The sequence below is a fragment of the Pleuronectes platessa genome, chromosome 17 (assembly GCF_947347685.1).
Source record: "Pleuronectes platessa chromosome 17, fPlePla1.1, whole genome shotgun sequence".
In the NCBI taxonomy this organism is placed as follows: domain Eukaryota; kingdom Metazoa; phylum Chordata; class Actinopteri; order Pleuronectiformes; family Pleuronectidae; genus Pleuronectes; species Pleuronectes platessa.
The window spans coordinates 6329860-6466100 of NC_070642.1; the positions used below are offsets into that span (position 1 = coordinate 6329860).

At 40.6% G+C, this 136241-nt stretch overlaps 6 protein-coding genes and 1 non-coding gene across 8 annotated transcripts; 2 read left to right on the top strand and 5 right to left on the bottom strand.

Moving 5' to 3' along the window:
- The first annotated feature begins 27383 nt into the window (after positions 1 to 27383).
- LOC128459723 (adhesion G protein-coupled receptor F5) lies at positions 27384 to 50458 on the top strand. Of its 2 annotated transcripts, XM_053444541.1 has the most exons (18): positions 27384 to 27551; positions 29711 to 29771; positions 30080 to 30092; positions 30824 to 30970; positions 32198 to 32350; positions 32551 to 32612; positions 32713 to 32774; positions 32908 to 33026; positions 34237 to 34467; positions 38059 to 38304; positions 38463 to 38600; positions 38748 to 38935; positions 40627 to 40806; positions 42890 to 44236; positions 45418 to 45459; positions 45600 to 45626; positions 45712 to 45782; positions 48229 to 50458. In XM_053444541.1, the coding sequence occupies exons 2-17, from the start codon at positions 29718 to 29720 to the stop codon at positions 45772 to 45774; spliced, it is 3072 nt and encodes a 1023-aa protein (XP_053300516.1). In that variant the 5' UTR covers positions 27384 to 27551; positions 29711 to 29717; the 3' UTR covers positions 45775 to 45782; positions 48229 to 50458. The 2 variants fall into 2 exon arrangements, with proteins under 2 accessions (XP_053300516.1, XP_053300517.1); XM_053444542.1 differs by lacking the exon at positions 38463 to 38600.
- mep1a.2 (meprin A, alpha (PABA peptide hydrolase), tandem duplicate 2) lies at positions 48036 to 58216 on the bottom strand. Its single transcript, XM_053444544.1, has 14 exons — positions 58095 to 58216; positions 57972 to 57996; positions 57830 to 57883; positions 57691 to 57728; positions 57533 to 57608; positions 57328 to 57445; positions 56984 to 57159; positions 55351 to 55572; positions 54582 to 54728; positions 52832 to 53047; positions 52275 to 52721; positions 51393 to 51566; positions 50931 to 51135; positions 48036 to 48973 (listed from the first exon to the last, which is right to left on the bottom strand). The coding sequence occupies exons 1-14, from the start codon at positions 58155 to 58157 to the stop codon at positions 48823 to 48825; spliced, it is 2112 nt and encodes a 703-aa protein (XP_053300519.1). The 5' UTR covers positions 58158 to 58216; the 3' UTR covers positions 48036 to 48822.
- An 8102-nt stretch (positions 58217 to 66318) lies between these two features.
- mep1a.1 (meprin A, alpha (PABA peptide hydrolase), tandem duplicate 1) lies at positions 66319 to 72534 on the bottom strand. The gene is made up of 13 exons (XM_053445861.1): positions 72377 to 72534; positions 70827 to 70885; positions 70675 to 70719; positions 70504 to 70544; positions 70161 to 70236; positions 69733 to 69850; positions 69278 to 69453; positions 68871 to 69092; positions 68622 to 68768; positions 68286 to 68501; positions 67505 to 67969; positions 66644 to 66817; positions 66319 to 66509 (listed from the first exon to the last, which is right to left on the bottom strand). The coding sequence occupies exons 1-13, from the start codon at positions 72532 to 72534 to the stop codon at positions 66460 to 66462; spliced, it is 1947 nt and encodes a 648-aa protein (XP_053301836.1). The 3' UTR covers positions 66319 to 66459.
- A 6220-nt stretch (positions 72535 to 78754) lies between these two features.
- On the top strand, positions 78755 to 78836 carry trnas-gcu (transfer RNA serine (anticodon GCU)). Its single transcript has one exon. It is a non-coding gene; the product is annotated as a tRNA-Ser (tRNA).
- A 304-nt stretch (positions 78837 to 79140) lies between these two features.
- LOC128460005 (protein FAM177A1) lies at positions 79141 to 83181 on the bottom strand. The gene is made up of 5 exons (XM_053444989.1): positions 81805 to 83181; positions 81415 to 81573; positions 81058 to 81112; positions 80848 to 80942; positions 79141 to 80261 (listed from the first exon to the last, which is right to left on the bottom strand). Exons 1-5 carry the CDS (start codon positions 81826 to 81828, stop codon positions 80055 to 80057), a joined length of 540 nt encoding a protein of 179 aa, XP_053300964.1. The 5' UTR covers positions 81829 to 83181; the 3' UTR covers positions 79141 to 80054.
- Positions 83182 to 84695: 1514 nt separating this feature from the next.
- Positions 84696 to 94767, bottom strand: brox (BRO1 domain and CAAX motif containing). The gene is made up of 13 exons (XM_053444988.1): positions 94634 to 94767; positions 94013 to 94114; positions 93618 to 93724; positions 92076 to 92172; positions 90845 to 90940; positions 90680 to 90752; positions 89862 to 89967; positions 89064 to 89153; positions 88807 to 88892; positions 88626 to 88707; positions 88128 to 88278; positions 87627 to 87786; positions 84696 to 87537 (listed from the first exon to the last, which is right to left on the bottom strand). Exons 2-13 carry the CDS (start codon positions 94111 to 94113, stop codon positions 87454 to 87456), a joined length of 1233 nt encoding a protein of 410 aa, XP_053300963.1. The 5' UTR covers position 94114; positions 94634 to 94767; the 3' UTR covers positions 84696 to 87453.
- A 400-nt stretch (positions 94768 to 95167) lies between these two features.
- On the bottom strand, positions 95168 to 98576 carry LOC128460003 (alpha-1,6-mannosyl-glycoprotein 2-beta-N-acetylglucosaminyltransferase). Its single transcript, XM_053444987.1, has 2 exons — positions 98445 to 98576; positions 95168 to 98335 (listed from the first exon to the last, which is right to left on the bottom strand). The coding sequence occupies exon 2, from the start codon at positions 98096 to 98098 to the stop codon at positions 96860 to 96862; it is 1239 nt and encodes a 412-aa protein (XP_053300962.1). The 5' UTR covers positions 98099 to 98335; positions 98445 to 98576; the 3' UTR covers positions 95168 to 96859.
- Between the last annotated feature and the right edge of the window lie 37665 nt (positions 98577 to 136241).

Sequence of the window (136241 nt, forward strand, 5' to 3'; positions counted from 1 at the left end):
TCTGACCCCAGAGCATGTTAACATGCTCATCTTTCTCAACACAAATCCGTAGGCTGGTGCTGAAGTTGTATGTGTGTTACTGGTTATTTTTATGAAGCTTTCTCGACTCGGTACCTTGTTTGATAGTTTTGAGTTACAGTTGGCAAAACCTGTCAGACCTAAGTATTATATATTTGTAGTTGTTGTTTAACATTATGTTTTTTTATATTATTATTATTTTATTTTGGAGGAAAAAAAAAACGAGGGTCAGTTGTGTTTAGTAGCACCGGCTTCTAGCCGGCTTCTAGCCGGTGCTACTAAAACATGCGCTGCCACTGCTTAAGATTACGGCAGCGCATATTTTGTTCATCTTGTAATAAAGATCTCAATGAGGAAACACGCTTTTTTTTCCCACTGCATTTTAATGTAGCTTATAGTGAATTTTTGAACTTGAAAATATTAATGATTAATCGAAAATTCGTCATTAACTCTCCCGACGATCGACGAAGACAATTTAATCGAACGCCCATCCCTACTCAAAGCACAGCAACTTAAGAAAACACATGCAAGTGGACAAAACACAAGCAAAGTAAAAAAACATCAATTTCACAACACATTACAGAAACGCGCAGCAAATAGAGAAAACGACATCGGGCGTGTTTCCAGAGGACTCCTTACAGTGATGGACACTGTTACCACAGGAGACACAGAAACGTCCAATACATCATACAAATTCGGTTCTACAGGACAGTGTTGTGCATATTTTTCGCGAACGGTGAACTTAACGAATCAGTTTTCATATTATTAACGTGAACGTAACAATGAACGTGAGTGAACATCACTTTGATTTCTTTAATCATCATTGTATCAGGCCATCATGAAATACCAGGAGCGGGCGAGTGTGTGTGTGTCACGCTCCCAGACAGCGCGCGCACACACACAAAGGCACCGGGGCTCCGACCCCGCCCACTCGTTCGGAGACACACAGTGAGATCGGAGCTCGGAAGAGGTGGCAAAATGCCTCTTTTGATAGTAAAGGTTGCCTACCCCTGCACAATATGGACAATAGATTGCCTCACAAACAGGGGCTTGCTTCTTAGGGCTGTTTATTCAGTTTAACGGGAGAAAACGCGAATCTCTAGCTCAGACAACCCCCCCTTGTGAATGAATATACACTTGGCTGTTTGTATGTGCACAAATACATACAGGGTCATCTCATGTCCCTTAAAATTATGGGGAAATATCACACATAATAATTGACCATTTCAAGTTTTGTTTTTATTTTCAGCTCTTATTTACTCAATTTAATGTATTTCATTTAATTACACATTGCCACAGTTTTCAATTTCCAGGACTAATAGATTTTCACAGCCCTGGAAAAACTTTCTTCAGAACCAGCACTCCATTTAAAATGAATCACTAAATTACTTACTCTAAACCTGCAAAGACAGTCACTAAAGGCCAATTTATGCTTCTCCGTTTGACGGACACGGACAGATAGGACCGCCTTCTTTGCCGTGGAACCTCCTCTCCGGGCTCCACGGTGAGCTCTTTCTGCAGCTCTGATTTTTCTAACTACACATCTGCATGGCGGAGAGCTTACGGATAGCCATTGGCCGTGATCGGTCCGCTACGATAGCATTTCGGAACGACATCATTTCCGGACCTCAAACTTCCTGTTTCATTTCCTATATCACAATAAACCCAAACACAACTACAATTCTACGATTAATGTGACAAGTGTGTTAAGCCAGCGAAGTTGCCCGGCTGACGATGGCTGGTTAGAGCCCTGACGGCATGTGTGTATGGTCACACACGGTTATAACGAACTTTCATAACGGCGCTAGCGTCCTAGCCACCATGCTAACTGCTGTGCAAAAACCCGCTGTCACGACTTTAATTCCACGGCTGTCATGACACTGTTTCTCAAACACCGACAGGTTAGAAGCAAAAACTTGGTAGTACTTAGTATCGGGAGTCCCTGCTGACTGTGTGTCGAAGCTGGTGGGGAAGCTAGCTGCCTCCGTGTAGCTTCAAGCTGTTGAATTAGCAACGCAGTTCGGAAACAAGACCGGGGAACTGCTGCGCTAAGACACGATAACATAAGCATTATGGCCCGCTGGGTGTCACTTTATTTTATTGAGTTACCATCGTAGACTGTGTGTGTGAAAAGCCGGGAGCAGGTAGATAATGAACATGGACTTCTTCTGAGAACTCATGAAGTGGGCTTCTCTAAGCTCGTCTCCCATTGCGCCACCTTCTGTTCTGGCGCCCAATTGTTTTCAGCAACAGAGAACTATAAATCAAAAAGTGTCTGTCCGTTCCGTCCGTCTGTCCGTCCGTAACGGACTCGGAGAAGAATAAATTGGCCTTAAGTCTCTTCTCCACTAAAGGTTACCTCAATGTGATCACTGAAGCTGCTTAGTTCTCTGTTGTTTGGCCGCTGGAACAAAGCTAGTATGCTAAATTTTTCACTTTGTCAGGAAAAGGATTTCGGTTTTGACTTGACCACAAGGGTGAGGGTTTTACATGCAGAAACTAGATTTACCCGTAGACCCGGCCTGGCCCGACAGTCCCCTTAAATTTAGTCAAGTTCCACCGAATTGCACATGTAACCGGTCTCCTCTTGGTGTGTTAAACTCTGCGTTGTGTCTTATAATTGATGACCGGGACTTGTTCTTTTTCTTTTCACAGGACTTTTATTTCACTGTTCTGTTCAGAGGTACAGAAAACGTTCATCATTTGGTGACATGCCGTCTCAGCCAGATCTAGAACATTCTCAAGTCTTTGAATGTCTCACATTCAATCAAACACATCATGAAAATAATCAAATCTTCTATTTACAAAAATCAACATGAGTCTTATGTAACAAAACATACCTGTTCAGAGGTAAAGAAAACGTTCATCATTTGGTGACATGCCTAATCAAAAAAAATACACAGTTCAGAAGGCATTCTTCAGGACACAAAATGACGGACACCTACGCACTTACACAAGCAAGCTAGCAAACTTAATACATGTTTGCTGGCTTGCTGTAACACTCTGAACTAACTCAAAAATGAAAATAAACCATAAAAGAATGAAGCAACTCGACTAATATGATCGTATGAAACACATGACACATTTTAAACAACTTACAGATTACTTAAATTACAAACTTTACACATTAGTGTCGCGCTGTAATCAATACGTACCGTCTCAGCCAGATCTAGAACATTCTGGTGAAAACCGGGAGGATAAATACAATAGCCACTCGCGACCAACAGAGGGCGCCAAACACATGTGAAACACAGTACCAAATCATTAATTAACAAAAACAGAAGGATTTCTGCCGGAATTAAATAATACTTTTAATACATGCTACATTCACCCCTCCTGAATTACACCAAAATCCTCATTGCGCACCTAACAGGATAAAACATGTACAACAGAGACAACTGACATTCTGTCAAAACTGGAACGGGTCCACCTAAAGACTACAATCTTTATTTTCAGCTGTATAAGCTACCTGGTAACCAGGTTCAGAGAAATAAAAAGGGTGATCAAGCCTTACATCTCTCATAGAACAGTATGGTGCCTTATACACCAAACCACCCGACCTTCTGAGTCCCAAAGTGTACATGTTAGAAAAAAAAAAAAAACATTAATTCCAGTATCTCAAACAGTATCTCAAACCAAAAAGATATACTAGAAAGAGAAGGAAAAAAAATAAAATAAAAATAATAATAATAAACAAAAATAACCCCTCTAAAACAGGGTAAGAAGAGACTGTGATCTCTTACTGATGGAATTTGCCAACCCCCTAAAAGTGAATGGCGTTTGAGCCATTGTTTCTACCAAACGGTTAACCTTCTTAACAACCCTACCAGTACGTGTCCTAACCACACCTTGTGTGTCTAGTGGTGCATATGATTGGCTATCTTGGTTGTGTTCGATGTCAACTGTCGGTACGGCAAGAGAACTGTCACTATCTATAGCAACATCAAGATCAGTCTGCAGTCTGAGAGAGTCGTGAGAGTCGCTGTCTTTGTGACTTGTTTCTCCACACCCAACTTCAGCACCTTCCTGACATGGTTGATCGATGTCTGTTTCCTCACTAACCCAGGATTTGCGACTGATGGCATCCCCTGTTCCACTCAGCACCCAAGCACTTGTCCTACCCTCTGAATCTTCCTCCCCCAAAGAGTTGACAAGATCCACTGAATCAGACTGCTCTTCAGAATCATCAAATGAGCTCTGAGCTTCAGTTGTGTCTCCCTCAGCAGATTCAATGGGCAAGAAACTGATGTCAAGGACAAGATTGCGATGCACTACTTTTGTGTTCCCCGCATCATCTTCCAACTTATATATGTGTGTCTGTGGGTTTTTGTCTATGACGGTATATACTTTCGCCACCCATTTATCTGCAAGTTTCTTCTTTCCTCTCTCACCTTTATTGGCGAGGAGTACTCTATCACCCTTGTTCAGATAAGTTCCTTTGACTTTTTGATTGTAACCCCTGGCCTGTTTTTCCTGCTCTGTGATGCAATGCTTTTGCGCTATAGTTACTGCCTCTTGGAGATGGGACATGAGTGTATTCACATAGCTGCTATAGTCAACAACCACAGGGTCCTGTAACACCTGTTTGAACATGACATCAACAGGGAGTCTCGGAACACGGCCGAACATGAGATGGAAGGGAGCGTATCCAGTCGTCTCATGCACCGTTGCATTATATGCAAAAGTTAGAGTCTGTATTTGTTGGGGCCACTTGGCCTTCTCTCTCAATGGCAAAGAACGAAGCATATTACCCAGGGTCCTATTGAATCTCTCAGTTACTCCATTCCCCATTGGGTGGTAAGCTGTAGTGTGCGACTTGGAGACTCCTGACAACCTGAGTAGTTCTGCTATAACCTCACTTTCAAAATTAGCCCCTTGATCTGTGTGGATGCGCTCTGGAAACCCATATACACAAAAGACGTTATCCCATAACTTTTTAGCAACCTGCTTTGCTGTCTGATTTGCGCATGGAAATGCGTGTGCCAACTTTGTGAAGTGATCTGTCAAAACGAGAACATCAACTGAACACTGCTTGCTGTCTTCCGCGCTCCAAAAATCTAAACACACTAACTCCATAGGAGCTGAGGTCCTGATACTTGCGAACGGAGCTCTGGCGGATGGATCAGGTGTCTTAGCCAAGATGCACCTCTGACAACATTTAACGTAGTCTTTAATCTGATGCTCCATCCTAGGCCAAAAGAATCGTTGTCTTGTCAGTTGAATCGTTCTTGCCTGACCCTGATGTCCAGCTAAATCATGCACACCCCGCAAGGCCTTTTCTACTAGACATCGAGGTAAAACAAACTGGTGTCTCTTATGTTTACTTAAGGGATCCTTGGTAACACGGTAAAGTACTCCATCAAGAACTTTAAGTCTCTCCCACTGCTTTATGAGCACCAAGGCCCCTGTGTCCAAACCATCTCTCTCCCTCCTTGAGGGTCTTCTTTTCCGACTCAGAAACGGCAAAACTTTTGAAATGCTAGGGTCTAGCTCTTGGCTTTGTCGTAGCTCCTCCAGGGAGAAAGTTGGTAACAGGTCTTGTCCTGGCGGTACGAGGTGCTGAACAGACTGGACTAACTGAACTGCTCTACACTCTGTGGCATAATCCCATTGGTCATGAGCATCAAGAAGTGCTTTTACAACTCCATTACATGACAGTGGGAGAGGATGAGACTGACTAGCATAGCCTTGTGTGGATCTCTTTGTCTGACAACACTGTACCATAAGACGAAAGGCATCTTGAACCCCATCTTCCCCAACCTCATCAGATTCAGTTAGTAGACTGTCATAACACTCTGTGATAAGCCTCTGACCAACTGTCCTAGCGAACGGATCCCGGCTGAGTGCATCAGCCACTATGTTCTTGGTGCCTGCAATATGCTTTAGACTGAATGTGTATGGAGCGAGCTTGGCAACCCAGCGCTGTTCGCAGGCATCAAGTTTTGGTTTGGTCATTATGTATGTGAGTGGATTATTGTCTGTCCACACCGTGAAAGAAGTGCCTTTTAGCCAATGACTGAACTTTTCACACACACTCCACTTTAGTGCCAAAAACTCTAGCCTGTGAGCTGGATACCTCTTTTGGGAACTGCTCAGGGTCTTACTTGCAAAAGCTATGGGTCGTGCTTTACTTTCACCAACTGGTATTTGTGACAATACTGCACCGAGCCCGTCCAAGGAAGCATCGATTGACAAAATCAGTGGGCGTGAGAAATCAGGGTGAGCAAGAACAACACAATTCAATAAGTTCTCCTTCAAACTGACTAAAGCAATGTCACATTCTGAAGTCCAGTCATCGGGTTTGAGTTTCCTGTATGTCCCTGCATTTCCCTTTACTTTCGCTTTTCCTTTTCTCTTCTGTCCAGCAGTGAGAGCAAAGAGTGGTTTAGCGATGGAAGAGCAATTAGGGATATAATGCTGGTAATAAAATACCATCCCCAAAAAGGATCTGATCCTCCGCACTGAAGGTATACACCCATCATCTTCCATGAGATCAGATTTGGACATCTTAGATATGACCTCGACCTTTGATGGATCTACAGCCACCCCACTGCCATCTATGATATGACCCAAAAACTTTACAGACGCCTGCATTAAGTGGCACTTTTTAGGACTTAGCTTGAGGTTGTTGTCTCGCAAACGTTGGAATACAATCTCCAGTCTCTGTAAAGCCTCCCCCTCAGTTGGTGCAAAAACGAGTAGATCATCTAAATAGCACAAAAGGCTGCTGAAGTTGAGATCACCGAATATACTCAGCATCATGCGCATGAAGGACGCAGGACTATTGCACAGTCCCTGCGGCATCCTGTTGTATTCGTGTAAGCCTAGTGGCGTAGTGAAAGCTGTGTGTTTTTTGTCTTCCTCAGCCATTGGGATGTTATAGAAGCCAGATGTCAAATCCATTGTGCTGAAAAAGGTGTTTCCTCCCAAAGCAGCTAAACAATCTGATTGATGTGGGAGCGGGTGGGCATCCTTTAATGTTCTCGCATTCAGCCAACGAAAATCGGTGCAGATTCTCAAACCTCCGTCCTTTTTCCAAACCAACACCAATGGTGAGGCATAATCACTCACAGATTTCCGTATGATCCCCTGCTCTTCCATTTCTGTCAAAACCTGTCGTAGTGTCTGATAATGAGCAGGTGGAACTCTACGATAAGGAAGGCGAAATGGACGATCATCAGTAAGTCGGATACGATGGACAAAGCCCTTTGTCTCCCAACAGTCCAACGCATGCTTTGAAAAGACATCATTATAGCGCTCAAGTAACTGAACTAACTTTTCCTTCCCCTTGTGGTCAGTATGACAGGATTTTATGTCAAAGTCCCTAAGACCAACATCTTCCAGTCTCTGCTCAAGGTCTGAAAGATCGGTGGAAGCGTCGTGTTCTTCAGGGGAAGTTTTCTCAACCTTGCTAGAGCCTTGAAAGACCTCAAAATCCTCAACAGCTAAGCAGGGGGACACGTCTGCGAGTTTACAGTTTCTTTTTAACCGAATGGGTCTTTCAGACAGATTAGTGACCTTCATGGGGACCCACCTATCACCCCACAGCGGTGTCACGACGCGGCCAACCATGATGTTTCGCGGCATTGATTTGGATGAAGTGGGCTCAACAATAACAGTACTTCCTGGTGACATTGAAGTATCTTTAGGTAGCTTGCCCCAAACTGGGTGTTCTTTCCTCGCCAGAAGAATGACAGACTGCCTGAGCTTGACTGTGCCAATCTTATTTGGCAGCTCCTCACCCCTCCAACGGGATGTGTTTGCCATGAGATCTAAGAACTGCTCACTCTCAGGAGATGATGCGGGACTGTTATTGGAGATGAGACGCCAATAATCATCACTGTTTTTCAACTGGTGCATAAGGAACTTTATCACATTTGTGCCAATGATAAGGTCGTCTCGCTGACCTGGTACCACAAGAGCTAAAACAATGCAACTTTCCCCATACACTTTCAGTTCAACCTCATACATACATTTTGGTTTTGTGAGTTTTCCACCACAACCTACTAAAACCACTTCCTCGTCCATTTGTTTAGGTGCTGACAAAATGTTCTCTATGAGCATCTTTTTCTCTGCTTCCTCACTGAATGTACAAGCCATGGAACCCGAGTCTAGCATTCCTCTCATCTGGAATTTATTATTCACCCTGACTGGAGCATAGAACAGTTCATCATATGGTTCAACTCTTTGTGTGTTCTGAGCTATCACTTTCACACCAACTGGTGCTGTACTGCACGCATTCACAAAACACTGTTCATGTCCATTGTCACTTTTGAGGGTTTGTTTACTGTCACCCACACATCCCCTCCCCAAATGTGAGTCGAAGAGTTTAAAGGCTGCTGCTCTCGAGGTGAATCTGCGACCTGATGCTCCTGTCTGAAATTGTTATTCGGACAGTTTCTCTTAATGTGCCCAGGCCTGAAACAAGACAAACACAAGCGCTCATGTCTACAGTGAGCAAGAGTGGAGTGCTCAACAGATTTACAAACCCTACAGAACCTCTTTTGTAACTGGCTAGGTGAGTGCTGTCTAACTTCTGCCTGACTGTTTTGAGCAAGTGTACGGTCGAGAAGGCCAATTAGAGTCTTAATGCAATTGTCATCAATCTGAGAGTTAGGTGAGGCACTCACTTCCAACTGGACAGGAGGCGACACTGCGCAGGTGGCTGAAGCTGACACATGAGCCTTCACATTTCTAGTTGATATAAGGCAACTTGGCTCAGTAAACAACTTTTCCTTCAGTTCAATGTGATAACGATCAACATGCTCCTGTATCTCACTAGCATTCCACTTGTCTGGTGCTTTGAACTTTAACACTGCAGCAAGACAGGGATCTGGACAATACTTTACAAACATCAGTGTCACCTCTCGACTAGGATCGATGTGTCGCCCTTGTCTCCTCAAGCCCTCCTCAGCTGCGTCGACAGCCTTGTTAAGGCGAATCCAATATTCAACTGGGTTCTCTCCTGTTACAGGCACTGTGCTATAGAAGTCAGCAAGAGGCATACTTGAACATGTTGCATCACCAAAATGTTGTTTCAGAATATTCATTATCGCTTTGGGGTTCTCCTGAGGTTTCAGTGATGGGTTGCTACGTAAAGTTATCTTCACTACTTCTTTAGCTTTACCCATTAGCTTGGATAAAATCTCTTCGTACTGCACCTCAAGCCGTACACCCCTCTTTCTCAAATATGTGTCCATAAGCTCCTCCCACTCATTAACAGAATGCTTGTCTGAACCATCTCCTCTAAAAACAGGAGGCTCTCTCACATCGGACTGCATGACTAGCTTCACTCCAGTCAGGTTAAGAGCTGAGTCAGTGAGTGTCTGGCCTGCACCTGAGTTCTGAACCTGTGCGCCCTCATCTGGCTTAACCTCCCCCTTTAACTGAGCTGATAGAGTCTGTCCCACTTGCTGGGCGATGTGTGTGATGAGATGATTTAAAGCTGGATCACTAATATCTGGAATAGTTGAAAGCATCTCAGTGGGTCTATTGGTTGGGAATAGACTCTTGGATAATCTGGTGGAACTAAGGGCTGGTGAGCCCACATTGCCTGGAACTCTAGCTGGAGTATTACACAGCTTATTTAAAAGTCTTCCCCTCCCAGAATTAAATCCAGAGTCACCAGTAGGAACATATTCTCCCCTTCCCACATTGTGTGTCATTTTCCTCTGATTAAACACTTTGTGCCAAAAAAAATAAAATAACTGAAAATATTCTTTCACATAAATAAATAAATAAATAGATAAATAGATGAATAGATAAATAAATACAATGGGCAACAAATAAAAACAGTTCCAAGAGAAATAAGAAAATAAAATGGATCCCAATGTGACAACGTCACTTTAAAATCAAATTATTTTAACTGACAGTATCACTAAAAAAAACAAAACCTTGGAATGGCATTCAGCAACCTCCGGTGACCAAGCTGGTGTTGATCCACGATGGATCCGGGTCACGGCACCAATGTAACCGGTCTCCTCTTGGTGTGTTAAACTCTGCGTTGTGTCTTATAATTGATGACCGGGACTTGTTCTTTTTCTTTTCACAGGACTTTTATTTCACTGTTCTGTTCAGAGGTACAGAAAACGTTCATCATTTGGTGACATGCCGTCTCAGCCAGATCTAGAACATTCTCAAGTCTTTGAATGTCTCACATTCAATCAAACACATCATGAAAATAATCAAATCTTCTATTTACAAAAATCAACATGAGTCTTATGTAACAAAACATACCTGTTCAGAGGTAAAGAAAACGTTCATCATTTGGTGACATGCCTAATCAAAAAAAATACACAGTTCAGAAGGCATTCTTCAGGACACAAAATGACGGACACCTACGCACTTACACAAGCAAGCTAGCAAACTTAATACATGTTTGCTAGCTTGCTGTAACACTCTGAACTAACTCAAAAATGAAAATAAACCATAAAAGAATGAAGCAACTCGACTAATATGATCGTATGAAACACATGACACATTTTAAACAACTTACAGATTACTTAAATTACAAACTTTACACATTAGTGTCGCGCTGTAATCAATACGTACCGTCTCAGCCAGATCTAGAACATTCTGGTGAAAACCGGGAGGATAAATACAATAGCCACTCGCGACCAACAGAGGGCGCCAAACACATGTGAAACACACTACCAAATCATTAATTAACAAAAACAGAAGGATTTCTGGCGGAATTAAATAATACTTTTAATACATGCTACACACACACTCAGTTCCATAAATGCGCCTGATTTCCCCCCCCCATCGAGATCCATGAATTATTCCCTGGGAAAAGAGTATAAAAAGTTGAAAAACAGACCTCTTGCAATGTTAAAGAAAGAAAAAAAAGCCTACATCTCCCCCTGAATAAAATCTGCACCAACTGTACTGGCTACTTCCTTGACCCATACCAAACCCTTTTCTCATGGAAATCATGTATTTTGTGTAAAATTGCTTACAAACAAAGAAATGGACAGGTAAACATAACCTCTTTAGCGGCGGCAACAAAAATGGGGATGAGAGGAATTAAGGAGATGGTTGTTAAAAAACGTTTTAAAATCCTTCCTGACATGACTTCATGGTGTTGCATTAGTATCTTAATTCTCTCTAGTTCAAATAATGAATAGGTTCTGTTCAGATCGAAACTGTCACAAAGATAAAAAACGCAGAGATGAAAAGCTCTTACCTTGGATTTACACAGAAGATGAACACATCTTTGCTGAAATTAGCAAACAAAAATCCAACTGTGCTTCATGGCAAACAGGTGCCCACCAATATTAGAGTGAAGGTAAGTGGGCACATAGATCACAGGGGCTGGGTTAGACTTGACAGTGTGTGTGCATGTGTGCGTGTTTTGGGGTGGGGCTATGTGATGGCATTGATGGCATGTCGCCATGTCAGCTGGAGCAGTCAGCACATGCACAGAGCCTCTTAATTTCCATGGATAAATGTATAATCAAATCGCGTGCTCTGCTTCAGGCAGTCAGACAGTAGATGCCTGTCGCATGTAGCCAGTCCTGTTCAGTGCTGAATCCACAGGATGAGGAACATTCGCCATCATGATGAACTCACTAAAGATTTTATGATTTGCAGCCATTACAGGATCACTTGAAAATGTCAAAAGAAATAATGTTGCCATTCCTTTTCACAACACTTTAAAGACGTGTAAGGACCGTAGAGGAGGAAATATCCAAATGCCTTCCTATCCTTCTTTGAGGAACACTGTTTCGATTATTTTCTAACACATTTGTTGGCAAACTGCCGATCCCCTGCCCTACTTTGCTCCTAAAGAGCTAGGTCTTTCCTGGATGCTGCTTTTGTACCGAATCATGATTACAATCACCTGTTGACATCACCTATTTCAAATCACTTCATTTTTTAGACATTGTACCGCGTTACTTGCCCTAAAAAGCCCATGTCCCAACTTTTATCAGGAATGGATATATATTTACAAATAAAATGGAGTTCCTATTTTATGCTAACTTTCCATACCATCCCAACTTTTTCTGATTTGGGGTTGTAAAATCTGTAAGGGAGTGAGTCTAAATGTACTATATGATCAGTGGTGTAAAGTAAATAAGTATTTGTTCTCTTCATTATACTCAGGTAAAATAAAATTGTATAAGGCTTCTCTCACAAATCTATAGTGTACAAATATAGAGAAATATAAGCATGAAAAATAGCGGCAAATAATGTTATACAGAAGATAGAATAAGACATTCTTACAAATAGTACAAGCATGATTTTTAAGTTGCAGTCCCTGTGAGGGCTGTGCATTGTGGGTTATTTTCAATTCATGATGTGTGTCACAGTGCTTGATGTGTTTGTTATGAGTGTTCCACAAAAACAGATAGCCAGAAGAGAAGAGAGGCGAGCCGCTGCATCTGTATATGCTTTTACGCAGAATAATGTAATTTAAATTGTGGTCTTGCTATTTTTAGTTTAGCAAAAGAGAACCACCGTTCCCTGAAAGGTCAATAAGAAAGTACTGAACAGTGTGGGGTTGTTGCAGCAACTTAAGTACAATGATGCAACATAGAGGATCTAGTGTATGGAGAGCTGAGTATCAGAGCTGCCAACTCTCACGCTTTTGCCGTGTGACAGACGCTTTTGCATGTTTTCAGATTTTGGGCCGAGATGCGTTCGTTCCTTTTTAAACTCCCCGACGGTAGATGGCGCAAAATAACGCATCTGTTACCCTATTCGCTGCATAGACATCCAATTTACCCCAAAGAGAATAGGAGTCACGAAGTTAGCGACAGAAGAAAAGTTACAAAGACAACAGCAGGAGAAACTCGGGAAGAGATTCTATCGCTGAAGAAAATCTTCATCTCCAATCTGATCAATTAAGTACTCACTCTCTTAAACTTTAAATCTTGAAAGAAATTATTTGTTTGTGTTTGTGCGCGTGAACCTGATTTTGTGTGGTGAATGTAAACTCAGCTGTCAAAACAAGCAGCAGGAGAGCACCTTGTTAACCTTGTGGTATACTGCATGCTCAAAACATCATAGCATTGTTTATTTAGGCTGCTCACATAGCATTTATCTTTTTATCAACAGGCCAAAGAAAAAGGACTCACTCTGAAGACTTTTACAAACAGCACTTTGAACAGGTAAGTCGATGTATTCCAAAGAATTTAACATAAAGACAGGAAATTTGTGCAATAGAAGTAAGCATGTTTTTGTAATTGAAAGTAGAGTTATTAAAAACCATTTAAATTCTTTAAGGTAGCAAAGATGTCTCGTAAAAGACCTTTGCCAGACCCAGGACATTATATTATTATATTATATATTATTATTATATTATTTAAAGTACCAGCCAAGTCAGAAAAGAAAGAAAACACACTGACAGAACAGCCAGAACAGTCAGACCAAATTATAGAAACAACAGGGCAACAGACAGAGGAGCAACACACAGGACAGAGAGAGCAACAGACAGGACAGATAGACAAACATGTAGAGGAGCAACAGACAGGACCGATAGAAGCACATGCAGAAGAGCAACAGACAGGACAAATAGAACAACCAACAGTGCAAATGGAAGAAGACACAGAAAGACAGATGGAAGAGACTCCCCCAATCCAACAGCAGGGCCAGAAGAGGCGTGCCCTGGCTGGAGCAGCCACATATAGAACCCTTTTCCAAAATGAGTGGACCTCTACATGGCCATTTATTACAAGAGGGAGCCTCAACACGCACTACTGGTGTACAGTCTGCCGTATTGAAAACTCATGTTGCCACCAGGGTGTGGCAGATGTAGTGCGCCATATAAAGACCAAAGGCCACCAAGAAAAGCAACGAGCTCTTCAGTCCACAGCAACAATATCCCAAAATGCAATTTTGGAGGGATGTCTGTTGGAGGGATGTCTGCACAAGATGTTAAGGTATGATATGTGTAATAGACCTGTCAAGGTTCAGTCAAGAGTTTTGTGTTTTAGTTGATCGCGGTAAAGTCATGGTTGATGGTTTTGACTTATTTGTGGTTTGTATTTCAGTGTATTACAGTCCAATTTTCTTAATTCGAGATCTTAGTTGCTGAGTGTGTTTTTTTTACCTGTGCCCTATTATTACTGGTGTCCATTTGAAATAAACTATGGTCTGTTGGGAGGATTAATACATTTTTAATTCTTACAGACAAGAAGGATTGAGATCCAAATGACTGCTGGGTTGGTAGTTCATAACGTTCCTCTAGCCTTTGCGGACCACCTGGGTCCTCACCTAAAAGACTGTTTTGGAGATTCGAAGACGGCGCAGGACTACAGGTGTGCCAGGACTAAGTCATCCTGCATTACTAACGAAGCGCTGGCGCCTTCTTTCACAAAGAGCTTGTGAAGGAGCTCAAAAACAGCCCATACACCCTTGTTACGGATGGGTCAAAAGAAACAGGTATTTCCCAAACTATTTATCTTTTTTGCAAAACATTTGCTTTGTGTAAACATTGAACAACATGTACATTTGTATAATTCTAACTCGTCATTATAGGAGTGCAAAAGATGAACCCACTTACTGTCCGGGTCTTCATTGGAAGCAAAGTTGTCCACCAATTTTTGAGCATGTGCACATCAAGTGGGAAGATAAACTCCACCCTAGAGGAGCATGGTATCCCTTGGGAGAACTGCGTTGCTCTCTCAGTTGACATTGCAGCTGTGAACATTGGACAACGCAATTCCATCGCCTCTAGGGCGCTCCAGCACACCTATATTCATGGTTGTCCTTGTCATGTGGCAAATAACACCGCCAAAGCTGCAGGAGGGGGATTTTTTTAAGTGAGTTAAGGCCTGATTTATCTCTACATGTAACTTTATATTTGTATCCTAATTGCATGCATTGACTGAATGTTATGGTTTGATTAATGCATTGCAGGTGTCTGGTTTTGATTTGGAGAACATGGTAGTGGACATCGGTTACTGGTTCAAAGGTAGCACAAATCAGAAAGGATACATGACAAGTATGCATGTTTGATACTATTAAGTGTAATATTGAAATGCAGAGCTTAAGAAAATATATTATATGGAATATGATATGGAATTAACTATGAAACATAGTTTTGTGAGCTGCATGAAAATGAGTACATGGAGGTCCTCCTGCACATCTCAGTTCGTTGGCTAAGCCTTGAACGTTGTGTGACCACAATCCTGAGGCTTTACCAACCTCTCGCGAGCCACTTCAAATCTGCTAGTATGGTCATCAATTTTCAATTTCGATCTTGTTGTTTTTTTACATTCTGTGTTTCTTGCTGATATCTGCAGGGATCTAACACTATTTTTGTAAATGTCTGTCATAGATGGTGAAATTCATACGCAAGCTTGGTTCCAATTGTATGGTTCCAAAAGCTCTGAAATGCCACGAGGAGCCTTGTGAAATTGCCTGTAAAGAGAAGGTAAACCATTTGCCAGGTTAGTGTTTGACTATTATTATGATCATACACTGTGATATGTGATAGATAAAATGTGATATTTAGCCTTGTACCTAGCCTTTTGTCACTTCATCAGTAGAAACCTAAGGTTTGTGGTAGTCCTTCCAACAGTGAGCTTCTGGTTGGATTTCTTGCCCTATGTGTCAAGCTGATATTGCTGCATCAGTATGTTAAACCATTTATGTTAACCTGATATGCTGTATCTGTACAGGGAAAAAGTTGAACATTGGGTCCACAGCCAGGGCTTAACAAACTTAACAGATATCTTGATGATGGTGACACGGCAGGTGGATTCATTCCATGAAGCTGTGTTGAGTTTCCTAACAAGTGCTGTGGGCTATGCACTTAAGAAGCTGCCACTGGAAGAGCCACTGATCAAACACGCAAAATTGTATAGATGCGCGGCAGAGGGCTGAAAGTGGCATTGAAGATGTCCTGTACTTTGTTGAAAGGTTAGTTTTTTTCTTAGATTATTGTCTATCATCTTAGCTAAAATGCTTATGATGAGGTATGTTCACTCCTAAACTGCACATGAGTTATTCTTATATGGCTTTTCCTCAAAGATGTGTATGAACCTCTGCTGGTTGATGACAATATACCTATAACCTAACAACCTTTAACTCTACTTACATAAATAGGTTTCCCCATCTCCTCCCATACCATGGGCCAGAGGAGCATGACCACCTGGGTGAGGAGTTTCTGAATTATCAGACCATGCCAACAACCTCCCTTCAGGACGAAACTGAGATGGAAAGCTTCTGGGCTGGAATGGCAACACTGAGACATAAGAAATAAAAAAATTGTTCATGGTTCATTTTCCATAGGTGACAGGAGCCAGAATTTGAGAGGCTTGCTGCCGTCGCCAAGCTGGTCCTGGTGGTGCCTCATACGAATGCAGATTTCACTTTTTTCGTTTGATGGAACGTGTGGTGGGAGGTTTTGAATAGTGCATTTTTTTTCTACCTAACTAATCTTGTGTCATTTTTTACTGAAAATAAATCATAAACTGCTCTTACCAATTGTTGGGAAATGTCTTTTTGGAACCACAGGCCTCCTTTTCGGCCTATATGTGTGGTCAAAACCTGAAACCACATGGTCTTTGTGCAGAGGCAAGCCACCCGAACTCAACCGCCCAAGATGCCACAGGTTCCATTGTTCTGAAAAAGCCAAGGAACTCAGTCTCCCAGGGGGCAACAGGTTCCATTGATCCAGACAACCTCACACAGAGGTGTGAAAAGCCATAAGGCTCACCTCCTATTGGTCACTCTGACCCCATGACCGGGCCTATATTACACCAAGATCTCCCCAAATTCTCTCTCTTTCCATCCACCCTCCAAGGACAGCAGGTGGCCAGCCCTTTTCTCCTGCATTCGCCGGGGGGCGGCCGGGCTGCTCCAGTTCAAATCTCCTCTTCCCACCCAACAACAGGAGGTCAGGGATGCAGCTTCCAACTCATCTCTTCCAGGAAACCTCTTCTCAAATCAAGCTCCTCCAAACGCCTAGCAGGGACTCAATGTCCTGCAGGTAAGAAATTCAACAAGCAACGGAGCCCCACCGCACACAGAACCGTGGATGCAGAAACACTACAACCAACCGGAGTTTTCACCGAATTGCGAACTTGACTGCAACTTCTTTTTCCCATTCCCTCGGGACTGGTTACATAATCTGGGCTTAATAATGACACTAGACTAAGCAAGACTGTCTATTTGATTCTGTATGGTGTTTATAAGTTTGATATATGCTGTGATGTTGTAGTTATAAGTTAAATGTTGGTTAAGGCTAGGTAGACTTGTCACAGGCTTTCTCTCTGACTCTCTCATTATCTGTTTAACATCAACACAGACACACGCATATATCTACACTTAGTTAAACCTTCCCCCGCTATCAGTCGTTAAGCAACCTCAGAAAAGAAGGGTGGGCTGCTATCTTAGGGGTTCAGCGTCCATCTTAAAAGCGAACAGGAAGGTGTTACTCTTTCGGCAAGCCACCCTTTTCGAAGCACCCGAATTTACATACACAGACACACACTCACATACACATCTTGGTTTAGTTAGTACGTTTATTAGTAATTTGTTTTTTCATAATAAATGTTCCTCTCCTGGAACCGTCACCTTATCGTGGTGGAGAGGTTTGCGTGTCCCTGTGAACCTGAGGGCTGTGTTGTCTGGAGCCTTGTGCTCCTGGTAGGGTCTCTCATGGCAGAGTGGTCTCAGGTGAGGGGCCAGACTAAGAATGGTTCAAAAACCCTCAATGAATATCGACGGAAGAGGAGATGTGACCCGGCCCGGAGGAAGCCCGGGGCCCCCGTCTGGAGCTAGGCCCAGACGGAGGGCTCGATGGCGAGCGCCTGGTGGCCGGGTTTGCCACGGAGCCCGGTCGGGCACAGCCCGAACAAACTACGTGGCACCCCCCCTCTCTTCATCTCATGGGCCCACCACCTGTGGGAAGACCCGTTGGGGTCGGGTGCGCAGCCACATGGGTGGCAGCGAAGGTCAGGGGTCTCGACGGACCAGACCCGGGCGGCAGAAGCTGGCTCTGGGGACGTGGAACGTCACCTCGCTGTGGGGAAAGGAACCGGAGCTTGTGAGGGAGGTGGAGCGCTACCAGTTAGATCTGGTGGGGCTTACCTCCACGCACAGTCTCGGCTCTGGTACCGTACTCCTGGATAAGGGTTGGACTCTATTCTTCTCCGGAGTTGCCAAGGGCGTGAGGCGCCGGGCGGGTGTGGGGATACTCATAAATCCCCGGCTGAGCGCCGCGGTGTTGGAGTTTAACCCGGTAGACGAGAGGGTCGCCTCCCTGCGCCTAAGGGTTGTAGGGGGGAAAACTCTGACTGTTGTTTGTGCGTATGCACCAAACAGCAGCTCAGAGTACTCGGCCTTCTTGGAGACCCTGAATGGAGTCCTGTATGGGGCTCCAGTAGGGGACTCCGTAGTTCTGCTGGGTGACTTCAACGCCCACGTGGGCAACGATGGAGATACCTGGAGAGGCGTGGTGGGGAGGAACGGCCTCCCTGATCTGAACCCGAGCGGTCGTTTGTTATTGGACTTCTGTGCTAGTCATGGATTATCCATAACAAACACCATGTTCGAACATAAGGGTGCTCATAAGTGTACCTGGTACCAGAGTACCCTAGGCCGAAGATCAATGATCGATTTTGTGATCGTGTCATCTGATCTGAGGCCGCATGTTTTGGACACTCGGGTAAAGAGAGGGGCGGAACTGTCAACCGACCACCATCTGGTTGTGAGTTGGATCAGGGAATGGGGGAAATTTCCGGATAGACCTGGTAAGCCCAAACGAGTAGTGCGGGTGAACTGGGAACGTCTGGAGGAGGCCCCCGTCCTAGGTATCTTCAACTCACACCTCCGGCGAGGTTTTTCTGGCATTCCTGTGGAGGTTGGGGACATTGAGCCGGAGTGGGCGGTGTTCAAAGCCTCCATTGCTGAAGCTGCGGCGGCTAGCTGTGGCCTCAGGGTCTTAGGTTCCTCAAGGGGCGGTAACCCTCGGACACCGTGGTGGACACCGGTGGTCAGGGAAGCCGTCCGATTGAAGAAGGAGGCCTTCCGGGATATGATATCCTGGAGGACTCCTGACTCGGTTGCAGGGTACCGACAGGCCCGGAGGGCTGCAGCTGCTGCCGTGTCGGAGGCTAAGCAGCGGGTGTGGGAGAAGTTCGGAGAGGTCATGGAGAAGGACTTTCGGTCGGCACCAAAGTGTTTCTGGAAGACTATCCGGCACCTCAGGAGGGGGAAACGGGGAACCATCCAAGCTGTGTACAGTAAGGATGGGACTCTGTTGACCTCAACTGAGGAGGTCGTCGGACGTTGGAAGGAACACTTTGAGGAACTCCTGAATCCGAATAACACGCCCTCTATGTTGGAGGCAGAGCTCGAGGTTGATGGTGTTTCGTCGTCAATTTCCCTGGTGGAGGTCACTGAGGTAGTCAAACATCTCCGCAGTGGCAAAGCCCCAGGGATTGATGAGATCCAGCCAGAAATGCTAAAGGCTCTGGGTGTTGAGGGGCTGTCATGGTTGACACGCCTATTCAACATCGCGTGGGAGTCGGGTACAGTGCCAAAGGAGTGGCAAACCGGGGTGGTGGTTCCCCTGTTCAAAAAGGGGGACCAGAGAGTGTGTACCAATTATCGGGGTATCACACTTCTCAGCCTCCCTGGTAAAGTCTACTCCAAGGTACTGGAAAGGAGGGTTCGGCCGATCGTCGAACCTCAGATTGAAGAGGAACAATGCGGTTTTCGCCCCGGACGTGGAACTACGGACCAGCTCTTCACTCTCGCAAGGATCCTGGAGGGGGCCTGGGAGTATGCCCATCCGGTCCACTTGTGTTTTGTGGATCTGGAGAAGGCGTATGACCGGGTCCCCCGGGAGAAACTGTGGGAGGTGCTGCGGGAGTATGGGGTAAGGGGGTCTCTCCTCAGGGCCATCCAATCTCTGTACTCCCAAAGCGAGAGCTGTGTTCGGGTCCTCGGCAGCCAGTCAGTTTAGTTCTCAGTGGGTGCTGGTCTCCACCAGGGCTGCGCCTTGTCACCAATCCTGTTTGTGATATACATGGACAGGATATCGAGGCGTAGTCGTGGTGGGGAGGGGTTGCAGTTCGGTGGTCTGAGGATCTCGTCACTGCTTTTTGCGGATGATGTGGTCCTCATTGGATCATCGGCTTGTGACCTTCAGCACTCACTGGATCGGCTGGCGGCCGAGTGTAAAGCGGCTGGGATGAGGATCAGCACCGCTAAATCTGAGGCCATGACTCTTAGCAGGAAACCGATGGATTGCTTACTCCGGGTAGGAAATGAGTCCTTAGCCCAAGTGAGGGAGTTCAAGTACCTCGGGGTCTTGTTCGCGAGTGAGGGTACTATGGAGCGTGAGATTGGCCGGAGAATCGGAGCAGCGGGGGCGGTATTGCGTTCGCTTTACCGCACCGTTGTAACGAAAAGAGAGCTGAGCCGCAAGGCAAAGATCTCGATCTACCGGTCGATCTTCGTTCCTATCCTCACCTATGGTCATGAGGGCTGGGTGATGACCGAAAGGACGAGATCGCGGGTACAAGCGGCCGAGATGAGTTTTCTCAGAAGGGTGGCTGGCGTCTCCCTTAGGGATAGGATGAGAAGCTCAGTCATCCGTGAGGAACTCGGATTAGAGCCGCTGCTCCTTTACTTAGAAAGGAGTCAGCTGAGGTGGTTCGGGCATCTGGTAAGGATGCCCACTGGGCGCCTCCCTTGGGAGGTTTTTCAGGCACGTCCAGTGGGGAGGAGACCTCGGGGAAGACCCAGGACTAGGTGGAGAGATTATATCTCAACACTGGCCTGGGAACGCCTCGGGATCCCCCCGTCAGAGCTGGTCAATGTGGCCCGGGAAAGGGAAGTCTGGGGCCCCCTGCTTGAGCTACTCCCCCCGCGACCCGACCCCGGATAAGCGGATGACGATGATGACGATGATGACGATAATAAATGTTATTCTTTCACAAATTATTTTTTCATTATACAGTATGTTGCATAAGTGAACTTTGCCAACCGTTACACTGTCAGGAACTCCATAACCTTCACTGTTCATTATATAATCTTTAATAGTAAATATTGAGATTTCTATTTGAACTAGATCTAAATGAGACTGATCTTAATCAATAAATTGGCTATATTTAAAGTTCTCTCGGGGGACCACCCTTCCTTTGAAGACCACCCTTCCTTTAAAGGGTGGTCCCCCGAGAGAACTTTAACCAACTAAAGTTATGATATAATATTAATAATTTATTTTATTTTGATAACCAAATTTATTGAATGCCTAAAGGCACATCATTCTATGGTATCACTTTTTAAGCATTATTGCACAACATTTATGGTGCACCGTGTGAGGGAGAGTACAGTTCGCAGAAATTCATACTTATGCAATGTAAACGTGTTTTTCATTTTTGGACAACGCCAGAAATAAGTGAATTTGGAATTTTCAGTCAAGCCAAAGGTTTGAATTCAATTCCACTAGTCTGCCACCGGAGTAGACATTCAATCGTATTTACAAGCAAGTGCATTGTGTTGAAATTGAATTTACTCATAAATTATATGTTTATTAATGATTAATTATTAAGAACTACCATTTTAAGTTCTCATAGTGTTACCCTAAAATATGGCTATTGTTGTTAATAATTCTAGTTGAATGTTCTTTGGTGAAATTTTAAGAATTTCTATTAACATTTTAATATCACATATTCAATGTTAATTGGTCAAGCTGCAAAAATTGCCTGTAACTGTTAAATGCTTTTGAATTAAGACATAGCGTACCACCGGCCCAATGTAACAGAGCTAGTACCCTGCTCTTACTGCCAAGCATATCAGCCAAAGTTGGATAAGAGAACCTGAGAAAGAGCCACAGTTTGCTTCCAGCCCTGTGAATTCATAGAACCCTAACTGTTACTGCCCTGCATATGAGTTAGTGTGAATAAAAGTTTGGTTAACTGTTTTACATTATTACATTACATTACGTGCCATTTGGCTGACGCTTTTGTCCAAAGCGACTTACAATTAGTACACTCAACATTCATGAGGTGACATTTAGGGGTTCAGTATCTTGCCAAGGACACTTCGGCATGCAGATTGGAGAGAGTGGGGTTTGGTACGATAAAATATATATATTTTATAACATATCCAACGATGGAGAATCCCTGTGTAGAACAATTAGTTTCTTCCCTAGCACCGAGCCTGACCCCTGGCTATCCTGAATTCATCAGCAAGTTGAACTTGAGTGTAATAAAGAAATAGATTCTCTACTTAATGACAGTTGTGATGCACAAACAGCATCAAAGGGTCCATTGTTGAGATGTATGATTCTAAATTTCTACAGGCAAATCAACCTTGCCTGTCAGAGCAAAGCAGCCATGGAGCAGGAGGTAAATGCCCTTAGAGCACAAAATGCTCTTCTCCTCCAGGAGGTTCAGACTGCTAGTAAGAAAGCGCTGCACTATTTGGAAGAGCTGCACTCAGCAGAGTCAGAGCTATATTCACACAAGGAGGAATTGTTAAAACTTACATTAGAAGCCTCACATCAGTTTCTGAACCAATGTGATTCTGGTTATTACGATTCAAACTCCTCCAGTAGTGTACGGTTGAATCCCTCTTCACTTCCAAGATAGGACAGAATCCCATCCGACCGGAAGTCTTTGGGAATTAAGTCACCTTCTGATCCTCCACTGACAGAAAGAGGTAACAGCTTCCTAACTTCCCATCTTTCTGACTCTGAGACTGACATTAATGACATATGTAGTTTATCTTCAAGAACACATTGTGCCTCATATACTTCTCATCCACTGACGCATTACACATTTCTCCGTGCACAACTCTCGAAAGGGGGGACTTCAACATTCAAAAATGTTTTAGCACCTCCCCCTCAACCAGAGAGACTGTAGCAGGAGATACACGCACCCGGACCTCACAGTGGCCGCGCTTCGAGTTGCTTGAGTTTCTAGCTAAGATATTGAACAATTTGATCCAGACAACTGTGATAACAATATTGATAATTACTTGAGAGAACTACATCTCAGCTTGAGTGATGTGCCAAATGCAACCGAAAGAGAGAACGTTAGACACTAAAGCTGTTCACAAGTTTATCCAGTCACTTCCTTCCAGTGTCGTAAGTAACTACACAGAGCTCCGTCAAGCACTAGTCGAGGAATTCTCTTCTACTGCATGTTTAATTTCAGGGAAAGAACGAACCAGGCCTAGAAGAAAATCCCACCTTCAAGGCAACGTTCGTACTTAACTTACATCAATGTATATGCACACATGTTGTACTGATGACACAGGAAGGAAAGCCTTCAATGCAGCAGATCAGAAAGATGTCACAGGTGGCTTGGGAAACTGTTGTCACTCTCAAGGCTACAGTCAGTGCAACCGACCCTGTCAGAACTATCACCAAGGTGTCAAATTTATCCACAGCCTCAAAACGCCCCCCTCACAACAAAACGAGGGGGGGATGAAGACAGGCAGCGTGGGGACACAGAGCATATCCGCCATGTCCACCAACTTCCCAGTGATAGGCATTCCCACAGTAGAAGCTGTAGGAAGCCATACTCTGACATTTTGGCCCAGAAAAATTACCACTACTCAGAAGATGACGACAGCATCTCTGAGTACAGTTCAAAATATGGTTATGACCGAGCACACAGTGACAGAGCCTCTGAAGTCCACTTCGAGTATGGCTCCGCAGAGAGCTACAGCCCTGAGCCACAAAACAGGCGATCCAGAGCTCTCTCCTCACGGCCATAACCAGCACAGTTAACCCCTGTACTGACAGTCAGTATTAGGTTGCATGCAGTTCAATAGGAAAACTGTTTTGTTAGCAACAGCAGCAAACTCAAAAACCTAAATTCTGATTAAACTTACATACCACTGCCAACTATACACATGTTAGGACATTGACCTTAAACACCTTAAATCAACCTTAAAAACTTGAGCCTTTTTCGTAGCGAACTTACCGTCATGACAGGAAGTCCGCGTCTCTACCGGAACCGTTTCATAATTAAAGTATGTAACATTTCACAATAAAAATTACAGAAAGACACTTCTGCCGTAATAAAAAATAACATGTGTTGGGCTATTTACAATTTCCTCTTATAATAATTATAATTAATGAACTTGTCAAAAAACATCATAGCCTGTATGACCCGGTCCAGTTGCCATAGAATGTTTTAGATTTTTGCCTTGATTGATGTTGCGTGTGCGTGAAGAACCGAACGTTCTAAAAAAAATGGAACCCTTCTTAATAAGACCTGTGACTTCTGCGAGTGTGAGAAGAAATGATGAGGATCAGCAAACACAGTCTCCGTCATATGATTTTTCTCCACTGTACATATTACTTAATATATACCTTTTAATTTTGTGAAATGTAATTTTCAGTAAAAAACAAAGAAATACAAATTGAATATGATTGTTTTTACATTTCCTACCCTGACTCTATGGAACGGCTGTGATGGCAATATGAAAACAAGTTATAAATTTGAATTAAATTGTGAAGGGGAAGTAGCACAGTAGGACGGAATAGGATATGTAAAAAACTTGATTTGCCTAATTTTTGTTTATCTACACTCGCTGTGTCTTGAATGTTTATTTTTGGTGATTGAGTTTGAGCTGTCTATGATGAAAGAGGGAATATTGTAGCATTTCACAAAATGTTTTCACGTAATATGGAAAGGGGGTAGCGCTCCATAAGTATGCACTTCCAGTGCCCCTTTTTCTTACTTACATATATGTTTTATGTTGTAAGATGTTCAATATAAACAAATACCTAATCTAATGAGCCTTTGGAGTCATGTGCGTAGCCTGTTATTGTCAATTTTCCCAACAGGGTTAACAATGAAGAGCAACAATAACACATAAGAATTGCTACTCTGCTCAGAATACAACTATTATCCATTACTTAGGGGAATAAGCCTGTCACAGTAGTCAGTCTTGAAATGTAACTTCTTAATGGGGGATGCTTTCAAATGTCTAAAGAGTTTTTTTTTATATGAAAGTCATTACTGTTCTATTGAACAGTTTACAGTGGGAATAAACTAATAAAACACTTACAGACACAACTGACTGTAGCAGAAGCCAAAGCAAGGATCATTATATCATCTTTGTGTCTCTGCAAATACACAGTCCTCGTTTTGCTAAAGTAAATAAAGAACCAAATTTCAGTTTCTATACTCAGCTCTCCATTCACTGGATCCTCTTTGTTGCATGGCTAATATGAGAAGAGAAGTCATGAGAAATTATGTTTTTTAGAGATTAATTCATTTTTCACATCATTGTACTTAAGTTGCTGCAACAACCACACACTTCAGTACTTTCTTTATGACCTTTTATGACAGTGGTTCTCTTTTGCTAAACTAAAAATAGCAAGATTAAATTAAAATTACATTATTCTGCGTAAAAGCATATACAGACGCAGCGGCTCGACTCTTCTCTTCTGGCTATCTGTTTTTGTGGAACTCTTATAACAAACACATCAAACACTGTGACACACATTATGGATTGATAATAACACAGAATGCACAGCCCACAAAGGGACTGCAACTTAAAAATCATGCTTTTACTAATTGTAAGAATGTCTTATTCTATCTTCTGTATAACGTTATTTGCTGCTATTTTTCATGCTTATATTTCTCTTTATTTGTACACTATAGATTTGTGAGAGAAGCCTTGTACAATGTTATTTTACCTGAGTATAATGATAATAAATTCTTTGAATTTGAATCTTTGTAAAGTATAGGTTTACATGCAATCTAAATTCTCAGGTGAAGTTTGTGTACCTCTAAATCATATTCTCTTGATTCTCAAGATCTCTTGATGGCAAAGGCAAAAAAGCTCACCATCTTTGAACGTGGTAGGATTGTTGAACTGCATAAACAAGGCCTCTCACAATGGGCCATCGCTGCTGAGGTTGGACGCAGTTAGACAGTCATTTTGCATTTCTTAAAAGATCCTCAGGGTTATGGAACAAAAAAATCAAGTGGCAGACCCAAAAAAATCTCACCGGCGCTGAGCGGGAGGATCCGAATGGCTGTCCGTCAAGACACGGATTTGCTCGTCCCAAATTAAGGCCATTACTGGTGCTGACTGCAGCCCAATAACCATCAGACAGCATCTGCGAAGGAAGGGCTTCAAAAACAAGAAACGTCTTCAAAGGCCACGTCTCCTTCAACGCCACAAAATTGCCCGTTTAGACTTTGCAAGGGAGCACCAAACATGGGACATTCAAAGGTGGAAGAAAGTTTTATTCTCTGACGAGAAAAAATGTAACCTTGATGGTCCTGATGGCTTCCAACGATACTGGCATGACAAGAAGATGCCACCTGAGATGTTTTCTACGCAGCACAGTGGAGGGGGCGCCATCATGATCTGGGGTGCTTTTTCCTTCAATGGAACAATGGAGCTCCAGGTTGTGCAGGGGCGTCAAACAGCAGCTGGCTATGTGGAGATGTTGCGGCATCCCTCATGACTGAGGGCCCTCGTCTGTGTGGTACCGACTGGGTTTTTCAGCAGGACAACGCTCCAATTCACAATGCCAGTCTAACCAAGACTTTTTTCCAGGAGAATAACATCACTCTTTTGGACCATCCAGCGTGTTCCCCTGATCTTAATCCAATTGAGAACATTTGGGGATGGATGGCAAGGGAAGTTTACAAAAATGGACTTCAGTTCTAGACAGTGGATGCCCTTCGTGAAGCCATCTTCACCACTTGGCGCAACATTCGCACTAGCCTTTTGGAAACACTTGCATCAAGCAGGCCAAAACGAATTTTTGAAGTGATCAACAATAATGGTGGAGCTACTCATCACTGAGTCAGTTTTTGACACTTTAATTTCGGTTTTTGGAGGATTTTTTTTTTTTTTTAGCTGTGGTGTTAAACTTTTGATCAGCTGATGAACAGCCTACTTCAGTTAAATTGTTGTTTTCAATAAATTGCCTGCTCACAACGTTTGGGCTCTTGTTCCCATTTCTTCTTTTTGCATTTTGAAACTCTACTTAGAACCTTCCTAAGATTCAACAGTGCAAAATGCAAATTCATGCAATTTTTTAACTGGTCTTAAGATTTTGATCAGGAGTGTATTTAAAGGAAAAACATTGCAGAGGCAGGTCTGTCATTATATTTTTACATTTTCAAGTGATCCTGTAGTGGCTGCAAATCATAAAATCTTTAGTGAGTTCATCGTGATGGCCAAGGTTCCTCAACCTGTTGATTCAGCACTGAACAGGACTGGCTACATGCGACAGGCATCTACTGTCTGACCGCCTGAAGCAGAGCACTCAATTTGATTATACATCTATCCATGGAAATTAAGAGGCTCTGTACATGTGCTGACTGCTCCAGCTGACGTGGAGTCATGCCATCAATGCAAATGGTCTTTGAACACAAAACCTGGAAATCATTTTTTCCCAAAACATAGCCCCACCCCAAAACACGCACACATGCACACACACTGTCCAGTCTAACCCAGCCCCTCTGATCTATGTGCCCACTTAACTTCACTCTAATATTGGTGTGCGCCTGTTTGCCATGAAGCACAGTTGGATTTTTGTTTGCTAATTTCAGCAAAGATGTGTTCATCTTCTGTGTAAAGCCAAGGTAAGAGTTTTTCATCTTTGTGTTTTTATCTTTGTGACAGTTTTGATCTGAAGAGAAGCTATTCATTATTTGAACTAGAGAGAATTAAGATACTAATGCAACACCATGAAGTCATGTCAGGAAGGATTTTAAAACGTTTTTTAACAACCATCTCCTTAATTTCTGTCATCCACATATTTGTTTCTAAAGAGGTTATGTTTACCTGTCCATTTGTTTGTTTGTAAGCAATTTTACACAAAATACATGATATCCATGAGAAAAGGGTTTGGTATGGGTCAAGGAAGAAGCCAGTACAGTTGGTGCAGATTTTAATCAGGGGGAAATTCAGGCTTTTTTCTTCCTTTAACATTGCAAGAGGGTGTTTTTCATCTTTTTATACTCTTTCTCCAGGGAATAATTCATTGTTTCTCCATGGGGGGATTATGGAATCTGGCGCAGTTATGGAACTGAGTGTGTGCAATTCAGTGGAATTTGACTGATTTCAAAGGACTGTCGGGCAATGCTGGGTCTTCGGGTCATTCTAGTTTCTACATGTAAAACCCTCACCCTTTGGTCAAGTCAAAACCGAAATCCTTCTCCTGACAAAGTGAAAAATTGAGCATACTAGCTTTGTTCCAGCGGCCAAACAACAGAGAACTAAGCAGTTTCAGTGATCAGATTGAGGTAACCTTTATTGGAGAAGTGACGGGCAGCACTAATAATATCATCTGTTGATCCAGTAGTATTCAAGCATATACTTAATTGTTATGCTTGAATACTACTGGATCAACAGGTGATATTATTAAGCAACATTAAGCAACAGCGTCCCAACATTTGTCTTTTCTGGTGTTGTCTTTATACAACATGTTCCGAGGATCATACAACTCACTGTACTTCTCCACTTCAATTATTAATTTAATGTCATCCATGTTGAAGAACTTCTCCGTTGTTTTCTCCGTTAAATGTCGGGTGTCGAGGGTAAATTACGTATTCTCCACTCAAGCCTATGTGGAGAATACGTAGCCCCCCCTCTCTCTCTTTTTTTATCTTTATCACTGCTTGTGTGGCTGTAGTGGATGGGCAGAGGGGGACATTTAATAATGTCATTGGTAAAATTAAAACTCCAGGACAACAGAAGGGGAAATCAAAGTATAGGATGCATATTTGATCATTTATATCATATAAAATATGTCATCAATATCGTTTAAAATCATTTTTCAGTGTGTTTCCTGGCGTGATACGCTCGCATCAAGCGCAAAAAATAGACTTAATCGTATCAGGGCATCATGAAATACCAGGAGTGTGCGTGTGTGTGTGTGTGTACAACACTGTACAGCCGCTGCAGAGGGGCTGAAGAGCCGCATTCGGCTCCCTGTGTAAAACTGAATTTGTATGATGTATTGGACGTTTCTGTGTCTCCTGTGGAAGCAGTGTCCATCACTTTTAGCTGTGCTCTGGAAACACTTACATTGTGGTTTCTCCTCTATTTGCAGCGCGTTTCTCAATTTGCAGCGCGTTTCTCTGTTTGCTGTGCATTTGCCTATTTGCTCTGCATTTCTGTAATGTGTTGCGTTGTGTTGTGAAATTGATGGAGATGTTTTCTTACTTTGCTTGTGTTTTGTCAACTTGCATGTGTTTTCTTAAATTGCTGTTCCTTGAGCTCTCAGGGCCACCGTAATGCCCTGATCTAGTGTCTTGTACAGAAGAGAGTATGTGTTCTATTCTCTTTTCTATGCTCTATTCTCACAATGGTGTACAGATGTAATGTGTGAGGTTGGTCAATAATTCCTCATTATTCAAATGTCCACAAGCCCAAACTTTCATATTCGCCATAAAACAGCGTCATTTACATCGTGTTTTTAGCCTAAATGTCAACTACTGGATGTGGTGATGCTGGTTGACGGAGCCATACAAAAGCGCACCACATGTTTGCCATAGAGCAGCGGTTCCCGATTTTTTAGACCACGCACTACATCCCGACTGGTTTCACGCACCCCCAATTCCCCACCCCTTAAAAAAAACGCAACAGGGCCTATTTATAGCAGCATTCAATTCAACATCTTTATTCATGAACACATGATCAGAACACACAAAACTAACAGAAATAATCAAGAATGTTTGTGATTGTGTATTTATGAGGCAATTCATTGTCATTCTCATCTGATATGTTTTCCTCCCAGAGTAACAATGTTTTCCAGAGTAAGTCTGATTCTGATCGGAGCTGCGTACATCTACTATCAGGTAAATATGCTTCTAAGTCTGGGTTAAATACTTTAAGACAGAAATACAACCAAGTGCATGTTTTGAATATACCCACTGTAATTCTATCTTTATACTCTTATTATATTTTTGTTCAATCAATTAAGTCTTGCATATATAATAACATTAATTGACTAAATATTAAAAGGACAAAATAGAACTTTACTGTAGAGCCTCTGTAGCCATTTTTGCTCTGCAGGTATATTAACATGTATATATTTAAATTTGAAATAAGACTGAATCATGATAGAAAGTATAAATCTGTTGTTTACCTGTTCTTGTCATTGCAGGTCAACGCATTAGGTGAGTCGTTTGGCAACTTTGTCATACATTATATAATATTTTTCAGAAACCTCCGTAAATTGGACAAGAATTAAGGGGCTGAGTTTACCATTATATAAATAGGCCAAATTGTGTAAAATTGTAGATACATTACAATTGAACTGTTAGCAGATACCCCTCGCCTGCCCCTTCCCCTCCAAACATGAAAGAGTACCTGTGGTAGCCTTCAATTGTCATAAAAACTCAAAGGTATTTAATTTGTCCAGTTTGAGCTACTGTAAAAAATGTTGTGGCATCCGTAGAGAGGACCCGCTCCGGATGTAAATATAAAGTATCTAAAATATAAAGGGACAATTCTAGAGTAAGGCAATCAATAATCATACGGTTTACATGATCCACATGTGACAACATCACTAGGATTTTTTCATATTTTATTTCTGCCAATAAATCTCTTTTTACCTGAATATTACACACTGAACCTTTAACATAAACGATCTGTAACGATAGCTTAACTAAAAACAAACAAAACAGAACCAAACCCAAAAAGCTCTTATCAGGAGGGGGAGAGAGAAGGAGCCGACTTACTGCTGCCAGCTTACTCCCAGCAGGTGAGGCCAATTCCAAAATCACACACTGTATGTATGTTAATAAATGAAGAGTATAGGGCTACACTCTCTTATGTATCAGATTATTTAAGTTCAACTGGTTGCTATGAATCCAAAAAGATAACACACAAAAATATTGTTTTGTAGACTGTGGCATTGCTGAGCTGGATTTGGAAAATAACATCACGATGGAGACCCAGACTATCTTGTCAGGTTTGAACATGTCAGTGTCAATCCAGGTGGTGCAAGCGGTTTCCGTCAACGTGATGATTTCAGAAATCGAACTGGTTTCAGGTATCTTGCAGAAGCACTTTCTTCTTTCTGTGGTTATTTCACACTGCGACAGGGGAACGAGAGGGAGTTGGGAAGCACGATGCACTGCGAAGATGAAAATTGTATTTGATTTATTTCACATGCATACAAACTGGAGGCTGTTTCATGAAATATATTTGAATTAGCACTTTTTTATGTATAGCATGACTAAACCTAACACTGGCAAATTAACACTTTATTTTGACAAACCAGTAAAACTAGCACATTCCTAAAATTCCTAAAAAAAAATCCTGTCTCTGCAAATTAACAATTATTTGCAATTTATCTAACTGCATGAACCTCTCAGACGAAATGTAATGTCACTTAAATGTTATAGATACAGAATGCATTAATATTGTAGCGTCCTCGCTTACAGAGGACAAGGAACTTCTTCGTCATTGACATGTCACTTATCACTTCACTCCATCACTCGTACCATCAACAACCCTTCACTTCCTCATTTACTCCCGCTCCCTAACACAACCAGCCAATGAGAGACTGTCTTCCCCAAACAACCCCATCCTATTGGTCCAAACGATCACATGTTGATGGGGAGCTAACTCAAAACAGGTCAATCTGAGGAGGGCTGTTTTAGACAGGGCAAAAAGGGTGCTGTTTTAAATGATCCTTGTGGTATTTTGACCAAAATATGTTACAGACATTTCATTAGGACCCCAAGGAACCATATCAACTGTGGTAAAATGGACATACGATGTGCCCTTTAAGTCATCTGATGATATTTACCTTTAACCAGAGAGTTATTGTTGCCTAAATCTAACCACAGTGGGACTTATGATGCAAACCCCAGTCTCTGACTACAATCTATGGGATTTACGATTTTTTGCCATCAATATTTAATTAATTGTTCAATTAATTAGCTACATCCGTTTGTTTAGAAAAAGGACAGTTACTCTTTAAAAAGGCTGTTTTTATGTAAAAGTATTATATTTTTAAAAAGAATTCAGAATCGTAAAGTCACCCAATCGACATTATGAGGATAAAATCGGTATACCTATTTTCTTCATCAGCTAATTATCATTTATTGAATCCACCCACACCTACAGTCACAGTAACTTTACATTTTTCATTCAGTTTCAACCTTGATTAATACAAATTTAGTCATTGCATTTAATGTTACAAAAACAAATTTAGATTTCAAACTGAGTTTTGAGGGTTTTAGGAATCTGACGATTGGGCTTCACTTTCTAGAATGCTTTCTGATTGGAGACACAACCAGTTGCAATTGCTCTGTCGGGTACAGTTGGAGCAACGAAGTGTGCTACAATTCCTCATGCTGCACCGAAACAACTTGCACACAAAACGTGGCCCACATCGAACCACTCTGCGTTGCCAAAGTCCAAGGTACCAGTCATGATATTTGACCCGATATTTGTAGTATTTTTACTAGTATTTTCACTTGATAATTTGTAGTATTTTGAAAAGATCTATGGTGCATAATATAGCAAAGGTCATTAAAACAACAACAGTTTTTGTATATATTTAATAATATTTATACTGTAGAGAGCAAAACTAAAACTAATGATAATATTATCAATCTACAGTTTCAATCTATGGAACTGTTACACTGACGTCTGGATCCTGGGATGCTGACAAAACTACACAGGTACATTTTTCTCTTGTGACAGACTTATAATACCAGAAGGTGTTTGTCTCTAAAAAACACAAGTCAGATATACATGATTTAACACTCTTTCTTTTCAAAGCTGAAGAGTGCGTTCGGATCTCGATTGAATGGCTATGAGTCCCTGAACGTAACTGGTAGCAGGTAATGTACCTTGCTTGGAAAATATTTTTGATAGGCTTTTGAGACAAAATAACACAAAACATCTTCCATGTCCTTACCCAAATGTACACTTTGCTATGTCATTAACCGATATACTTATTTATTCTTTCCAAAGCGGCGGAACTGCTGACTTCAAGGCAGTCGTCTGCATCAAACTAAAGACCTCTGTACTTAATCAATTGCTGGAGGATCTGATGGCCAATCTCTCAGCTAATGTTCGGGTCGACAATGTAGGTCAGTGAAAAAGAGTCATTCATTTAGATCACAATCTTGTAAAAGATGTATTGCATGTTCCCTATAGACTACTATCTATATTTTGAACTCTGAAAAAATATTATATACAATGTGGCATTAATGCATCAGGAGAAATCCTTTTTACCTTTATTTCTTAAAACACAGTTATAAATGATAACTTTTTGAGGTTTCACTGTAAAGCACGGTGAACAACAATTTTTGAGCATAATACATATCATATAGAATAATGAACCTCCAACACAATCACCTTGGGTAGCAATATGTTCGTGGTCAGTGAATGACGGCTGCATCGTTGATCTGCTGTATCACATGCATGTCTATTGTTTACACAAGGACCGTTTCTTATGCGTGCCTTCTGCAGGGCTGCTACCTTAGGTGTCCAGTATGGCTTTTGTATTTTCCTTGTAATAAAAGTAGCCTAGAATAAAGTAACCATAACCCTGATGTTCTCAACTAAATGCCAGGAAACTTTGGTATGAAGCCCAGCATCCCCCGTGCCAAACTAAAAGGCAAGAAATTGCGCACGACCCGCTCCAGCATCAATTGGGCCTGGGAATTAGGACATTTCTGTGCACTAAATAATTTATATTACTCAGAAAAGTAGGTTACAAAGGTAATCTTACATTTGCATGCACTGTAGTAACCTGGTTACTATAAATCTGTAGGAGGCAATTATTGGATTCCTCCCTAGCCCCTCGCCTTATGATGGCAGAATGACTTGGTTGTTTATCATCATTGCATTGTCAATTAAAAGATGAATTTCATACAAATTTCTTCATGTTTATACCATGGGAGCAACAAAAAAGGTAAAAGTTTCCAATCATCCACTGGGGCATGTGAGTATGTAAGGGTGATTTAAACAGGAGGTGTCAAGGTATGTTGCTGTGGACGAAATACTGGGACAGATAGATGAATGACAGTTCACACAAACCAGTGGAAATTAGCTGCTTTCAGACATGAGTTTGTCCTCCCAGAACCCTGAAGAAAATTCCGGATAATGTCTGAATAAGCCTAGTTGAGAACACAGCATTGCTTTGAACACGCCTGAGCAGAGAATCTCCTGCTGCGTTGGTCATCTGTGAAATGCAAACTCTGGAGAAAGTCAGAAGCCCATTATGCAGTCGTTCTCTGGAGTCCATGTCTAACATCCACTGTATTGCTTTGTATCCATGTTGCCTTCTTCAACTAGGAATGGTCAACATCACAGCTCCAGAGGATATCGTGTCCTACGAGTCCAGCCCAACACTGAAATGCACATTTGAGGGGTCAGTACATAGCACTGGCTGGAAGTTGATCAGGGAACAAAAGCCTTTGGAGCTCACGAGTGGTACTGTGGTGACTCTAACAGACTGCAGTAGTGATCCGAAATACAGTTCTTGTATTGCAGTTACACTCAACAAAGTGATCAGCTCCGGGTCAGGCAAGTACAAACGTTTCACACTGAAAAATGTTGTTAAGTTTCTACTGCAGCGATAAAATGCCTGACATGAGTTTTTTCCAGTGAATGTGAAGTTTACGTTCTGAGTGACAATCTGGGTATGGTAACGTGATTGGTGCAATGTCAGTGTGAACAATGGCATTGTACTTTATTGAGAAAAAGACAAGCAATATGTCTGGAAAGCTTCCCTGATACACACTTAGTCCACAGAGAGTGACCAGTGCTTTTAATTGATACACTCTCCCTGATTGTTCTGCATTTTTTCCCCTCTGTTTAAAGGGTATTTTGGTCATTTTCCTCTATCTGGTTGAGGCCCAGATGGCATATGGATGTGGGCCACTTCAGGCAGTGATGCAGCACTTAAAGGGGCTCATTTATAACCATTTCGTATGCACAAAACGGGGCCTGAAATGTGCGTATGCCACTTCTCACGCAAACGTTGGGATTTATAAAAACAAATTTAATGGGAAAGTTTTGCGTATTTCCACGCAAAATCTGACCCATGCAAAAGAACAATTTGGAGATGGGAAAATGGCGAACCGAAGCAGATTATTGACCCAATCCATCATTTACCTTAAAACCAAAAGCTTAGTTTTGCTCGCGTGACATATCTGTTCCACACGAGCCCTTTTAATTAAAAAATATATAAAACAACTCACTGCAAATTACGTTCAGATTCCATTTAACAGCGGAGTTAAAGAGCCAAGTCATTAATAGTTTTTAATAATATCTTCTAACACTGTGCGTGTATCATCAAATCACTGCAGTGAAGGTGACTTTGCCATCAGTCGCACAGAGCGCACAGAGCGAACTGGAGATCACTTACAAGAAATGAAGAAACTTTCCAAATAATATCCCAGAGTGGAGGTGAGGATCCACTGATGTGAGGGAATCGGTCAGATACTCTAAATAAATAAATACTGCCGTGACAGTGGTGTGGGGATCTGCTCGATGTGTGCATGCGAATGGAAGGATGAGGAGGAAGCGAGGGTTCAACGATTTCTGATCTCACACATTGTGTTATCCACAGCAGTAGCAGCTGTAAGTATATTTCCTTTATTAGTGACATCACTGCTGTCCCATAAAATCGTTCTCCACCTCAATAACAGACACCTCGATGTCAGTGTCAGAAAGTTTCGCTTCCTCTTCACATCGCTTGATGCCGTGACTCTGTGAGGACTCAAGGTGGAAACCCATTTCAGTTTGTCTGTGGCCGGGACAAACTGATTGTTGGCGGACTATCCCAAAACAAATGTGGGCATTTATTGGCTTTTTTGGCTTTAGGCAGGATCTAATCTGGATGTGAGCCCAAAGTAAATGGTTAAAAGGGTTTTGTATTTATATAGCGCTTTTCTAGTCTTGATGACCACTCAAAGTGAACCGTATGGTAAATGTTTATTATGGCCACAATACCACAAAACAAATGCAGGCCACCTATGGCACCTTTGGTTGATGTGCGGTATTGCGATGGCTTAAGGCCAATGTATGCTTCTCCGAGTCCGTTACGGACCGACGGACGGACGGATCGGACAGACACTTTTTGATTTATAGTTCTCCGTTGCTGAAAAAAATTGGGCACCAGAACAGTAGGCTGCGCAAAGGAAGACAAGCTTAGAGAAGCCTACCTCATGAGTTCTCAGAAGAAGTCCACGTTCATTATTTACCTGCTCCCGGCTTTTCACACACACAGTGTACGATGGCAACTCAATAAAATAAAGTGACACCCAGCGGGTCATAATGCTTATGTTATCGTTTCTTAGCGCAGCGGTTCCACGGTCTTGTTTCCGAACTGCGTTGCTAATTCAACAGCTTGAAGCTACACGGAGGCAGCTAGCTTCCCCCCCAGCTTCCACACACACAGTCAGCAGGGACTCCCGATACTAACTACTACCAAGTATGTGATCGTACACACATGCCGTCAGGGCTCTTACCAGCCACCGTCAGCCGGACAACTCCGCACTTGTCACATTAATCGTAGAATCGTAGTTGTGTTTGGGTTTATTGTGATATAGAAAATGAAACAGGAAGTTTGAGGTCCGGAAATGATGTCGACCAATGGCTATCCGTAGGCTCTCCGCCATGCCGACGTGTAGTTAGAAAAATCAGAGCTGCACGAAAAGCTCTCCATGGAGCCCGGAGAGGGCGTTCCCATGCATATAAGGCGGTCCTATCTGTCCGTCAAAACGGAGAAGCATAAATTGGCCTTTACTTGTGGCCCAGATCCTGCAAACAGGAGTTTAACGCCCAAGTGCCATTATTCCTTGCACGATGTGGGCCAGCTGACAATGTTTGATGCGAGTCAAAACAATTTAGCTATGTGTGGGTTAATGACAGAGGATATCACACCTTGTAAGCCTTATTAGGCAAGTTGTTATTCATGTCTTTGTACTTTTCAAATAAAATCTGATTGATTGATAGAATCATTTTTCATTAATTGGAAACCTCACTTCCTCTTTTCATTTGAATAAATGAGATTGAGCAAAACATAAATGTCTCCTGCTCTTGGATCCCGTCAAGATATTTTTCTCTTACTGCAATTTTCCGGATTCATGACACGTGCGCACCAGCCAATTTTGCTCTCACCACCATGCGTATGTTTGTGAATCAGAATCATTCTAAATCGACAGGCACGTGTCCGCTCTCTGCAATTTGTATACCGCCATGCCTCTATTTCTCCATATAAGGACATCCGTTTGTCATGAAGAGAGCAGGTATGCATGGTCTGAGGAAGTTCTACATTTGTTCCCAGAGCACGAACAAATTTAGGTCAGAACATGTTGATGAATCCCAGATTTGTGCGTCAAATGGGTTGTCTAAAACCAACCTGTTATCCCACAATCTCGGTGGGAGACTGCACAGTACACTCGTAATCTGATGATTTTTCAGAAAAAATTTCAGGAAAGGGTTAGGGTTAGCCGCTTATGCTTTACATTAATTTGTAATGTCCCTTTGTCGTTTGCCATCTTTGAAATATTTATTGCTTTACATCATTGTACTATATGTTGTGATTAGAATCACGTGTGATTGTTATCAAAGGACTACTTGGTCCTGTGTGTGTTGACAATCTATTTATATGATAATTACAAAAGTGACCCTCCTTATGTCTATGGTAAATGGTCTGTATTTAAAGTATTTGGTGCATTTCTAGTCTTGCACTCAAAGTGCTTCACAGTACGGTTTTGCCATCAACCCTAATTATGTGCAGTCCTTCTATCATACATTAATCCCACACTGCCACACATCTGTAGGAGGCATTTTGTTCAGTATTTTGCCCAAGGGCACTTCTTGTAGTGGTCAATCTGCAAACCATTTGGTTGAACCTTTGTGTAAAAAATCTCTATGTCTCTGGAGTTAGGTTTAACACTGCAGATTCTGCATTCAATCATGTCTGAATAGGGGGTTTCTGTGTTTGTGTGCCCGTCACAAATACATTTGTACATTATGACGTTTCATCAGTGAAAAACTGAAGTGCTGGTACATACTTGTGCAAAAAGTGATTCAAGTCATCTTTTAGACCAAAAAGTCTAATTCATTCTGTTTTCAGCTGTAGAAGGTAATTTACATTTTCCACAGGTACATATGAGTGTCGATTCACTTTTGGGTCAGTCACACACACAGCCAAGGCAAAGCTGAAAGTGGCACTCCTGCCTGAAAAGATCACCATGAAAATTGATCCACCTGTTGCAGACTGTTCAGACAGCAGTAACTTAGAAAAGCCTGTGATTGTGAATGTGAATGCCACCATCCAAAATAGCAATGAGAGCTACAACGTTTTCTGGCAGTTCCCTGGAGCGGGGCTAAATAAAGGATCCAAACCAGGTAAGACAAACCTACAATATATTTCCTTCTGTGAGCTTCAGCTCCAAAATACATGATGATAGTAAGACATATTTAAATTCACTTAAATGCACTTAAATACATGCAAAATCTAAAACAACAAATGGAGCCATGAAACAAGCATCTGTTTTTCGTTGCAGCTTCTGAAGGTACCCTGGTCTTTTCTTTCAAGTCTGAGTTCTCATGCAGGAAAATGAATGAAACAAAATGGGAAGTCAGTTTTAAAAACCAAAAAGGACAGACGAAAAATGAAAGCGTGAATATCCTAGTGATTAGTGGTACGATTATTAAACCTTTATTGGATTTCACCTGATCAAATTTCTAACTGTCTTCGGTATAATCTATTTATAAGGTTAAATTATTATGTGTAAGTGTTTTGTATTTCTTTTCTCTAACCATCTAATGGTGTGCTGCATTTTTTCTAGCATCGGAAAAATATTGCACTGAAAATGACAATTGGCCAAAAACCCCAGGAGGAGGTACAGTGATTAATCAGTGTGAAAACGGCAAGACTGGTTACAAGTCTCGTACTTGTAGTAAAGATGGCGAGTGGCAGACAGTGTTCTCCTCATGCATCAGCGCAGAGTTGAAGAAAGTTATAAATGCAGCAGAGGTAAGTGTTGCATTATAGCTCGTGTAGCACTCCCTGGACTCAGAAAAGTAAAATCCTGATGTTTTGTCAAAATGAATTATGTAAATAGTATATCTGAACCTTATTTATATATTTTTAACATTTTTTAGCGGTTATTGTTAAATTTTTCTGCACAAATGGCCCTGGATGAAATTACCAAATTCATTCTCTATCATGGTCTAATGCAGTGATTTTCAACCTATTTTGATACACGGCAAATTTTTTACGTTTACTAAATCCTGGGGCACACCACCAACCAAAATGACACAAAATGACACTCTATGGCCTAACACAGTACATGTAATACATATAGTTAGTAATGTAGTTTCTAAATGTACTAAAAAGCACTATTTTAAATTATTTCAGCCCTTTATTACTCTTATCTTTTAATGAGCACAAATTGAATCAGATTTATGAAACAATCTTTGATTTAACTAAACTTTATTTAACAGAGACATATTATGCCCATTTTATCAATAAAAAATACCACAAAGGCCATTTACAACAGGACCTTTTTACCCCGTCTAAAACCGCCCTCCTCAGATTGACCTGTTTTGAGTGCCAATAGTTACTCCCACCGTTTACCCGCTCTTCATTGAATTTCTTCACTTTGACATTCAGAGCATTGGGCAGAAATCACATCGCGTCAACACCCACCGTGGGCCTTCGCGATGCTTTGTTTTAATTAAACAGTCGGATTCCCCTGGTCCCCACCAGTTCTAAGTCAGCTGCTAGGCGCCAGCCGAGGCCCACTGCCGGAAGGCGGCCCCCCGCGCGAACGGAGGGTTCCCTCAGCGGGCGCCGTAGCTGGGGTGATCCAAGAGAAGGGCCCGACACGCGTCCAGAGTCGCCGCCGCCGAACGCCGTACCCGGTCCCCTCCAACCGGTCCCCGCCTCCCGAACCGCCGACAGACACCGCCCCGCGATCCAAGAGAAAGAAAGCCCCCGCATCAACGACGCCGTGAGGCGCTGCGGACGAGGACCTTCCCCCCCAAAAAAAACAGCGCGCGGTGCCGCACACTGAGCCTCCGGTGGAGAGGAGGGCGACGGGGCGACTGCTCCCCCAGCCGCGGCACGTGCCCAGCGGTTTAACCACAAATACCAATGAACAACAATGATATCGGTGAAAGTCAAGTTTATTACCGATGTGCCAAGGCACGAGGCGAATATCGGCCGCTACCAATGTTCGGCCGATACATCGGTGCAACACTAGATATTTGATAATTTCCCCCGGCACACCTGACCGCGGCACGCTGGTTGAAAAACACTGGTATAATGAAGTTACACATGCCAAGCACCAATCACTGATCAGAATGCACACAAGAGGACCTATCAGTTCCCTGATCAGTTTATCAGGTCACCTCCTTATATACATGTATATACATTCTTGTATTTTTAGTTTATTTGTAGCACCTTGTATTGCAACTTTGCATGGAAGGCTATGAATATATTAAAGCTAGACGAAAAGCAGATTCTTCCATCAGCCACAAATCTCAACGTCTAGCTCAAAAATGTTAATTACAAAAAAACTCTCAAAGCCACTCACAGAAATTATGGAATATTATAATTCCAAGGTCACAGCTGTTTAGACTCCATTTCCATTAGGGTCAAGGTGATGTTGTTTGTGTTCTTTTGTAGACTGTTACTCTAAGATATTTAGTTTTTGTTTCTAGAGCTTCAAGACGGGCATAGGGGCTACACAGGAAGCAGCCATGGGGATCTTTCAATCACTTAAGGACACCACTAAATCTAATTCTAGTAATGACCCTGCTGGAATCAGTGCTTCTATCAGCATAATGAATGTAATGGCCACTGGATCAGAAAGCATCACCTTGAAGGAAGAAGTCTTTGATGTAAGTCATTACTACTTTTACTGTAATTGATGTATAGTATTGAGCTGCATAACATTCTCAACACAAAGAACTGGTGTCTATGTTTTTTTTTCAAAACTTTCACTCACATCGTTTTGCCTTCCTCAGCAGACAGAGTGGCTCAGTTGTCATGGTGATAGTTGTTTTAAACCTCAGTTCAAAATTCATGTGTTAACAAATGGGGGTGGCACAGTGGTGAAAGAACGTTCCCGGTTCCAGTCCCAGCATGGCTGAGGCCAACCCTGCATGTGTTTTCTCCAGGTATTCTGGTTAGGTTTGGAGACAATGATCAATAGGTGGGGTTGTCTTCAGTGTGTGAAATACCCAATACCCTGCGCTCCAGTGTTATGCATATGTTATGCACCTCCCCAGATTACCCCCCACCCCAAAAAAACTTAAATAACTAACATACATAGATAGAAAAATAAATGAATTAAGAGATAAATATTAAGTCAATAGTGATTGTTATATTTTGATTAGTTTGACGCTCTCCACATGAATTCACTAAGGTTTGTGTGGCAAAAAATTCTGGTTATAGCCTTTACAGTCCAGGAGGCTCCGCTGGTCAAAAAGAGACTCTTCTCCTCCGCTCTTTTCTAATCGCTCAATCAATACTGCCGCAATGAATTTAAAACACCTTTTTGTGTCATAATCTGCGGGAAAAATTTCTCTCCTGTCTGATGGAGTGTTGGTGTGTGTGTGTGCTCGTCTCTCTTGCTCTTGACGATCACATTCATTTAGTTATAGATCCATTCAACTCGATTCCATTTTATATGTATTGTGCTAAATCATAATAAACATTATCTCAAGGCACTTTACGTAGAAGGTCGAAACCTTAATAATTATAGTGAAACCGAACAGTTCCCACAATGAGGAAGTGCTTCCTCATTGTGAGGCGACAAAAAACCTCCCTAAATGATATCAGATGCCGCCAATGCAAAATGAAAGTAGCAGAAACAGTAAATGCTCGACATAACCTTTAAAATAAATTGTTATGACAATTAGAAGTAACAAATATTTTTTGTTACAGAGACCCTCCCAGAATTTTGGTGTTGAGGCTTTCAGGGGGTCTCAAGTATCAATCAGGGGGATTCTCTCTCTCTCTCTCTCTCTGTATTCTGGCCCTGTGATAGAATGGTGACTTGTTCCGGATGTGCCCACCTCTCACCCAGCTGGAATTGGCTCAAGTGCCCCTCACAACCCTCAAAGGATAAGCATTATAGATGGATGAATGGTTGGATAGCAAGTGGTCATATGGGGTTCAAGCATTCAAGTTCAATTGTAAATATTTCGAAGATGCTACAGATGCCTGTGTTCATGTGAAGGCTGAGAAAAACAGTGTTTTTAGTTTTACTTTTGACCATTGATGACCGAGGTCGACATTATTAAAACCATTTCATGAAACATTACTGACTGCTTCTATGGAAAGTCAAGAGACCATTTTGTGAACGATTCACACGAACAATATCTGACATTAGACTCTTAAATTGTAGTAAATTGTCAATAATCTCCTAAACGCAGAATAATACCTTAGAGGGATAATCCAAGGAAATATTAAAATTCACACATTGACAACCTATTCTGATAGAGGGTTGAGTTACATGTTTGAGTTCACAAAAATTTAAACTCAAAGGGGTCAAGAGCATTAACGCCAAATCCAATTTAAGTAAAATCTGCTTGCTTCTTTAGACCTAATAAAACAACAGAAAAAATAACATGCCTCCATACTGCTCGTGTGGTGTCATCTAAGTGTTCCCGGCATTCAAATTTGACTCGAAACAATCGAACCATCTTTGAACAGACACAGAGGTTAAGCCCTGCCCATTTACACAACCATCTGTTATTACATGACCAAATTTCCACCCTAATAAGTGTGGTGGTGTCCAATTCATGTAGACCATCTCCATGACATGTCCACAAAATGTGATGAGAGCATTGTAAAAACTGTGTGTTTGAAATGGCTCACAAACTCACAGTCTTCCAAAACTGTACATAATGTTTTTTGTATTCATCTGCTGTTTGAAATGTGCCCGTTCACTGATTTTCTTTAATGTTTATTTTTCAGGATTTTCTCAATGCAGCGAGCAATTTATTGGCCAACGACTGGACAGGAGTCAACGAATCTATAACAAATGACATGTCATTACAATACCTTGACGGTGTGGAGAATCTGGTGAAGAACATCCAAGTGAACAACACTTTGAATATCTCCAAACCAAACTTGGACCTCAAAGTCTCAAAAGGGGACTGTAATATCTCTGTGTTAAATGTCACTGTTAAACTCAACGAGACTGGCGTACAGTTCAAAACTGTAGGTGTGAAAAATCTGATGGATAAATTAAATAACAGGTTTAAACCAACAGCAACAGCTCTGCATAACCTTATACTGATAGTCACAAAGAACGGCAGTTCGTCCACCGAGATTACAATGGACTTCCCCATCAAGCAGCTGAACGACACTGAACTACACTGTGTCTTCTGGGACACAAATAACAGGACCTGGTCAGACACAGGTTGCAGAGTTGAACGTGATAGTAATCACAGTCTTAGTAATCACAGTGATAGTAATCACACAGTCTGCAAGTGCAACCACCTGACTTCATTCGCTGTCCTCGTGTCCAAGTATGATACACCTGACGAAGGCAAAGATACATCTGATGTCATCCTAAAGATCATTACCTATGTTGGCCTGGCAGTGTCCATCTGCTCTCTGGTGATCCTCCTCATCATTGAGGCTCTCGTGTGGTCTGTTGTGGTCAAGACTGATCTCTCATATTTCCGTCACACAGCACTGGTGAACATCGCTGTGTTCCTCTTGCTCGCTGACTGCAGTTTTTTGGCATCTATGTCACCTGAGAAGCTCAGTGCTCACTGGTGCTTAATTTTGACCTTATGCAAACACCTATTTTATTTGGCCATGTTCAGCTGGATGCTGTGCATGAGCGTCATGCTCATCCACCGGCTCATCTTTGTCTTCAGCCCGCTAAGGAAAAGAGTCTTCATGTTCCTATCCAGTATCGTAGGCTACGGTTGCCCAGTTCTCATTGTGGGAATCAGCTATGTGTATTGCAGATACAATGAGAGGGAATACTATGAAAAGGCCACATGCTGGCTAGTTTTTGATGGAACCTTGGATGGCTCGTTGTTTGCTTTCCTCCTCCCTCTGGGAACTGTCATTTTCACAAATCTTTTTTCCATGGCGGTCGTCATTTTTACTCTGGTGAAGTCCTCCGCCCCTGATGGCAGCAAGTCGGATGACAAGGAGACATTTAAGAGCATCATTAAAGTGGTGATCTTTCTCACACCAGTTTTCGGAGTAACATGGGGTATTGGCTTCCTTCTGCTAATATTCAAGGACCACAAGGCATACCCTTTTCTTCTGTACAGTTTCACCATCCTCAATTCCTTCCAGGTATTTTGAAAAGGGCATACACACCAAACATAATGTTGATATTAGCAGTGCTTTGATCCTCCTTTTCTTGCTTAATGCCTGTTCTACAGCTCAGAGTATTGTATCCGATGCTCAATCTGGCATTAGTGCTCTCTTTTCCCAAATTTTTACTGGTATGTATTCCAGACCATGGAACAGAGTGGACCATTTTTATGAAAAGTAACCAGGGATTGACTTTTGTGGCTCCAGATGGAGTTGTGATGAGTCTAATAGTCTAATTTGAGTGAGTTGGGTCAGAAAATGGATTAGGAGTTTTAGCATTAGAAAGAAGTGGTTTCCAGATGCCTTTATACTGCCCCTAATTTCAGCTTGAGCCAATTTTTATTTAAGACTAAATATAAAACATAACAAACAAGAATTTCTGGCGAACTTAATAAGAGTTTGAGATGCACTGTGGTTACAATGCAGGTAAGAAAAGACAGGAGATATTTGATCACTGCATCCTTTGTTGGTATTGTACTTCTCTGCAAACACAAACACTGCTCAAAGTTTGAATAGCTTACTGTTAACATAAAGATTCTAGGAAGGTGCTGTTTAGTTAACATACATATATAACGGAGAGGTATGCTGAGGCTACATTCACACTACTGTGTTTTAGTTTTACAACCTGATGTCGTAACTACACCAGAGTTTTTGAGCCCAGAAAACAGTAACTTTGGGAAACGTTGCTCTCCCAAAATAAAACAAAAATCAGCTTTGACCTTGATTGGTGAATACAACGTGGATGATGAAATACAAACATTGCTAACCTTTAGTGTCAGAGACATTGTCACCTTGATGAAGGTCCAAGCCAAGAAATCACTGCTCCTACTTTTTACCATTGCTGCTCCTTGTTCTTAGTATTTTCTAAAACTGACAGCTGCAGGGTAACCTACTTCCTGTTTACACCAGTGCACAGTTCATGTGTATGGCAATGTGAGTTTGGAATGAACTTAAAGGAGATTGTTATGATTTTCAAATGCCATTTTCAAATGTTTATCAGTAGTTTTTTTTATTATTATTTGTTCCACCATTGCATAAGGCACATTTACAAACGTCAAACAAACACCTACTATAATTTGTCTTGCCCTTTGAGAAGAAATGCATTACTTACAATGAAATGTGAAAAGTGCAGTGACTTTGACATATTTCTTCTCCTACAGGGCCTTTTCGTGATGTTAACAGGGGTTTTTGCAGAGCCAAAGGTATTTTGGTAATTTTACTTTTGCTGTTCATGCTCCATCTGTTTCAATATGTTCATTGTGTTATTATAATATGAAAAAACTACAATAATGCACCAACACCCATTATTAAAATAATTTGTGATTTATTTTATTATTAACAGGTACGTCAAGAGCTGTTAAAGCAAATGGTAGGTTTGCCAAGATGTTCTTTTCATAATTACACCACAACATGACAGACATGTTCATCATTTCTCTGTTTGCTTCTACTTTCAGGATAAAGGAAAATATGACACCATGAAGAACTCAACCTCAGCCTCAAACACAAAAGAAAGATGAAGGCAAAGGTCAGTCTTATGCTGTCATTAATTGTCTCCTTATGTGTTGATGCATTCGCTCAATCTTCAGAGATGTAAACATAAAATTTCAGGCATATAGATCCACTTAGGCTGTAGAGCGGATTGCTGTCAGCATGTTGATATGCTAACGCAATTACTATGCTGGTCCGTGGGAATAATTTTTTACAATGTTTACCATCTTAGTTTATAGTGTTAGCATTCAGTTGCAAAATTGTTTATGTCTGTAGTTTCTAGGTATTTTACCATGAAGCACTGGACAGTTGGAATTCTGACCTGATAATGGCATCAGATTGAAAGTTTAAGGAATCACAAAAGCATTCAAATTAGGAGAGGGCGATATATATCAATATATCGAATGCAACGTATGTTCAAGTGAAGCAGCCAGTCGGTGACTTTGTTGAAGAACAGTTGAAACAAGGTCATTTACATCGTGTTTTAAGCCTAAAAGTCAACAGATATCTTCCGACGAGGTGCATTTAGGGAATTATTTGTACAGGGATATAGAGACGATTTCACAATGTCGAGATATATATTGTGTATTGATATTTGTTTTTGGTCATAATCATTAGGTTATAAGTCTGAACCAAATTTGATGGTAATCCATACAATCGAGGTGGGATTTGGGAGGGAGCCCTACAGTATTCCGACTTCCAAATTTTCTTTTGATATCTTCAATGCTACTTTATCTATAAACATATGGGACTCCAAATACAGTGCTGTGAAAAACTATTTGCCCCCTTCCAGATTTTTTTGGGCATATTTGTCACACTTAAATGATTCAGATCATCAAACACATTTTAATATTAGACAAAGATAACCCAAGTAAATACAAAATGCAGTTTTTAAATCATGATTTCACTTATTAAGGGAAAAAAGCTATCCAAATACCTGGTCCTTTGTGAAAAAGTAACTGCCCCCTAAACCTTATAACTGGTTGGGCCACCCTTGGTGGCAACAACTGCAATCAAGCATTTGCGATAACTGGCAGTAAGTCTTTCACATCGCTGTGGAGGAATTTTGGCCCACTCTTCTTTGCAGAATATTTTTAATTCAGCCAAATTGTAGAGTTTTTTTAGTATAAACGGCTTGTTTAAGGTCATGCCACAGCATCTCAATCGGATTTAAGTCCGGACTTTGACTAGGCCACTCCAAAACCTTCATTTTTTTTTTTTTTTTGCCATTCAGAGGTGGACATGCTCTCCTCCTCCTTCAGGATTTTCAGGTAGAGAGCAGAATTCATGGTTCCATCAATTATGGCAAGTCGTCCAGGTCCTGAAGCTGCAAACCAGCCCCAGAACATCACACTACCACCACCATGTTTGACTGTTGGTATGATGTTGTTTTTATGAAATGCTGTGTTAGTTTTACGCCAGATGTGACGCGGCGCACATCTTCCAAAAGTTGATCTTTTGTTTCGTCAGTCCACAGAATATTTGTCTAAAAGTCTTGGGCATCATCAAGATGTTTTTTGGCAAATGTGAGACAAGCCTTTATGTTCTTTTTGGTCAGCAGTGGCTTTCGCCTTGAAACTCTCCCATGGATGCCATTTTTGCCCAGTGTCTTTCTTATTGTTGAATCATGAAAACTGACTTTAACTTAGGCAAGTGAGGCCTGCAGTTCCTTAGATGTTGTTCTTGGGTCTTTTATGACCTCCTGGATGAGTCGTCGATGTGCAATTTTAGTAATTTTGGTAGGCCAGCCACTCCTGGGAAGGTTCACCACTGTTCCAAGTCTTCTCCATTTGTGTATAATGGCTCTCACCGTGGTTCACTGAAGTCCCAAAGCCTTAGAAATGGCTTTGAAACCCTTTCCAGACTGATACATGTCAATTACTTTGTTTCTCATCTGTTCTTGAATTTCTTTAGATTGCGGCATGATGTGTTGCTTTTTGAGATCTTTTAGCCTACTTCACTTTGTCAGACAGGTTCTATTTAAGTTATTTCTTTATTCAACAGGTCTGGCAGTAATCAGGCCTGGGTGTAGCTAGTGAAATTGAATTCAGCTTTCCAAAAAATGTTGTTAATCACAATTCATTCATGATTTATCATGGGGGGCAATTACTTTTTCACATAGGGCCAGTTAGGTTTGGATAGCTTTTTTCCCTTAATAAATGAAATCATCCTTTAAAACTGCATTTTATTTTCACTCGGGTTATCTTTGTCTAATATAAAAATTGGTTTAATGATCTGAAATATTTAAGTGTGACAAATATGCAACAACATAAGAAACCAGGGGCAAATACTTTTTCACAGCACTGTGTGTCTATCCTAAAGGGTTGCTATGGCCATCAGTTTAAATTATTTCCACTTTGTGTGTCATTGCTGATGCAAACATTTTCTTTCAGTGTAAATAGCAATAAATCAGGTTTGTGCCACTTTTCAGCAAAAAATATTCAGTACATCATTTGAGAATAAATGTAATTTCTGTGTTTCAGGTGGTGCCGAGAGAAACAGCAACTCACATGTACAGTACATGAAGAGAAAATGACCTAGAGTTTAATTTGCGGTAAATTATAGTTCCTAGACACTTACAAAGGTGTAGATGTTTCCCCTAAAACAGGTTTAATTATTAAGTAAGGTGTATGATATAATCTGGTGTTTCTAAATGTTGTATACACATAGAAAAAAATTGCTAAGACAATTTTATTCAAAAGGAAAGTCTGTAGATTGAAAAATGTATCTCAAAACTATTAAAACATAGAAATAAAGAAAAGGGAAAGAAAGGGTTTTGGTTACACTAGGTGCGATTTAAATCGTTATTCACAACAGAAATAATGTGGCAGAAAACACTTGATTACTTTTATCATACAAATGAACCACACTCAGGACATAGAAGTGCTGATTCCGGGTTCTATATTTGGAAAGTCTTTAGATCTGTCTCAATGAACAATTTTATTTAAAATATATTAGGAGGTATTAAAGAAAGGTCCAAGATAAATTGGCATATTTCCCCCTAATATTGAGTTTACATTTAGTGTGATTTCACAGCTGAATGATGCAGTGGCCGAGTTCGTCCTCCACAGAGTGTTTCACTGAACTCTCCTGATGACGGTGACGATGGCTATTGTCAGAATTACTGTCCCGGCTGCACCACCAATCAGAGCTCCCAGAATGCCGCTGTGTGTGTTCACTTCCTCACATCTTTTTCCAGTGTTGTAGGTGTCCTGGTTTGTGGTACACCTGAAAAGCAGCAGTCACACACATCTGTTTTAATCATTCAAAAAATTATACAACAAAAATTGCTAAGAACTGCAGGTTTCACATGAATGCACGTCCCAAGCTTGTATTTGCTATAGTCCTCATGCACTAACATGTGTCACCAGGCTAGCAAGAGTAGGTTGATTAATTTTATTATTGAGTTTTATAGGACAGTTTGACAATTTAAAACTTGCTCACTTGATTTATTTTATAGGTTAGATCATGTCAAGAATAATCATGATCTCACCGCTGAAATATGAGCATAAAGTAACATGTAGCATTACTTCTCTGGTTTGCTTATATAACCTCTATTATGTTTAAAGTAACATGCGTTTAACACAGTGACGTATCATGTTAGAGATGAAAAAGTTGGCAATGTAATCAGAATCTTTTAGAGTTTTGGGGTAGATGTTAGATATTCTTCAAAAACGTTTAAAATACTTTTTTTTCTCTTTTCGTATGTGTTTCTTTTCCTAAGAATAAAGGTTTTAAGTTGACCATTCTTCGACTGTGTTGAAAGCATTATGCATGATGAAGTAATGGGTTTGTGTTCAACCATGAAGTGCAGGATGAGAAGCTAGATGGAAGATAACATGCTGTGCAAAGGTGGTGCAGCCACACAGAAATGTGACACGATGTTTGCAACGTGACACGACTCTTAATATATATGATAGAAAATGCTAGAAGTTGTTAGATCTATACCATATCAGTTCATGGCCCAAGACTGGCCATTTCTATTGGTAGTGTGTCATATAATAATGAGTTAGTAAGCTTTAGAGTTCAAGAGAATGTAAAAAACGTGAGAAGGGTGCTGGTCGGTTCTTTTATGGCTCCTTTACAAACAACGGGACAAAGACCCCCTCCTCAGCCTAGAATCAGAAGAACGGGTAAAACGGACACTTCTCAACTTAGAGAAAGTTTCCACACAAGAAATATTCAAATTGGAAAATATGCACTTAGGAGAAGAAACCTTTAAAATAGAGAAATAGCCAACCAGCTGAAGATTGCAATTGGATTCTGAAAAATCACTGCGACCAATCTGCCATAAAAAGACTTTGACTTTTTAAAGAAGATTTTATGACTTTGTAATAAGTTTTCAATTTTAACAAAATTCAAGTTTCTTGTAGGAAAGGAGTTTTGAATAAAGCGGTGCTGGCATTCATTCCTTCTCACTAAATTTATATTATTTCTCTGAAAGCGGCAGTGTATATATATTTAATCACATTCCCTCTTTTTTTTTTTTGTACGTTTTACTTCTTGTATGAATCTTTACTTTTTACTCTCTTATTACATTTTTTTTTCTTCTCATTTTATTACATTTTGTCCATTACTTCTTTTATAAGTTGTGACTTATTACTCTATTATTACTCCAAATTTGTACACTTTTTATTATTTTTACTTATTACTCTTTTCATTAAAAATGTACTTTTGCTAATTGCATGTAATAAAAAAGATATTCAGATTTAATTAAGAAGTTGTGGACATTAGATTTATGCTTTCAGAGTGACAGTAAAATGGGATGTTGTATGATTTAGAACAACTTACTGATTCTTAAATGTTACTCTAGTCAAATATTACAACAGATTCTTGGGGCTTACAAAGCCACTAATTACTTTCCAAGCACCTACCAAGTGCACTGATCATGGGAGGAGAGCTGCTGTGAATGGGCGTAGCTGGAAATATTATTTTACTCATAGGGCCCCTCAGTATACTACTTTTCAAGTGGAAGTATGGTAGACGTTAGGATGAAGGCAGTGAGAAGCCAAGCATGTCTTCTGGCATCAGCTTAAATAAGTTACAGTGTGTTCGACACGTCATCAACAGACCCAAACTATCTGGAGTTTTAATGAGGGGGCTGGAGCACCAGCTAAACTGTTTTTTTCCTCAAATGTAGTCACACCTTAATAAATATCAACCCCTGAAGCAAAGAAGCACACACCTGCATGAGGCTTTTCCTTCACTCTCCACACACACGCCTCCATTAAAACACGGGTTGGGATGACAGGGGTTGGCTGCACGTGCCTCTCTGTGCTTTGGAGCCTGCACTCTCACTTCCTTGTCACCGATTGGCTTCTCATCTGTATTGTCAGTTGCTTGTGATGCCGGTTTGACAGGCACCTCAGACTTGATCAGGTAGGTCAAATCTATCAAAAGTTAATATGATGCTCAATAATAAAAAACATATACAAACTGTATGGCAAGATTTCAATTGCTAATTAAAAAATTGATTTCTGAGTAATGTGAATTGTGCCATTATTAATAGTAGAATCTGTGGGAAAAAATGAAATTTCCAATCTACCTTGACAGACTGTGAATCACACACATCTCTCTCTCTCTCTCTTTTTCTCTCTCTCTCTTTATATATATAAATATAAAAGAGCTGATATTTTTATATTCTCACCATTGAAATCAGCAGTAATGATGAGGTCATTGTTCTTGAGGAAGCTCCTTCTGTGCAGATGATTGTGAGACATGAACATGCTCCAGCCAAAGTCTGGGCCGCGGAAGCACCTGCAGCTGGCATCCCACTCGGCCCCTGAAGCATTGGTTGGCTTGTTCCAGCGAGCGTCGGAGTCTCAGAAGAAAGAAGGCGAGAAAAAAAGGTTCATCAATCATTCTACGTTCACATCAACATCATATTGGATCTCGCAAGGAAACTGCTCTTCTTTTCAATTTACATATTTGTTGTTAAAACTAGATGTTAGGGTGAGCAAGAATTCAAGACTTGAATTGTTCACACATTGAAGCGGTTATTCATAGTGACATATTCATTCAATATATATATAATATAATAAACATTGACATGTAGTCACCTTATCCATGTAGATCCCTTGTCGATGGCCTGTACTTCAAGATGGGTTGCAGACATATTCAAGTAGGAGTTGTCTTATTAAACATATCTTACTATCGGTTGACATTGAGCATACAAGCAACTGCATTCATTTGTAGTTATGTTTCTTAAAGTCCAATATTCAGTGTCCCTTTTCTTTGCTCTCCAGCTGAATCGGCATGATCTACGTTAGGTTGACTAAAGATTTGTCATTTGACATATGGAGTTTGAGCTGAAGTAAATATATTAAGAGGGGAAATTCCCTGCTGTCTGTGTCCACACGTGAGGACCAGTGATAAAATACATGTAGAATGCTTATTTTGATTTGCTCTGAAACCTTAGAACTCCATTCCATCCGCTCCCATTGCTTTTGGAGGAATCAGAAAATCATGAGCCGAAACTATCACTGCTTGTCAACTTTGCGTGTCTCGGCTGCCTGTGATGTCGGCCTACCTGTGGTGAAGCTTCTTGTTGAAGACATCCTCAGTTTGACATCAGGATCCTGATCCATGGCAACGATGGTCGCCTGCCTGTTTGCCGCTGGCCACTGCATCACCCCATCATTTTCTCCGCTGCAGAGGTGCAAGGTCATGCCAACATAGTCTGGATAGGCAGGGTCTTTTCCATTTGGATAAACACTGACGCCGAATGAGTAGCCCTCTGAGTTGTAGAAACAAGTGCTTTTGAGGACGCTACCAGGAGAAGTGGTGGTGAGGAGCCCGGTGAAATTCTGAATCTGCCAGACTGCATTGGGGCAAGTGGTCTCTGTGAGAGTGATGTCATCAATTAAGATGGCGCCCGATGAATTTGATGAACCCCTGATGCCTTGGAAGAAATAACGGAACTTCTCTGTCACCTTGAGGGTCACATGGGCTACTTTCCAAGCATCATTTCCATCACCTGAGATACAAAAAGCACAAAAACAAACCTGTGCAATAAGCCCAACCACAACACAGAAAAGCAAGAAACCTTAAACGTGTTTGGAAGTGCGCAAATGGATGAGAAAATACCAGTGATGGTGTGGATTTTCCTGACACTCTGCACAGTCCCTGTCCCATCATCAGTCCTGATCCATATCACCAGTATATCCCCAGCACGTCCGCTCATCTTGTAGAAGAACTGCAGACACTGTTCATCTCTTTTGGGGTAGAGGATACGGGACTCGAGCAAGGCACTGTTGCCAATCACACCTGAAGCTGTGTCAAACTTCATGAAGTACCCAGAATCTAAAGGAAAGAAGTGGTCCGTACATGTTTTGTTAATGAGCCTTAATGTCATATAAATGCTTCAAGTTAGGGACAGTGGATGAAGATTAGTGGAATATAATATAATTGTAAGTTATCCTATGAAGACATATTTGACATTATTATAATACAACTTTCATTTACAGGTTTTCCATTCATACAGTTTATCAATGATAGTTGGTCTGAACTATAGTATCTGAACTCATTTATAATGGGCTGAAGTTTCTTTAACAGGTACAAATGCCTGTTTAGTTTAGTTTAATTAGTTTACTTTGATTTATTTTATTTTATTTTATGTCTGTTTAACATCAGTTGTGCCAGAGAATTGGCTACTGTAAGGGAAATGTAACATGTGACCATAATATAATCATGTTTATGTATACTTGGATTGATCATCATTGAATCTCTAACAAATGTAACTTTGATGTTGCTGTTTCCTGTAGAACTGAGTGAGTGCTGGCCTGATTACTCCAGTCACAGTAATCTAATTAGTCCGGACACAGTGTGATAGTAATTAGCTATTCAGGCATTATGATTGATGTAAGGAATGTAAGGGAAATGTAACAGTTGATTTCCCTTTTGAGTGATCATGATTGAATCTATTACAATGTAATCTTGATCATGCTGTTTTCCCGTCCTACTGAATGTATATTGGCCTGATTGCTCTAGACGCTGTAACCTAATTATCTCTAGACAATGTAACTTTGATCATGCTGTCCTTTACTACTAAATGCATATTGGCCTGATTGCTTTAACTAGGCATTGTTGTATTCATGTGATCAGAGGATCTCATCCATCGATGTTTAACCACCCCCTCCCCAGTGGGAGGGCTTAGCCAAATGTATAAAAACAAACCGCTGTTTCCTATCTGGGTGCATATGACAAACTCAACTCTGTTGTATGTACCATGCTCGAGCATTAAATGTGTGACAATACTGTAAGAGAATTGTGTCTCGTTTCCTCCTTGCTAAAGGTGGGATTGTAGAAATTGCCACGACACTACGGAGCCTTTCACACACAGCGGGAATTTTTCTGCACAGACACGTTCACATCAGCAACAAATACTGCGAAGGTGAAGCAGACGGTAGCAGCCCACATGGGCAGAAAGTGACGTATGATCTCCATTGTGGAGATCATGTGATTTACAGCTACAGTTTTTATCTCCACAAACTCTCTTGACATCATCAGTGTCTTCTGCTAGTATGACATCACTTATTCACCAGGAGATATTTGTTTTCTTTTTGCCCTTTTTTTAAATTTTCCGTCTGTCTGTCATCTGGACAGTAATCCCCTGCTGGGCCCTCACATCGCATTGCTCACTGGGGAACTTCAGATAAAGGATTTCAGTTTTAACATATGGGCTTTTCAGAATATAGGCGCCGGTACGTGAAAATGTTTGTTTGCTATTCATATGTGACACCTTCGGGCACAGTTTGTCACAGTTTATTTCATCACATTATGTACATTCAGCTTCATGTCTGATCTGACTTTAGGAGACAGTAAATATGTTTAGCACCTCTGCAGCGCCCTGCCAGGGTGTGATCAGTGTCGGCTGGACTGCTCAGCGTCTGCACCCAGTCTGCGTTCTCGTCCTCATTCTGGATCATTCCACAGATGTTGATGAGCTCAAACGAGCACTGGTCCAAGAGGGTGTGTGTGTTGGCTGCAACAGAAAGATTATCAACAGTCAACCTACGCTGGTTAAGCACCACCCATCTATGAAAATATGGATGTACCTTAGCAAAGACCGTAATGTGATTGAGACAGATTAAGATTAACCTCCATATTCTGTGTAAAAGCATTTTTTATATTTGAGCGTGTAGATCTAGCTGTAAATTAAAACAACCATATCCCAGTAACTTATTCAGTGTAGCAGGTGGAGTGATCTGGCTACATTGGCTATAATGATCAGCAGTGCAAATTTACTAGATGCACTTTATTGATAATATAGAAATTGTTTTTTTACAGTATTTTCTTAGTGCGATTTTGTCATATCATACATTGGAGCAGTCATTGGGGGCGGGGCAGTGCAGTGTGACAAGGATGTTCACAAGAGTTAGAGGTGCTGTTCTCCTATTATATATTTTAGGTTTCATAGAGCATTAATCCAAACATATTGATTGATGCAAAATAAGAATGTAAATGTAAACTAGTTCTAGCAGCTCCAATACAAACCAGGAAGCAAGAGAGTGTTTCCATGGTCACCGGGTAAATATCCTGTGACTTTTTAACGATGATGCAAATATTTTAGAACACACTAGAACCAGCAGTGACGAGACACTCACCACAGTCGTACATGCGGTTGAGCCTGGTGATGTCAACAGCGCTGAAGTCCAGCCGCTGGCCAATGATGTCGTTAAAGTACGGTATGGTGGTGGTGATGGTGGGTACGCTCTCGTTCTTGTTGAAAGACAGTGGCCTGTAGTGCATGATGGACTCGTAATCATATGGCGTGTTCAGATCTGTGATGAAGTCATCCTCGTACTTTTTGAAATTGTGCTCCATTCCTGTTAAGGGAGAGTAACCTTGTCACTGACAACATCAGAGTTAAACATACATGATTTTAACAAAAATTAAGCAGCCAACAACTATATTCTATGGAGTAATGGCATCCTGAGCAGAGAGTCACTCCCTAGGTGTAAGTTTTGAAGTCTCTGAGACTGTTCTCACATTCTCTGCAATAACATAAACATGGGCTGTGTCAGAAATCACTCAATAATCCCTAAAAAGTCTATTATAGAGTTTTGTATGTGCAGTGTTTTTTTTTGGTGAATAATTGGTCCAATGGTCAGTAACCGAGCAATATACACCATCATGCTTTGTGCTCAAGAGTAGAGAGGGCCTCATGTCTCAGCCTTCTCTCTCTGGGGATTCTACTTAATCTTATCAAAATTATCTTAGACATCATGAGGATAAAGATAGACTTGGGCAAACCGATTTTAAAACTGCCTGTATAGCATATTTCTCTAATATTTTCGATACCACCGTTTTTTTTATGACCAGCACAAGATAAATATGAAAATTGTGGTGGTAAAATATTTAATAAGAGCAGAGCAGTGCACCGCAGCACTAAGCAGGGCACACAAGTTTATTTATCACTTTAAACATGGTAATTCAATGCTCTTTTCCACTGGCGTACATTGCTGTTGTTGAACGTCATGATCCTGTGACATAATTAAAGGCGCAGAGAAAATGTCCAGTTGTGTCTAAAAGTATTTATTTTTTCTTTTGCCAATGAGCTCACTATATAGTACACAAAGAAGTCTCTATAATGTGAAGTAGGGGGTCGTGAATGAGTTGGTGATTTTATACATAGCCATGGCCGCACATAGTTAGTGCATGTGTTTGTGCATGCCTGTGAGTCCCTCTTTGTGTAACCCTTGGCCCTACCCACATTTATAATGCAAGATGGCTACAGGCCTATTGCACTGATTTCACCAGACTCTGGAACACCCATAGACTCTATAGAAAACAAAGTGAGGGAGGAGGTGTGGCTGATGAAGCATTTGTTTTGGTCTGAGAAGCTTGTGCTAGTGTGACATCTAATGCAGTGAATATTGTCTATGTAACCATTAACTGATAACATACCTGTCTGACTCAGACACTTCTTCAATGTCAGCAAAGGTAGATGAATCCCTTTTTCTCAAAGATGGCTCCTGTTATTTCAGGTCGCTATTTTCACACTTTTGTTCAAGTGTTCATGTTTCCAGTAAGTTTGGTTTTGGTTGAGCATGTGTATCAGCAGAACATCAATATAGCGTAATTTAATATAAGTCTGGTGTGGAGCTGCTATCATGGTTGTTCAGACTGTCTTTTACAAACCCGTACATTTTCAAGTTTGGGTGAGAATTCACCTGGGTGTACCGAGTATCTCTCAAACTGTCTCTGAAAGAAACACAGATGTAATTTTTCACACACCTTCTTCAATCTGGTCCCACCAGATCTTAACATAGTTGTCTCTGTCCGAGCGAGACTGTTCGTGGTAAAATCCCAGAGCGTGGAGGAGCTCATGCTGCACAATGGCCTTAGTGTCACATCTGGCCCCGATGGACACGTTCTGTCCTTTTTTATCATCGCCAACGTAAGACCAGCATCTGTAGTGATGAAAATGAAATGAATCAGCTGTCTTACTGTATCATGAGCTTTACGTATTATTTTGTCACATCAGCAGTGTCTTATCTTTGGTTCTTAATTCCTCAAGTTTGATGACTTTACAGCATGGCCCATAAAGTTGTGCAACAAACCAGCACATTGCAGCTCACCCTGACAGCTTGGTGAAGGAGATGTAGCTGTCCTCTCCTGCGTATGGCTTGAAGTCCACACAAGATCTCAAGCGGTATTCCTCAAACGCCTGGAGGATCACACCTTTGGCATTCAGTTCTAAAGATATGGAAATTAATTTCCCAGTGAGCACATGTTTTACCTCTGCATCAGATTACATGTTGATAGAAATGATGCATAGTGTACCTAGAGAATCAGTTAAGATGTAAGGGATGGGAAACTTCCATCTTCTTGTTTCATCGAGGATTGCATTTCTGCTGGGCTGCACGACAAGTGGGAGACTCTCAGGATGTGACCATTTATGTTCTTGTTAAACATAATCTCCACATAGTGTGAATACTTACATTACCAGCAATGTCTCCCTCAAACAGGTGTTTTAACGCTAAAGATTGAAAAAAACCACTGTCAGAGATCAGAAATTCTGGATATATAAATATATAATTGAACAAAGTGCATTATCGCAGACAGGCTTTGAATATATACCTCTGTTGATGTCAGGTATGTCATCCCTCAGTTCACCTGCATCTGCATTATCACCTGGAATTGAAATGTTCTTTTGTTAAAGCTAAAGATAAACAAATAGCTTCTTTATTTGTAATTGATCAATAAATAAATTAGAGCTAACCTGTAAAGGTCGGAGCAGCTTTCACCTAGCGGTCAAATAGAGATACATCTTGCTTTTAAACATCCACAGAGAAAACTGTTAAATTTCTGTTTGTAGGTGCATTACAATTATAAAATTCTCTACCGTCAAAACTGCCAAGATACTGATCAGTGCAGGAATCGTCCACAAATTGTCTCCATAGGCCATGTCGATGTTTTCTGAAAGCAGCGTGTCTCCCTGATGTCAACACGTCCATGAAGACAGCAGCTGCAGAGGAACTTTGATCAGGATTATTGTGTTTAATGAGTAACAAGCGTTTCACACGTGTCCTTGTCGTCGCTCAAGCGGCTGACCTGTTGTCAGATGCTCAGCCAGTGGCAGCAGTAAACTACCGACCCTGAACACTGGCAGCTGGTTACAACACATGTTGATACGGGCGGATTTTACAGCCAATTAAACAGCCGGTTATGCCATTTATGGTTTACTAAATTGCCCTTATGATTCAGTTATTGCACTTTCGACACTGTCGATCATGCAATCCTGTTGTCGTGTTTGGAGAACTCTGTAGGGATAAAAGGTGTAGCACTCAAGTGCTTTCAGTCATACTTAACAGATTGACAGATTATCTCTATCCACCTGAGTGATTACTCCTCTTGGACGGCCCCACTTACATGCATTGTGCCTCAAGGATCCGTTTTAGGCCCCATCCTATTCTTCTATTTATGCTGCCCCTAGCATACATTTTTGAAAAATATGATGTCTCTTTCCAGTGCTTTGTGGTTGATATTTTAAATATACTTTCCCCTGAACCTTAAAACTATGAGTTCCTTGCAGCCCCTGTTTGACTGCCTAAATTACATAAAATCATGGATTAACCTCAACTTCCCAACACTAAACGAAAATAAGACTGAGGTTATTGTCTTTGGACACCCTGAACTGCTGGATGTGAGCACCCTTGGCCCTTTGGCTGCTAATATTCACTCCTCTGTGAAGAGTCTGGGGATTCAATTTTACAGGGGATTCGACAAGCAAGTTTCCTCTGTGGTCAGGTGTAGCTTCTTTCAACTGAGACTCATAGCCAAGTTAAAGGCCCATTTCCCAAAAAAGGATGTAGAGAGGGTGCCTTTATAACCTCTCGTCTTGACTAATGCAATTCCCTGTATCTAGGCTTAGACCAGTTGTCTATGAAATGCCTGCAGTTTGTCCAAATCCTACTGCTTGCGTCCTGACTAGGAAGAAAAAGAGAGACCAAATTACACCTGTGTTGCGCTCCCTCTAATTGCTTCTTGTTCATTACAGGATAGATTTAAAATGTATTGTTAACTTTTAAGTCTCTAAATGGACTGGCACCGCCTTACTTGACTGAACTTCTCCTGGATTTACCTAAAACGAGGCTCATAACCAGAGGTGATCATTCCTTTGCAGTAGCGGCTCCAAACTTGAGGAACAGCTTACCACTCCACATTAGATCTGCCCCCTTCAAATTATTACTGAATACAAATCTGTTCTTCTCGGCATTGTCTTCGAGTTTAGAACTTTTTTATCCCAGCTGATTTTATTTTATTATTGTACATCTTATACTGTATTTGTTTTAGTTTAATTTTAATTCTTCTTCTTTCTATCTTATATTATTTTACTACTTGTGTTCTGATGTAATGCGTGTTACTGTCTTCTTGTTGTACCTTATACTTGTGAAGCACTTTGGTCAACCAATTTGTTTTATATGTGCTATATAAATCAAATTGAAATTGACATTGACATATTAGATATCAGATGTCAACACAGCTGATATGACTGATATCAAATTTATCACTTTATCAATGTATTATTGTACTTCCTTAAAGTTCAGGGATTCACAGGCGACAAATTGTAAAAACTGTCTGTTAAGCTTTGTTTTGTCTGTTCGTCTGTTGTCGTAAATGATGTCTCTCTTGTTTTATTACTGTATGCCTTCATTTTCTATGAACAAATACTTTCAATTGCTTCAAACTGTCACGTATAAAGTTGGACCCCTCAAAGACTGGTGTTGGAAATTAGCTTTGGCTGTATAGTCATGTATGTTGTGCACTGCTTCTGACAGTCTCAATCAATCAATTGTATTTGTACAAACCATAGTCACAAATCACAATTTGTCTCATATGGCTTTAAGATGGTGTGACATCATCTCTCCTTAACCCTCAGCAAGAGTAAGGAAAAACTACTAAAAACCCTTTTAACAGGGTAAAAATACATAGAAACCTCAGAGAGACCCACATGTGAGGGATCCCTCTCCCAGGACGGACAGAAGTGCAATAGATGCCACTTGTAGGAAAACATCATCAAGATTAAAGTTTTTAGCAGCATTGATGATAACTTCAATACTATATGTCAAGCAGTCCTGCTGCAATCACAGTCTATGGTCAGCAGCCAGCAAGATCATGCTCTGCCATCCAGATCAGATCCACTTTAGTCCACAGTCATTGTCCAATGCCGCTTATTAGGGATCCATCATCAGCCGCCGCCTCGGTCGTGGTCCACCACCATTATATGATGCCAACGCAACACAGGATCCGCCATTACCACTACGATCAGCCCGCACGATATAGAATCCGCCACACTGGATCCACCACCGCGACCCCCGGTGCGCGATCCACAAACCGCAATCCATGGTGCGGCCACAGTGGGTTATAAGTTAAAGGCCCATTTCCCACAAAAGGATGTAGAGAGGGTGCCTTTATAACCTCTCGTCTTGACTAATGCAATTCCCTGTATCTAGGCTTAGACCAGTTGTCTATGAAATGCCGGCAGCTTGTCCAAATCCTACTGCTTGCGTCCTGACTAGGAAGAAAAAGAGAGACCATACTACACCTGTGTTGCGCTCCCTCTAATTGCTTCTTGTTCGTTACAGGATAGATTCAAAATGTATTGTTAACTTTTAAGTCTCTAAATGGACTGGCACCGCCTTACTTGACTGAACTTCTCCTTGATTTACCTAAAACGAGGCTCATAACCAGAGGTGATCATTCCTTTGCAGTAGCGGCCCCAAACTTGAGGAACAGCTTACCACTCCACATTAGATCTGCCCCCTTCAAATTATTACTGAATACAAATCTGTTCTTCTCGGCATTGTCTTCGAGTTTAGAACTTTTTTATCCCAGCTGATTTTATTTTATTATTGTATATCTTATACTGTATTTGTTATAGTTTAATTTTAATTATTCTTCTTTCTATCTTATATTATTTTACTACTTGTGTTCTGATGTAATGCGTGTTACTCTCTTCTTGTTGTACCTTATACTTGTGAAGCCCTTTGGTCAACCAAGTTGTTTTATATGTGCTATATAAATAAAATTGAAATTGACATTGACATATTAGATATCAGATGTTAACACAGCTGATATGACTGATATCAAATGTATCACTTTATCAATGTATTATTGTACTTCCATAAAGTTCAGGGATTCACAGGCGACAGATTGTAAAAAGTGTCTGTGAAGCTTTGTTTTGTCTGTTCGTCTGTTGTCGTAAATGATGTCTCTCTTGTTTTATTACTGTATGCCTTCATTTTCTATGAACAAATACTTTCAATTGCTTCAAACTGTCACGTATAAACGTTGGACCCCTCAAAAACTGGTGTTGGAAATTAGCTTTGGCTGTATAGTCATGTATGTTGTGCACTGCTTCTGACAGTCTCAATCAATCAATTGTATTTGTACAAACCACATTCACAAATCACAATTCGTCTCATATGGCTTTAAGATGGTGTGACATCATCTCTCCTTAACCCTCAGCAAGAGTAAGGAAAAACTACTAAAAACCCTTTTAACAGGGTAAAAATACATAGAAACCTCAGAGAGAGCCACATGTGAGGGATCCCTCTCCCAGGACGGACAGAAGTGCAATAGATGCCACTTGTAGGAAAACATCATCAAGATTAAAGTTTTTAGCAGCATTGATGATAACTTCAATACTATATGTCAAGCAGCCCTTCTGCAATCACAGTCTATGGTCAGCAGCCAGCAAGATCATGCTCTGCCATCCAGATCAGATCCACTTTAGTCCACAGTCATTGTCCAATGCCGCTTATTAGGGATCCATCATCAGCCGCCGCCTCGGTCGTGGTCCACCACCATTATATGATGCCAACGCAACACAGGATCCGCCATTACCACTACGATCAGCCCGCACGATATAGAATCCGCCACACTGGATCCACCACCGCGACCCCCGGTGCGCGATCCACAAACCGCAATCCATGGTGCGGCCACAGTGGGTTATAAGTTAAAGGCCCATTTCCCACAAAAGGATGTAGAGAGGGTGCCTTTATAACCTCTCGTCTTGACTAATGCAATTCCCTGTATCTAGGCTTAGACCAGTTGTCTATGAAATGCCGGCAGCTTGTCCAAATCCTACTGCTTGCGTCCTGACTAGGAAGAAAAAGAGAGACCATACTACACCTGTGTTGCGCTCCCTCTAATTGCTTCTTGTTCGTTACAGGATAGATTCAAAATGTATTGTTAACTTTTAAGTCTCTAAATGGACTGGCACCGCCTTACTTGACTGAACTTCTCCTTGATTTACCTAAAACGAGGCTCATAACCAGAGGTGATCATTCCTTTGCAGTAGCGGCCCCAAACTTGAGGAACAGCTTACCACTCCACATTAGATCTGCCCCCTTCAAATTATTACTGAATACAAATCTGTTCTTCTCGGCATTGTCTTCGAGTTTAGAACTTTTTTATCCCAGCTGATTTTATTTTATTATTGTATATCTTATACTGTATTTGTTATAGTTTAATTTTAATTATTCTTCTTTCTATCTTATATTATTTTACTACTTGTGTTCTGATGTAATGCGTGTTACTCTCTTCTTGTTGTACCTTATACTTGTGAAGCCCTTTGGTCAACCAAGTTGTTTTATATGTGCTATATAAATAAAATTGAAATTGACATTGACATATTAGATATCAGATGTTAACACAGCTGATATGACTGATATCAAATGTATCACTTTATCAATGTATTATTGTACTTCCATAAAGTTCAGGGATTCACAGGCGACAGATTGTAAAAAGTGTCTGTGAAGCTTTGTTTTGTCTGTTCGTCTGTTGTCGTAAATGATGTCTCTCTTGTTTTATTACTGTATGCCTTCATTTTCTATGAACAAATACTTTCAATTGCTTCAAACTGTCACGTATAAACGTTGGACCCCTCAAAAACTGGTGTTGGAAATTAGCTTTGGCTGTATAGTCATGTATGTTGTGCACTGCTTCTGACAGTCTCAATCAATCAATTGTATTTGTACAAACCACATTCACAAATCACAATTCGTCTCATATGGCTTTAAGATGGTGTGACATCATCTCTCCTTAACCCTCAGCAAGAGTAAGGAAAAACTACTAAAAACCCTTTTAACAGGGTAAAAATACATAGAAACCTCAGAGAGAGCCACATGTGAGGGATCCCTCTCCCAGGACGGACAGAAGTGCAATAGATGCCACTTGTAGGAAAACATCATCAAGATTAAAGTTTTTAGCAGCATTGATGATAACTTCAATACTATATGTCAAGCAGTCCTGCTGCAGTCACAGTCTATGGTCAGCAGCCAGCAAGATCATGCTCTGCCATCCAGATCAGATCCACTTTAGTCCACAGTCATTGTCCACTGCCGCTTATTAGGGATCCATCATCAGCCGCCCCCTCGGTCGTGGTCCACCACCATTAAATAATGCCAACGCAACACAGGATCCACGCCATTACCACTACGATCAGCCCGCATGATATAGAATCCGCCACACTGGATCCACCATTGCGACCTCTGATGCGCGATCCACAAATCGTAATCCACGGTGCGGCCACAGCGGGCCCGGATCCGTGGGCGATAAAGCAAAGGGACTCGGGGAAGAGGTCAAGTCAGTAACATGTACTGATGAGATATGACTTACTTCGTTGTGATAGGGATGAAGAAGAGGAAGGAGAAGCTGGAAAGAGAAGCTCCGTGTGTCATGTGTCATAAATTCCCTTTGCGTCTTAGCGTCATCAGGGTTTTTTGTCTTGCCAGGCCCAATTTGGGGGTACACTGAGGCTCAAGGTAAATCTGACTGGCTACTGGTTTGTATGGTAGTACGATAAAACCATTTGGCCCACTCAGTAAATCAGCCATCAATACCTCTATGCCTTTTTAAACTAAACGCTTCCTATTTTAGAACATAGGACTATAAGCTTTATCAAAAAGGAAGGTTTTAAGCCTACTCTTAAACGTACAGATGGTGTCTGCTTCAATAACTGAAAGTGGTAGATTATTCCACAGCAGAGGAGCTTGATGGCTAAAAGCTCTGGCTCCTACTCTACTTTTAGAGACTTTCGGGATGACAAGTAGGCCTGATTTCGGGGAGCGGAGTGCTCTAGTGGGTTGATAGGGTACTAACAGCTCTTTAAGGTAAAATGGCGGCATATTATTCAGGGCCTTGAAGGTTAGGAGGAGAATTTTAAATTATATTCTTGATTTAACCGGAAGCCAGTGTAGCCATGCTAATACTGGAGAAATGTGCTCTCTTTTCTTGGTTCTCGTCAGGACACGTGCTGCGGCATTTTGTTTGATCAGAAAAATAAGATTTAAACCAGTTGAGGGCGGTTCCATTAATGTTAATTAACTGTTTAAGTCTTTGTTATAAAATTTGATGTTCAATGGTGTCGAATCCTGCACTGAGATCTAACAGAACAAGGACAGACACAAGTCACTGATCTGAAGTTATTAGAAGATCATTAATGACTTTTGCTAAAGCTGTCTCTGTGCTGTGATTGGCTGTGAACCCAGACTGAAAGTCTTCATATATATTATTTTCCTGGAGAAAGTCACACATCTGATTGGCTACAACTTTTTCTAAGATTTTAGACATGAAGGGGAGATTAGATATTGGTCTGTAATTGGCTAAAACCTCTGAGTCTAGGGTGGATTTTTTGAGAAGGAGTTTGATTACAGTTATTTTAAAAGACTGTGGTACATAACCTGATGATAATGACAGATTGATTGTGTTAAGTAACGAACTATCAATTAGGGGCAGAATTTCTTTAAGTGATTTTGTCGGAATCGGATCTAAGATACTTAGAACCTGAGATTATTTTGGTAAACTGATCACAGGTGATCAGAGAGAAACTGTTTAAATAATGGGTAGGATTTTCAGCCGTTTCTGAGATTTCAGTTGTTGGTAGGGTGTTAGTGCCAATTGAGGGCATGAGATGGTTGATTTTATTTCTAAAAGTCTGTGTCTGCACTCTTCCTCACGAAAAAAAAAAAAGGTCACTCTGGCCCAATGACCTGTGAGGTCACCAGGCCAATATAAGGCCAGGTCTCCCCTGTACAACTCTTCCAAGGAGGAAGAGTTCGGGAGGCTTTCTCCAGAACACAGAACATGCGGCATCAGGCCGTGTCTACAAGTGGCCGAACTTTGGTTTCACAATAACCATGTCCGAACAGAACATAGTCAAGGATCCCAGGCATAACATCATCCATGGGACAAGTAAATAGAAGTAAATTTGTCAAATTAATTTGTAAAAACCATTCATATGAAGGGGGACAATACCTTTGATTAATTCATTAATCAATATTTTTGAATTTTTGGTTTCTTTACTTTTTTCAATGTTGTAAGTCGATTTTTTTCGACATTTTCAGCATTTTCCCGTAAGCATAATTCATTGATGAAAATCTGACATGATTAGGGAACTGGTGAGTGTGTCATATTTGGTGCAGTTTGAATTTCACTTTGCTACTTTCTGATGGTTTACACCACTTGTTCAATCATATCACTATTTTTTTGTGTCTTTGTTCCTGTGTAGTTCTATTCTATTCTTCTTACCTGTCATTATTCTCTATTTGAGCTGCTGTCATACCAGATGGGGATCAATAATAATTCTTATTTTATCGGGTTGGACCTTAGTGGAGGTATGTGCTCTGCTGAATGCCGTTCTAATTATTGTACCAGTGCTATTGCTGCTGCGGTGGAGGATGTACTCTACTTCTGTGGAAAATTAATAGCAACATTAGACGGTTGCTCCTGAGCACATAGACCTTTGTTGTTTTATATTTATATATTTGTCTTAAATGTAAGTACAAGGTTAGGGATTCATGTGTGATTTCCTAGACATTAATGGGCTTATTTTCATAAATAAAGCACAAATTAAAAAAACATACCACAGGGTTTCTCTTATAGCTTTTATTGAGACAACAATTCAATATAGCAAGAATCTTATTTAACATAATTATATAATGATGCACTTCAAAACCTGTTTTATATGTGTTTGAACTTTTCCATACAGATTACATACCAGATATGACCATTACATTTTATTCATTATGTGTGTAATTATGATATTGTGTAATAGCAGGAATATTCCAATCATTTTAAACACAAGAAACACAATTATTGTATTTTCTCATTATCATAAGTACCTACATGTGTGATATAATGTTCACAGGTGAGATCAAAATATCTCACCTTCAGTTCATTGTGGTAAAACAGCAAATGTGCCTTTACTCCTTCGGCTCAATGGGAACTTCTGTTTTGATCAGTGATGTGATGTCTGTGGATAAAAACACTCATCATTTCTGCTTCTTGATATACTGAACATCACACATTGCAATAATTTCAGGATGGTTTTTAATGTGCACAGTATGAGATATTTCCATACATGAATATTTAACACAGATCACAAACCGTCAAAGTTGATGAGGATGATGAGGTCATCGCTCTTGAGGTAACTACGCCGCCGGAGGTCAAAGTGCTTGATAAAGTTTCTCCAGCCCCATGATTCACCTCTGAAGCAGTCACAGGACGAGTCATACCAGCCCACCTTGGATGGATTGTCCCAGAACAATTGTCCATTTGATGCTAAGAGACAGAAAAACACAGAATCACCTGTCTGATGTAGGGGCAGGAACTGTCCCAGGGGGACCAAGAACAGTTTGTTGAACCTGAGGAACCAGTGTCTAAATTGGGTTTGGTATAAATGTTAAGTCATTTTGAGGGAGGACTCACTGAATGGTGGTAATTTCTTACCAAAGTGTGTTTGCAGTATTTTACCATAAATAACAACCTGCTAATCCGGAAAAGTATCAAGTAATTTTCAAGCAATATATTTATGATCTAATTGTCTAATCTTATAGGAACAAATGGGTTCAGGGCTGACAGCTTCAAGAAGGCTTTGGAAGCTACCGAGACAAATACAGTGATGTTTTTGGTTTGTTTGTGGGATTTCTTGACTATAAGAAAAAAATAATCACATATACATATATATATATATATATTTATATATATATATATAGCCTTCTAGCTGTGATGTGAGAAACCCCCAAATGTTAACATTTTTAAATGCATTTCTTTTTTACCTCATTGAAAGTACTTTTAGCATATTTACTTTTATAGCAGAAATCAATAAGTAAGGTTTTGCTGTCTAATTGCAGTTTCCTAAAGCTGTGACACGCACCACACCCCAAGCAAGTGTATAACTATTACTATTCTTCCTGTTCATGTGTAAATTATTGTGGGAGTACAGGAAACCGGATAGGGAGAACTTACTTGTCCTCATGTCAGTAGTGAGGCTGCGAGCAGAGGACATCCTCATCTTAGCGTCAGGGTCTTGGTCCATCACCACCAAGGTGGCCTGTCTATTTATGGCTGGCCACTGCATCACCGCATCATTATCCCCGCTGGCCAGGTGGAAGTACAGCCCAGCGTAGTTCCCTGTGTAATCAGTGTAACTGGACAGAGGAAAGATGCGCACACCGAAACCATAGCCTTCAGGGCTGTAGAATCGAGGGCTGTCGATTACTGTGTTGGTGTCAGCCGTCTCCATGATTTGTGAGAAGTTCTGGATTCTCCACACGGCATTGGGGCAGCGGGTTTCCGTCAGGCTGATGTCGTCGATGTAGATGCCCCCGGAGGACGCTGAGGGGTCACCACGAATGGCCTGGAAGGCATAGCGGAATTTCTCACCTACCTCCAGAGGGACGTGTGCGATCTTCCAAGTGTGGTCAGAATCCGCTGGTGTGACAGGGACAAGGTCAAGATGGCAAATCTTACTATTTGTGTTAATATTCATGTATAAAGTTATTGGGTAGATACATTTTGTTGAACATTTGTCTCTCTCCCTTACTGTATTTACTGTAAAAGAACAGCTTGACAGTTATGGAAAATAACTTTTCATTTTCTTGCCAAGAGGTAGAGAAGATTTACACTACTCTTATAATTGTCCCTTTACTTTACCATCTACAGCCAGTGGGCTATAGCCAGACTCTATCCCCTGATGGATGTGTAAGGTCATGCAAGAAAATATAATAATGTAAAAATCATCAAATACCATTAAAAGTGTGTATTTTCCTCATTCTTCGAACAGTGCCCGTGCCATCGTCCATCTTGACCCAGATCACCAGCCTGTCCTTTGGACTTCCAGTCATCTTGTAGAAGAACTGCAGACACTGGAGCTTCCTCTTGGGATAGAGGATTCTGGATTCCAGCAGGGCAGACTCCTCAGGCGCCCCACTCATTGTGCTGAGGTGCATGTAATACCCACTATCTAAAAGATCAGACAAAATGTTTGCGTCAAATTAAGTTTACTAACTTCTTTTCTGTTGTCTGAGCTGCCAATAAACAGGGTTTGAAATTTTTGAAAATAAATATTATGCAGATTTCTGACCTCTGCATTTTCCCAGGAGTGTGTGATCCTCTGCCCCGACTGTGCTCTGGGTATGAACCCAGTCTGCATCATCAGAGGAAGCCTGGATCATCCCACAGATGCTGGCATACTCAAATGCACACTGGTCCAGCAGGGTGAGGGGACCAGCTGGGGAGGAGGAGGGTAGAGGACATGTATACTTACTTTTAAAGTGTTATCGACCTAGAAGAAACTAAGAAAATCACATCAGAAATTCCCTTTGTAACATACAGCAGTTGTACATCCTGTTGAGCCTGAGAGTGTCCATCTTGCTGAAGTCGAGGTACTGCCCTATGATGTTGTAGAACTCTGGGATTTTGGTGGTGACGGTGGGAATGGAGTCGTTCTTATTGAAGGAGAAGGGCCTGTAGTGCATGATGGACTCATAGTCATATGCCGTGTTTTGATCGGTAATGAAGTTGTCATCGTATTTGTTGAAGTTGTGTTCAAGTCCTGCAGGAAATGTCAAGTTCTTTAAGTCACACAACATGTCATAATAAAGAAAGAAAACTGCAAATTTGAGAAATTAATGCATATTTAAAGGTTTAAATCATAAATTTAATGTAAATAGTTTTACAAAAATTGGTTTAATAGAACATGAATCATAGAAGAAAGAACATGACAAAATGTAACCATACCTGGTAGAACCTGATTCAGCCAAATTTCGACATAGTCGTCCCTGTCTCCGCGGGACTGTTCATGGTAGAATCCCAGAGCATGGAGAAGCTCATGTTCTATCACTGCTTTGTGGTCACAGCCTGAGCCCAAAGATAGAATCTGACCAGTCTGCTGGTCACCAACGCTGGAGAAACATCTGTGACAAACAAAATGAATTGAGCAGAGGCCGGTTTATCCTGACTTTAAATTATCCTGAGTATCGATCCACTTCTTCCCATAATTAAAAATAAAAATAAAAAATGTAACATAACAAGTCTGAGGCTCACCCTGCGAAGGTTATTATATCACTTTAATTGTGGCCACTACTTTCAATTTTAGCTCAGACAAAGTTTTGCTCAGAGGGGTGAATTTAACACCTGAGTTAAGATGAATTCAGTGGACGGAGTTGAGAAAAGTCAGAAAGTCAGAGCCATACCCCCCTCTCTTTTCAAACTTGATGAAGGTCTTCTCTCCTTCGTAAGGCTTGAAGTCAATGCAAGACTTGAGCCGATACATTTCAAAGGCCTGGTGGACGCAGCCCTTGGCGTTCAGATCTGAGGAGGGAGAGAAACAGGGAACTGGAGTATGCCATACGGTCTGTATAGATTAATTGACAAATTATCATTTATCCACAGACCACACATATACATGTAGATGGTAGATGGGACTATAAACCCCTATACAGACTTTATCTATCCTTATATCCCCTTTCTGCCTGGTACTATAACTTGTCACTGGCCCTATTGCCTGCCTCAGCAATAGGGCAGCTACAGACTATATTTATACAAAACAGACTTTATCATTTAAAAATGCAGCATTCGTTAGGTAAATATCAGGACAATTGAATTTAGAAAAAAGACTCACCTAAGTCATCACCCAGAATGTAAGGGATTGGAAATTTCCATCTGTATTTTTGGTCAATCAGGGCATTTTTTCCTTCCTGCAGCATAAACAAGGTGTTAAATATATATTATGACATTAAACTTACTGGAGGTTAATAAAAATCATTTAAAAAACACACAGCCTCTCATATGCCCTGTTTGTTATTGGATATTGCATTTTAATTACTCAAGATCCAAAGGGCCAACTGTCCCAACAGCCAATCATTTGATCACATACACCAACAGTAATAACAATCAAGGGAATGATCAGCAGTAATCAGCAATTCTCTTAAATCATTTTAAAATTAGGAAAATATTCAACTCACTGGAAGTAAAATGTCCCCTTCAAAGAGGTTAGCATCTGAACCTACAGCACAGGCACAAACGACACATCAATACATACAAAGTTGTTTTCACCATATATTCCTGTAAACTCAGGGTCTTTACTGATGTTAGGATTATGGTCCTTAGAACTACTGTGATGTGCTGTTGCTCACCCGGGTTTAAGATGGGGTTCTCATCCTCACCATGCTCGTATACCTCTGTAAATACAAACACAGACATGGTTCAGTCTTCTCATGTTACTCTGAACAACTTTTTCTGTTCAACAACTTTTATTTCTCGTATATAATATCATTAATGTACGTACCATGTACCTTAGGGGAGACTGGTATCTGCCAAAAAATTATAACAAAGTACAAGTTATCACTTAATTAACAACATCACACTCACTATCAATAATTGATGAATAAAGACTTACAGTATATGAGGTGGCCAGAGCCACCAGTCCGAACCATAACAGCACTCTGTCCACCATCCTGCTGAATGTCACAAGCAGATGTTGCTGCTTTGGTTTAAATGTGCTCCTTGACAAGGAATATGACGTTGGACCCTGAATTTTATGTCAGTCATAAAGAGTAACCGAGGGACTTTGACTCCAAATTGTAACTGAGTAAAGGATGTTAGTACACGTGCACCTGCACTATATTTTTACAATACATCTGTTATCGTCTTATAACTAATTCTGCTGAGACATCAGATAAAAACCGTTGATTAATGAATTGTCCTCCAAACGTTTGGGAAAGCTCACTGCTAATGTTACACAGTCGTTACCACACACCCTCGTCTGTGTGGTAACGACTGGGTTTTTCAGCAGGACAACGCTCCAATTCACAATGCCCGTCTGACCAAGACTTTTTTCCAGGAGAATAACATCACTCTTTTGGACCATCCTGCGTGTTCCCCTGATCTTAATCCAATTGAGAACATTTGGGGATGGATGGCAAGGGAAGTTTACAAAAATGGACTTCAGTTCTAGACAGTGGATGCCCTTCGTGAAGCCATCTTCACCACTTGGCGCAACATTCGCACTAGCCTTTTGGAAACACTTGCATCAAGCATGCCAAAACGAATTATTGAAGTGATCAACAATAATGGTGGAGCTATTCATTACTGAGTCAGTTTTTGAAACTTTAATTTCTGTTTTAGGAGGTTTTTTGTTTTTTTTGAGCTGTGGTCTTAAACTTTTGATCAGCTGATGAACAGCCTACTTCAGTTAAATTGTTGTTTTCAATAAATTGCCTGCTCACAACTTTTGGGCTCTTGTTCCCATTTCTTCTTTTTGCATTTTGAAACTCTACTTAGAACCTTCCTAAGATTCAACAGTGCAAAATGCAAATTCATGCAATTTTTTAGCTGGTCTTAAGATTTTGATCAGGAGTGTACTTGCATGATCAAGCAACAATCCAGGACCTGTTGGACACTTTTTGTTATTTTGTCCTAATAATATGTTTTATGAGCAAGTGATGAGTGGTAAAATGAAGATTGTCAATTTTCCTTTTAATTTTCTAAACATTTCTGGAGCAAAATATCTTCAAACATTCCAAACTTAAAGAATGCACTGGCATGATCAGTCCAGTCCAGGTGAGCACCCAGGTACTGATAATGGTAAATGGTAAATGGATTTGTATTTATATAGCGCTTTTCTAGTCTGATGGCGACCACTCAAAGCGCTTTACAGTACAGTTTTACATTCACCCTTTCACACACACATTCATACAGTGCATCTATCCCAGCACTTTGTTATTCTATGGGGGGCAATTCAGGGTTCAGCATCTTGCCCAAGGACACTTCGGCATGCAGATGGGTCAGACTGGGGATCGAACCGCCGACGTTCAGGTTGGAGGACGACCACTCTACCCCTCAGCCACAGCTGCCGAAGTCACTATCTTTATATCCAATCCCTGGATGTTTATCAGCGTCAGGGGGAGTGTCTCCGCCTGCAGAAATATACCACCAGCTCTTCCGTTGTCCCCGCATTGATCTGGAGGAAGTTCACAAAGTCCTGCGTCTGTCATAGTGCAGTGAAGCAGTTGGACCCAGAGTATTAACAAGGAGTGTAATTTAATGAACAAATAGTCTTTAACAGACAAAACAACTATAAACACTAAGGGGAAAACTCTGGAGGCTTACACAGGAGAAGCAGAGGCTCAGGAGACACGAGATACGATAAACACAGGAGTTCTGGGGTCGGATTTATAAAGGATTGTGTAGGATTCCTACTAAAAGTGTGCGTACGCACAAAAGCCGGAAATGGCGTTGGCCAAAGCTAATTCCGATTTATAAAACCGTGCGTACGCACACCTGAACGCAATGTTCACAGTCCACTTGGAAACATTCGTACGTGGATCTGCCTCCAAATCCGCCCTCCACACGCCCACCGTCAACCATGAATGGTCAATGCAAAGCACGGCACGAACATTAAATGATGCCGCTGACCAATGGGTTTCCACCGTGAGTCCTGACGGAGGCACGGCATCAAGCGATGTGAAGAGGGAGTGAAACTTTCTGAAACTGACATCGACGTGTTCGTTAGTGAGGTGAAGAGCGACTTTATGGGACAGCAGTAATGTCACTAATAAAGAAAATACACTGACACTCTGCCGCTGCTGTGGATAACACAATGTGTGAGATCAGAAATCGCTGAACCCTCTCTTCCTCCTCGTCCTTCCATTCGCATGCACACATCACGCAGATCCCCGCACCACTGTCACGGAAGTATTTATTTATTGAGAGAATCGGACCGAATCGGACATTTTTGATCCCTACCTCCACTGGGATATTTTTGGGAAAGTGTCTCAATTTCTTATAAGTGATCTCCTGTGCGCTGTGTGCTCCGTGCGCTCCGTGCGCTCTGTGGCACGGTCACGTTCACTGCAGTGAAAGGAAGTACTGAAGATATTATAGAAGATATTATTAAAAACTATTAATGACTCTGCTCTGTAACTCCACTGTTAAATAGAATATGAACGTAATTTGCTGTAAGTTGTTTTATATATTTTTAAATGAAAAGGCTCGGGTGGAGCAGATATGTCGCGTGAGCAAAACTAAGATGTTGGTGTTAATGTAAATGATGAAGTGGATCAATAATCTGCTTCAATTCAACACCTCATGTCTGCATCGCCACTTTCCCGTCTCCAAAACGTTCGTACGCATGGGTCAGAGTTTGCTTAGAAATACGCAAATTTTGCCGTCAAGTTCGTTTTTATAAATCCCAACTTTGGCGTGAGCAGTGGCGTACGCACGTTTCAGGCCCCGTTTTGTGCGTACGCAACGGTTATAAATCCGACCCGCTGGGATATACGCACATTTTCCCGTCAAGTTCGTTTTTATAAATCGCAACTTTGGCGTGAGAAGTGGCGTACGCACGTTTCAGGGCCCGTTTTGTGCGAACGCAACGGTTATAAATCCGACCCCAGGGGCCTCATGTACTAAGGTTGCGTACGCAGAAAAACGTGGCGTACGTCCTTTTCCACGCTCACGTTCGGATGTACAAAACGTGAAATGACCGTAAAAATGTGCGGTCCCCACGCCAGCTCCAGAGCTGTCGTACGCACGTTTCTACAGCTATTGTTCCTTTGGCGACACTTAGAGGTTACGCTGGGAAACTGGGAAAAAAGGTGAAAACAATGACTCATCAGAGTGATTTGCAAATCAGAGACACACTAATGAACAATTAACACACCTTGCAATTATATGGGTGGCTATAAAAGCATGCGCAATGGATGAAGAAAATTGTTTTAACAATGGCTGTGTTAGCGTTGTTAGAGGACATCGCAAATGGTCACATCCGAAGGGAACGTATATTTAGGGAACGCGAGGACTTACTCGCAAATGATGACGATTGGCTCATGAGCCGATTTCGTTTCCCCAGGCCAGTATTACTGGAGCTGTGCGCAGAGCTGCGGCCGGCCCTAGAGCGCCACACAGCCAGGAGCCAGGGGTTGTCCGTGCCCACACAGGTGCTGACTACGCTGGGGTTCCTGGCAACAGGGGCCTTCCAGCGGGAGCTGGCCGATCGGTCAGGAGTGTGCCAGTCCACCCTGAGCCGAGCCATGCCAGCTGTGTGGGACGGAATCATCCGAATGTCATCCAGGTACATCAAATTCCCATACAATGCTGTTGAACACCAGCTCTTCGGCTCACCGGATGCCGGACCCGTCAACTGCAACCCACCCCGAGGAGCCATACGGGCCCGGCAGAATGTGATTTCAAGCATGTAAAGAGGCAAGGACAGAATTTACTTTGACACAAGTGTATTTATTGACGCGCTTATGTCACCGAGTACATTTATAAGCCGATCAAGGCGATCATTAATGCCACCGATGGCTCTGACGATTTCTGCCTGTGACTCCAGCACAGCTCGGTTGAGGACACGGCCGGTCGGGTGGTTGGCAGATGAATTGGAGGCGCCGCGTGCAGCGGAGCCGGTGGAGAAACCGGAGTCAGCGGTGACGCTGGAGACGCCGGGGCCGACGGAGGACACGCCGGGGCTGGAGACGCCGGGGCCGACGGAGGAGACGCAGGGGACGACGGAGCAATCCGTGCCCTCTCCTTGCTTGTCTATTCAAAAATAAAAAATTTAAGTTAATAAACACGAGTCAAAGTCTTTAATATCCTGGCATCTTTACGCACGACTTATGTGTATTGTAGGCAGCCAATTGTATGACCAGTATAATTACAGCATTTATGAATTCACCATATTTACCTTGGGGATGATCGGTGTCCCCTTCATGGGCTCCCACCACTCCGGTGAGAGCTGTGTCACCGATCAAAGCGGCCACTCTCAAATCGAAGGGGGAGAGTTCCCCCACTCCCGTCCCCCCACCTGTTGCGGTCACGCTTCGGCGGTGGGCAGAAACCCTCCGCTTCACCTCCACCTTGAGGTCTGACCACTTTTTTTTAATTTCAGAGTGTGTGCACTGCTGAGACCCCACTGCATTGACGGCCTCGCAAACACGCTCCCACTCATTTGTCTTTTGTTTAGCATTTATCCCTGTTGACAGGGTACCAAATAACATATGCTTGCGCATTTCTACCTCGTGGAGCAAAATCTCGAGCTCGGACTCCGTGAAGTTGCGTTTTTTAACTCTGTTCATGGTGCCAGGTGATCGGATTAAGAGGTGAATCTCAGGTCCAGGGGCCTATTTAAATGAAATTGCATATTTAAATGAGGGCGTGGACAGGGAGGAGTTTGGCACGTCGGCATGTGCGCTCAATTCCACGTTGATTGAGATGTACAAAAGAAACGTGCTTGGATCCATGCGTTCGCACACTTTGATACATCTGAATTTATTTGTGCGTAAGACAGTTTCTGGGTTTTGGCGTACGCCAAGTTTCAGTATGAAATCCACGCAAGTCTTAGTACATGAGGCCCCAGGACTGTAGAGCAAGACAGGAGAGCAGGACAGGACATAAAGAGGTTAGACAACGATCCAACAAAGGGGAGCACAGAGACTTATATACAGACACAGGGAAGGCAGGGGCAATTGGACACAGGTGTAACACATGAGGACTGTTGCAGACAATCACAGACAGGAAGTGAAGATAGAAAACACACAAACAGACATTATACCGGGATGTACCAATAAACAGAAACCACTTCTTCAAACAGAGGTGGAACCTAAACACTAGAAAATACCAAACCGTGACAGCGTCAGTCCTCTGTATTCCAGGGTCGGCTGGCCAATAGAGGCCTATAGGTTACCCGCTTCCAAAAGAAAAAAAGATGATGGTGATACATTTAGTCAATCATCATTATAATCATCATTATTATATTTAAAATGTATACAAGTATGCAAATTCTTAAGACAAATTTCCAGCCTGCTGCGTCTGAATATCATAGTCCAATCGGCTGCAGCGTCAAGCTGTGTTCAATAGAGCACGCGGCGATTTCAGCCAGATTGAAAATCGCACACAACGCTCTCATAGACTATCATCGTAAGAAGTTTCTTGTCACACTGCAAGCAATGCAATGGAATCTCTATGGCTTCCAGTGCTCGCACTAACGTGTTTTCGTCATATGTAAGCTGTTGCACTTGCACCTTGGTGGTCCAATCACATCGGCCTGTGATCTTGTCACTGTCACATTCAAGATCAACATACCTAACGAGAGGAGCGACTCGGTCGTCTCGCTTAAAGAAAAACCGCTCAGTCTTCGTAGTAATCAGTATAAATTGGCATTTGATGCAATGATGAATAACATTTTTGCTGTTATAGTTTGTCAAGGTGGAGCTCACTCATCCATATACTGTTGGTATACTGATTTCTTATCAGTTATTTTTTTTAATCTGTATCTGAAAAGTAATTAGTAACTTGTAGGTTATCAAATGAAGTAAAAAGTACAACATTTCCTCTGAGATGTATTGCAGTAGAAGTATAAAGTAGCATAAAATGGAAATTATCAGGTAAAGTACAAGTACCTACAAATTGTACTGACTAACTGTCAACAAATACTGTAAAACATGTAGCCTAAAAGAACAATCCTTGTCTTATGTTGCCATCTAGTGGATACTTTGCAGTGGTGTAAAGTAATAGAGTAAAAGTACTTCGTTACAGTACTTAAGTAGTTTTTTTGAGGGTCTATACTTTCCTTGAGTATTTATATTCATCAGGACTTCTACTTTTACTCCACTACATTTAAAAGAAAAAAGATTAACTTTTACTCCGTTACATTGACATCGAACACCTCGTTACTCGTTACAAATTAAAATCTGAATATAATTGTCAATCTCTCATCATGATATTGGATTATCTGCACTGTGCATGTTTGCGCGAGAACGGACGGGGCCTTGCGATGGATTATCTGAGGGCGGGACGGGAGATAAGCCGTCAACCGGGGGTAGTCCAGCGCAAAACCCTAATCGTCCGGAGGAAACCTTGTTACGAGTTGTACTTCCTCTAGTGTCCAGTTTGATCGTCTTCTTGGCATTCCGCCATGGTCATGACCGGCTCTGGAGGGGCCATTCTGAGGACCTCACTAAACCATCCAATGGGGAGTAGCGATGTGTGTACAAAGGGCAGGGATGTGATCAATGCGAGCACATTCCCCATCCATTTATTCCCTTTAGAATTATCCAGGTGCTCATGCAGGAGCTCGTTTCAGTTCAGTCTTTATTATTCGGTCTGAAATTTGGCCTGTTCTTCTCTGTACTAGCACTCTACAGTTTGTTAACGAAAGAGAAACTATCTTATTTTGTTTGCCTAGAACTTGTTTCCTTTTGCTGAGCTATCATAAGGGGTATTGTGTATCATTCATGCTGCTGATTAGAAAGTGAAAGGTCCAATTTTAGTGATATTTACAGTTAACAATTTTTTAGTGGTTATACTGTGGTCTATTATTGATCTTAGGAAGACTTAAGAGGCCCTTGTTTATTCTGTTGTGTTGGTTCTTTATTGTCCCTAGAAGATCAGATGCACTAGTCCAATACTATTTGGACCTCAGCATCTGGGGTTTGAATGTTTACAAATATATCTTATATGTATATTTTTGTTATACTTTTTCAGTTAGTTGAAATAAATCCTGATGAGAATAATTTTGGGTTGCTTGTGTCTGTATAGGGCTACCATAAAAAACACTTAGCATGTTTAAGTTTGGTACTTGTACTTTTACTTTTGATACTTAAGTACATTTCAACACCAGATACTTTTGATACTTAAGTACATTTAATATGAGCTACTTTAAGACTTTTACTCAAGTCATTTTCTTACGGGTGACTTTTACTATTACCGAAGTCACTTTCAGGTAAGATATCTGTACTTTTACTCAAGTATGGTTTTCAAATACTTTATACACCACTGATACTTTGTCATCTGCACAGCAAAGTAGTTAGTAGTTTTTAATGCAAATGTACGTGATGCAATGAAACAATGCTGACTTGAGTTTATTAAACAGCTGACCTTAGAGATTTGGCAGGAGCCGCACCTTTACCTTAACACTTAAAACTTCATTAATCCAGCTGCAGGTGGCGTGATGGGGTTTTCACAACTCACGGATCACATGACCGCAGTCAGCCGACAACTTTCACGTTGCTGAGATTAGCTCATCTTGTTAGCACATTAGCGTTGCTCGCTAGCTATGGCCGTTCGTCTCAAAGACATGACGTATAACATAAGACCAGCTGTTTGCAATATGTCGGGCAAATGTAGCAAAACGCGAATCACTGAACAACACACATTTCATTATTATGCTCTATTTTAACATATAAAGTAGGCGGGATTTAGCATTGGGTCCATGTCGACGAGGTGGCCGAGTGGTTAAGGCGATGGACTGCTAATCCATTGTGCTCTGCACGCGTGGGTTCGAATCCCATCCTCGTCGGATTTCTTTTCTATTTTTTTTTACACTTATTATATTTTATATTAAAGAAATTATCCTATGATCATTTATTTTCTGTCTCTGCCCCAAATATGTGGAACAATTAACCGTTTGCGATGAGCTTCTCCTCCCTCGACATATTTAAGACCAGTCTCTCGTGTTCTCTGTTTTTGTTTTAGCTTAAGTTAATGTTAATGTTAACCACATGATTAATAATTATTATTATTTTACACTGATAGTCACACACTTACGGAAGCGTACTGAATCACTTGAAAAAATAATTATCTCAGAAAAAAGAGAGAAAGAGTTGTGTGACATGCTTTTATTTTGAAAGTGAAGTTCCTTTCTAGACAAGGACTTACTGTTATGATCTGTAACTTCACAAATTAAAAGTGTTATGTTTTTGCGACCCCCGAAAGAGGCACAATCTCTTAGGCTGTTGTTTAGGGAAGTTTTAAATAATCCTGAAAACATCAGTTGAACGTCTCGACCGTCTTTCGTGGGATATGCTACAGATAGATATAGGATAGTTTTCATTTTTCTCCATAATTCAAATATTTCGTTTGATAGTGTAAGCCATTTTATTTAGTGGCTTTATTATGGAAGGTTTATGTGTAGTTCCTGTTATAAGCAGGATGTTTATTGGGACTCTTGTTTTGAAAGGGGTTCTAACGGAAGAGGATTCTGTCAATAGAGAAGGTTTGAAGTGTGAAGGAAAATAAACGGCAGTGATGTCACGATTCAATAACCATCTCTCGTGTCCTTTTTCGGCTGAGGCCTCCTGACAGTATAAGAGAACAAACGCTCGGCTGCATTAGTCTTTTGTAGTTCACTGGTATTTATACAGAAGGAGAGTCTGACAGTTTTAAGCGACGCTATACGTCATGGCGCTAATACAATAAATCGTGCCAAACAAAAGACTGTCTAAGAGTGCAACAGTTAGATGTAGCCCGCTGAACAGAGGCTCTATGCGAAACGTCCATGCAAAATGTAACTTAATCAAAATACTAGATTACAATAATCTCAGAAAAACAGAGTTGTTTTTTTCAAGTGAATGCAATACGCTTCCGTACACTCACTGACATCTTCAATGTGTCAGTGTTTTTATCCTTCACGTTATCTTGTAACATTCCCATACTATATACAAAGAGTCCCACCATACTTTCTGTGTCGTCACTGTTTGCAATCATAACTGTTACTGCTTCTTTGCTTCTTTTTCTTTTATTTCCAATAATCCTCATCTGCCTGATAGCTTCGGTTGTGGTATCCATCTTTGCTGCTCACGTGTTTCCCATCATGGCTCCCCTGGAGATCAGCGGGCCTACTTGTGTCTCCTGTAGCTCCGTATTGAATATCAAACATTGGAGAGAAGCGGGTCATCTCTCCTTGTTCCTGCTTGAGGCCGCCGGAGGCCTGGCTGCTCGGTTCCTGAGCGAGACCGAGGGAACAGAGTCAAACACAAGGAACAACCCACTCATGTTCCTACAAATGAACTGTTAACTGCAGTTTCATCACGTTCTCAGCCCGGACACGTCACACTTTTATATCACAAAAAGTCTCTGCATATACCTGTCATTAGAGCTTGGCTAATACGGATAATGGTATTTTGGTAGCTGATGTGAATTATTAGTATAATTATTATTATTAGTAGTAGTAGTAGTAGTAAATTGACAATAATGATAATAATAATAATAAAGTTGTTCATGTTGCTGAAATAATTTCCCACACCGATATCAGCATAAAGACAGACACACAAATACATATATATAAAAAAAAATGGCAATGATTCCTAAGATGTCGTTGTCAAACCCATATGATAAAGAAATGAAATATAATTGAGGCTTGATTTGTTTTACAGCTTAACTATAAACTTTATTTAAAAAAAATGGAAAGAAAATAAATAACAAATACAACCAAAAATATAGAACTTGATATAACATAAAATTCATAAATGCCAAGTTTTTTTAACTTAGGTGTTCATATCTGCATACATACGTTTTGAATTTGACTTTACCTTGTGATCACGCTGATGTCGATCTATAAGAGACTGGTATTTGGGTGAATTCAGTCCAAGTGCACTGGCTAGTCTCTCTCCAAGGAAATCACAAGCTAATGTTGGAAACAAAAATATATTGAAACTCAAAGAGATTTTCATACAGAACTAAAATCCGCCGCAGTGTTTATTCAGTTCACTTTGAATAAGTTTAATTGTGGTGTTACATACCATGCAGTGAAATCCTCCCAACTAGAATGGCCACATTCTTGAATGAGAACCAATTCTAAGATAGAGGAGACAGAAAGAAAAAAAAACTGAACTGATGATGATAATGATTAACAAGCAATACAAATATTCTCCTTTAGGCTAGGTCTAAAAACAGTAGTACTCTTAGGCCAGTTTAAAGCTAGGGTTGGTAATTCTGGAAAAGGATTGGAACCAATTAAATGATTGTGTTTTTTACAGACCGGTGAGGGCCACAGACACCAGCTGTCTTTCTTTTTTTTTACAACTTTATTTACTGATGGTTCTTGGGACTTTTGGGGAATTGTATTTAAAAGGACACAGCTTGGAACCGTCTCTCACCCTCTCCATGGGTTCTCTCAACGGAGAGCTATTCGAGGGCTGCGCCGCTTCCTCCTCAATATCTTCTACTTCCATAGTTTCACCGCTGGTGAAGTGGATGATCATGTTCTGTTTGCTCTGGGTTGAACCGGCAAACTCTGTTTCCTGGATGACTATAACCTGAAAGATCAGACAGGTCTAAACTTATACCTGTTATGATTGTTATCTTTATGTACAGCATGTTGTCATTATATATTCTACTACTGACTAGAGCATCTAAGAGTGAAGATTCACCTGTGGCTGGTCACAAACAGCTCCTGAAAGCCAACACTTACACCTCTGTTACAGTGTCACTGAACACAGCCTTAGCTAACATTTCTGTTTGTCTTGCTCCATTGTTAAAACACTTACCTCCTGCTGGAGGCTGTTGTTCATTCTTCCGAAATTATAATTCTTTCTCTAGCGCTCCCCTGCAAATGTGTTGACTTAGTTTTTCTACTCCTGTAGAAAAACACGCTACAGGATACAGGATTCGCCGTGAAACCTGAGAAGTCAAATACAACAGTGCAAACCTTATCACAGAGCTGCCACTGTAATGCAATCAGTTTCATTCTTGTCCTGAAGGGGCTGGACTTATAGTAGTCAGTGTGTAGAATGTCAAGGCTTGCTGCCAATTTGATTATATATGAACCTCAATGTTTCCAGGATATTTGTCCCTAAATTGACCTGAAAATCACTTAAATCATTTGTTACAGACATTTTAATATCTGACACCTACATATATTTACATTTATCTTCATCTTTCAGCTCTTGGCCGAATATCAAAGTGAAATACTGGAATAGAGGAAAGCCCATTTAATGGATGTTTCCTTCAAACTCAAACACATTTGGTGTCGTTTAACCTTTAGAGGAATTTAATATCTCTTCAATCCTTAAAACTTTATATACACTAAATGTTCTTGTAGTTGGATAGACATGGAGGCAAATTGGTTAAGAAGAACTGGCATGTTAAAATATAACACTGTATTGAAAGGATATTGCTTAGCAGAAACATATAACCTCAGTGGGGTGTATATGTTTAATTGATATAAGCGATAAGGTAGACTACTAGGTTTGGTAAATACACTTGTATGGATCTGAGCCGGCACTTCCTATGAGCCAACTAGGCAGCTGCTAAGGGCTCTGCAGCCACCAGGGGCCCCCCAAAGTCATCATTCACTGAATTAGAGTTGCTAATGATGTACTCTGGCCCTATCCACTGTAAGATAGGGCCACTAATGAGGATCACCATGAAGGTTAGATCCAAAACTGGGGGAAATGACGTTAGTGCATATATAACACAGCCACCCTAAGCTACTGAACAATTTCCAAATTTGATGGTGAAAAAAATTATGTGAATTCATGTAAATGTATTGAAATATATCAATCGGCAACATTTTTTTCTTTTAATTATGCACGTTTGAAAAGTTATGTGTTGATCCCACCTATCACTAAGGTATCATGGTGAAAATGAACACAATCTACATTGCATGAGAGTACAGGACAAAACATTATTTTAGGTTCATTGTTTAAAGAAATTGATCTTAGGTATGATTTAATTACAAAGATTTAGACAGTGCTTTAAACTTATCCTGTATTTTGCTGAGGGCCCCAAGATGTAGAGATGGTTCTGGATGTTATCGAACATAAGCTCCTTGTTACACATGTGCAAGATCCTCATTTGATGACGTCATCACTGGGGCTGTTTATTTCAGGAGTGACTAGGCTTCTCAAGTGTGTTTCTACAATCTCAGCTGTGCTTGCCCCTGACAAATCGGACCATTGTTAACTCGGTGGAGCTCATTCTGCACAACAACAGACAGGATAATGCTCAAGTGTATCTTGAACTGACACAACTCAATAAAGTGTTGTCGTATACAAACAGCAGACACAGACGAATGTGGTTCAATGAATGAATTAACACAATCTGGAATATATTTTACATGAAAGACACCATTAGAGGGCTAAAGGAGTATTACACTGTAATGATGATTCCACACACTCTTTGTTAATAAACAGCTCTGCTCATATTAATGCTTCCCAGTTAAACCCACTGATCCAAGTTTATCAAACCAACATTTCCATTCAAACCAAATCAGACCACAAGGAGAAACGCGTCTCAACCGATAGACATCCCTGCACAGCTTATGACAATGTGCAATGAGGAAATTTAGTGAGAATCTCGTCTGCTTTTTCAGCAGTAGTCTAGCTCATGTAAGTTAATATACAAGTAGGGACATGGAGGAGTATGTTTGGGCTGTATATTATAATTTATACAAGTTTTTAGCAGTTGATTATCTTGTTTCATCAGATGTGACCGTATAAATTGGAAGAGTTTTTTGACATCAGAAGCAGCTCCTGCACTGCCCCTGAACTAGCACAGAAAATTATCTTAGACACTAATGTCCAGTTGATCCTCAAGCTCCGGTGGGTTGACCATTAAGTCCCGGTCACACATATGCGAATATATATCGGTGGCCAACCTTCGCCTCAATCTGTGCAAGTGAGGAGGCGAATGCATTCACTTCCTGTGGTGGGGCAAATCCCGGAGTGACTGTGTGAAACTCAACTCTGGTGAACTCTGACCCGCAATACTCTATTCGGATTCGCATATGTGGCGCCAAGCCCTTACAATGGTTTGACCTTTGCCCTAAAATGAAATACAATAATAGCAGTGGATGCACAGACTCTGTTCATGTATACAGGAGTTCAGCTTTGTATACGTCAGTGACTATTCTGATGTATCCACTGAAACAATGAATGTCATTCAACCAAAATCAATCACAATAAACATGATTCAAATTACACAGAACTGTATACTGTCGTTAAGTGTGTTATGTTGTCAACTAAACTATCATTACATAACAATAGAAATAAATTAAATACCTAAAGGGGATACTTTCCCCGACAGGACACCATTACTAATGATTAAAATATATGTGGTAATGAAGCTTCTTTAAATCAACAGTCAAAGTAAAAAACTGCCTTTGTAATCTAATGTACAAAAAATAACTACAGTACAGATGTCATGTGATCTATATTAAAAGTCGTGATTGTAAACTGCTACAGCTTAACAAAGCAATAGCACATGCAGTTGTTAATTTTGTCTCTGTGTAGGTTCTGAATAGAAAGTATTCTAGCCATCTGAAAAGTAGTTTAGTTTAAAGGGTGGTTGTGTGACTGCAAATCCTACATTTACTCTTGCAGATTGTTTCATCATAGTCTATGTAGTGTTAAATATTTCATTTTAAAAGCTTTGGATCTATATTCAATATATAACCATTTATTAAGTTTAATAGACCGATGTGCCTTTTTTAAATTGTCTATCACAAGGCCAGAGCAATAAAGCGGTTAAGAGTTTAACACCCAGACACTTATAAGAGGAAACAGTGAACAGGTTAATGCAGGCAAAGGCACCATTCATATTACTGCATTGCCCATAAGGCTTTTTCATCAGTATAAATATCCTAAATTAAAGAAAATCTTTCAAAAGTTATCCTAACCAAGGCCTAGAAGACCTGTCCATTTGTTGAAAATGTTATTTAAATCGAATTAATGTAAAACGAGGCTTACCTCCCTTTTGGTAAATAAGTGGTGATATCACTGTCAGACTAATAAATCTGTTCAGGGCAAAAACACATGTTTCTCTTCAGATCGTATACAATGTTTCCTTTAACAACAGTCTAAGACATCAAAGGAATGTATGACCACTGACACTGTATCATTAAAGCAAAATGACAAAGAATTATTTGCCCTAATGAATCCTTTGAAGTGTTCAATTTTTATAAAGCCTGGGTGGAGTTACTGTTGAAAGTCACAAACAAGTGTTATTCTTTCAGCTTAACCCTTTGATATACAACAAAGTGACCCAGCTCTTTTTTGATCTATATCTTTTGAATTTCATCATTCGGTATTTCAGGTATTCCGCAATTAACTTGGATTGGAGAAAAATGTATTAAGGATTTGTGATGATCAAAAGATCTCCAATCTTAATCCGTATTTAAATGTTTACTTTGTTACTTTTTCAATCAAAATATTGTTTGTATAAATACCCTTTTAATGTACAACATGGGTCAAAAAGGATCCCGTATTCACTTCTAGTGTTATTTCAAGCATGAGTGTTTCTTTGATATGTTTGAAATGAAAGTATTTTATCAATAAATATTCTAAATATTCATTAAATATCTTGTTTTTGATTACAAATCATTATCCTTTCTTACTTTATGAACGAAAGTACATTTTGTATTTCTACATCACTTTTCAACACATCGGTCTAAAATGACCCATACAGTATGTTTTCATTACGGAACACCTACTATTAATTTCAGACAGCTGCTTTTGCCCATCTGATGCTTGTAAGTCTTATTTTCTTTCTCACTAATCATTAATAGTTAGAAAGAGAAAGATGTACAATACTAACTAGCGGTTAGCTAGCTAGCTTCTTTTCTCGTTGGCAAACCATAGCTAGATCCACAAAATAAAGCACGAAATATAACAGTATATACTTAATTGACTGATTCATATGCATCTGAAAATATGCTTTTGATTCTCTTTATACAGATTGTTGGCTAGTCGCTATCATTTTAGACTCAAGGTATAATGGTCATAAAGATGCTGTATGAAGAACAGGATGGGGGAAATGATGAGGCAATTCTTAATCTTGATTGCGAGTCTGAAATCTCTGATTGCGGAGGACCTAGACTATGTTCTACACTGTAGAATCAAGCTGGAGTTGTGGGTGTGTCTTGGACTCCAGCTCTCCTAAATGAAGTAGGCTGCTTTGATGACTTCTCCTAAATGAAGACGTTTTCTTCTACATATAACTTATAAAAGAATATGGCAAAGAAACTTCCAGCCGTGCATGAATTAACACAGGAAATGAATACGGGTCATCTTTGACCCATGTTGTGCATTAGAAGGGGTTTGCGTAGCTTGTGTATCAAAGGTTTAAGATATTCTGTGTAATCATCTGAACAACTAAACTCAGCAGTGACGTTAAACGAGGAAAAGACCATAAATGCACACAAGATGAGTGACCTACGGCTGATCCATTTCCCTCTGTACCTTGCAGAACTGAGGGAAAAGGAGAATGAAGAGAAGAGCAGACAAGAACTGCAGAGGATGAAAAAAAATGTTCATCATGTACGATGACTATCGGGAGCCTAGTGGGGAAGGGGGCGAAAGTAAAAAAATAAGAAAAAGGTGGCAAATCAATATCTGGAGCTCTTTGAATTGCTGGTACAGGAGAAGAGTTTCAGTGCTGACCTCAATATCCAGCTCTGCGAAACAAAGAAGACTCTGCTGAGGTTACAGACTGACGGGAAAAACCTCTGGAGAGATCCAATGAGGTCAAAGCAAGGCTGAGGGCTGTTTTGACGGCTTGAACATACTCGAAGCATCAAAGTATAAAACTTGTCACTTCCTGTCCCCAGCAGTAGGCACAGTGACGATGAGTCAATATTGACATACGGATCTGTTTAGGGCGGGAATGCGATTGTGTGAAAGAGGTTTGATGTTTAGTTTGAGAAGGTTGATCTGATGAAAGCTCTAGGAGTTTGTTAAAAATACACATGTAAAACAGCCCAAATGACCACAAAATCAAAGATGGCCGACCTCCTGTTGTGTTTTAGGGGGCACCGTTGAGCCATTTAGATTACTCCAGAATACATACATTTTCATCATGCCTGATACGCCCGCGAAGTTTAGAGTTTTTGAGTATGTTTAAGCCGTCAAAAATACGACTAATTTTCCTGAACAATCAAGCGAAAGCACTGTCGGTGCTCGGGCCCTAATTAAACTCCAAACATGTGAGCTATGATGTTTAACTGGCTCTGGTTTAAATGCAATAACAACGGCAGTCATACCCAAATACAATACACATGTCTTAGCATAAATGTAAAACGTCATGGATTAATTAAAAAATACATTTCCTATGGATGTATACTTGGAAGGAAATATAGATGCCATCAGTACAGTCGATGGAGGTGAAGCATGATGCTGTACATGAAGTGTTTGGGGGGTTTAGGAAATGACACAGCCTGTGTCTGTCTGAGGCTTCAAATCTGGCTCCTTCACTGGTTTCACCTCCTCCTCCTTGGGTTTTGCCTAAAGTTAGAATAAAAACAACAGAGCTCAGAATCATACCCCTGTTGACTTTTTGATTTGGAGATTGTGTGTGCGGCCAGCGGCAGTACCTTTCCATTTTTGGCTCCTTTAGTCAGATCGAAGGTGGCGTAAACCTCAGGAGTGCACAGCTCGCTGAGAGGCGGCAGCTCAAATGTGACCGGCTCAGCCAGGCCGTAACTCGCCTTCAGCTCCAGCAGGGGGGCCTCAACTGGGACCTTATGGAAGTATCTGAGGGAATATGTTCAGAGGTACAATTTAAGGGTGTAAGACTTAAAAACTTGAGGTATTGTGAAAATTTCAAACTCTGTCTGTTCAGGTTTGATTGGTGCACTATTTACCAGCCAAACTGGATATAAACAGGAATAACTAAGCAGCTGCTTAAACTGCAAAGAGATACTATTGGCAACTGTTACTTAACTATTGACAGTGTGATAAGAAGGTTTTCTGATAAGTTAATATACTTTAATAAACAAAGTAAATCATCTTACTGTCTCAGTAAGACTCTTTTGGGGATGGTAATATTCATTGTATGCATGTATTGTGTATTGTGTCCATCCTGACACACTCACATAAATCCATTTTCTCTCTGGCACTTCTCCAGTGTGATTTTAATGAGGCCGCCCAGTTTGAGGAAGAACAGTTGCTCTGATGGTTTGGCTGTGGTGCCCGGGCCTTTGGTCTGACGATACTCTTTACACAGCGCCTCAGCACGGGAGTAACCTAAACAGAGACATCCTTGTGTTAATACAAAAACAGATGTTTGGCCATTTTGGCAGGAGAGATGAACAAAAACCCACATTCCCTATATTACAATCAGAATCAAAATGGTGTTTATTGCCAAGTAGGTTTACACATAGATGGAATTGCTGTAAACCTACTTGGCAATAAACCTGATTCCGATGTAGTGAATGTGTTTTTTGCTCACCTCCCCTGCCAAGGAGCAGGCATGATGACAAATGTGCACACAAATACAGCAGCAACACAGGAAACACACACAGGAAGCACCTGTGTCATGACCTACTGCATCTGCAACTAGTTGATTACACGTCAGCTCAATACAAACGTACACTTTTCTGCTTCCTGGAGAGATCTTATGGCCTCACCACACTTGTCACTTGCCAGCAGTGTCTGCCCATGATAACAGTATGCCTGCAAACACAATGAAAGACAGGTAAATATAAGTTTAAAGACATGTTGGTATTTTGGTTTTAAAATCCACGAGGAACACCAGGATACGCATGAACTCACATAAGCCATGTAAAAGTGCCACTTCAGCTGAAAATACTTCCTCCACTTGCTGCTGCACTCTGGCTCCAATGTGTTCAGTGTGTGGTCTACAAAAAGGGAAATTTACCTTTAATACCCGGGTCTTTAGAACCAGGTCCAGTTTTCATATTATATATGAACAAACATTGCGTTAAGTGTGAAAAACAATTGTAAACATTTTAATAGTTGCTGTTCTGTGTTGATTTGGGTTTCTAAACCAGATGCAGAAAAATACTGACCAGCTTTTTGATAGAAGTTTGCTGTTTCAAATGCCAGCGCTGCGATGAGAGTGGCGTTGTGCTTCAGTTCAATCGCCCTGGCAATTGTCACTGTAGGAAAAAAGTGACTTTATGATAAAAGAACTCAAATATAGTGAACAAAATGGAAAATAACATGAATATGATAATAGATTATTTGTATATTCACAAGTCCCATTACTTCATATCTACTGTCACCAGGCTTTGAGCTTGGCCGGGGAAGACCCTTCCATAAATTTTTCGATAAACATACGACTTGATCTGAAACCCTCTCTCGTTGTCAGTTTATCTACTGATTTATTAATTTAAGGAAAAGGTGCGTTTCTAAATAACACACTTGCAGAGTTAAGAATAATTACAATTGTTGTTTTTGTTCTTTCGCCTCCTATTATTTCAGCTTATGATACAATGGAAAAGACAACTTTATTAGGATCTACTAAACATTCACAAACAAACTTTGACAAACAATTGCAAGTCATATTCGATGCAAGTTATACAGAAATTAGATGCAGATATCACATCGGTCACGTCTGAGCTCAGTTTACCATCCCATAGCAAGTAAAAGTAAAAAGAATACAAGAAAGGCCTTTTTTTTTTTTACATCCTTAAAAATGTCAACAGAATGGTAGATTAAAACCTCCAACAGAAAATAATTTCTCTGTTCATGGAGGCAGGAACAAGAGTTCTGACACACAGCTGGCTCCAGCAATGGTTAGAAATGAGTTAATGTTTATAAACATTCGTAGTGAAAAGTGCAGTGCTGTAATTGAGCTACTGTACCTTCTTGTGCTTCTGCTTGGCACTGGATGATGTATGCATCCATCACTCGGGGCTCCAGGTCTCTGCCCTTTTCAGCCGGGGTGATGAGGCGAGGGATGTGAACGTCCTGCAGGAAACGTGCCAGATAGTTATTTAAAAAAAACACACACACACACACACACAACCCCTCCCAAATGTATAAATTTATGAATGTATTCTTAACCAATGCGAAAAGTAAAGGGTGTGCTGTTGTAAGATAAGATAAGATAATATACATTTATTGATCCCAAACACATGCACAATCACACAACATGCAGAGTAGGGAAATTTGTCTTCTGCTTTTTGTCCCATCTGGTGAACATCACAGGACACACAGAGCAGTGGGCAGCCATGCACAGCGCCCAGGGAGCAGATATTTAGGGAGTAAGGTGCCTTGCTCAGGGGCACTTAGACAGTGGGGGTAGGGAGAGTGCTCTTTGGACTTTGGAACAGATCCGAGTGTTGTCCTGGCAGGTATGTTGTATTGTCACCGCAAGGAATCGAACCAGCGACCTTCCAGTCCGATGTCCGTAACTTTCTGCCCATAGTCCAATGGGAATTATTCTGCCACTAGTCCAACGCCTCTCCGCTTTTTTTTTTTTCTCAGGGTGTTTGGCAAAATCCCATTGTTCTAAGTTTTTACACCTATGAACAGTATGTCGTTTACAAAACAGTAAAATGTGAATATTGTGGTTACGAGGGGAGTTAAAAATAATATGTACAGTGAGGAACCCTCCAGAAAAAAGTGCTTCCCAGCTCTGCCATAATTTAGGCTGAAGACTTGTGTTGATGAGACTCACCTTGAGGTTTTTGAACATTCCAGCAGAAACCTTCAGGCTCCGGTGAACGTCTTTTGCCTCAGGCTCTGTTATGCTATAAGACACAATCACGACAGTAATTGGTATTTAGTATACGACTGATTTCACAAAAATGAATGCACGAATATAAACAAAATGACCACATACTTTTCTTTGCCTGCTAGTCGTGAGGCAAACTTGGTGTACCAGACGGCTACATTGAAGGCCATGGAGACCATTTCAAACACTGCATCCTGCTGGGCACTGGGAGGAGAGAAACCAGAGACAGTGGGTTATATAGGCTCTGCGCACACCTGGCATCAACATCCGCCCTGAAAGATCCGATCACTAGTGTTCAGCATTACTTAAAAGACTTCACCAATTTAAGAAAAGTGTCAATTATTATGTGGTGAGTAGTGCTGATACTATGGCAGTGGCTACGAACACATCAACGTATTACAATTCATTGTAGCGGTTCAGAGTTGCAGCTGAATTGGTGGTCCATCATATGTTGCTCAGGACGTACAGTATGTGCTCACACAGCAAAAATAATTTAGCCATATGCATCCCAGATGACTTCCAAATGTGGTTGCAGTAATGGGATCTGCGGTCCCATTGAGGACGGATTTGGGTGCATTCAGTGCTGCACTTAACCTAGGTCTGTGTCCACTCACACCTGTACAGCCTGAATACAACTGCTCTGCTGTATGTTCTACTTTTATATGTCTTTCACTTTTGTCAATACTGTCATTTGGGTTTTAATCAAATTAAACAATTTAGCTCTGATGCAATAGTTAAGGGTGGTTTTGTGCTGACCTGCAATACTATGAGGTGTCTCTATTATTATGATCCCTAATGTAAGGAAAATTAATAAATAGAACCACCCTTCATTTTAATGCAGTCCACTAAGACGACATCTTTAATCATTAATCATGACATACATTATCATTGCGTGTACACATTTTTGAGATTGTCAACAAAACTAAATAATATAATCATAGCTGTTGTATTTTGTATATCTTTAAATAATAATGTAACATGCAATAATGATAATGCAAATAAACATATAAACAAGTCAGTATTGCCAACATTCAAAATCAGCGCCAAACAGAACTCACTGTAGCTGCTGACCTCTGGAATAACCAACAACTTTTTCCATGTATAACCGTGTGTGTAAAAGTGTGTGTGTGTATGTGTTTGATCAGTTATGCCCGAAATTGCTCATTTTACAATTCCTTTACCTTCCAGCAGCCACTGTTAACAGATATTAACACTATGTTTAGAACAATCCTAACTAGGTCTTTGCAAGTACATCACGCCATCGTTCAGATGTGAAAAAGAAGGCGAGTCCCTTCACCTACTACAAGTCTGGTTGTACGAGTTTCTCTTATCGTTCTACCTTGGTGTGTTTCCTTGTAAGGTGTCAGTCCACTTGAAGTTCTGGATGAACCTCATTTTGTTCTCCTGTGTAGTTCCATCCAAGGATGAGATGAAGCCTGTTGTGTTAAACCGATGTTTAAAAACAGAGAAGCAGCTGGTTAGGTGCAAAGCTACAAAAAGTTACAGAAGACAAAGAGAAACAGATTTTAATGTATATAAGCTATGTTAAAATGTATGTTAAAAGCCATGAAGTGTGCTTGTCTCATAAAGGTTCAAAATGCAAACTTTTAATGCATCAACGAGATGCAAAGACCATGCTCAGAAGCAGTTACTGGTATATTTAGGTAATATTCCGATTCCTTAGAAGTTGGAAACACATTCGATGAAAATTGAACATTGTGTGTTGCATATATCTGCTAGTTCTTTATGGAGGCAATGCAATGTTTTTATTGACTGAAATATATAAACCTAACTCCTGTACAGTTCCATCATGCAGTGCTGGGTGTCTTGTAGATCATTTTACAAACATTTCTATAAATGTCACCTGTCAAACTTGGATTTGCCACTAGAATTAAGATACAGCTCTGTTGGTTTGAACAGTGGATTTAACTGAGCAGCCTGAGCTCATACTGACTGACCAACTGCATTATTATTGCTGAAATTTCGCATGGTTCATTGATATTTACTACAAAATGTAACCTGTAACTGGTGCTTTCTACACTACACGCAGCTGACCAGTGCTGGTATGAAAGTAGGGGTACCTTACACACACCTGAATATGAATACACAGACATCACCGGTAAGCAGCGCAACAATGGTTCTCAGAATATGATTCATTTTTTATTTAATTTGAAGACACTTTCAATGATAAAATAACTTTAATTTACAATTTTTTGATTATATCCAAATTTGTAACAACATGTTAATGTCTCTGTAAAGGCATCCACCAGTTGTCTTTGTGATTGAAAGCTTTTGTGTGCCAGTGTCCCTCACACAAAATGAGATCTGCCTCAATGAAGAATAAAACAATTGTGTATGTGCAATTGATATCATCAGCTGACATCTACTCAATGCTTGTTATTATCTGTCATTTTGAGGGAAGTGTTGAGTGTTGAGCATTCTCATTAAATGGTTAAGGTTTAACCCACTGTGGTGTCTGAATTCACCTGATTATGCAGCACTATAATACTGTATAGCATTAGTTTGTAAAGAGATATGACAGGAGTCATCTCCTCTCTATTCCTCCGCCTGTCTCCTCTCAGTAAAACCTTATTCTTCAACATTCGTTACTACTAGCTATAATCTGGGCCTGTGAAACCTTTCAAGTTTCAAACTCCCTAAGTAAATCAAAACACTAACAAGGTCACCATGAAAAATCAGATGTATACTGAATATTCCTTTTTCTTTCTCTACCATAGCACATATATAACAGTCCAGCGTTACACGCTCACAGACTGGTACAGAACAGCACCGCTCCTGACAAAACTCCTAGGATAAAAACACTGATGTAAGCAGGACAGGTGGAGGAGAGGAGATTCATTTTTTTTCAGTGTAAACAAACCTTGTAAGAGGGAGAAGTATGCATCTGTGGCATTTTTCATGATCTCTGGGTTGCAGGTGACATCAGTGAACATCTCCAGCAGCCTCGCCCTGGTTGTCCTCAGGTCACTGAACGTGTCACAAAATAAAAGCAGCCATCAACTGATGTCCAACATCTATCATAATCATTACATCATTCATACAGATTGTATCCAACAAGGCTATTATACCCAATCAGTTAAAGAAACACAACTGATCCCAGGACTGTGACAGCAGCATCACACTGATGGTCATTAGATCATCATGAGGACAGGTAAGAGGACCACACCAAAGGTATATCTGTATAGGATCTTTTTCATAGTCAATGTCCATTGTTATAATACCCTTGCTAGTTTATTAACTGGGGATAAGACATACTTGCATATCTTATTGGCAGAGGGGCTCCCTGCCACACCATAAAAATTAAAGGACACAGGCGCTGTTGCCTTCAGTGGGTTCCTGTGAAACCAATGTGCCATCCTGTGGAAGAGGACACACAAAGAGGGTGAAACATAAACCATGACAGGCACTTAATGAATCACTACCTTTTCTGGAGTTAAAACACTTATGGTAAAGTAGAATCGACCTTCTCCTGAATAGCCAGTACATATTTGTGAGGCATTTAAAGAATGGGCATCATTAACAAGCTAGCTAATGTGTAATCATGGCTAACATCAGTTTATCGACACGGTCGCTTCACCTCCTCGCCCGCGGCCGTGTTGACTCACTAACAGGGCAAAGTATGTGAAATCTTGACACAAAGACTCAGACATTACTTCAGAGTGCCATGAATGTGGTTTTGGATTATTTGTCTTTCTCTCTTTTGAAGACAAAGTACATTACGTAAGCTACGCTACGGAGAGCTAACGGCTAACACTGGCTACATCCACAAATGTAAACATGATGCGCTGATGCGCTGATGCGACGAGACAACTGACTTATTAGTTCAACAGCTAAATAAAAGGACTTCACGTTTTTGAATACGGAATTATCTTGTACCTGTTGTTGCGTCGTTGGAGATGTTTGATAGTCCTGATGGAAAGTGTGACACTGATAACTTACTTCCGGAAATAAACAAGGAGCAGAAGTCGGCCAATGAAACCAGGCGCGTCAATCACGTGACGTATACCCGGAAGAACCTCCGAGTTGCCGTCAGCTTCTCTTTTTTTTTAAGGCTCAGCTGCTCAAAGAGATTTTAATTTGTCATAAAAAAAATCATTTTTTTACAGAGCAGTCACTGTAGCTCAGTCTGGATGATTTATCAATGTGTTATTGCCAAGACAGAGACAATGTTTTCAAAATTATTTAAGATTAGTTTGTTTTAAGTTTTTAATCTTATTTCTGAATAAATTCCCATTTTATTTTACAAACTCGTTGTAACCTTGATAAATAAAGATATTTACATTAGGAAATGATGACTAAGAAACATTTCCTTTAAAAAACTTAACTTGCTGTGTCACTCAAGGTAGCGATTGATATTATCTCGAAGTGTTACAAGTTATTATTTACATTAAAAAAAACAATGACCAGACAAACATTCAATGTCTTTTATTTTCCATTTGGCAAAACATTAAGTGAACAATAATCAGCAATTTCAAGTGATGGTCAGAGAGAAACAATAGAACAAGCAAAAATGGCAACAATAAAGGTTGGATTCACTTCATGAAAATGTACACCATCTCACTGATTAAGGGATCATCAAACATCCCACATACACACAAAAACAGTCGACAAACACACAAAAATAATCCAAATACACAGAAATTCATTATATGTAAATTTGGGTGTCTTTTCTACATTCTTAAAAATGTATTGTGCTTTTCAACATGAACAGAATATAATCTATCCATTATCACATTCATTGCAGATTTGAATCTCCCTAAGGCACACTGTGATGCCCTTATATCAGGTTAAACAGGTTAGGGCACTTATTGGGGCAACTATCTTCTGTACAAGCAATATTCCACAGTGAGGCATCATTTTACCTAACTGTATACTAAGGATTTCTTTTGTGAAATTAATTTCCACTTGTTTCCCCTAAAAATCTTGTAAATATAGACACTATCAAATAATAACCATCAGCAATTATAAGTCAAAAGAATTGGTAAATACAATGCAAAATACAAGGTGAATTCCAATGTTATCAGTGCACTTTTAAAAATCTCTTTAAAACAGGCATGGGCACAGAGGAACTATAAAAAAAGGCACGTTTGGTGATCTTGAAGCCATCAACAGCATCATTAGGATTATGTTTCCCTCATTCTTTTATAATGTAAAAGGGAGAGTTTATCTCCAGTGAGATATTTTTTATCTACTGAATGAATGCCTGTAAAGAAAAAAAAAAAAACATCGGTCTTTCTCTCTACATCTAATCCCAATGCAATTCATTGTTTTTATTTCCCAGTATCAATTCTGACCATGAAGGTGCTAATCTGGAAATGCAGAATCACAGACGACCCTGACGTTTGCATTATCAGAATCTTGAACCAGACTCCAAAAGGTCACTTAGCTCCAATCAGAAAGAAAATGCACACAGAGAACCAAAAAATAAATCAATAACCTCTCGCATGTTGTAACATGGGATCAATACACTGGGTAGTATGAGACAGATTAAGTCAAGTGGTGTCTGTCGACCTCCCCTCAGAAAAAAGACCTCTGGTAAGAGCAGAGAGACTTTAAGTAACACAAAGTTAAACTCCGAAGACAGAGCTGCTCAATTAATCAGAGCATATAAAATTGAAGACAGTCACGCACATTTGATTACACCTCTATGTATGTACATTACATGAACATTATTTTTGGTGTTGCATATAAAATCCGTACCATGAAAAGAAGGTGTAAAAATCCTTACAACTGAATGGTCCATAAAAAGCAGTGTGTGTGTGTGTGTGTGTTGTTTATTCTAATTCACCATCACTGTGCAATAAATCTAACCTGATGTTTTGGCTTGTGAGACACCCAGAGATAAACAAACATGATGAAATGAAACTGAGCAGCTTGTTGGAATGTGCATGCATTAAAAACGCACAATGCACAAACTCCACAATGTCTTTGGCATTAGTGCAGCTTTGGTGATTACAAAAAATAAACTAGCTGTGTGCATGCACCATGTTTAGTTATATTTCTTTATAGCATTTTACCATTATAGCCTTAAAGCCCTGAAAAGTGATGTGTAATTGCTCATTCGCAGAATACCAAATTCTACTTTTGAGAAAAAGGTACAGTTCAAAGTCGCTTAGCATAGTTATTGCATAGAATATGGTCACGGGTGTCTCCCCATCCTCCATTCTTCATGTGTGCCTTGTGCTCTACTGCTTCTGCACCATTAAGGAGAAGGGATGAAGGAAATAAGGCATGCTTGGCACTCTGAAGCCCTTCCTCTGCCCTCTGTGAAGCCAATTCTGGCCTGCACCCGTCCTTCTGGTGAAGGCCACAGTCTCCTGTGTGAAGAACCCGGGAGCCCTGCGCTACAAGCACTTTGAGGGGCTTTGGTATGCATGTTCCTGACAAGTGCTGCAAAGTCCAGTCCCAGTTGTAGTCGTCATAGGTGCAGAACTCTTGGCTGCAGCCCATCAATTTGTAGTACACCTCCCTGGAGAGGGCCATACCTATGTTGTGTTTCGTGGACATCCACCCAGTGGTCAAAACCTTATTGGACAGTTTAACAAAATCAGTCACGCCATTGTGGTTACCCAGAGCCAGCATGTCGCAGTCCGGGCAGCTGTTCTTGCTGAACTCTACCATTGACTTATAGAAGTGGAAAAAGTCCGGTAAGATGTAGTTGTCCTCCTCCAGAAACACTACAAACCCACTATAGCCCTGCATCAACTGCACTCGCTCCCACACAAAGTGCATTTTCCACCACCAGTGGTGTTTGGTTTGAGTGATGAGGGCTTCCCTGTAGTGCCCATAGGAGTCAGGGTGTTGTGCGTTTAGGCATCCTGTTTTCACAGCGTTGTCCTTGGACATGTCTCGGGGGCAGTCTCGTGGATCCTGCCCGGGAAACTCATTGGGATACAGCTGAGTGCTGAAAGGGAAATAAATTTGCAGTACCCTGCAGAAAGTTATCCCCTGCACTATCGTGTTTATTTCCTCTGTAAAATAGTCATGACTGAAGATCAAAAGGAAGCCGTATGTCTCTTTGATTTCCTTCAACGACTTGATGAGCAGCTTGAGGTATTCAGGCCTGTTGTGGACCTGCACAACCAGCACCAGCTGAGGCTCCCCAACAAACTTGTCCGAATTCTGAATATACTGCTTGTAGTTTGCGTTGTAAACGGACTGAGTCAAGTCTGACGGAGAACCAAAGTTAAACTTCACCCTTTCCTCCTCATTTCCCTGAGCCACGTGATCAGTTCCACTTTCATCATTGCCGAAGAGTAATAATAAAACCGTCACAGACAGAACTACGAAGAAGAGGAGCAGCAGTGGCAGCAGGCTCCTCCTGAACATTCGAGACCTCATTTTTCTCCCGGTGGAAACAGACTTGAAAGGCAGAGGGGCAGTGGCTTTGATTCACCTTTTTCTTCGCTGTGAACTCGTTGGCGACATCACTTCCTCGTGCACTGAAGATCACCGTCCGACGTCACGTGAGCCGCTTCTTCAACCGAATGGCAGAAGTTTGTGTTTGTGACGGCGGGTCCTCTTCCTCACTCGGACACCGTGTCATCGGAGCGAGATTCCGCGGCTGGTTCTCGGCACCTGTGGAGCACAGCAGGAAGAACAGAGCGAAGTGAGTGGGTGACGTGCTGGTTTGACTTTGAAACAAAGCACTAGTTAGCAGTAGGCTTCACTTTGGACCTCAACTCACCCGGACGAGGAGCGATGTGTCAACACGCTCACACCAGGAAGAGGCTCCAACATCTGGGCTGAAACTTGTTGAACGCTGACGTGTACAGTGCAGCCAACGGGAGGGCGCGCGAGCTGCTGCTCAGCGAATCACGGAGCCGCCTCCAGTGGCGTAACACGAGAGCGTAGCGTGAGGTGTCAACTGGAAAACTTCTTAACTTTAGAAACATGACTTATATAAAACATGGCTTAAATAAAACATTACGTATATACTGCTGTAACCTTTTAATCAATATTATAACTTATAACACATTCAGATTTTAATCTATTTATTATTTATCTATATATTAATTTGACTGAGTTCAGATATGGTGTTTATACAGCACCCGAGAACTCCAGCCACCCGCCTTATAGTTGTCTTTTTTAATGTGGTAAATTATTTTATTTCATTTTATTATATGCTGCAAAGTTTTTATGTTGTACTTTATTTAATTCAATTTCATTTTATACTGCACAGTTTTATATTTTTGGTAATGCACCTTGACATCGGTTGCCACCCGCCAATAAACCCAATAGAGTTTTTTATTTCGTATTTTATTATCCACTGCACTATTTTTATGTTTATTTTATTTGCTGATATTGTATTGCACTGTTTTATGTTGTATTTTGTTTTATACAGCATATTTTTATTTTATTTAATATTTCACTGTTTTTATGTTGTCTTTTATTTTTATATTGCAGTTTTATTCTTTACTACATAGTTTTTATGTTTTATTATATTTTTCATTTGTTTTTAATGTAGTATTATTTATTTTATATTGCACCGTAGTTATGTTTGGTGAATCATTGGTGAATGTATAGTACCTTTTTAGAGATAAGATACATTTATTGGTCCCACACACATGCACACACACACGACATGCAAATGGGGGAAATTTGTTCTCTGCTTTTGTCCCATCTGGTGAACACAGGAGCACACACAGAGCAGCGGGCAGCCATGCACAGCGCCCGGGGAGCAGGTGTTGGGGGAGTAAGGTGCCTTGCTCAGGTTCACTTAGACAGGGGGGTGAGGTAGGCACTTAGACAGGGGGGAACAGATCCAGGTGTTGTCCGTCCAGGTATGTTTTTGTGTTGTCTCTCCGTGGAGTCAAACCAGAAACCGTTGGATTCTCTGCCCATAGTCCAACTTTCTGCCACTAGTCCACCGCCTCTCTCTCTAGGTCTGTTAGTACAACAGGATATACAGTATAAAGCTTTGACCTACTGTTGTTGATATCATTTTTGAAAACATTCTTTAAATACTGTAAACTGGACAGTGGTGGAAGATAAGTAAATTTTACATGGGTTTCTATACTTTTTTAAACAACTCTGCCACATTTTAGAGGGAAATGATTGCATGTTTTAATCAACTGCAATTACTGTATTCAGCTTTACTTACTTTGCAGGACATGAGAGACACATACAGATTATATGATATCATGATTTCTCAAACATTATGTAAAATTAGAGCTAAGTAATGTAAACACATCACACATAGTTTACTCAAGTAGCATTTTGAATGGAGGACATTTATTTATAATAAGTTTTTCACACTCTGCTCTTGTTACATTAACTAGGTAAAGGACTACATTTTTCACTGGTCCTGTCCAGGAAGTGCTCAGCTCTGAAGGTAAACCTATTTCCCTCCTGACCTTACCTGTTCAGGTTTTACTGGCTGAATCAGTTCTGCTCTTCAAGGTCTCTCCCAGACACATAACAAAAGGGTGAGGGATGTTATACCTGAAAATCCACAAGGCTGGAAAACTTGATACCCCTATAGAGGGGACTTTACAAGAGGCCATGAAACTGGATCTGGTATATCTGATACAGGGAAATAATTATACTTAAACAGGACATTGCATTGTTGGAGAGTTAAATATCAGTGAAATGTAAATATATCATCTCAAAGCACTTAAGTCATGACCTGGAAAAAATGTAAAGAGAAACCCAATACCTCCTACCTTGAGCAAACACTTGGAAACAGTGAAGAGAAAAAAAAAGATCCCCTATCTGCTCTACAATTCAGTGAGTCAGTCGAGATTACATATAAAATGATGAAACAAAAAGATCCGTGGTTTTCTTTTCTACTTAGTGATAGAGCGATTTTAGAGCGTGCTGACATGGAACACCATTAACTGAGGAAGTGGACATGTCGTTCACTAGCCAGAAGGTCAGCAGTCGGATCCATGTCTCCCCCATTCCGCGTGTTGAAGTGTCTTTGGGCTGTGCTGGAAGTGTGTGAGTGATGTGTGACAGAGAAAGTGCTGCACATAGATGCACTGTATGAATGAGTGAATGGGTGAGTAACAAAACTGTGAGTAGACATCAGGTCTAGAAAAGTGTTATATAAATTCAGAGCATTTTTCTGTCTGTTAAATAGTAAGTGTGTTGATGTTTACTGAAGTACACAACTTTTTTAAATCAATCCATATTTAGATTTACTGCCTGTCCTCCTATTATGTATCATCATGAAAGATGATTGACTTAACTGCAGATATTTTTTCATACATTACATGTCGACTATTTCAGAGTTCTGCACTAGTAACCGACACAATCATTGACTTTGTTGAGATGTTGAAAGAGTGGAAGTAACTCTGTACATGTGATTTCATGACTGAGATCAGCACCTGCAACCCCTGTGAATGTCTGTGTCCATCTAATATGATGAAGTAAAAATAATCTAAGTTTAACCTGTGGTTTGACCCAGTTGTTAACCATACTGTAGGCACATCGCCCTTCCCCCACTCACTGCTAGAGTACTGGTCACTTGCCTATTCAAATGACGTTAATATTGAACATATCACGTGTCCAAATGGCACTCAATGTGACGCTGGACTTCACTGAACCATTAACAAGACACAGGCCAAGCAAGCAGTCGATAAGATGAACAGTTTACCATTCATACGTTCTACATACAGACAGACATTTATGGATTTAGTAGGTGGATTTTTGTTAATCAAATCCTTCTCAATGATTAGTCAGCTTCACTGACCTCATAACCCCAATGCTACTAAAACTGTAAGAGGAACCTCAGATTAATTCTTAACCTGCTTTACCAAAGAAAAAACAATGTTTCCCTTATGTGCTAACAGATCTCAAATAAAGACAGTTTATAAAGAAATTACTTCTCATGTTTATAACATAAATCATAATGAGAGTATATGGCTACCTCTAATTAGTGATTTCTATTGCATGGCTTAGCCTTTTTCTGTGATATTCTGCTGTCTTTTGTAAAAGGACCACAGTACCTCTTGAAGGGTTTGATATGTGACTCCCTATGAAAGGAACAATATTATATCATATTATATAAGTCCACTTGAATGGTGTCATCCTTCCTGCTGCAGCACCACTAAACAATTTGACTATTATGCAGAAAATCAGTTGTGTGTTTTTTAAATCTATAAATCTATGCAACATAATTCAACTTCAAATGAAAATGAATCTTTGTTGTCACGATGTCTGTATTTCCCAGGCTTCAGTTCTTTCCAGACCCACTGTGTTTCTCATGTCTTGTTGTGAGCCCCTTGTGTAGCCACCAGGGAAACTTCCCACACTCCTTTGCCTTCCAGTTACTCACAACAGCTGCCAGATCCACAAGACTTTCGGCATATCTTGTACATTTATGGACTCAATCACTATTTTTTTTTTTTTTTTTTACTTCATCTTGTACATCACATGATACTTCCTCTCCCTGCCCAGATTCCAGTCAAATAAAATACCGTTTATCAGGTTTCTTCTATTCCAAGAAGTACAGTTCTCATCTGTGGTCCAGATGATGGGGGACATTGAGGAGACTATGTCACAGCTGAGCGAGCATGAAACACAGTGGTGATTCACAGACACAAATGGGGTGGGACAGATTCTCTGGGGTGTCTTCACCATTCAAGAGAAAGTACAATGTTTAAACACCAACACATACACACACACGTATAGTAGTGCAGTAGGGACCAAGTCAAATCAGGTCTGTTTAAGTTTGGTTTCAGTCTGTGTTGATAGTCTGCAAATAGTACAGTGTGTGATATGTAAGAATCCTAAGTCTCTAGATCCACTTGCAGCCAGTTGTTTTCATTATTTGTCTTAAAAATCCGCTTACCCCATTGTTCCTGCTATAAGATGCAGCTTGCACTTCTTGTTCTGCCTCTCCAGCTGGGGTCTAAAAATAACTCTGTGGTTCTTCTCCTCCTTTTTAACAGTGAAAATTGTTTATAGCATCTAAGAAGCATAAGATACTTCAACCTTCCGAGTTTGTAAAGCAACACGCTACATGTGGACATTCATGCAGGATGTACAGGGTCATCTTCCACCAACACTCAAACGGTAAGCCCTAAGCAGTGATTCAGTGTGGTGTCTGGTGCATTTACTCCCTCAGCAGGTTCATGCTTCTTCTTGATGCTCCAGCTGGAGTGCTGGAGCTGACTCACCTAAAGGGAATGAGGAGAATGTGAATATTCAAATTATCAACTGCACCTATACCATGACACAGTGGACCGTGCGCTGTACTTTTCTACTTTGACTTGTGTTTTTGTTATGGATTTACTCAACTGATAAGTATATTAAATATAGGAGAGAATCTTGTTTATCTGCTTTTGTAGCTTGGTTAGAATGAGTCAGGCAGCCACTTGAGTTTTATTCTTTCTTCTATTTGACACTTGTGTGACATATTAATGACCAGTCCTCTACTTGAGATGATGGTGAACAATGTTCTGTTTTTTTTATTTAAATTTTTAGAGGCATACATTCGATTGGTAAATCTCCGTTATGAGAATCAGCTAAAAGCCCTGCTGAGAATCGCATTTCAAAAGGCTCCATGTTTATGCACTGATCATTATAATGCAATCTCATGCGTATTTTGACCAGTCTTCTCTCACTAATCACAGTTTAATTATTCTCAGATGAGTTCAGTGGAAAATGTTACCACACTCCATCTTACTTCCACGTGTTGATTATATCTGACTGAAGAAATATGCCAGACTTCTTCAGCTCATTCTCCCTCCAACTTATCCTGACGCGACAGAAGCTGCAAAGGATGAGACATGTCATAAAAGCTTTGTATCTTTCACATATAAAACTGTGAACTGGGTTTATTGTGAGAAGCTGTCTGGATAAAACAGGTAAATTACAAGCAGATAAACACCATTAACTGAGGAAGTGGACATGAGTCACACGCTCCAAATGAATGAGTCATCCATTTGCAGTTTTTTATTGTAGCCACTAGATGGTAGCAGTCTAGTACAGAACACTTGATCATGCCATCATGTACCTTTCATCTATTTGTTGACCAGAGATAAGACTTAAAGGGATTGTTCACCCATTATTTACTCACCACTATGCCAATGAAGGGGTGGGTGAAGTGTTTGTCTCAGGGGTAAACAGTGTTTCAGCCAAAGTAACCTCTTCTTCAGACGTAATAAAACAACAGAAAAAAAAAACACGACTGACCTCAAATCTGCTCGTGTGGTGGCATCCAAGGGACCACACCCCCGACATTCATATTCAACTCGAAATTTGTCTTAAAGAAATTTGTAGTTCTTATCACAGATAAGTGTATTTTTTTTTCAGTAAGTTTGGTTTTAATTTGATATTTGATGCCATAACAACAGGGTGAAATTTCATGACAGCTGAGACTGACTCACAGTTGTTTGAGCATGTGTAACAACACACCCAGCTCCATTCCCTCAATCGTTGCTATGCAGAGTCCAAATCACGTCTTCGCTGCAACATGGCAGCGTTCATATTCATTATATTTTGCTTCATTCCTGGACATTGGCAGGAAGTGGTGACAAGTCATCCGTACTTTCCTTCGTTTTTGTGTCCACATTTGGACACTGACAGTTCGCCTACCGCACACAGGCAAGGATACTTAAAAAGACTGAAGGTCCCTGTGAGCCTCTAATACATTCCTCACGCAACAGCTTTTTCCAGTCTGAAATTCTGGAGCAGTCTCATCCAACATGCCCAGTGAGTCCTTCCTTGTGAGTTGCAGATGGCTGCATTTCAAGAGGCTCAGCATGAGGCCAAGAGTCAGCGTACATTAAAAAAATATATATCTGGAGGGGCACAGACGATACCGATGGCTCTACAGTACATCATATATCTCTAATGCACAGAGAACCCTCTATCTGTATACTGCATGTTTAAAAAGTACACAATGTTCTCACACGCAACAAGAGACTGGAGCTCAGCAGTAGATGGCATCAGTTTTCTTTCTGTGCAGTTAAGTGAGGAAATGAGCCATTGGTCATGGGTTAGACTCAAAATGCTTTTTAATAAGTCATCCTTTTGTTTTATGATTACCTCAAATATATGGTTTCATTCATGTGAATACAATTTTAATCAAATGTTCTGCTCTGATCTCTTCTGTATTTTTTTGCAAAAGCACAACCCCCCACTTTGGAATGCGCAGTGAAACTACGGTATAGACGGTTTAGTTAGGGGTGTGCCCTCAGTGGAAGGCCTCTATCTTTTGCTTCCATAAAACGGCCATGATTTACGTGAAGCTAGGTTTGGAGGGTAAACACTCTCACATTTGTATAGGATGATAAAGAACGTATACAACCCCTCAATACACAAAATGGTTCCCTCTGCCATGGAGTTTATGTGTTTTTGTATACATTTGATTTTTAGTCAGCAAGATTACACAAAATGTACAATTATAAGGTATAGGTTTATTTGTAGGTTTTTTCTAGATATATTGTAAGTACAATGAAATAGTGTTATTTTTTTTCTTTTAATATTAGCTGCCAAAGTAGCTGGCAAACAAATCCAATCCCATGTTTGTTTGAGTAGATGTTTGTTTCCTTCATATTATAGCTGCAGAATATAAACTACATTTCATTCAAATACAGGGAAATTCGCAAAGCGGTCTGGAAGAGTTTTATTGTAGATCATGTCCAGTGTGAGCAATTCAGCCCCAAGCCTCACCTGCAAATGTCACCTAAATAACTTCAGAGAGATGTAAAACAAAAAACAATAAACATGACTACAATAAGACTACGATAACAAATAACCACAAATAGACACTTTAAAAATAATAAGAGATGCAAAACGATATAAAGGGACACAAAATTACTTCAGATCTGAAATACAACTAAAGAGACATAAAGTGACCAAAAACGGATCTAAAGAACCGAATACACCAAATGCAAACAGTAAAAGATGAATAAGATTTGTTCGAAATGAGAAGCAAAACATGCAGGCGTCTTGTCTATATAAGCAGGAGAAGTGAGGGTCTTGCATGTCTGTGTCCAGGGGTCAGGTATAAACAAGGATTACGTAGTTGGGATTATCTTCTTCAGAAAGCTTCCTCCCCAGCCACAGATGATGTCCTACAGGCTGGGTGGTGCTCCTCATGATAGGTAAACCAATATCCATTTGTACATTTAGTGGATTATCCTTTTATGTTACCCCTTGGCCACATGTAAGGGTGGTTTACCATATGACATTGTTGAAATTCTCCACATGTGCATCATAAAGGAGGTATAAGGACAGTGTGACCGAAAACCCAGGAAGTGTTAACAATTTTGCGTGTGTTTCACTTGACTTTCCTGAAGGAGGCAGCTGAAAAGACCCTCTTTTGATGCATTTTGTATTTGAGGATTTCAATCCTTTGGTCGAATGTATAATGCAGCTGTATGTAAACACGTTCAACACAAAAAACAGTTCCCACATCTGGAGGAAAAATGGGGACTGAGAAGGCTTCCTCTCACAGCCCGTCCCAAAATAAGAAATCATTCTGGATCTAACTGTTATGACAGCCTGTTTGAGCAATGTGCATTTTCAACAGTCTTAGAAGAGTTACCATACATCCTCCACATTGTTTAAGACACAGGCTTCTGTAATTGTTGCAATAAGCCCTCAGGTAAACTGGACGTATGCCCACATGAACAAGAGAACACTTATCCTGTTGCACATATTTCCTTCTGCTGCAGAGAGAAATTCTACCACATGACTGTAATAAACATCGGATGGAAAATAAAGAAAAAACAGTATGTGTGTGTGGAAATCATTTTTGGATCATGTACTTGTGTTGGTTTCTGTGTGCAGAACCAATTAAAGCAGCCCTGGCTGGTTTGTTGGGAAAGGAAGTTATAATTCTCTTCATGCTGCTCAGAGAAGTAAGGAAAAGGGGAGTTCAGGTCAACGAGAGTAGCAGATACAGAAACCTTTTGTTAATCTATCCCACACTTCTAATGACAAATCTAAAATGAAAGCAGACAAATCCAAAATACAGAATCAACGAAACAGGCTTCCTGCAAGTTTCTGCTTTGGTAAAACCAACTGTGCCCCATAGTTTATATACTTTAAGTGACATTTTTTCAAATCAAATGATAGATCTGCTGTTTTCTGATTTATATCATTGTGAATTAAATAGCTTTTGGGTTTGAACACAAGCTTGTGCGCAAACAATTTCACCTAGGAAAATGATTGTTACTTAGAAGCCTCAGGGATCTATAAATCTGACTGTGTTGATATACGTAGAGGTGTTTGTTGCAGTCAGCGGGTTTGTATTGACCTCGGATGGGAGCCGTTGATTGGTTGCTGACTAGTATTTAAATTGTATCTCCATGGTTACAAATCCAATTAAGTAGTTATTTGCATAACATGTTTCTTTGCTGGGTGAATGGTGGTGATAGATGACATTTAGCATACTCATTAGCGGAAAATGATGAGTCAGGCCTAGGAAGGTAACTTTTTTAGAATCTGAAGCAACATTTGTGTTTCTTTCTGTATCTGGAGACAGCTGGATGAATGAAGAAATTAAGTTTGATGCTGAATCTGCAACATTACTGTGTTAATCTTCATGTTGGTTATGCAGCAGTAGCAATACACAGCGATTTAATAGAATAACTAGATTCAGGATTTAATAATTGAAGTCATGACTGATTCACTTTATTAGTAGTTAGCCTGCCTCTTCTCTTGGCAGGAAAAACCATGACAGTTTTTCTCCAGCTTACACAACATCTACCCACATTACACAGATGATAAAAATGTCATAATGTCATGATGGATGCTTCCCTCAAGGACAGGATATTTTCTATTGGGCCATGAATGAACATAGTCATGTGTACTCCAGATGAAGCAGATCACCAATACCTCCGGGATGAGGTTGTGAAATTACTTTGGTCTCAATAATCAAACACCCATAAACCAACATTACAGCAGGCTACCATACGTAAAGCTGTAGAATTGCTGATGCAAAAATCATCGATGAAATAAGAAATATGATTGATTTGACAGTGGGATGATTGCTCCTGCTCAGAAGTGGGTTTACAAAGTTTACTTTCGTATCAATAGAAGACAATCAGAACATGTGTATGAGTTTATTAATACATTTATCATTTAAATGGGTCACTATATTTTTTAAACTAGTTTAGTTATAGATGCATTTAATTAAATCATATTCATATTCAAGCAGATTTTATATATTTTCAGTGATTTAAAACATTTTCCCATCATGATTCATTGTTCAAGGCAGCATCCAGAAAGAAGATCCAGCTGCCAGTTTTCTACAATCAATCCCCGCCTCATGTTTCTGTTTTCGGGGTGGTGCTGTTCGCAGCTCATCATATTTGACCAATTCTTTCCACAAGTTGGTTTATAAAAAGATTTGTACAAAAGCAGTTGATGGATGTGTCCGACACTGGAGGATAACAACATAGCAACATTCACAGAGGAGTTTCCCTGCCTTAACTCTGCATGTGCCCCACTGTGCTTACAGAACTGTTTGCAGAGTTAAGTTACAATCTGAGACCAGGGCTGAGGAGCATGAGGAGGACATATCAACATTGTGCAGTGTGCATTGCCTTCGTGTTGATGCCTAAAGCCATGGTTCAGTTTGATCCAGACCGAGACCACCTCTGATGGTCAGACTCAATTTTGGTCTGTTGGTCTGGAAAGTGCAGAGACTGAAAGGTCAGAAGGTCCAGTGAAATCTCCCTTAGTATGAGAGAGTGCTTTTTTGACTCTAAACTAATTTTTACTTAAGTCATTAGCTGGTTATATGGTACAGAACTTTACAGTTTGGGTATTTTAGTCTCACAACAATTTATAATATCGCTAATGCTCTAGGAGTCTGCTTTATGTACAAATTACTAACTTCTTAAGATGAAAGCGTGATGTGTTGTCTTTAAAGACGGACTGCTGCACTGCCCCCAAGTGGAATTTTTTATTTTTCATTTAGTTTTTGTGCAATAGCTGTTATGGATTAACATGCTCAGTAAGATGTTCCAAAACGTGACTTGTTGACCAGAGTATGACTTCAAGTTGAGGTTGGATCCCCAGTCCACTTTTGCTTTTCAAATATTTGTGGTTGTTGTAATTGTTAACAGTTGGTCCTGATGTTTTAGAGGATTTGCTTGAGGTAGAAACTGCATGAGTGTTTTTTGGTGCCGGCTCTCCGCATACAGATCAGTTGACAATGACATAACAACCAGGGGAATAAAAAATTAACTGAAGCACTGGAACGCGTTTTTGACCAGTCCCACCGGTCAAATAATGAAAACATCCCTCGCATGATGGCCTGATAATTAAACTGATGACCTCATCGTGCTCAAACCCACAACATTGCATCTCAGCCCTGCAGGGGCTAAAAGCAGTTGGTTTCATTCAGCAAAAAAACTAACTACAAACATCACTATCTTATATCAGTGCCCTGTATTAATTGTCCATCATTTTTATGGTTGTCTTATTTGTGGGGAGAACATTTCTGCAATTCAATTTGTTGAAAAAGTGAATAGGTGAATGTTTTGGGCAAAAACATGGCTGCAGTATTAGGTCCCAGTTCACCGTTTGCACTGTTTGCTGCATGTCTTTCCCCTTTTCTCTCTTTAATGAGACTAAAGGGACTAAAAGTCAGAATAGTTTAGCCTCTGCTTCTTCAATTTCTTCACCCTTTATTATGTCTCTATTTTAAGTTACCTTTCTTCATGGAAGAACACTACAATAAATCACTAGATCGACCCCTTGACATTTTATATAAGAAATGCTGTGAAGTAAATCCCTAACAGCTAATGCTTTAGGGTGGACACTTTGTGTGTTTGTGTGTGTGTGTTTGTGTGTGGGACAGAGAGAGAAAATAAGAACATTAATAAAATCTGAAAAAGAGAATCATAGCACAAATAGAACAAGGAGATCCAGTGTGGAAAAAAGCCGGATTGAGCCACGCAGCGAGCGGCTGGGCCAGTTGTACTTTGTGCCAGGGTCACGACATGGGATGGTGAGAAGTAAGTGAAAGCAGATGATGGCACACTAGTCGTGTGGGAATGCCTGGTTTGACCCCCTTGCTTATCTTTCATGACAGGAAATAAGAGAAGGTGTGTGTATATTTGTGTATGTGTGTCTGTGTGTGTGTGCTCTTGTAGGGATATCTTTGTGAGGACCATTTTGAGCCTAACCTATGGATTGAGGACATTTGGGCCAGTCGTAACTTTCTGTCCTAACTTTAATGGGCTGTTTGGGGGTTAAGACTTGGTTTTAGGGTTATAATTAGGTTTAGGTTGGCTTTGGGTTAGGCATTTCGTTGTGAAGGTTAAGGTTACGGTAAGGGGCTAGGGAATGCATAATGCCAATGAATGTCCTCACTAAAATAGAAGTACAAATGTGTGTGTGTTCATTGGAAGTGTTATGTTTGCTTATCTGTGTGAATGTGTGTAGGTGTGATCTGCAGGGATCAGCAGAGGAGGTGCTGCTGTGTCTTCCTTATCAAACTCTGAAATGTTAGATGTAAGTGAGTTGTTTTCAGTAAATTTATACTGATACTAATTCTTTTATATTTCAATAATAAACTCTCGTGTCGTGCATAAAAAAACTTTCTTATTCCAAACTTTTTTTTGTTAAAAAATAACACAGAAGACCTCACACATCCTGCTCCAGAGCATCCTCTGATCCCTCACTGACGGATTTCAGAACCGAACAACTGTGAATTTAGGGTCATTTCCAAGCCTGTATGTGTCAAAAACATAATATTCAGCCTGAAGACTCCTAACACGACTGCCAAGAATATCCTGATCACCTCCGACTGTGCAGGAGGGGGATCAGCTAAGGAGGATAACCTTAGCTTTTTTCAAAAATCTCTGATGATTTAAGCTTCCAAATGCCTCCCCTCTGAATTCCTCTTTTCTTTGGTAAGCGAAGACAATTCAGTTCAACTCATTTTTATTTGTATAGAGCCAAATCACAGCATACGTTATCTCAAGGCACTTTACATAGCAAGGTTGAAATGTTACACTATAGAGAAATCCACCCATTCACACAACAAGCAGACACTTGGCAACTGTTGAGAGGAAAAAAACAAACATTTTAATGTAGAGAAACCTCTGGCATCTGCCCCGACCAGCTAGGGGTTACTGAGAAAAATGGGGGAGAGAGGAGTGAGAGGAGGGTTGGAAAGAGAAGAGTGAATAATACTTTTCAGTTCTATGATTCAAAGTTCACTTACTACAGGGTGTCTCCCTTTACTGCTGCCAAACTGCAATGTTTTTGAGCATTATAGTGTCTGCGATGGCGATTGATATTGAGTCCGGCAGAGAGCAAACAGCTGTATATACACACGGATAGTGTTCACCGAGAGGCATGTCCTGAATCCACCCTGTAAATTAGGCTTAACAAAGATTCTCCTGGTTCAAAACAAAGTGCTGAGAAGGCTTTTATAAGTGTATATGAATTAGGGAGCTTATATTTTGAGGATAGTGTGCTTCATGGTCTAAGCGGCATTTGTTGGCATGGTGGAAACGCACAATGGTGAGATGGTAAGTTGTGTAACAGAAGCTCCACATCTGGTTTCAGGCCTCTTGGATCCCTCTGAGTGGATTGGCCCAGTGCTAAATCTACGAGTGTTCGCCTGACAAATCTGAGGCAGAGGGATGTTGAACTGTGAGTCACGGAGGGGAGGAATGTTGGATGGCTGATAGAGTGTGATTGCTGGAGGGGCAGGAGGAGGAGAGGGACACCAACACTGAAAGACCCTTCCCCTTTAAAGTTTTGACCTGCATAATAATCACTAGGTTATTGATCTCCCACACACACACACACACACACACACACACACACACACACACACACACACACACACACACACACACACACACACACAATCACACACACACACACACACTTCGGAGGATATTGACTTACATTGATTTCCTGGAGACTCCCTCCAGCCTTAACCATTAACCATAGTTGTTACTTTCGCAACCCTTACCCTTACCTACATGTACATACCTTCCACTTAAAATGTAATGTTTTACACACACACACACACACCCACACACACACACAAAAGGACACACACACACACACACACCCTTCAGAGGACGATATATTGACTTGCATTGATTTCCTGGAGACTCACTCCAGCCTTAACCATAGCTACTTGGCAGAAGAGAATAAACTGGAATTATCAAATAAATATTGATAGTCAAAGACAAGGAGATAAATACAAACAACAAGAGTTTTATTTTGTAGCACATTACAGAAAAAACTACTCAGGTCCATTGTATTTGTATTATTATTATCACTATTATTATAGTTATTAGTATAGCATTAGGCGTTAAGCAGGCTCATTCCAACAGCAATAGAGAGGCGAGAGAGAGAGAGACGAGAAAGCACAAAGCGAGAGGGAAGATGCTGAGATAGTTTAAGGCAATTAAACCAAATTTACATCCTTTTAATAAAAATGACCTAGTATATAAAAATACTGAAGAGGAACACTGGAAGTTTTGAATTTCATGGCAAGCAGAATCAGAATCAGAATCAGAAAGGACTTATTCTAGAAGGCTTAAATGGGAATTATAATGGGATCCGATCAGACTGCAGAGAGGAAAACTTGAGAGCATGAACTGTATGTTCTTCCTGTTACTGGGAGACTACAAACCATTGGCAGGATCTGAACTCTGTGGACTGGAAGAGCCCCTGAAAATCATTCCTGTTCATGCAAGCATAGCCAAAATGAAGGAATGCTTAGAGTTATTACAAACTCTGGTCCGGGATTAATTATCTCTCCGTGAATAATTGAATTACAGAAATCTAACAAGCTTTGTGGGTGCAATTCATTTTTAAAACTGTGGAGACATTTTTCACATTAAGATGGTTGATTTCATCTGAGCACTGAACACTTTTCTCAGCCTCCTCCTGAATCCAAAGACTGGATTTTAAAGAATGCACATTCCTCTTCTCTGTATGAAACATGCAATACATTCAAGGCCAGATTTTAGCAATGTAAAAAATGCTGTGATGTTATTCCACAAGACTGGGTTTTATATAGTCTTTTAAAATGTGCAAGGCCGGGTGAAACCCCTCTTCTGGATGGAGTTATACTCTGCCTGTTGCATAACGTGGACCATAGAATTGGCACATTAACAATGTGACTTTTTTAAAGCGTCTACTGTTGTGCTGGGGCTCCTCTGGTTCATTCCTATTAGTCAGGTCTCACACTGTCAGCCGACACCCCGTAAAATGACACTGTAGGATGGATACTGACAGAGATTCCTCATAAGGTTTGAATCAGATGAGGTTATGTTGTGAGTAATGTTGGATCATAAACATCATGTGTTTCCCTGTAACTGAGTGTAGTTCATTTCACAGTGGTCGTCAGGTCACCCTTAGAAACAGAGACACAACACAGCATCATTCTGAAAGAAAGTAAAACTTGGGTAGGACTGGTTTGCTTGTCAAATGGGTGTTTACAGCAAAATTGAGCTTCCTTTCTATTTTATTCCTCATGTTCCCTTTTCTCGCCTTTCTCATCATGTCAGAGCGAGACCACAGCTGCCGCTGAATGTTCAGTAAATCATTGAAAATAAAGATACAACAGCAGGAAAGATTGAATACAAATTTTTTTCGTTCTAGAAATCTGCCTATTTTTACATACACTAACAAAACATGCACGCAGTGACCCGGCCACTGGCCACGCTCCAGTCAAGGTCTACTTTGGGTTAAGCTGTTTACATGAGTCAGTCTTCATGCACTTGACCGCCACTGCATCGGAAAAATGAATTAGTAAAATGTTCTCGTCATCGTGTCAAGAGTTTAACATCTGGCTCTCCAAGATACTTGACTACATGCCTGTAAATGTAACCACTTGTTGTGTGTGTTGATGTCAACACACCATTAAAGGTATTCTCACAGCTTTTTCTCCTCCTTTCAACCCATGACAAACACTATCACATAATATCTGTCATGATATGACTTTAAAGTGACTTTTTGAACTCTTATCATATCCTGTTTTATTTTTATATTTCTTCCTTGTGCGTCTGCTGTTTTTTTCCCTGTCTTTGTCGAGTGAACATCGATGCTTGCGGACACTTGGATGACACCACACGAGCAGTATAGAGGAATTTTGTTTTTTTTCAGTTGTTTTATTACGTCTGAAGAAGAGGACCCCACTGACTTCAATTGTATTGGATTTAGCTGCAACACTGTTTACCTCTGACACTCCTAAAGTGTTTTGTGGACTCAAACACTTCATCCACCCCTCCATGGCATAGTGATGAGTAGATGATGAGTGAATTTAAATTTTTGGGTGAAATATCACTTTAAGGACCACTCTCATTTGGCCAGCGCCCCACACCAGGAAGTATATGAACCATATACAATTAGAAAACAATTTCTATTGAATGCTCAAAGGCGCTTACAGTCCACCAGGTGCATTGTACGAGTACTGTCATACTTGAGGGTTAAGGACAGAGGATGTCACACCATGTTAAATTCCTATGAGACAAATTGTGATTTGTGAATTGAATATGGGCGATTCAAATACAATTTGATTGATTGAATGATTGATACTTTTACCCCAAGTATCATGGAAATCTGTTCAATAGCTTTTGTCCTGTCAACAAACACAAAAGCAACTAAATGATCAGGGGAGAAAACATATCCTCCTTAGCAGAGGGAACAACAGTCTCCTGTCTCTGCTGGAGATAATGCTGACCAGACAGATGACAGTGAACCAAAACAGAAAAGCTGCCGGTAATAAAACCAAAGCAATTCACTTAAAAAATGCTAAAACAGTATTTAAAGGTCGGGGGAACTGAACAGACAGCGACCAACCAGTAATTTAATGTGTTTGTCTCCTTTTAAAATTCTAGTTCTCATTCTACATCAACAGATTATGGTAATAAGGTTAGGGAATAGTTGTGGGAGGCAGGACATGAACCCAGTCTTCACTGTGAGAGTGAAGCATTTAACGTGAGAACATGAACTTAAGCGAAGAGGAGTTTTAGAACTAAAACGAATTTGCAATATTCACCTAATAAAATCAATTATACTGACGGAAGCAATCTTTAAACTGCTTCTTCTTTAAACCCTGTGAATAACTGTGGACACAAAATATATATTGTACGTATCACATTCTCATGTGTGCATGTCAATTAGCATGCAGGTTACTGTGCATTAGAACATGCAAACCATGTTCACTCTGTTTTGGCTGTCAATAGGAGACTAAAACTGAGTTTACGTATCAGGCTGCTGATGTTTGGGTGTTATGGTCCAGACATGAACAAAGACGTGTACAAATTGATCACAGCCAAGTCACGCTAGTGAGATGTAGTTTCAAAACAAATTTTAGAAAGTTTTCCTCAGTCTGGCCTGTGACTGGGCTCTTTGTTTGTGGATGGATTGAATCATGTCTGCCGCAGCTTCACACTGGTCCAGAGAACGATCAGAGTCATTTCCAAAGCTGTGGCGTCACGGGAAGTTTTATAAGAAGACTCGCCATGCCAATTAACCAAACCCTGCTCTTTGGAAGCAGCTTGTGAGACTTCTTTCCTCTGCAATGATTGCTGTTTTATTTTGTGGTTTGCATTATGGAGAGCTTGAAGTCTTAAAGAAACCTGTGAAGAAGCAATAAGATCCGCCTGTGCTGTTTCGGTAGCAGTGGAACTAAATCATAAATCACCGTACACTAGCTCTGGAAAACATCTGCACATGGTGGAGAAGGAAAAACTGGCACGACTGCAAGCTATTGTCGTACTGGATTTATGACCCTGCATATAAGTGGTGTATTTTAGTTATTAAACTATTTCCAAAGTGACATGAACAAACAGCGCTGCCAAAGGGGTTGTGTGGACAAAGACACACTTTCCTCTCACATCAACGCTTGATACAAATTATTTCCAAGGAATGTTTGTTGGCAGGACTGTGAGAATCCGGTAACTCACCTAGGGAGGGTTGATTTTCCTGACCTTCGATATGTTGACTAATGAAGGTTATTGTCACTTTTTGTGCAACAAAAGCTGGCACACGCCTAAATAAAGGCTCAAGGCCACAAAGGCACAAAGGGTGGAACCAGAACTTCTTAAAATACTGATGTCCAGGTCACACAGGTAATTTTTCAATGGCTGTATTTGAACAATCACCGAGAGTGATGACATGTAACAGCAAAATAAAAGTGCTTTTCACTTTGACCCATGGAAATGAATTGTGTGCTGGGATCCACAGGGGAAGGCATTTGTTTTGTTTCAGCTCAGGAGGAAAATGACAGGAAATCATTATTTAATAGGACTTTCTTGGTTTTTATATTGGCAGAAACAAAGTGTCCTTACAAAACATCTTACTGTTACTCAAATGGGAAGGTCTGATTTCCCATCTTCTTGGCGTTCAGGATTACGACCGTCCCCATGTAATGTTAAAGTCACATTCCATATACTCTCACAGTAAAATAATAGACCAAAGTGAAGTGTTGTAAAGACTATATACTTTTATACTTTCAGGGGACTGTAACAACTTGCAAAGCTGTAGACCAGGAGACCAGAAAGTGCCTCGTGACTGACGGGTGTAGCTGCTAATCTGCTCGCGCCTTGACTGTCAGCTGACCACTGCACAGAGTTGAATCACAGGTCAGTCATTATAGTCGGAAGGAATTGTTGTTTGCAGAAATATTCATTATGGATGTAAAAATGTAACTAAAGCCATATATTTGTGTTTAAAGTACAAGCAGACAAACTAGCAAGGATACTGAAAATTAGCCAACACTAACCTTCACATCTCAGTTTATTGTGTGTTTGCAGTTGTGTGTGTCACGTTATTCTAATACAGTGGCGGCTGGTGATACAAATTATTGAGTGAGCGCAGTGTTAGGGGGACAAGGAGATTGAAGCCGGTGCATTGTACCAGTAAAATATTGTTATACAATTAAATTATGTTATGTTATTAACATGTTTATATAGGCTTTTTTGTCTCAGGATGTTGGAGTTGGCGACGACTCAGCGCTCCGTATTAACAAACAGCCATTGTTCTAATGTTGTAATATTGTAATTATGCTGAATGTTTTTTCCAGTTATTCTGCTTCCTTGTTTTAGTTTTCATTGTATTAGGTATAAAATACCTAAGTTGACAACACAGAGATATTTGAAATAGTTGTGTCAATACAACTTGTTAATTTTATTTTCAAAAACTTTAAATTACTACTTTTTTACCGATTGAAGTTATCTTTCTAAGTTAGCAAACATATTTTTAAGTTGATTTATTGGTAGTTAAATCGAGGCTCTCTTATCAGAAGTACACAAAAATATTTCCAAACTCTAATTTGGTGACGTATCTAACTGTCTCGTGCTTGCTGCCAGTAGTTTGGTTTCCGAAGACATGTTTTCCACGAAGGAAGAAGCTCCAAAACTAATATTATAGACTTTCTTGATTCCAGGGCAATGCATTTCCCTTGTGGTAATTTTTTTTTTTTTCAGCATTATTTCTGAAGTGAAAAATTTATAATTTCGGGAAGAAATAAGGAATGGACCTTTTATTTGCTGTGGAAGTGACTCAGCTTCCTGTGAGTAAAAGTGAAGTGAGTCCCGGAAATCATGATGGAGTTCATGACGTCCAATAAACTTTCTGTCTGAATTACTAATAAATCCTTGTTATTCTTTGTATCACAGCCAATCCGATGTAGGAACTGCACACTCACTCACTCACTCACTCACAGACAAACATGCTGCCTATTCATGCTCAGCGGTAGTCCTCAATATCTCTCCACATGGAGACTTGACCAGCGTTCACTGACACAGTGATCCAGGCCAGACAGAAGCAGCAGGTCATGGATGACGTCAAGGCGAGGCCTGTAACGCCGTCACACAAGGGACTTTCTTCTTCCCAGAGATTTCTTCATTTCGGGCAGCTAACTCAGATACGACTCACTTTCCAGGACGTCATTGGCAGAACACAACGCACGTTGCATTGGAGCTGAACCCTGGAAAGAAAGTGCTGTGGTCACTTTATCTAATGCAAACTGTTATGACTCTTCATCACAGACCTTTTTTTGATGAATATATCAGGGATTTACAGTCAGGGAGACCATCACTATCTGCTTATAACAATAAGTATTTCCATAATAACTATGAGCTTTACTGTATGACTCTCAGATCAATGAATTATTACAAGACTTTTGAATTGACGTCCGACCGGCATGAATCATTAAATGTCATATAAACCACAAACACCCGTAACGTTCTTTGTGATGTCAGAATTTGGATTTGTTGGATTTTGCAACTTAATTTGGAACATTTGAGTGTCACAGTTTACAGTCACAGTTTACAGTCAACATGGGAGTGTCAACAGATTTAGGCGTATTCAGTTTAATACAATACATGCTTTTTATTAAAGCATTAAAAACCTTAAAGGACAAAAAAAAAAAACGGTATCTCCATATCTTACTGTAATAAAAGTTATAATAAATAATATCAATTATAGTCATAGGGTTGATATCCTCCCAGTGTCCAGCACTGAAGCCCAATTATCCTGGATGCTGCAAACTTGCACCAATGACTAAATTTGGACTAAAAGATCGGTGATGGTGCTGAAGTCATGAGGTCCAACCGAAGCCTCACCTGTCAATCATGACATTTCCCCCCATTTTTGGGCATCAAATAACTATTAACTAAATATTAATTAATTTTTATTAAATAATACTTAAAAAATGAATGATTAGACATTCATCAGTGTTATAATAACTAGCTGAAAGAACAAAAACCCACCTGCCCATGCTCTCATAACGAATGACTGGAGTCTCCTGACACCACCGCCGCCACAGGCAGCACTGAACCTGGTTAAGCCTGTCTGAGATGTTATCGAAGGTATTAACCGCCTGAGTAATAACAGTGGGATGATTTTAACATTAACCATGCAATTGACTGCACTGCCAGCACTTCATCTGACATGTTAAGTACTGGAGTGGTGTGATAGGATAGTAGGGCTCCCCAGAAAGCCGCTGTGTAATTTCGAACCCTGGTGCAAGTTCATGTGTAGCTTTAACTGGAGGGTTTGATGGGAGAGGATGGGATAAATGTTTTGTATTTTTTCAAAGTGTAGCTTGCTCTTGCTAGTTTTTCCAGGATTACCAACCCTAGCTTTATTACAACACACACTGTAAAATATAAATTAATAATATGTTCATAACTCATCTTTTTTCATTTGAATTTTCAATTCGCACTTCAAGACATGAAGTTTTGCGAAAAGTTTTTTTTTTCTGGAACTACAGTTTTTTCCTATCGTTTTCGGTCATGTACCCATACTATGGTCACTTTTCCCTATCACTTAACACAGTGGGCTTTAGAGACACACACCTCTGCATATCTGTTAACCTTTGGTGCAAAATGCACTACAACAACCACACCACAAACAATGCTGCCATAACTTAACACATGTTTCCTCTCAGAACACTATGACCTAAAAAACACTAACATCTTGAAGCATTGCCAATTGCATATATAAAATGTTGCTGTGTCCTCCAGTTTGGCATAGATTTCCTGTAGTGTTGCATTGAAAAAAAGAGAAAAAACACAGACAAACACTTCTTTGGACTACAGTAATAAAGTTTGTAATATTACAGTATGACAATCCAAGCCAAGTATCTGCTGACAGTGTTCATATGTCGGTTTACCTCCCACAAAAGATGTCACAATTGAGTGTGGTAAATGTACTGTAATTGTTAATACAGTAAATACTGTAAGTGTTTTATGAGAAACTGAGAATAACAATTTTCAGTTTTTGTAATGCAAATTACATACAGTAAGTACGTAATATATGATCCAGAAACCTTCACCTCCACCTCCACCTTCACCTTCACCTTCACCTCCACCTTCACCTTCACCTTCACCTCCACCTCTTCCTCTTCCTCTGCCTCTTCCTCTGCCTCTGCCTCTTGCTCTTGCTCTTGCTGCATCCATTTTCCTATACCAACTACGTAAAGAAGTCCAAAGCAAATGCCAAAGAAGGCCCTTTTTCAACGAGGCACAAATTACATGTAAAACACCTGAGTAGGTCTTTAGCTGAGTAGGTCTTTAGCTGAAATGACCACCAGGTGTTTTGCATTGCAAAACTTATCCTCTGTGTTTTGTACAGATCATTGTATGTAGTGTTGCTTTTACGTAAAAAAAGTAATTCCATGCCAATTCACCAAGAACTATGGTGCACAGGGGGAAAAAAATCTAAATTACTGTAAAATAAAATAAATAAACTATAAACTAAATATTTTTTCTTATTCAAACATGTAACTTCATTTGTCTGTCCAAATGCAGCATCTTTTCATCTACAGTGATCTAAATTACTGATAAGTTAGGTTTTGAACAGAAAGTTCACTGTTTTGAACAGAGTATCTAAACATTGGTAAAATATGCTGTAGTTCCACAGCGTTTTGCCGGTAGTGAACATTGACTGGGGCAGGTATCCATGAAATTTGGAAGAAGGCGTCATTGCCAGCATTTGTATCTTAGCATAGGGGCAAGTAACCACAGTTTGGTTCACATGGTCTACTGGTATGCTCACTGTGTGAAGTGTTTAGGGAATGTGAACATGGTTTAGGTAAATTGCCTAAAACGATAGGAAAAAACTGTATGAGAAACTGAGAATAACAATTTTCAGTTTTTGTAATGCAAATTACATACAGTAAGTACGTAATATATGATCCAGAAACAACCTTCACCTCCACCTCCACCTTCACCTCCACCTCTTCCTCTTCCTCTGCCTCTTCCTCTGCCTCTGCCTCTTGCTCTTGCTCTTGCTCTTGCTGCATCCATTTTCCTATACCAACTACGTAAAGAAGTCCAAAGCAAATGCCAAAGAAGGCCCTTTTTCAACGAGGCACAAATTACATGTAAAACACCTGAGTAGGTCTTTAGCTGAGTAGGTCTTTAGCTGAAATGACCACCAGGTGTTTTGCATTGCAAAACTTATCCTCTGTGTTTTGTACAGATCATTGTATGTACTGTGGCTTTTACGTAAAAAAAGTAATTCCATGCCAATTCACCAAGAACTATGGTGCACAGGGGGAAAAAAATCTAAATTACTGTAAAATAAAATAAATAAACTATAAACTAAATATTTGTTCTAATTCAAACATGTAACTTCATTTGTCTGTCCAAATGCAGCATCTTTCCATCTACAGTGATCTAAATTACTGATAAGTTAGGTTTTGAACAGAAAGTTCACTGTTTTGAACAGAGTATCTAAACATTGGTAAAATATGCTGTAGTTCCACAGCGTTTTGCCGGTAGTGAACATTGACTGGGGCAGGTATCCATGAAATTTGGAAGAAGGCGTCATTGCCAGCATTTGTATCTTAGCATAGGGGCAAGTAACCACAGTTTGGTTCACATGGTCTACTGGTATGCTCACTGTGTGAAGTGTTTAGGGAATGTGAACATGGTTTAGGTAAATTGCCTAAAACGATAGGAAAAAACCAGCAGCTGTGCTTACACTTTAGACTCCTGATTGATGACATGACAGTAAGGTTTGGACTTGACGTACAAATATTAACAACAGCGATAGCATGCAGCTGCTACATGTGCATCCTCTATTTATACAAAGACATGATTACATTTTTTAATAAAATGTATCTCAGAGCTAGTTTAGATTAATAGGTTTCCTGTTCCTAAAATATATTTGTATTCAAATGAGAGTGCCAAACTCACTTGTCATTAAAAGTGTGCACAGGGATTTTGTCATAGTTTAGCTTTCAATCAGCCAAAGTATCTCTAGCACCACCTTGTGTCTGTCTGAAGTGTAGGTCAAATTGTCTGCTTCCTCCACGTTAATGGTTGGGACTTGGACCAAACAAAAAACTTCATAGAGCAGGTCAAAATATTTTTTTCTCAAAGCTGATTTCTGTCATTTAAGGTAGTTGTCATCACACAGACCTACAGTATGTTTGTTAGCCGGTAAGTTTGTTTTTTATTCGTTATTTTATTAGTTATTTGAAGCTATGAAATCAGGCCAATTTGACACTGTAATAACAGGGTAAAACATCATGATTTAAAGTTAAATTAATGCAAAGTTGAGACAAACTTGCGATTGATCTTGCATGTGTATCAGCCGGACCTTGCTACAGCTGCTCCACAACAGATCACATCTGTACAAACTCTGGCAAGAGATAGAGCAGCCTTCATATCCTGGTTGTTTTTGCTTAATTTCTGGATAGTGGGAGGAATTGGAGACTTGTCATTCATCTTTATATACAGTCTTTTGATTTAGACATACAAAAAAGTGAAAGATAGTTTTTGATTTGGTTTTCAATAATCCATCCATCGTCAGTGTTTTTTTGAGTCTTGAACATTGTCAATTTATACTATATATATAGTGAAGCTTCCTGCCCTCGCTTTCTTTTCGGATTTCTTTGCTGATCATGTTGTTACTGTTACTGTTACATTTTGCAGCAGCTGCTTCAGCCTCCTGTATCCGTGAGATAGACATGAGAAGCAAAGTTGAAGGAAACAAAATCAGGAACCACTGTGTTTACCAGACAGGAGCACAGGTCAAGACAAGAAGCATAAATTTAAGCAAATGCCAAGCAGTTCCATTTCCAACTGAATGTGGAAATGGGGAATTATTTGTTTCATGTTAGCTCCACAGCTAAAAAGGTAAAAGAACCAATGTTAATGTCACATCTTGTTTCTGTTACACCCAGGTGGCCAAAACATCTGTAACAGCAGGTTTAAAAAAAAAAAAAAGATTGGAACTTAACAACTGGTTTCTTTAAGTGAGTGTTAATAGAAAAGAACACTAAAATAAACATGACACTTTTTGGATTTGTCAAAAAGAATACTGAAGACTTTGTTTGGGGAAGTTAAAACCCACATAATAAAAGTTTATAAATGGGTATTAGCAGGATAAATGCTGCCTTGGGTAATGCTAGATCCGGGTCTTTTTTTGTGTTGAATGGAAACATGGGGGAGAGTCCACGGAATGGAAGCTCACAGTAAATTACTGGTTTCAGTAGCCTATAAGGTTAATCCATGAAATTGCTCAATAAGGAGAGAACCGGCCAAGAGAGAAACTTTATCCAGCAGCTGTAATTTTCACAGGAATTTTCCAAGGAAGTATTCAAAATTGATCAGCTTTTACCAAATGTCCCTAACATCACTCTAATCCTCTCAAGTCCTGCAAAGTATCATTCATGTTTCAAACCTAATGGTCAGACAATGATCCAATGGGCGTCTGTTCCCTCAATATATCATTGTGCCACTGCCAACATGACTTCATCATTGTCCCCTAATGATATCAGTCCTTCAAGGGTGTTTCAGCCCCACAACTCGCTGCTTTACCTCACTCTGCTGCAACAAAGCCAAAACAAGATTTCCATTTCGTTTTGTCCACTGAATGTTGTTGCTCTCACCCTCGAGCCTGGCACAGTGTTTATACAAGAATACTCCCATTTTATCAGCCTGAAAGACAAACAGTGCCAGATTACGAAAAGAGTACAATGGTTTTAGTCATGTTGTCTCGCAACCCACTTATTATTCTTCCACCCCTTATTGCTAACAGTATTTGTAATTTAAAATATGTTCATGCTGCATAGACATTAACTAGTACCCCTGTAATATCAATAAAAAAACAAAATTGGTACCAAGATGGGAAATAAAATTTTTTTATCCATCTATCCCTTATCTATACTACTTATCCTTTGAGGGTCGTGATGGAGGAGTTGGAGCAAATCCCAGCGGACATTGGGCGAGAGGTGGGGCACAGCCTGGACTGCTCACAAGAATATCGCAGGGCCAACATAAAGAGACAAACAATCTTTCATTCACATTCCCATCTATGGTCAGTTTTAATCTTCAATGTCGTAGGACTGTGGGAGGAAGCTGGAGTACCCAGAGCAAATGGAGAACAGACTGAAAGTGGGATTCAAACCGTCTTGGTGTGGGGGGACCACTGCATCACTGTGCGGCCCATGTTTAATGATTTCTCTGTTGATAAATATTATGATTTATTAAGTCTTATCATCATAAGTGGACACTTCAGATGCTCTGTCTTAGTGTTAAAGTTTGAGGTATAAAATGTGTAAAGGTCTGTGGAGAACCGTTCACTTCCATTATGTTCACTTATATATAGAGAAAGTTGGTTATTGAGAGTTCAGTTACAAAACTTGAATTCTGAGTAATGAAGTCTTTCAAACCTGGAAGTTCCAACCACACGTCTCAGAACATTACATTTCATTTAGCTGACGCTTTTATCCAAAGCAACTTACAATGATTGCATTCAACATCTATGAGGGGCATGGGCAGGGATCTGAGCCGCCAACCTTTTGGTTAGAAGACAACTGCTCTACCCACTCAGCAACAGCCGACCAAACCATTTTGTACCCTATGAAGACAGAATTGTTCAAACTCTCGTTATCATATTCAACCCTTTCATAGCACATGATTAGATGATTCAGTTGACTCATATTAACATGTGAGCGATAAGACAAAAGCCACATGTTTGTAAGCTCAAAGTCACATTTCTAATGGATGGCAAGTGTATAAAGATTTTTCTTCTCATTCTCAACATCCAGTGTGTTTCACAGTGTTTTAGCTGTTCACTCCTCAGATGTGTCCAGATGGAAGGAAACAAGTTTCCAAACCGGGACTGTCTTCTTGCCATGAGCAAAATAGACACACAACATGCTCTGTGACTACATATAGGTCAGAGCATTAGGGAGAACTTTTGGTTACACAAGGGTTATATGGGGAGGCCTTGCTGTGTGGGAAAACTATGGTCTCAGACTCTCAAACACATTGTGTTGAAGTAGCAGAGACTGCCAAGTTTGACCCCTGCCAAGTGCTCATGCTCGCAAGATGAAATTTGAAAACCCTCCCAGGGATCTGTCTTTCCCGCAGGTTGTTGATCTCCAGCTAGGACTTTTGGGAACTGGTTGTGAGATTAATCCATGCAGATGGGTCATTTCCCGTTCAAAGACATAAATTTAGTTGAGCTGTCTTACAAGACCTTTAAGTACAATATGACCATATCTGATGCAGAAAAGCCATGGAGACAAGACCACAGGATGTGCATGAATAGTTGTCCTGCATGTGGACATGAACACGAACTGTAGATGCTTTGGAGTCATGGGAAATTCACATGAATTCTGTAGAAATAGTTGCCCTGGATGTGGACATGAACACAGCCTATTGATCCTTTGAAGTCAAGCAAGGTTCATATGGATTTCGATCGATTAACTCAAAACAGTCAGTCCCACAATTTCCCCCACAAACACACAGAAGGGGGGTTTGCTCTCTCTAGTCGAGAGTTAAGGGCACTGGATGTCGCACCTTGTGATTTGATTTGATATGCACATATCTAAGCATGGGACTAGGACTGAACACCAGGAGGTTAAAGGCTACACAGGCGTGTGCTGTAAAGCATGAGTCCAAATAAAAGTGTTTAAATAATTTGTATAAACAGCAGATTTTTTTAAACCTCATACTGCACTCTGACCACTTGTGTTGCCTTCAAACTAAAGCAAAGCACCATGAAAACGATGTAGTGCTCAGTTGTTATCAAAGGTCTGTGTTGACAAAAGGTGCATAAAGAGTCAGATATTCAATGTGTGTGTGCACTAGTGTCTTCATAGCAGGGAAAGGGGAAACAGCCATACAATGAAAAGCATTGGCTTATACCCAGATAATCCCATGTACCAACTAGGCCTAATATTTGCTTCATTGTGTTTACTCCAGTCTCCAAGCCTACACCGTTCAATACATTCAAAGAAATGAACCCCTCCTTCATCGCCATTGACACTCTTCCCCTCGATCGCTTAAAGATTTTTTTCTTCACTTTAAATAAACCCAGGCTCAACTCCATTGATTTTATCAATTTTAGACCCATCTCTAAACTTCCCTCTTAGCAAAAGTCCTGGAGAAGATCGTTGCAAATCAACTTTAAGCTTTTATATCACACAACTCATTGTTTGAATCCCTTCAGTCTGGTTTTAGAGCAAACCACAGCACAGAACCTGCCCTTCTGAAAGTAATGAAGGACTTGCTTTTAGCTGCTGATGCTGGACGCCCCTCCATTTAAATACTCCTGGATCTTAGTGCGGCATTGAATACAGTCAATCACACCATCCTCTTGTCCCGTTTAGAGGAGTGGGGGGGCATCAGTGGTACAGCCCTGAAATGGCTTCAATCTTACCTAACAGACAGGACTTTCTGTGTCAGCATTGGGGAAGCTAGGTCCCCCTCCTATAAACTACATAGTGGGGTCCCTCAGGGCTCGGTGCTCGGTCCGATTCTGTTCATCATCTACATGTTACCACTTGGTCAACATCAGTTTGAATTTTTATGCTGTTGTACAATAATAATGCATTCAAGGTTAGATAAACATTCATTCTGAAGATAATAAAGTATAAAAACACAAATTACTAACGGTGTACTTGCTAAATAAAGATGTGTATCCGAGTATACGTCTGTGTGTTTGTGTGAGTGAGCGTGCTTCCAAAATGGCAGCTGGCCACTCCAAAGATAACGCCCCCCTCCCACGATTGGGAGGAGGTTTTCTTGGCGAGGTGAGCTACGAGCTGCACCTCTCCTCCATTTGAAGTTTAGCAGATAGACAGGTGACCTCCTTTCTGAGAGTTGAGTAAACAGAGTGAGCTGGACAGCCACCCTTTTCCACTGAGTTGGATAGTGGATAGAGATGAGTCGAAAAAAAGAAAGACGAGGGGGACAACTGGCCTTATATTGGCTTGGTGACCTCATGGGTCATGGGGCCCAGAGTGACCAATAGTGGTTGAAACTTGGGTCTCCTGGCGATAGGTATCACCTTGTTTGAGTCACTTCTTAAAACACAGTTTTATAGACCAGCCCTCCTGTGATCCTCTTAATGTTTTAGATGTGTACTTATTTATTTTTCTCTCTAAATATGTTTGTGCTTGTTATACTTCTCTATTGATACTGTTGTTGTGATTATACTTATATGATTTCTGGGGTTTTTGTCATCTACAGCACCTTGTATACCTTGTTTTTGAGGTGCGATATAAATAATAATGATTATTATTTAATAATGATGCTATTTATATCATATGATTATGGACTACTTGCTAATCTAAAGAATACATAATATTATGTACCTAATGTTTTGTAGTTAATGCATTACTACACTATATGACTATTCTGTCTTCATAGTGATGTCTTGGTGATATCCTCTCTATATGATCATAAATGTTTTTCCAATCTATATAAACATTTTTGTACTATGTATGACATCATACCTGACTTATTTGTAACTTCTTCATGACATCTGTACTGACGCATTGAGAGGTTTGTTTATTTATTTATCTTGGTCTGATGGCAACACACCAGACAAAGGAGTGCAACTGCAGCTGACGGCGTGGGGTGACCACCGTTCAAGACATGGTAAACCGACTGTTTTCCACGACGCTACTTCACCATGCACAGGGACACTAACCGACCTCTTATGATTAAAACCACATGACAGTGTCTGAGATGGCTGAGCTGCGTGACTAAAGGGGACGCCTAACAGAGTGAGTAATCCATAATCTCCCTAGTCAGATAGTCTCCCATCACATATACACTACCGTTCAAAAGTTTGGGGTCACTTAGAAATTTCCAAATTTTTCAAAGAAAAGCACTGTTTTTTTTCAATAAAGATAACATTAAATTAATCAGAAATACACTCTATGTATTGTTAATGTGGTAAATGACTATTCTAGGTGGAAACGTCTGGTTTTTAATGAAATATCTACATAGGTGTATAGAGGCCCATTTCAAGCAACTATCACTCCAGTGTTCTAATGGTACATTGTGTTTGCGAATCGCCTTAGAAGACTAATGGACTATTAGAAAACCCTTGAAAACCCTTTTGCATTTATGTTAGCACAGCTGAAAACTGTTTAGCTGGTGAGAGAAGCTATACAACTGGCATTCCTTTGAGCTAGTTGAGTATCTGGAGCATCACATTTGTGGGTTCGATTATACTCTCAAAATGGCCAGAAAAAGAGAACTGTCATGTGAAACTCCCCAGTCTATTCTTGTTCTTAGAAATGAAGGCTATTCAATGCGTGAAATTTCAAAGAAACTGAAAATTTCCTACAACAGTGTGAACTACTCCCTTCAGAGAACAGCACAAACGGGCTCTAACCAGAGTAGAAAGAGAAGTGGAAGGCCCCGGTGCACAACTCAGCAAAAAGACAAGTATATTAGAGTCTCTAGTTTGAGAAATAGACGCCTCACAGGTCTTCAACTGGCAGCTTCTTTAAATGGTACCCGCAACACGCCAGTGTCAACGTCTACAGTGAAAAGGCGATTCCGGGATGCTGGCCTTCTAGGCAGAGTGGCAAAGAAAAATCCATTTCTGAGACTGGCCAATAAAAAGAAAAGATTGATATGAGCAAAAGAACACAAATATTGGACAGAGGAAGATTGGAAAAAAGTGTTAGGGACAGACGAATCAAGGTTTGAGGTGATTCGATCACATAGAAGAACATTTGTGAGACGCAGAACAGGTGAAAAGATTCTGGAAGAGTCCTGAAGCCACCTGTCAAGCATGGTGGAGGTCATGTGATGGTCTGTGGCTGCTTTGGTGCTGGTTAAGTGGGAGAATTGTACAAGGTAAAAGGGATTTTAAATAAGGAAGTGTTGTGCAATAGTAGTAGTAGATTTGACGTTGGCTAATTATTAATAATCATGAAAAATGATTATTAAAATAGAAATTATTTATTAAAAATAATAAAAAATTATAAAGCTATTAATTAAGAATAGTAAAATAATTAATTAGAAATTATACGGTTATCCATTAATAATGGTTAAATAATTAATGAAAACAATAAAATTATCAATTAAGAATAATACAATCTGTAATCACTGCTTATCGTAGCGGGGCACCACCCTGGTTACAGGGACCAACAAGTCAATCTTTAAATATCAGTCTCAAGTGATATACGTTATATTAATAATCTAAATATTAAATATTAATGATTATATAATAAACAATGAAGGGTTTTAAGTTCGAGCACAGGCTATAGTAATCCAGCTGTATTCACATACTCATGTACAAATAATCACAGAAATCCAAATACTTTAATTACAAAAGTATTTATTAAAAAGGGGAAATAAAGTTAATGTTATTTCAATGATTCTTCATTTAACAAACTCCAATATTTCAAAGATGGCAACAGCAGCAGCAGCACTTATCACAATTGTCACACATGTAATACTGAGTATCTACTGGTGTGTGTGTGTGGTCGTGTGTGTCTGCCTGTCTGTGTCTCTATGTGTGTGTGTCTAAAGAGAAAGGGGAGTGGCTATGGCGTAATGACGAGATCACGTGGTGACGTAGTCTGGCCAGGATCAAGATGTTACGTTCACGTACTTTCAAGATGGAGGTTTATGACCCCTGTGACGACATGAGGTCGAAGACAAGATGGCGGTCGGTCGCCTGTTACACAAAGGAACTTTACACAAAGAGATTTCTTATCTCCTGGTTCTGGCGCCGAATGGCGTCGAGATGTATTAAGGCTCTTTAAATCTAGAATTTTCTGTGCCACATGAAATATGCAAGTGTAGGTCGGGACGTGTGTAAGAAACAGGTTTAGGAGAAAAGAGAGAGAGAGAAAGAGAGAGAGACATCAAAAAAACATCGTCTGAGACCAGCTACAGTGACTTCACCACACAGTACACAAATTAGAGTTGTGCACCGATCTTTTAACAGGTTAAGTCTCTGCCAACTTAGTCGGACGATAACAGTGCTGCCGGAGGCTCTCTGTCACGGCACGAGGCACTTTAAAACATTCGACAAGGTAAACAAGGAACCGGAAGTGACGCATCGTTTCCTCGTGTTACACGGCTTAAAACAGATCAGCGATCTTAAAACAAACATACAATCAAATAAATGACACGCTAAGTATTTAAACTAGTCTCTGCCCAGACAATAAAGCCTCTTACTGTGACCTTCGTGGTGTTGCTTGCGCGTGGCGCGCGGATTTTCGGAAGTCCAGTGAATGATCGTGGCCGCTCAAGCTCGGTGGCGCTGGATCCTCGGTTGCAGCGGCGTCGGCTGGGCCGAATAGGAACGGATTCGTCTTGCTCCTCTACGGGATGAAACATCGTCTCTTCTGCAGGGATGATCAGCTGTGACGCAGTTGTGGGGATCGTGAGAAAGAAAGTCTGTGATCTCTGCCTGCGAGTGGACTTCCTGAGGCGATCTCTTTCAAGTTAAAATAACAAAAAGTCCTATCAAAATAAGATTCAACTTAAGATAAAAGAAAATAACTCTGGTTGCCTCCTTTAGAGCTGGAACGTCTGAGAGACCCGGAAAGGGCCTGGTCGAAGTCCTTAGCAGGGAGAAATGGCTGATAAAAGTTAAGGTTGCCCCCTTTAGCAACTAAAACATCTGAAGACCCGGAGGGGTCTGTTGACGTCTTCAGAGCAGGGTAAAATGGCAAAGATTTTTGGGGTGTCAGGGCTTTTAAATTACCTGAGAGGTCCTCCTCCTTGAGGAGTTGGTCATAGGACATCGGCCAAATGATTTGTCAGGAATCGATCTGAGTGGGCGGGGCTTGGAACTCAGCGGGGGTTCCAAGGCATTCCCAGAACATTTTCCACCACCAGGGGGAGATTCTTGAGCCTGCAGGAGAATGTTTTCCCGCCAAAAGTTAACAACCCTTTGTTCACCCTAGGCTCCAGTGTCTGGTGATCAGCCTCTGGGCTCTGGCCCAACAGAAGACTATCACTCCATTTTGCAACACCATGCCATACCATATGGACAGCGCTTGATTGGAGCCAATTTCCTCCTACAACAGGACAATGACCTAAAGCACACCTCCAAACTATGCAAGAACTAGTTAGGGAAGAAGCAGGCAGCTGGTATGCTGTCTGTAAAGGAGTGGCCAGCGCATTCACTAGATCGTAGGCCTACTTGTCGTCCCTAAAGTATCTAAAAGTAGAGTAGGAGCCAGAGCTTTTAGCCATCAAGCCCCTCGGCTGTGGAATAATCGACCACTTTCAGTTCGGGAGGCAGACACCATCTGTTCGTTTAAGAGTAGGCTCAAAACCTTCCTTTTTGATAAAGCTTATAGTTAGAGCTAATTAGTGCGGCAGAATGTAACTTGTTCTATTTTATGACACATGACGCACGGAGCTTCTTTTTCCAGCTTCTCCTTCCTCTTCTCCATCCCTATCCCCCTTCCCCGGAATCCCTTTGCTTTATCACCCGCAGATCCAGGGCATCTGTGGCCGCACCATGGATTGCGGTTTGTGGATCCCGCACCGGGGGTCGCGGTGGTGGATCCAGTGTGGCGGATTCTGTGTCATGTGGGCTGATCGTGGGGCTGGTGGCGGACCCTGTGTCGCGTTGGCATTGGTACGGGCGGTGGACCAGGGCCGCGGTGGGTTCTGGTGGGCGGTGGTGGTAGGTGACTGAGGTCTGGAGTGGCGTCTGGTCTGGATGGTGGATCCTGGTCTGGTCTGGATGGTGGATCACTGGATGTTCCTACTGGTTGCTGACCATGGACTGTGATTGCAGCGGGACTGCTTGGCATGTCATGTTGGGGTTGTCCTTCGAGATGTTTACCCTCATCAATGCTGCTAAAAACTTTAATCTTGATGATGTTTTCCTGCACGTGGCATCTATTGCACTTCTGTCCGTCCTGGGAGAGGGATCCCTCACATGTGGCTCTCTCTGAGGTTTCTACGTATTTTTACCCTTTTAGTAGTTTTTCCTTACTCTTGCTGAGGGTTAAGGACAGAGGATGTCACACCCTGTTAAAGCCCTATGAGACGAATTGTAATTTGTGGATATGGGCTATACAAGTAAAATTTGATTGATTGATTGATTGATATCAACCCAATTGAGCTGCTGTGGGAGCAGCTTGATGGGCAAGAAGTGCCCATCAAGCCAATCCAACTTGTGGGAGGTGCTTCAGGAAGCGTGGGGGGAAGTTTCTATAGATTACCTCAACAAATTAACAGATAGAATGCCAAAGGTCTGCAATGCTGTAATTGTAATTGAAGAACAAAATTCATATTTCAAATAAAAATCATTATTTCTAAACTTTTCAATGTCTTGACTATATTTTCTATTCATTTAGCAACTCATTAGATAAATAAAAGTGTGATTTTTCATGGAAAACAAGAAATTGTCTGGGTGACCCCAAACTTTTGAATGGTAGTGTATGTAAGTGAGGTATATTAGTATTAGATATTAGAGTATAAATAATAGTAAACCAAATCTGTTCATCTTATGTCTACAACATTACTTTTGACTTCATGACAGAGAATCATGTTGTGTCCAATAGAAGATGTAGATTGTCTCTCCACTATTTACTTAGATATCTTAGAAATGTGTTTGTCAGACCATGTTTTTGTTTACCTTGATCTTGACATTTGACTCATCAGCTCACAAACGCGCATCATCCAAAGTAATTACCAAAAGTGGTTAAACAAAAAGTTATTTTGTACACACACACGACCAGGGAGCAAAACAATACCCTAATTTCTATGGCGACGAGCAGGGTAATAAAATGTGTGTGCGCGCGTGCATGCGTGCGTGCTTGCGTTTGTGTGTGTGTGTGTGTGTGTGTGTGAAAAAGCGAATGAGTGACTGGAGCCGCTTCCTTAGAAAGGTCCAGGGTGTTTATTCTTCTTACTGAGGTCACAGGAAGTTCAGAATATTTCTGTCAGTGTGCCAACGTGGCCTCCTCAGGAGGGACGGGGGGGGGGCGTATTTTCTCCAGAAGTAGAGAGAAGGGGTGTTCCTGTACATCGCTCCATGCATCTATCCATCACCAGCAAGCAGCAGCGTCCAGGTGGGACTGGGAACAGCGAAGAGGAAAGCTGGGAGTAAAAGCTGGTGTTACTGGGCTTTGTAATGAGGCACAGGGGGCACTGAGTTTGTGGCACTGCAAACACAATGAGGTCGATATTTTGTGCATCAATCTGTCAAAGTCTGCATGTTTGCACGTTGGTTGTAAAACACAGACCTACTGTCATCCTGTTTTTAGAGGTGCTTTGCTGAGACCGTTTAGTATTATTAGCCTCCCGCACAAGAACACAGTTTGATGTCAGTTTTGCAGAACAGCAGCGACTGCAGCTTTTTAGATAAAAGTACAGCATATGTGAAAAAACACTGACATTCCTCTATTATTAAGTTGTTGCTGTGAACATGCCAGCAAACCTGTTTAAAACCAAAACAAGGAGCTATGCTTCATACTGTTGAGCTGAAGGGAAGTGATGGCGGGCCAGTGGATAATTATCAGTTAGTTCATCACCGAGAATGACCGTGTTCACAATACATATAGTGTTTTTATTCATTTTGTATATAAACATAATCAACATATATCAACATGAAGATTGTGCAGCTTTACTGATCTGATTTAGAGGGAAATCATTTTCACTTCAAAACTGCTTTTAAGGATGAAGCCAAGACAGATTTATTTATAAAGCACTTTACAAACAACGATAGTTGTGCTTTACAAACAAAGCAAAAGAAATAATACAAGTTAAGTAAGTGAGTAAAAACAGTGCAAAAGAAAGGGTTACCAGAATCATAAGATGGAATCAGGCTGAATTACAAGTCTTTTTATTCGATTTTAGATTTTCAATAGGAGGACAACATGTTGGGCGGGAGAGTATTACCAAGCTGAGGAGAATATGGTATTTTTAGATGAAGTACTGAGTAAGAGTAGAAGCCCCAGTGTAAGGTCTTAGCTGCTGCTCAGATAGCTTCATCATCAGTGCTGTTGTGTGTTTGTCATCAAATTAGATCAGTCCCAATTTACAGTGTGTGTAAAATGTTTTGTTGTAGAACATGTTTTTAACAGTGTGTTCACTCACTCTCTTCCTTTCATCACATTAGAAATGGTCTAAACAGCGATGAGGCAATAAACTCAACTTAGTGTGAACACACCTCTTCACAATTTTTAAATGATAACAAGCAGAGGTGCAATGTTTCACTGTGATTCACTGTTGGACGTAGACAGTGACGGGACTAGGACAAGAGCCTCAGTTTCTCTGGAAGAACACATTCCTACAATTGGCTTTTCATCTACTTCTCTCAAAAAAAGCACAGACTGGGAATAATCTGGCTGTGTGAGATGACGCTGGATTGTGGTGATTCACTGGGGCATTAAGAGAGAATCTCCAAAGATTCCAGGCAACAGAGAGAATGTAACAAACCATAGTAAATCTATGCTTATTTTCTAGGAAATGATACAGTTAGAGAACAGATGGTAAACTCATATTGTGGGTAAAGAAACCATTATTCCTCTCATGAGTTGGTGGAAACCAAAAAAGAGAGCAGGTACTCCAGGAAAATGTTATTTGCCATTTAAACTCTATCACAAAGTCATATTACAAATGTCTGCTTTCTCTTAGCACCCCCAACTCTGACTGACTTCCAGTTCTCCTGATTGGACTTACCTCACATGAGACGATAATATATCTATGTGTTTACAATTAGTGCTGCCATCTAGTGGTTCTTGGAACCAGGTAATGCAGCTTTAAGTTTAGATAACTTCAGGTTTCGTTGATTTTGGATTTAGGGCTAAACAAAACAAATCTAAGGCCACATGTTGTAAGTAATTATAATAACTATAAGTATTTACTCACAGTCACACTAACAAATATTTGGGGTCCTTATCTTATTATTTATTACAATCCCTTAGAAGGAAAACCCAGGTCACATATTTCCATACAATAATTTCCTGTGTTCATTGTAAAATTTCATTCATATCCGCTGAGCTTCTGCTAAAAAAAAACACAGTGTCCCTCAGCGTCAGTCAAACGAGACAGAATAATTATATCCACATACCTAGATGTATTCTGTTTCATCAGTTTAATTAACCATGAATGTACAAATAATTTATTTCTGATTAGTAGTATACTATAGATATAAATTAATTCAAAGTTTGTTATTTTATTCCTCTTTTTCTTTTCTTTTTTTGCGCGTCAGTTATCAAACAGAGTCACTCGGGTGAAAACAAGGACATTAAAGATGACAAAGCTGGAATATAGTTTGCTTTTTTAGCCCAAAGTCCTGTGATATCACGCAAGAGTCCCCAGGGGGCATTTCCTGCCATTGAGGCAGTGGACCTACCTTTCCACCCCTGCACCTCAACACAGGACATGATTTACGCTGTTAATATTTATCTGCGTGTCTCAGATGGTGAAACACAATATCCTCAGAGCAAGTTCCTCGAAGGTCAGCTAGGGTCAGAGAAGGAAAGCAAGCCTCTGCCAAATTTCATAACGGTGACTGGCTGAGATTGAATGACGGACAAAATATTTACTGAAACATGTGATCATATAGTACATCGCTCCAATGATAGGTGTCATTAAGAAAAGATAGGATCCCTGGTTGACGTGCTGGGGTGAGCTATACAAATAGGGAATTCTGTATTAAGAAGTATGCCTTTGTGTGTGTGTGTGTGTGTTGTGTGTGTGTGTGTGTGTGTGTGTGTGTGTGTGTGTGTGTGTGTGTGTGTCTTTATTATTATAGATGATATATAAAGTTGAACAGCATGACAACTCCAAAAAGTTAGGCCAAGTGTCTTGATCACCACCTGAAGGCTGGCTGCAGTACATGTCATAAGCTGCCACCTCCAAGGTAATGGATGGGACACGGGTCAAGATGGTTTTCTGTTCTTTAGATAGTTCTTATCACACTGATGTCTATAATTTTTGGGGGGAAATATCAGGTTTGACAGCTGAGACTGATTCGCAATTGGTCAGAGGATGGACCTTAATACCAAGTGGAGACATGTTGTACTTCCTTATACACAGTGTAAGGTGTTCACATTAAACCCTGGATCTGCAGCGTGTGTGTGTTGGTGTGTGTGTGTGTGTGTGTGTGTGTGTGTGTGTGTGTGTGTGTGTGTGTGTGTGTGTGTGGCGAAGTATCTTCTCTATTCCTTTCATCCTCATCAAGGACATGGAAACCCCTCCCTTTTCCTCCTAACCCTAACCCTAACCCTTATCCTGGAGTTTTCCTCTCACACATGAACAACGCGCAAAGAGATTCTTCGCTGAGACAGAAATCTGCGGAGCGGTCAGAGGACTGTGGCAGCATGCAGGAGGCAGAAGGTAACAGATTCATTCCACTGAGATCCAGTGTTTTCTGTTTACAGCGCATCAACACCCCATGCCCGTATTAACAACGCCCCAGATTGAATAAAAGTGAATGGCAGAAAGTTGGTGGCATTCAGGCTCATTTGGGGGGTTTCGACCATGCAATCTCCTGTGCAAAGCCGATCATAGAATTCAATGGGGTCTTAACCGAATTGTTTTTGCTATGGATGATTCTTTCTCGGGGGCCCCCTTCTTAGATCAGGCCCCAGGCAAATGTTGGCTTTGCCTACCCTGTTGCAAAGCCCCTGCCGGGATGTCTAAAATCATTTCAACATACTTCTTTACAGAGAAGCACACGTGGCTTCACAAAAATTCAACTCAACCAGTGAAAAGACAACAAGAAACATTTGTGTGATGTCATCCTCACCACGTCCTGCCTTTTCCATCAATAAGGGCTCGAAAATACAGTAGAAAAGCCCAGCTCACAGTCGTACTGTTCTATTTTTTTACATTTG

Bases quoted from the DNA above. Each gene is read 5' to 3' on its own strand.
- LOC128459723 (XM_053444541.1), top strand. From the start codon at position 29,718: ATGTTTTCCAGAGTAAGTCTGATTCTGATCGGAGCTGCGTACATCTAC. The intron at 32,775-32,907 runs GTAATGTACCTT...TTCTTTCCAAAG, and splicing joins CTGAACGTAACTGGTAGCAG to CGGCGGAACTGCTGACTTCA. The intron at 44,237-45,417 runs GTATTTTGAAAA...CTTCTCCTACAG, and splicing joins CCATCCTCAATTCCTTCCAG to GGCCTTTTCGTGATGTTAAC.
- mep1a.2 (XM_053444544.1), bottom strand. From the start codon at position 58,157: ATGGCCTATGGAGACAATTTGTGGACGATTCCTGCACTGATCAGTATC. The intron at 57,160-57,327 runs GTGAGCTGCAAT...TCATCACTACAG, and splicing joins TCCTTCACCAAGCTGTCAGG to ATGCTGGTCTTACGTTGGCG. The intron at 55,573-56,983 runs GTGTGTGAAAAA...CTCCCTTAACAG, and splicing joins GTGGGACCAGATTGAAGAAG to GAATGGAGCACAATTTCAAA.
- mep1a.1 (XM_053445861.1), bottom strand. From the start codon at position 72,534: ATGACAGACGCAGGACTTTGTGAACTTCCTCCAGATCAATGCGGGGAC. The intron at 69,851-70,160 runs GTGAGTCTTTTT...CTCCCTCCTCAG, and splicing joins CATTCTGGGTGATGACTTAG to ATCTGAACGCCAAGGGCTGC. The intron at 66,510-66,643 runs GTTTGTGATCTG...TTTTATCCACAG, and splicing joins CATCCTCATCAACTTTGACG to ACATCACATCACTGATCAAA.
- LOC128460005 (XM_053444989.1), bottom strand. From the start codon at position 81,828: ATGAACAACAGCCTCCAGCAGGAG. The intron at 81,574-81,804 runs GTAAGTGTTTTA...CTGATCTTTCAG, and splicing joins ACAACAGCCTCCAGCAGGAG to GTTATAGTCATCCAGGAAAC. The intron at 80,262-80,847 runs GTAAAGTCAAAT...GGTCTCGCTCAG, and splicing joins GACATCAGCGTGATCACAAG to GAACCGAGCAGCCAGGCCTC.
- brox (XM_053444988.1), bottom strand. From the start codon at position 94,113: ATGGCACATTGGTTTCACAGGAACCCACTGAAGGCAACAGCGCCTGTG. The intron at 92,173-93,617 runs GTTTGTTTACAC...TTAACACAACAG, and splicing joins ATACTTCTCCCTCTTACAAG to GCTTCATCTCATCCTTGGAT. The intron at 90,941-92,075 runs GTAGAACGATAA...CTCTCCTCCCAG, and splicing joins TTACAAGGAAACACACCAAG to TGCCCAGCAGGATGCAGTGT.
- LOC128460003 (XM_053444987.1), bottom strand. From the start codon at position 98,098: ATGAGGTCTCGAATGTTCAGGAGGAGCCTGCTGCCACTGCTGCTCCTC.